The sequence below is a fragment of the Pan troglodytes genome, chromosome 7, assembly GCF_028858775.2.
Source record: "Pan troglodytes isolate AG18354 chromosome 7, NHGRI_mPanTro3-v2.0_pri, whole genome shotgun sequence".
Lineage (NCBI taxonomy): Eukaryota > Metazoa > Chordata > Mammalia > Primates > Hominidae > Pan > Pan troglodytes.
In genome coordinates, this window is record NC_072405.2 from 80,650,991 (window position 1) to 80,795,169 (window position 144,179).

The 144,179-nt window shown below is 37.6% G+C and overlaps 1 protein-coding gene and 1 long non-coding RNA gene across 4 annotated transcripts; one reads left to right on the top strand and one right to left on the bottom strand.

The window, feature by feature from the left end:
- Positions 1–23,645: 23,645 nt before the first annotated feature.
- On the bottom strand, positions 23,646–76,431 carry TRPA1 (transient receptor potential cation channel subfamily A member 1). The gene is made up of 27 exons (XM_519806.7): positions 76,228–76,431; positions 72,646–72,802; positions 69,952–70,127; positions 66,379–66,486; positions 64,400–64,508; positions 63,737–63,882; positions 62,563–62,699; positions 60,330–60,378; positions 58,663–58,762; positions 57,864–57,964; positions 56,631–56,800; positions 56,381–56,545; positions 54,706–54,820; positions 53,561–53,727; positions 51,740–51,833; positions 48,112–48,171; positions 47,476–47,571; positions 40,815–40,885; positions 39,952–40,114; positions 39,071–39,160; positions 37,376–37,545; positions 35,352–35,481; positions 34,748–34,930; positions 30,999–31,067; positions 27,055–27,168; positions 24,897–24,994; positions 23,646–24,198 (listed from the first exon to the last, which is right to left on the bottom strand). Exons 1-27 carry the CDS (start codon positions 76,336–76,338, stop codon positions 23,988–23,990), a joined length of 3,360 nt encoding a protein of 1,119 aa, XP_519806.3. The 5' UTR covers positions 76,339–76,431; the 3' UTR covers positions 23,646–23,987.
- LOC104007643 (uncharacterized) lies at positions 26,457–55,915 on the top strand. 3 transcript variants are annotated; one of them, XR_010159602.1, is made up of 3 exons: positions 26,457–26,529; positions 33,935–34,257; positions 53,501–55,915. It is a non-coding gene; the product is annotated as an uncharacterized LOC104007643 (long non-coding RNA). The 3 variants fall into 3 exon arrangements; XR_010159601.1 differs by lacking the exon at positions 26,457–26,529 and adding an exon at positions 30,951–31,129; XR_010159603.1 differs by lacking the exon at positions 26,457–26,529 and adding an exon at positions 30,951–31,124.
- Positions 76,432–144,179: the final 67,748 nt, after the last annotated feature.

A 144,179-nucleotide genomic window follows, 5' to 3' on the forward strand; every position in this document is an offset into this window, starting at 1 on the left:
AATAAAGACAAATTCTTCATTTTGGACAAACAAAAATGAATCTCTGAAAAAACACATGCATGGGAAACCTTAGGGAAGATTCTTACTTTCAATTCAGTTATTGACCCACTTGACACATTATTGCACCCAGTGATACATGGTGGAAAGGAAAGAGTGCACTTAGCTTTTCCTCACAGAACAAACATTTTCTGTTATTTTATAAGCTCCCACAACATAGTTTCCCACATTTTCTAAGGAAAGGAATGTTACATGATAAACATTATACTCAGAGCCTTTACTGTAACAGTAAATTATTTCCTTCATTTTGTCTTAATTTCCAAGTACACCATGTTGAGATCAACAGATCTAGCTATTTACTGTTTAAAGCTCTGAAGTATTAATCCGTAAATTCAGGAAGCATTGCCATCTATAGTGTGCAGTTTGATGTACAGCAGATTGCTTACATCAGGCAGGGTCTTAACAGTGCCTGCCTTGGCTGCAATTTCCCATTTGCTCAACATAAAGGAGAGGCTTGCTACCACAGACTGGAATCAGACATAAGCCATCTGCTCCCACGAGAGCCAAAGTTATAAGAACCATCTCTGTTTGTGAAACAAGTTGTGTTTACCCCAGCTTCTATGGAGTTTAGCTCTGCCCAACTCCTTCATCATGTTTATGTTTCATTGCTCCATTACATATTTCTCCCCAAATCCATCAGGCTGGGCATGATGGTGCATACCTGTAACCCCAGCACTTTGGTAGTCTGAAGTGGGAGGATGGCTTGAGCCCAGGAGTTCGAGACCAGCCTGAGCAACACAGTGAGACCCCATTTCTACAAATAATAAAAAAGTTAGCTGGGCATGGTGGTGCACACCTGTGGTCCCCGCTGTTTGTGAGGCTGAGGCAGGAGGATAACTTGATCCCAGGAGGTCAAGGCTGCAGTGAGCCCTGATTGTACCATTGCACTCCAGCCTGTGTGACAGAGCAACACCCTGTCTCAAAAAAAAAAGGCCCCAAAATCAATCCTATGATTTCAGCAGCATTCATTGTGATTTCTTTCCACTATAATGTAATACCTTTCCTTATATATCACATTGTGCAACTACTACTATATGACATTGCCAGATCCATTTTCTTCTACCATTCACTGTCTATTGATTACCCAGTAACATCTGAACTAAGTGTGAAGTTCATAATGAATAGATTTTTAAAATAAAGAATGAGGACAATTCTCTGAGCCCCCCAAAGTTTATGAAATACAATTTATTTCACTGAACCTCTTAAGTTTAGTTAAATTGAAAGAAATGTCACCTCCCCGGCCGAAGTGTGAGCAACTTGACTAATGAGGCTGAGCCTTGCAGCTCCTTTGTAACCTCACCATAATTAGCACGCTTAGGGGCCCCCGCATTGCTGACTGGCTAGCTAGAAGTGACTTTGCGCCCTACTTTTTACTACAATGTCTTTCAGAATGCAACTGTGATTGGTGGTTAGACCCTTTGCTTTCGAAACAAGTGCCCAAGAAATGCTTTTTTTTTTTTTTTTTTTTTTGCTTCTGACTAATCTTCTGGGTTCATACATGGTGCTGACTAATCTTGCTACTTTCAGATGTGATGCTGAGTGGTCTTTCAGAAACGCCAAGTAAGGAGGTACTTTAAGAATTAGCAAAGGTCCCTTAGTGAGAATTGACCTGGCATGAAGGGACATCACACATTGTGAGAGTATCTTATAATCTTATAACTACTTCTATGAATAAGTGCATGCACAGTGACAAGCAATAAATAGGCCAGTTCTTCTGAAAATTCTAGAGAACAGTTAAGTGATGACCCTTCACAGTTTCTGTTTCTCTTCTGGTTCAGTTTTAACTCTTGTACAGTGTACAGGCTTTGATTGAGTACCGCCACTTTAAATTATACTTCTGAAGTTATGGAGGGCAGAGTAGGAAGCAAGCGGCCTCTCCCCCAGTGATGGGCAAGGATATACACTTCTATAGGCCACGTTTAGACCATACAGGAGGGAAGCAGCCAGTCCCTATCTTGTAAAGAGCCCTCCCAAAGGACTTTCAGCTAGGGATGAAGCAGCCTAAGCCCCTAAAGCCTAGATATATAATATTGGATATAAAAGGTAAGCGTGGGGAGTTGCAAGGGACCAGCAGAGGAGACATAGCCCATACCAGGGGACTGTAATCTCCAACTGCCTTCACAAAACTGTCTCCCAAGAGAGCCAGCTTTAAATATCTCTCATACCCAAGCGGTATCCATGTTAGATTAGAGCTGTCCTGCTCAAGTAAGACTTCTCCTTTCCCCTCCTGGAGGAGCCAGGGGCAGCACACTGAGTGTGGAAGGAGGGATTGGTGGGGAAAGAGAAAAGGGGCAAATTATAACTTATCCCCTCTATACTGCAGGCTTCTAAGCTGGAGGCAAACCAGGCTAGGAGAGGGGAAACTTTAAAGTTGGTGAGAATCTTTAGTTCTCATACTGAACTTTTTATTCTCTAAAAAAGGCTAGAATAGAAAAAGTCCACAGAGTGGTTTTCAGGGTTAGAATTAAGAAAAAATGAAATTGCTTTTAGTTTATCATTTGCCACGTAATCAAATACTATAATAGGCATATTATCAAATTTGACATCTCCTAACTAAATGAAAATGACAATACACTCCATATTAAAATTGCTGTTATGAAATAGAACAGAGGTTCAACAGAAAAATAAAACGCCCTAAAGAAGAAAAATGTTGGCTTCTGTCCAGAGATGGCACAAAGATTTTCCCAGCTCCATCCTACCTTGAGTTCCTCTCCAATAAATTGTTGGTTTTCCTGGATATTATATTCTCACTTATATTTATTTGAATGTCTTTATTCTGACACTCACAATAATGAGGCACATTACTGCCCACTCTCTAGGTATATTTAGAGAATAGACATAAAGCTACTGCATCTCTGCATCTGAGCCTTTTAAAGGACACACTAATAGGTGGGATTGTAACTATAAGAAGGCAATAAAGGTGTGGAGAGGTCTAGATAGAATATTTCATTAAATAATATTTGGGGAAATTAGCATGTATATAGAGAAGAGAGAAAGAATAAAATAATAGGAAACACTATTACAATTTTAATTTCTAAAGCTAAAGAAAAATTTTCACTAACCTATGAGGCCAGCTAGAGCAGGATTTATAGGAAGCAGGTGTAAGATTAAAATTTGGAGCATCTTTCTTTCTTTCTTTCTTTTTTTTTAAGACAGAATCTCACTCTGTCGCCCAGGCTGCTGGGATGCAATGGTGTGGCGTGATCTCGGCTCACTGCAACTAATTTGGAGCATCTTTCTAAGACTTTGCATGTAAATGTGACTGGATGGACATCTGTCAGGAAAAGACTAGAAGAATTGAATTGGAAAAGCGAAAAAAATAAAAGTGGATGAAGATGTCGTTATTTTAGTCAATTCATTTACTGATAGCACTTGTGGTCCCAAATGGGCCCTGGGTCTGGTCTGGGGCAGCCTTGGGGTCATTGTTTATTATGATCCTCACTACCAGTTCTTCCTTTCTGCCACTGAGAGAGGCTAGGCCTGCCATGTCCTCAGACCAGCTCCTACCTGTAACCACCTCGGTCTGCACAAGAAGGCAGAGCAAGGCCACTGCATACAGATTTTGAATACATTCTGTCTGTCCAATAAGCCACTCAAAGATTTTTGCCTTTCTCTGGGCTATCAGATACTGAACAAGAAGAAAATGGACTTGTTTTTATTTATCTTCTCCTTTTGGAAGTCTAGTCTCTCAATCATGAACTTCAGCACCTTGTGCTCCTTCTGCTCTTATGCAAACTCTCTTTCAGATAACTAATGATATCAATAGGATAATTTACTGTGGCCATGCACACATGAGACGAGGACTTCAAGGCCTCTGCCTGGGCCATTAATCAGGGAAGTTCATCCTCTATGCCCATGTCCTTCTCCTGATAATAGATACTCAGTAAATATTTGTTGAATGAATAAACCAGTCAGCCAAGAAAGCTAATTTTTTTTTATTTTTATTTCTGGCAAAATACAATTTTTTGTTGCACTTATAATAGTAATAGGATGAAGATGTGTTTTAAAATAATGTCTATTAGTTAATTAGGAGGATTAATCCTATGCTCATTGGAAGATAACTATCACAGTGATGAATTGTGTTTGCCCTCAAGTTCTGTAGAAATAAAATCAGTTGAAGCATCACATGTAGAAAAGGTGAAAGCAGAATTGCAACAGAACTGGCAGAGTCCGAACAAAGGAGAGCTCCAATAATATCCAATTACTACAGAAAACACAGTGCCTGGCACATGAATACTAAGTGTTCGGTAAATGTCAGGATGATGATGATGCTGATTGTTATTATCATTCCCATTATAACAAGATAATTTAAGTGGTATTCAGATAAGATATTAAATGTCAAATCACACATTGATGAATTTGCTTCCTTTTAATTTTTTTTTTTTTTTTTTTTTTGAGACAGAGTCTAGCTCTGTCACCCAGGCTGGAGTGCAGTGGCACAATCTCAGGTCACTGCAACCTACGCCTCCCAGGTTCAAGCGATTCTCCTGCCTCAGCCTCAAGAGTAGCTGGAATTACAAGTACCCGCTACCACGCCCGGCTAATTTTTGCATTTTTAGTAGAGATGGGGTTTGGCCATGTTGGTCAGGCTGGTCTTGAACTCCTGACCTCAGATGATCTGCCCACCTTGGCCTCCCAAAGTGCTGGGGTTACAGGTGTGAGCCACCGAGCCTAGCCGTGTTTCCTTTCAAATTTGATTTTAATTATTCTGATGACCTCAAGAACAATGTTGCCAGGTGGCGACAGCATATTTATACACCTATTAATGTTGAATCTTTGAGCAGACCTGGAGCTCAGAGCTGGAAATTAATAGCATTGTTTTGTTTTCACTGTATTTATTTTTAGGATCACTTTACATTTATTACAAACAACATTGATCTTTATCAGTGTTAGGGTTTTAAGTATTCTTTAAAATAACATTTGTGTGGATAAAGCAAGTCAATTTAAAGAAAATGTGAAGTTAGTGATAGGGTAGGAAGTATACAGATCAGGCAGAATCCTGACGGAGAAGGGTTATGTCGAGAGTTTGGGAAAGTGCACTGGGGAGTTTGCTTGAACGATCAGATCACTGCAGTCTAAATGTTTCTGCTCGAGAGAGACACTGTGCCACATGTGGGCGCCCACCACCACTACCTGGTCACCTGATTGGCATAGGTAGCCTAGGAAGTAATCTCTCCAGCATCGGATAACCAGTGGTGAGGAGGAAGCAGCTCCAGTCTAGGTGGCTGTACTACACTAGTGCCAAACGTCGTTGCTCCCTTCCCTTCCCCTCCAACCCAGCTGGTAGTTGGGTATACTCACTGCATCCAGTTTGGCAGCAACGTGCCACAGGTTACAGACCCTTATCTCCAATGGTAGGCTGTAAAGGGTTAACAACAGGGGCTCTGGGGGAAGACCAGGTTTGTGACATTTGCTGATTTCAGTGATCTAAGTATAATCACCTTACCTGATTTTAAGTACGGTTGTTTGTTTGCAACAACCGGCTGGCAAAATTCCTGAAAATTTCACAGTTGCCTCTGGGGAGCCTGTGCCAGTGGGCTCCAGTACACCACCCCATTTTCACTCTAAGTACGGTATTTGATTGTGCAACCATCCCGACATCCCCCCCCACCCCCGCCACCTCTCCCCACCGACTCCCCAAGTCTATCTTTTCTTCTAAACTTTAAGCTCCATAAAGGAAGAAACCATGCTGCCTTATTCGCCATGGTAATTCCAGTGCCTTCCTGACACCCAGCATATACCCCATAAATACTGATTGGCTATTACGCGCATAATGTGAGATCAAAAGGAGTTCCTACAAAGACCCTTAAATCCTCCAGACTTCTTAAGCTTAGGAAAGATTTTTGCTTGGTTTTCGGTTTTCTTTTTCTTATTTTGAGCAGCAGACCAGCGTGACTCCACAGTTTCGAAGAACAAGGGTCTATATTTGTGTGACCCGGAGCCGAGCTGGGGAAGGGGAAGCAGAGCAGCGCTGACCCAGTCAGGTCCCTGGTGCAGGTGCCAGCTCCCCACAGCGCGCCGAACTCCCCAGTATGAGCGAACCTCAAGTCACTGCCCTCGCGCTTGTCGAGCGAACTCTCAAGGCTTGCAGGTCATCTCCAGGAGTCAGAGAGGTCCGGACTCCGGGGATTCCTGCTCCGCGGAGAACTGGGGAGCCCTCGTTCCTGTGCCATTCTCAGGTGGGGTGACTTTGGGCTCTGGGAAGGAGAGCTGTGTCCGTGTCACGAGGGGGCCCCGGCAGGTGGCGCGCAGCACCGAAGCGCGGGCCAGGACGCTCGTTTCTCGGCGCCCTCTCCTGGGTCAGTGGCGCATCCACCTCCCCAGCCACCAGTGACCAGCGGGGGCGTGCGCAGCTTCAGAGGTGCAGTTTGGAACTGCCCTCCCCCTTTCAGTGTGGGACTGGCGACACTCCTTTCTTCCTGCAGGCAGCAATCTCCAGGGACCTCCCTCAACCCTGTGGAGGGCAGTTTTTTCAGTGGCTCAAAGAAAACACGTCTTTTGTGTCCCTGGTCAGACTGCTCTGCCTGTAACTGCGGTGTGCAGAGAGCCTGCGCGAGACCGTTGTCCTATCTCACTGGGCTTCAAAGCTACCGAAAGCGGTCATGAGAGAGGAAATGACCCGAGGCAGGACGGTCCCCCAGCTCCATATCCCAGCCTGGAGAGACCTATTTCTTCCATTCTGCACCTTGGGCCTGGCAGCTTAAGAAATAATGACACATGGCCTGCAGGCCAAAATACCTTGGTTCTATTCCCAACCCTGTCACTTACGGGCTGTGTGACCTCAGGCAAGTTGCTAAATCTCTCTGAACCTCAGTTACTTCATCTGGAAAGGAATGGAGTTGGACCTCGTGATTAATAAAGTTCCTTTTCAGCTCTGATCTCCCAGGATTCTAAATCTCTGCTACCTAAAGATATAAAAACATACCACATTCTTTTCCCCTAGCAATACAGTTTTAGTGGATAAGGCTAACTATACAGTTAATGAGACTTAATATACAGTTTTAGTGAATAAGACATACATGTAGAAAACAAATGCAACATGCTTCTTTCACTTATGGCAAACAACTAATAAAATATATATTTGAAAGTTTCAACAAAGGACTCATATCCAGATTCTACAAAGAACTCAAACAAATTGGCAATAATAATAATAATAATCCTATCGAAAAGTGGACAAATGACATAAATAGACATTTCTCAACAGAAGATATACAAATTGCCAGCAAACATATGAAAAAATGCTGAACATCACTCATCGCCAGGGAAATGCAAGTTAAAACCACAGTGAGATACCACCTTACTCTCCCAAGAATAATCATTATTAAAAAGTCAAAAAACAGTAAGTGTTGGCATGGATGTTGTGAAAGGAGAGTGCTTTTACACTGCTGTTGGGAATGTAGATTAGTACAACCTTTATGGAAAACAGTATGGAGATTCCTTAAAGAACTAAGAGTAGAACTGCCCATTCAATCCAACAATCCCACTACTGGGTATCTACCCAAAGGAAAATAAATCATTATATCATAAAGACACATGCACCCGTATGCTTATTGCAGCCCAATTCACAATTGCAAAGATATGAAACTAAACTAAGTGCCCATCGACCAATGAGTGGATAAAGAAAATGTGGTATATATACACCATGGAATACTACTCAGCCATAAAAAAAACGGAATAATGTCTTCTGCAGCAGCTTGGGTGGAGCTGGAGGCTATTGTTCTAAGTGAAGTAACTCAGGAATGAAAAACCAAATATTGTGTGCTCTCACTTATAAGTGGAAGTTAAGCTATAAGTATGCAAAGACGTGCAGAGTGGTATAATGAACTTTAGAGACTCAGAAGGGGGAGGATAAGAAGGGGTAGTGGAATAAAATCTACATATTGGGTACAATGTACACTAGTCGGGTGAAGCGTGTGCTAAAATCTCAGAATTCACTACTATAGTAATTTATTCATGGAACCAAAAACCACTTGTACCTCAAAAGCTATTAAAATTTAAAAAAAGTTTTTTAAAGGAAAAATGTTTCAGTATTAAGAGCCCTTCATGTGACTAGGAATTGAGGATACCAACAACAAAATAAGTAGATAAAATAACAAATAAAAGGATTAACTGCTGTCTCTGTGTTCAAAGAGCCTACAAATAGATATACAGACACATGAAAGATCACAACACAAAGAAGTACCAGCATGAAAACTAGGTAAATTGAGTATAATGACTTTTGTATTTTGTTTGGATTATAGCTAAAACAGTGAAAAGAGGCAAGGGTAGACTTGGTGATATTTTTTATCTATCAAGACTCAGGGCAGCCCAAGTACATCCATAATGCCATTATTAATGACACCGAAGGCCTATTTCCAAATTATTATCATTCAGTGCCATCTAGTGTTAAACTGATGGATGGATTTTTTCATATTATTTTGTTTTTGTAAATTCCTTGTCCAGCTCTATGTAGTCAGATTAAAGTCAGGCAAACAAACTCTGCCTCTTACACATCTAGTCTTATGATGTGATGTCTGTATTCTGAAAACTCATGTGTTTCCTTCCCAGCCAGGCACAACCTGTGGTTCAGGCTCTCAACTCATACTTTGCTCATCTTTCCTGGACTGCCATCACTGGTGCCAGCACTCTGTCCATGGTCTTTTCCTTCAGACAGCAGAATTTCATAGGACTAGATGCATCAGTTTCTGAGCAGAAAGTTCCACTTCAGACTGGATTTTGATGCAACTCCTAGAATCTGGAGTAAATCTTTTTGTAATGTTATCTATTAGTTCAGCTATCATTGGCATGCTGGGCCTTTCTATAACAGCGCAAGGGCTGATTGTTACATTTTTGGAAATTGTGCAAGTTTCCATGTATCTTTCTTTCTTTTTCTTTTAAGAGTTAATTCTGAGGTTATCAGGGCAGGGAGAAAGCTACTAACTAGCCCTTTTTGATTAAATGTGGTGGTAGCCATGGACTAGCAGCTACTGAATTGAGCAGAGGGTCAGAGGGGAAATGGAGAGAGAGCTCTGGGAATGAATATGTGTGCAGTAGACTTTGAAAGCCATTAGCTCACAGTCAGGTAAAGTGGCCCTCTTTAATAAAACACCCACACACACTTCAAACTTCCAAAGTTCACTCTACAGGAGGTTCTACTAGGAGGAAAGAAGGGGGTAATGGACCATGCAGTATCAAATCTGCAATTAGAGTATAATAATTACCACTATCCCTATGATGCTGGCCTTGATGGGCTCTGTTTCATCATTTAAATATTCTTAACTAAGCATGAGCAAAATCCCTTGACTCGATAACTATCACACAGCTGAAAAGGAATAACAGGTTCAAAAAGAAGCTATAGGAAATTAGTGAGGAAAGAGAGAAATAAACATACAGAGTGCCATAAAACCGAATATTTGGCTTATTTTAAAAATGTGCTTGCTCTCTATGAAGTTTCAAATGTGATCCCATTCCCCATGGATTTCCAGAAAGAAAAATAAGATCTTACCTAAAATATGTCATTAACTAGTTTCTACTCTACTTCCTTAAGACTGCTCTTTCTATTTAACAGTTCACTTCTTGCAAGCCATTGTGGACAGTTGTGCCTTTCAGAGACCAGATTGGGCCAAGTCCTCTCTGTCTTTTAGCTAAAGCCCACTCTCCCAGGAAATGCTTCTGTTCTAAGATTCAAACATTCCCTGTTAGGTGAGGTCACTGACATCAGAAATGGCCTCCCCCTTTAGAGCTGGCCCTCTATACACAGGTAGTGTAATTTTGTATTTTTTCTTATTCTCTGTGGTAGAGATTGTTGGTTGACTGCCAATATCTATTGGCCCATTTCTCTAAATAACAGAATGTTTATCTGGGCACACACCTGCATGGAATTAGAATGATATTTCCCAGTCTCTCTTAAAGAAAAATGTGGCCACTTTATTAAATTCAGGTAATGGCATGTAAGTAAATGATGATGTGTAGATTGCAGGAGCCTTCTTTAAGAGACAGCTGGTGTACCTCTTTTTCCTGTCCCTTCGTTTAATCCACAGCCTGGAACATGGATGCTTGCATTTTGAATCCTGAGGACAAGGACTACTTGCCTGGATAGTAGGGTGATAGGATTATGTGGAACAGAGTTGCCATATTAGCCTATTAGTCTAGTAGGACTCACTTTTAGACTTTGTTTATAGCGATAAATAAACTTTTTATTTGTATTATTTTTTAAAGCATAGTTATTTTGAGTTTTGCTTTTGGAGACAGATCTTTTATTGTATTCCCCTCCTTCCCCCAAAATTCCTAGGTTGAAGCACTAACCCAAGGTACTTCAGAATGTGACTTTACTTGGAAATAGGGTCATTGCAGATGTAATTATTAATAGTTAAGATGAGGTCATTAAAGTGGTCTCTAATCCAATATGACTGCTCTTCTTATAAAAAGGGGAAATTGGGGTACAAAGGCAGACACACGCACAGGGACACACACACACACACACACACACACACACAGAATGCTCTGTGTAGATGAAGGCATGGATCCAGGTGATTCCTCTATAAACAAAGAAATGGCAAAGATTGCCAGCAAATCACAAGAAGCTAGGAACGAGGTTTGGAGCAGATTCTCTCTCACAGCTCTGAGAAGGAATCAAGCCTGCTGACATCTTGGCAAGCCTCTAGAACTCTGAGACAATAAATGTCTGTTATTTATTGTCTAGCCTTAGCAAACCAATATACAATCTTAGCCAATTAAAGGCTGACTAGAATAACCTTAGCTTAATCTAGGGCAATTTTCACACCATTCAGACAGCAGAAACTACATACACATATCCATGTACCCATCTGAAGTTCTGTCATAATTTCTCAGTCTATCAATTTTAGCAGTGTGGCCAAATATCAGTTTCTCTGGAATGCCAAAATAAGGGAATTTTGTTGTGGTTGTCCTGTGAAAATGAAGCTCTGTCACAGAGGAGTGTGTGAGCCAAATCCAAATATTGAGTTTATTTTACTGTCCAAATAGAATATTTTCACCCCACTGAAGCAATTGTAAGCATCTCATCCAAAGCATATTCACTATCCTTGAGTATTCTTGGTTGCTTATTGAATGAATAAGTGAATGAGGTGGATTTGGCTGACACTAACCTTTGGGATTACCTCACAGCTTGCCAGTGGCAAGCTTAGTAAGTACTGGGCCATAGTGTTTGAGGATAGGTCTCTACAGTCATATGTCTCTAAGTTCAAATGCTAGCCTCCTGTATTAGTCTGTTTTCATGCTGTTGATGAAGCCATACCCAAGACTGGGTAATTTACAAAATAAAGGGTTTTAATTGGACTTACAGTTCCACTTCACTGGGGAAGCCTCACAATCATGGTGGAAGGCAAGAAGGAGGAAGTCACATCTTACGTGGATGGCAGCAGACAGAAAGTATGAGAGCCAAGCAAAATGGATTTCCCCTTATGAAACCATCAGATCTTGTGAGACTTATTCACTACCATGAGAACAGTATGTGGAAAACTGCCCCCATGATTCAACTATCTCCCACTGGGTCCCTTCCACACACAACATGTGGGGATTCAAGATGAGATGTGGGTGGGGACACAGCCAAACCATATCACCTCCTTTCCTAGTTGCTTGGTTTGGAAGAGTTATGTAATCTTTTTGAGCTTCAATTTCCTCATCTATAAAATAGGGAAGATGCTAGTTACTCTCTTATAGGGTAGTTATGATTTATTTTATGTGAAATGTTTAGAATGGTCCATGCCATGATGTACTGCAGTTGGTTTGTACTGGCTCACAATGACCAATAGTACACCTTTTTTCTGATTCTGCCAATCTTCCCATCCTCACATCCAGTGACATCATATTGGTAGTTTGAAATTAATTGGCCATGGTGAGAATATTTACACTACAGATATCTGCAAATACTATACAACAGGGGCTAGCTTGCCAGCACACCCTTGGTTAGATGACATCCGTAAGTTCTGTATAAATCTTAACATTATTATTACTCAGTAGGTACTCCTGCTCCCTTATGGTTTTGAGAAGGCCTTCTTCTAGTTAAATAAATCATTTTGAATTAAAATAACACTGATGGGACTCTTAGCAATGTTTTACCTCTTGGGAATCACTGCCTACATTTGTGGTCTATAAATCTGAATCCTTAATTCACTCGGATTGATTTTTGGCTCCATGAAAGTAGGAGCTTTTCTCACTGCTGTAGCCCCCACACATGGCACAGGCCTGGGACAGAGTAAGCACTCATAAGTATTTGTTAAGTGAAAAAATAAATGAATGAAAGTATCCCAAACACTTGCATTTTCAAAAGGTTTTGACATCCACTTCCTTTTCTTCTCAAAGCTACGCTTTGAGATGGATAGGTCCTATTTTATCTCTATTGCATCGATGAAGAAACTGCAATGCAAAGAAGTGTCTAATTAGTGATTTGCTTCCTTTCATCAAATATGTCCATTACACCAGTGTTTCTCAAAATGTGTTCCATAGATCATAAATCCTGAAGGATGTTAATAGTTATTATGTGCCAGGGGACCCGTGGATATATAAGTTTGGAAAATAGTGAAGTAAAAAAAAAAATTAGTTTACTTACTACAAGTTTTCTCAGAGCCTTATTAAGCCAATGTGCATTGTGAACACAGGAGGTAGTGGAGATAGTTAAAGTATGCAGCATTTTCTATTTTTGACTATAGTTTGCTTGATTGATTTTTTTTTTTTTTTGACAGAATCTTGCTCTGTTGCCCAGGCTGGAGTGCAGTGGTCTGATCTCGGCTCACTGCAAGCTCCGCCTCCCGGGTTGACGCCATTCTCCTGCCTCGGCCTCCTGAGTAGCTGGGACTACAGTTGCCTGCTACCACGCCCGGCTAATTTTTTGTATTTTTAGTAGAGATGAGGTTTCACCGTGTTAGCCAGGATGGTCTCGATCTCCTGATCTTGTGATCCGCCTGCCTCAGCCTCCAAAATGCTGGGATTACAGGCGTGTGCCACCGCGCCGGCCACTTGATTGATTTTAAATGAAGCATCCAGCAGTGTTAGTGTGAAACTTCATTAGGTAGTACTTTTCAGACCTTAACTTGCATATGAATTGCCAAGGGAATTTACTAAAATGCAAATTCTGATTTAGGAGGGAAGAGTGCCTAGGGCAGGGACCTGAGATCCTACATTTCTTCTTCTTTTTTTTTCTTCTTTTATTTGAAACAAGGTCTCACTCTGTCACCCAGGCTGAGGTTCAGTGGCATGATCACAGCTCACTGGATCCTCAAACTCTTTGGCTCAGATGATCATCCCACCTCAACCTCCCAGGTAGCTGGGACTACAGGTGCATGCCACCACACCTAGCTAATTTTTTAATTTTTTTTGTGGAGACGGGGTCTTGCTTTGTTGCCCAGTCTGATCTTGAACTCCTCAACTCAAGGCAATCCACCTGCTTCGGCCTCCCAAAGCTCTGGGATTACAGGCGTGAACCACCATGACTGGCCAGAGATCTTGTATGTCTAACAGGCTCTCAGAGGGTGCCCATGCTGCTGGCCCACGGGCCACACCTTGAATAGCAAGGCACTAGAACATACAAGAGTCAAGAAGAAATGGCATCTTATTGAAAGAGCAAATGAGAACACTAAAACACCCTATCGACCCTCAGGACCAGCTGTTAAAGAAGCATGTTGTTCAGAGGGGTGAGGAAATAAGGGACAAACACCCATATGATGAGCAAGTAATGAAGGAACATAGAGCTAAACTAAATAGCTGGAGTAGGGCAGGTCTTTTCAGCTGAAGTCTAGGTGGTGAATTAATTAGTGAAGGGACACAGAGATGGCTAAAGGGACCCTTGATTGCTTTGTGGACCAAAGTAGCTTCATTTTTGTCATTAAAACCTAGGTTCAAGGAGAAGAGGGAGAGGCCCACTATTGGTTCAGACTTAGTTATTGTTTTCCTTCTCTATCCACAAACTCAAGTTCCATGAGTTATTAGTTTTTTAAAAAACTTTTTAATTATTCAAAATGGAATATGAATATTAGAAATCGGAAGGGAAAAATGGGGACTGACATAAAAAGAGGTTAGCCTGGGTCAGGTGAGGAAGTAATGCTATACAACGTATTCAGCTATTTAAAGGCTTCAGAAATGCTCGTATCTCTTACAGACTGATCTTCCTGACTTCATCTGGTCCCTGCTCTGACCTGGAAACTTAGCTTGGGTACCTGTGTTTCTCCAGCAGTGGCTGTTCTCTGCTGGTGCCTTGTCCTAGCAGACTCTTCTCTCCTAGTTCCTTGGCAACAGTGTTCTAATAACCTTTGCGGGTCACACAGTTCCTAAGTGTGGAGCTGGGATTAGGCTAATGGAGGTGTTATAAGACTCTCCAACAATATATTCATCAATGATTCACTTCTACTAATTATAACTCGACATATTTTGATAACTTATTGAAAGCAAAAAGGTTAATAACTCATGACTTCCTTGTAGGTCAAATCTTTATCCGTGTAAAGCAATAATTTTGCCTAATTTTATATTTTTTCCCATGCATTCTTTGGGTTAAGTTCATTTTGTCACTCCTGCTCTTTATATTTGTATATTTATTTGTTCATCTTTCTATAATACTAGTTTAGATTATTCTCTAGCGATTACATTTTTTTAACCCAGAAAGGGAGTATTGTGTTTTTTACTGAAGTTTAGATTGGTTGTCAGAACTCATAGATTTTATTTTACTTGTGTAGTCTTGTTCATGTTTTTGCATTTTTGTAGGTCTTGATGTTTTCTTTTACTTAATTTTTTAAGCTTTTCTTATATTGCCTGTTTTGTTTCTTTTTATCTTTTTTCCCATGTACTAATACATACTTATTCTGTTTAAATTATATTCTCGATTACTGAGCAATTAAAAAAAGAAATTATCCACCCTATATTTTTTAGTTACAAGTATGTTATGAAGCAGTATCTTTAATTTGAATAGAATTGAGTCCTTGCTAAGAAAAATGAATGAGATAAGGTATTTCATCTTCTGTTCACCACTTGTACCTGTGAAAGCCAAACAGCCTGACTTTTTATAGCTGTCAGTGATCAATACTGAAGATATAATCTGTCATTACAAAGCAGCTGGCTTGGGCTTTCAAATGTAACAGTGATAATTTATGAACGGGTTAGTCATTTTCCCATAAACATCTGCCCATGTACCCTGTGTCATAATACATTCATGCTATTGCGTTCCTTGTCTGTTGTAACATTCGTTGATTAGTAAATATTTATAGATGTCTCTTGTAACAAAGTTTGGCTTTGGGCATGATAAGTTAAAAATAAAATTTAAAATATCATAAAACAACTATGTAGTGCCCAAGAAGACCTTAGAAAATATTCTTTTCTTCATGTTTCTGCCCTGTGTTGTATTGGTCTTGTCTTATCTGGTAGAATTGTCATACATGTCAAATGGGGAGCCTCATTATGATGAAAAATGAAACAAAGGGTGCTTTTTTTCCATTACCCTATACCCTGAAATAGCCAAAATATACACATATGGCACCAGAAGAACAGGGAGTTTGCCTTTCTCTAGCTTGTTTTAAAAGTGCAGTGCAGACAAGCTAAATCCAGCTGGGAATTCTGTGGGTCACACGCATTAGGCGGTGCAGAATTGAAACCTCTGTCTAGAGCAGACTCTCAGAAGATTTACATGCAAGGTTAAGCTAGCATATTTTTGTTTGTGTTGCCTTAAATCTTCTCCTTTGAAGGTTATGATAGCTGCTCAGTGACTAAGTGGTTATTTTTTTAAATCAGTGATACATTCATTGTTTAGAAGGTATCTAATACTTCTTGTCTTAATAAAAATGTTAATAACAGACGAAACTCTGTATATTAGCATATCTCAAGTGTATAATCCTAGTTTGCTATTTACCCATCTGATTTGTGTAACATTATACTGTCATTTAAAATATACTTTTAAAGCCAGATTTTACATTTCAAGTTATCTTTAGTAATAACTCTCAGTACACTCACTTGTAAATTATTGCTATAAAGTCTTCTCAGACTGTAAAAATATATTTACTCATCCCTGTAAGCTTAAATTTTGCAGCTAATTACTATTTTCTGATACTTTATGTATATATACATATATTTTTTCTTGAAAATTATTTCCAAAAATAATTATTTAAATGCAAATCATAACAATAAATGAAAACATTTAAAACACGTACTTATTTTTGTAATTGCCATTCTAAATAATTTAATCAAAATTCCCCCATTCTGATTTCTTTCCCATTCATCTTTTCCAAGAAGTTAAGAACCTGAATTTTAAAAAACACTGTACCCAAGCAGCAAAACTGTGCCAAACTTGAAAGGCCGACCCCACCTTTTGGCTCTATTGACCCTAATACTTTTCCAATTAAAGAAAAACTTAACAAAAAATAGAATGCAATGACTACTTTAAGCCACTTGGCACTTTGGGGCTTTATTCTGTTTTCAAACTGGCATATGATAATTGAATTTTCTTGGGGAAAACTCAAAGCAGCATTCCAGCTTTTCTGAGATACTCCACTTGATGAATCTCCACTCGCAAAGAACATCAGTGAAGCTCTCATGGTATTATCTTTGTTAACAAAGAGTCACCACATTTTGATGATTCTCATTCTAAGTGCTAAGACTTAAAATGGCAATATAAAACATAGCTCAAAATGTTTTAGTAGAACTTAGCTTTATCTCTTGTTGACTTTTCTTTACAGTTAAAAAATATAGAAACCACTTTAAAAGCATGCAAAAAAAAGCATGTCCCATAAGCAATTTACTTCATATTGTGAAATTAACATGTTCCATATTTCAAAGGTTTGACAAAGCTCTGTGCGTTGTCATTGACTAGTTGATGGAAACTTTCAAAATCTCTGATCCTCTGGCTGGTTATTTACTGACAGTGTCCTTTATGGGCTTGTGTCTTCTGCATTTCAAGGACTCATGTGGCAGCATAGAAACAAAGGATGTTAAAAGGTACAGTCAGATCCTGCACACTGGGTGTTAAGTTTACAGTAATTTGGATGAGTGAAGGGCCATTTCATTATCTTATCAACTGAGAAGGAATGGCAGAGCTGACCACTAGACTGGGATGCTATAGAGGTTTTAGGGGCACAACTTGGTTTTATACTTGGGTATGAGACAGGAGTTCAGCAGGACTTGTTTCACAAGATACAAATCACAAAGACCTTGCTGGTAAAACAGGATGCAATAAAGAAGCCAGCCAAAATCTGCCAAAACCAAGATGGCAACAAAAGTGACTTCTGGTCATCCTCACTGCTCATTATATGCTAATTATAATACATTAGCATACTAAAGGAAGAGCCCACTGGTGTCACAACAGTTTACAAATCCCATGGTAACATCTGGAAGTTAACCTGTATGGTCTTTCAGTGGGAGGAGCCCTCAGTTCTGGGAATCCCCTGCTCCTTTCTCAGGAAACTCATGAATAATCCACCTCTTATTTATCATATGATCAAGAAATAACCATAAAAATAGCCAATCAGCAGCCCTTAGGGCTGCACTGCCTATAGAGTAACCACTCTTTTATTCCTTTACTTTTTAATAAACTTGCTTTCACTTTACTCTATTGGCTTGCTCTTGAATTTTTTCCTGCAGAAACCAAAAACCCACGTGGCCTCCTGGGCTGAGTCCCACTTTCGGCATTTGCCCTGCGGCAAGTAAAAAGACTATTTGATTTAATAAATCCTCCATCTTATTTAAATTTGGGTGATTTTAGCATATTTATAATTGGGAAAGTTTTCAAAGTGATACAGGATGGTGATAAATGCACACATGTTTACAATTCAGTATTACAGCTCTCCAAGAGTTTTCTGGTTTCTTTTACCATACTCAGAATTTGAAAGGCAACCATCTGGGTCATGAAGATGCTTGCTGATCAACTGCTGGGGTAGAAGAGACTGCTGCAGTAGAAGAGACTTTAAGTCCCTTGCTGAAGACTGCAGTCTGGCTTACTGGTTTTAGTTATTTACACTTCCTAACCTGTATCTCAAGGACTGTGGACACCATACAACATCACAGAAAACTTGATACTTGGAGGTTTATTGGATTATGAAAGATGTTGTGTCTGCCTGTGGTATCCTGAAAGTACAGATACCTGCAGTCTTGAACCTCAACTTCTGGATTATTTCGATTATGAATTCTTTAGACAGTTTTTTTTCTTTTTCTTTTTCTTTTTTATTTTTGAGACAGGGACTTGCTCTGTTGTCCAGGCTGGAGTGCAGTGGTGCAATAACGGCTCACTGAAGCCTTGATCCCGCTGAGTTCAAGTGATCCTCCTATTTCAGCCTGTTGAGTAGCTGGGACTACAGGTGCCTGCCACCATGACAGGCTATTTTTTAAATTTTTGTAGATATGGGGTCTCACTGTATTGCCCAGACTGGTCTTGAACCCCAGGACTCAAGCAATCCTCCCACCGTGGTCTCCCAAAGTGTTGGGATCATAGACATGAGCCACTTCCCCTGGCCTTAGACAGTTTTGGTTCCTTCAGAATTAATGATCAGCATCTGCAAGGCGTATGGATCTCCACTGATTTACAGGGGGTTTGCCATTACTGAGTTGACTTGTAGACAGAAAAACAAACTGCCTTTGTTGAGCCGTTTGACTTTTCCTCATATTTTTCCCTTTTGTGAAAGACCTTAACTGAGGATCCCTGCTTTGCCTCTGGAATATGCCTGCAGTAATGTTTGTTGAGAAATTTGAGTTTGGGAGTAACTGTTCCTGTGGGGCTGTAGAAGAGCTGGTTGTCATTCTAATAGATTCCTGAGCCTTGATATTGCTTCAAATTAGATTGTTGCAAGTTTAGAAGGTGGAGGTGAAGTTTTCCTTTCAGGTTTTGCTGGTACTGACACAAGCACAGACATGCTGCCCATGAGTGATAATCTCCGTCTTCTTCATCCTCTTCTCCATGAATTTTTAAAACAACCTAAACTACCACTGATAACTGTCTCTTCTGAGAGTTTTCTCCCTACTTATTTTTTTCAGACTTGGTTCTGGAGAGCAGATTATGTCTTATTTAAGCTGTTAAGTATTTCTGATTCACATAAAAGTATAGTGTTCCTCCCTTTTCTGTGGGGGGATACGTTCCAAGACCCCTAGTGGATGCCCGAAAGCATGAATAGCACCGAACCCTATATATGTGTGTGTGTGTGTGTGTATATATATACGTATATATATATATGTATACATATATGTATATATATGTATACATATATATATACGTATATATATACACACACACACACACATATATATATATACTATGTTTTCTCACATACATACATACATACTTATAATAAAGTTTAGTTTACAAATCAGGCACAAAAAGAAATAATAATAACAACTAATAATAAAATAGGGCAATTATATAACAATATACTAAATTTATGTGACTGTAGTCCCTTACTGTCAAAATATCTTATTGTACTGTACTCACCTATTTTCTGATCGTGGTAGACCGCTGATAACTGAAACTTTAGAAAGAGAAACTAGGGATAACGGAGGACTACCGTACCACTTTATACACCTGTTTTGTGCATCTATTTATTGGCAGCCTGTATTATCTGAAGCGATTGAAATGGAAACTTTTTAAATAAGTGCCACCATCTGCCTTTGGACTTGCGAGATTAAATCTCAATAGAAAGAGGAGCAGAAGCATAGGTTAATGTCGCTGTAGGTTTTCCTGAGATGAGAGATCCTCCTGCACACAAGGGAGGTCCCAATGTCTTCTGGTTCCAGCTCAATATCAATTACACCCCTAGAGGGCGCTGTTTCCCTCAGCGGTTTCCTTGATGTTTGCAGCTCAGGATCGTGCCTCCTTTTGCCTCCTAGCTGGACACCTTTCGTAGGGTGTCTGGAGCTGGAAATGGCAAGGGGTAGCCCACATCTTCCTGTCTTCTGTCGTCTCCTATCACTTCACTAAAACTAACAAGCAAAATCAGAGCCAAATGACAAGACGACTTGCTTCAGATTCTAGGAATCAGCCCAGTTCAGTTCACTCTGTGGCTTCATGATGGGTTAAATTTCATGATGGGTTAAATTTCATGATGGGTTAAACAACTTCACTCATCTATACCTTCAACAATTGTGCCATAAGTCTGAAGTCTATGACTCAGGCTTCCTGACTTCAGTGTCTGATCACTTGTTTTTATTATGTTTGTGGTGTCCCATGTCCCTTAACCTTAAAATGCACTTACCTATGAATGTTACATTGCAGGTATCCACTCAGTAACCTCTGAAGTATAAAGTCAATGAAGAAAGGGTGCTCTTTTGTCCGATTCTTATTTAAGAGATAGTATAGCTTTGTATTAAGAACACAAAATCTAGAAGCAGACTGCCTGAGTTTACATCTCAGCAATGTGACCTCGAACAAGCTACTCAGCCTAGAAGTGTCATGATTTGTTTTACAAAACAAGGATGATAATTATCATAGCGCCTACCACATAGGTTTTGAGAATCAAGTGAGTTAGTACATAGTGCTTGGAACAGTGCCTGATACACAGTAAACTTCATAAGCCTTTTCTTTTTGTTATTATTTAATGTGCTCACATCAAAATGTCCAAAATGGTTAAAAAATATTCATTGATGATGATTTACTCTGACTAGCAAGGAGTTGGTGCTCCATCAATGTTTAATGAATTGAGTCTAAAGCAAAAATAAAGATGACAAAAGTGCTGAAACATTTTAATCAAAATTTTCTCTAAATGTAAGGTTTTTATTTTACTACACACATTCCAGGATTTGTTTGGCTAAGGGGATTCCGAAGTACCTGGGAGCTTCAATTTATATCAGGCTGCTAATTAATTAACTTCCAAAGAAATTCCATGGGTAATTGGTATGATATGAAAATCCTAGTGTGCTTTGTAACCCCCTTTATCTCAGGTAAATCAGTTTTCTTGAACACATTGCAATAGCGTTTACTGAGTTAAGTACTCTGTATGCGTGTGGTTGTCCAATTCTACCAACACCATAAAGAATATATTCTATCATCATCATTTTAGAGAGGAGGACATATGCCCAGAGTCACTCAACCAACAGGAATTAGAGTCAGTACGAAGGCACAAGTCGTCTTCTTGCAAAACACAAACCTTTCAATTGTCCATGCTAATCATAGTTAACGATCATTAAAACAACAGCCCAGATTGAACTGATGGGAATAAAAAGGCAGGAAAGTGGTGTTTAATGCTTCTTCCACCACTTAGAGGCAAGTCATTTAACTTCTCTAGGACACAGTATCAACAGAAAAAGGACACTAAACCACTTTTCTGAGGCAAACTGAGCCAGTTTTCTTGCAGTCTCTTTCAGGTCCATGGTATTTATTATTTTCACTGATTTCTCTTATTTGCGTATTTGTATTTGTTGAGCATCTGTTATGTGCAAGGCACAGTGCTGGAAGCTCCACAAAATGAAAAAAAAAATGAAATAGGATGTAATTCTTTGCCTCCTTTGAGACTACTGGTGATAATGACCCATAAAGCTCGGGGAGTCTACCCTTTAGTTAGGGGAGGACACGTGGCAAGTCATAGTCACCATAATAGGCTGCAGTAGCAGAGGAGAAGTGCAGTCTGTGCCAGTTCCGAGGAGGCAGGAAGCATAATGAGTGGGGACCATTAGGAAAATACTTCAAGGTGGAGATGCCATTTAAACTGAGCTTTAAGAGTTAGAGAGGGGACATTCTGGCTGGAAGAGAATAGAGTTGGCTGTAGGGAGATGGGAAAACATAGTGTCTTCATGAAACAATGGTCTTCCAATTTGGATGAAATGAAGAATGCTAGAAGATAAAGCTAATTTAGATTGAGAAGGCAGGTTAAGAGGATTAGTTTGCTTATGAAGAAAGAGAAAATCTTTAAGCTTTTTAGATGGGTGTGAAGGCTTAGAGCTCCACTTTAGGAAGATTAACTCAACTTAGTATGTTAAGTCCTTTCGAGTCTAGGAGCTTGAGAGAATCCTGGTACCACTGATGGGAAATAGGAAGTCCAGAGGAGTTGGTTTGTTTCTCTTACCACCAAATTCAGGTTTCTATGTATTTAATTTGAAGAACTGTAGAAATGTTGGACTGGACTTTAGGAGAAGGAGCAGAAGTGAGGAAAGAGAGGAAACAGAGCCAGGTACAGACCTCAGGGATGTACACATGGAGTTAGTTGGCAGGAAAGAGAAGCCAGTCGAGAAAGAGAGAAGCAGCAATCAGTGGAAACAGTGGAAAAGCAGTTCTGTGTTTGGGGGTAAAGGAGAAAGAACTGCAGAAATAAATGAACACCACTAAATTGTAAGCTTCTTGAGAGTACAGGTTGGTGACATTGTTGTAAGACAATCTGTTTATTTAAATATTTCGCATGACAGGCATGGTACAGTGTTTCTCACATTCTTGGCACTCAGTGAATGTTGACTGAGATCTATATTGTGCAATGCTACACAAGGTTTGAGGAGAGGGAAGACTGAAAAGACCCTTTGTCTTTATGATCAGGAGATCTTTGGTTATTGCTTCTGTATAGTGATTTTCCACCCTTTCTGTTTTAAGAAATATAAAGAACAAAGATATTATTCATATCAAAGATTAAGGTATATGCAACATTGCCTCTAGGCCATGTGTTCTGTTGGACCATGAATGTAAAAGTGTCTGGTTTTGTAATAGTAAATATCGTCCCTCAGCACTCTGCTGGTTTGTATGAACATCAGTATGTTTGAGAATGAGTGCAGGACGGTGGAGGTAACCAAGCTGTCCATCTCTAGAAAAGTCCAGTGTGGTGGGTGGGTGGGTGCACACAATGAAATAGTAAGCCACATCAAAGGCCCCGTACTAGATGGAATACAGTAACACAGTTGTATCTTGTAAACATCATGTCCAGTGAAAAGGAGTAAGAAATAGAAATGAGTAGAAAAAATAGGAAATAAGTGAGAATTATAAGAGAAATAAGAAGCAAAAACAGAAATAGAAGCTATAGCATAATAACATCTGTGTAAATAATAACAGACTCAAAACAACACTGTACAACATAACACAAGGACACATACATAGCCAAAGACATATTCATTACAGTGAATATCTCCTGGGGGTAGTGAGGGAATAAACATGCTAATCAGGATGATGGAGAAAATCAGACAAAACAATAGAAGGACCTTGAAAAGATTAATGATGAGGTATGTGATTAATTCATGATTTGAGTAGACATCAAAAGAAAAAAGGGAATATGTGATGGAGCCATGTTTTTTTCAAATCCCAAACAAAGGCTCATACAATAATCACAGGGATACTATATAGGTTTTACATTTATTATGCTCATTGGCAAACAAAACCAGAAGCAACATATATTATCTATAGTAAAATTCGTGCATATCATAAGGCCTATTAATTTGTACTTCAACTATATGGCTCAAAGTGACATCAGGTGTGTTGGGGACAGCAAGAAGGGTGGGGCTATTCATCACAGTAGGGACAGAAAAGTCCACATGGTGCCACCCATAGGTTCTTTCAACATGAAGCTTTCCAGGAAGCAGCTTAGGTTAGGTAGACCTCAACCTAATATTTAAGACTATCATCTAAGGCATTATTAATACTTGTGACTATTTTCTAGAGCATCACATATTATGTAATTAACAAGCAGGAATTCAGTACTGACATTTGCATTTTAGCTTAATAGTTACATTTATTACTTCTTTTCATTAAAAATGTGTGTTCTAGCAAATTCATTTTCTACCCATTCAAATAATGAGATTATATCTCATCAAAGTCCAGTCCAATTTGAACATATCTGCAAAGATATCCCCAATACATAGTGATTGGTAGAAAATATGAATAGAGGATAAAAGATGGTTTACTTTTATATAGCATGCAGGAACCATGATTTCACATGCAGTAAAATCAATCATTCTGCTTCTTCCTCACTCTTTTTAAATTGAAAGTTAGAACCAGCAAGTCATGCACCCCCCATTAGAAGCCTCACTGAAGGTCTGAGGAGCTAAGGCTCAAGATGGTGTGTTTTTGCCTTGACTGCTCTCAACACAGTATTCCATCTGCTATTCCTTTGTTCCATCTGCTCTTTCTTAAACCTGTCTTGAAAAGAACAATGGCTATCATCATCCTCTGTCTCAGAGATGATCTCCATCTTCTGAATGATCAGTTTAATGAGCTCATGCTGTTTTTCCAGGAGAAAAGTAAGATCCTTCAGCCTAAAAGGACATACACATTTCATGAATTTATTTTCAGTTCTTCTTTTAGCCCTTCTGAATGTAGGAAGGCATAGGTTTTAACCTCGGTCCCTTCTGAATGTAGGAACGCATAGGTTTTAACCTCGGTAGTCACAATCCTTCCAGGAAACACGTATTTTTGAAGTTTAAACGATTTTTCCCAAAGTTACACTGTTAGTTCATGGCTAGTTTATTTTTGTTCCCAGTTTATAGGTAAGAAACTATTATAGAGAAAGGTTAAGCAGATTGCCCAGGGCAACAGTTATTATGTACCTAGTTGAATAGGGGTTTGAACTCAGGTACTAACTAACTGTAAAACCCTCATGCTTAACCACTGCCCACCACATAGTTACTCCAGGGATCTTCAGAAGCTTTCAGAGCTTTGCTTTATGAATTCAGATGAAGAATACAGTTTATGATACTACCTCCAAGAGAAAGGAAATCAGCATTTTAATTTTTATTCACTTATTATTGGAAGGCAAACTGATTGGTGAATAGTGGCAAATATGTTGTTGGTTCTAAAAAATGTCTCATGACTCTCAATACACTAGCTACAGCTATCAATAAAGCAAGACAATATATAAAACAAATAAACATCAATATAAAATATAATCTTACATTGTGCATTATTATTTATGAGTTTTAAATTTCTCAAGTAAGATAGAAGGAAAAATACATACCGGTATTTCTGCTTTAATATTTCCATTTCTAAAGATTTATCAGCATTTGGTATCTCTTGTCTTATTTCCCCAGTGCAAAATAAAAAACAGAATATATGCTGTCGGATAAAAAATAGTAGTTACTCAAATTGAATTCAATTCAGGAACTTTTTCTTAAGCATGTGCCAAAATTCAACCACCACTGGTACAAATATGCATAAGGCATAGCTATGCCCTCAAGGAACCCACAATCTGCCAGGAGAAAGAGACATGTGAAGAAAGAGCTGTGAAAGGAAGTCATACATATAATCAGAGAGAAATAAAACATGTACAGATAAAACAGAAGAGGAGTAAATTAGGACAGAAATTATTTAGAATGGGGCTTAGCTGAATTGTTCTATATATTTTCATGAGAAATGCCCATCACGGAAGGTGGTATTCTATACGAGATTCATTGTTAATTATCTAAAACTGCACTGCACATTATCCAATACAACTCAACCAATCAACAAAGTTTCACCTGGAGAAATTTCAGAAATGTTATTTTAACACATTTCATTTTAATTTAGTATCTTTCAAACCATAGGTTGACTGGAGAGGGTCAAGGGCAGATGTGAAATGATCAAGAATGAGGTAATTCTAGGAGTTCAGGCAAGAGAAAATGGTGACTTGCACAGGCCACCCAGGAAGTCAAATGGACCAGACTGAGGGGAGAAAGAAAGGGAGGGGACAGATCAAGGATGACTCCTGGGTGGCTGGATTGCACAGGCTAATGAATGGTGCTGACATTGTTGCAAGGAGGAACCAGGACTTTTTCATTTTTTCCTGTAGGGGATATGTCAGGAGAGGGTGAAACGTGAAAGCATTGAAGTTTGGTTTTGAACCTGCTGAATGTGAGGCACCTTTAAAACATGCAAGTGGAGATGTCAAGTAGGCAGCTGGATACAGGGGCCGGGAACTGAAGAGTGAGCTCTAGGATTGAGAAATCAGTTGCTGAGCATTCTGTTTCGGTAGTAATTGTAACCATGGACATGTGTGAAATCAGTTGGAGAGATACTGTGGCGTTAGAATAAAGCCTAGACTGATACTCAGGGTGACTTTATTATTTTATGACTACACAGGGGAAATTAACCTGAAAAGAACTCAGGAAGAACAGTCGTAGAGATGAAGGGAGCCCAGGCATACTAAGGATTAGCAACCTGTTATTCTGGCTCTTCATATGGCCCTTCTTCCATTATAATGCAATGGTCTTGCTTAGTCTTTGATCACTTAATTACCTCATTTTCTATAGTGGATGCTCTGTGTGTGTGTTCGTGTGTGTGTGTGTGTGTGTGTGTGTGTGTGTGTGTGTGTGTGTGTGCTATGTTTAGGCTTTGTGTCCCCACCCAAATCTCATCTTGCATTATAATCCCCATAATCCCCACGTGTCAAGGGAAAGACTGGGTGGAGGTAATTGTATCATAGGGGCGGTTTCCCCCATGCTGTTCTTGTGATAGTAAGTGAGTTCTCACGAGATCCGGTGGTTTTATAATTGTTTGGTTGTTCCTCATGCGTTCGTTCTCCTTCCTGCTGCCTGTGAAGAAGGTGCCTTGCTTCCCCTTCACCTTCCGCCATGATTGCAAGTTTCCTGAGGCCTCCCCAGCCACGCGGAACTGTGAGTCAATTAAACCTCTTGCCTTTATATGCTACCCAGTCTCGGGCAGTTCTTTATAGCAGTGTGAAAATGGATTAATACATTGTGTGTATAGTGTGTGTATGTGTAAATGTGTGTTCTTTATTGTGTATTCTAAACACTCGGCTGTATATACTCACATATATATCTACACATAAATGTAAGTGACATGTGACTAGGAAAAGCAAATAAAGTATATCTGTACTGTAAAAAAGACAATAAAAGGGTGTGGCTGGTCCCCTGCCCATCTGCTCTCACAGGGACAGCATGCATTTAACACAGATGCTATGGATGAGCCACCTGAAAGGGGAGAGCAAATGTCACCCTCCTCTCACCCAGCTCTTTCATGTCTTGGTTTAATCATATCCTTTTTTTAAAAGCACAACTCCTCTGCCCACAGGCAGAAAAGACTCAAAGTCTATAAAAGGGCCCCCTTAGGGTTAACACAATGAATGAATGTCAAACAGTGTCATGTTACTGATGCTGTTATTTGTTATGTGTACTTACGAATAACATCCCACCAGATCTGGGTTTGTTGGGATACACGATGGTGGATTTCTGATCCACTTTGCGTAGAAACCAAAGTGGCAGCTTCTTCTCTAAGCTGGTATGAAGTTCCACCTAAAGTGCATTTTGGATTTATTGATAGAATCATTACTTAGTATATGGAATTTTTATGTGGCACAGAGGCAATCATTAATACAGCAAAATGAAAACTGATTTCTATGTCCTGACTTCTGTGCCACAGCTGGGCTGGCCAGGCTTTCTTATCCCCTAGCTCACAGTCACCTGCCCCTTCCTCTCACCTCACCCACTGACAGGGCAGCAATCTGCCTTGGAGTGGGAGAAGAAAGAGAGGGGGAAGTTGCTTAAAGAAGGAATTCAATTTTAGTCACTTGCTGTTTATTGTTCAGGGATAGTCACCCGATGTTTTATTGTTCAATGCTGGAGATTTAAAGAAGAAAATGGTAGTTCATATTCTTGCGGTGTTGCAATACTACAAAATGTGCACAACTGGACAGTGTGAATGCGTGTGTGCGCGTGCACACATGTATACACACCTAGGGCAGGAGAGAAGAAGGAGTGCTTAACTGGAGGAAGACAAAGGTAAGCAGTAAAAGAATTAGAACTCTCATGCTTAAGAGTATGTCATGCATTTTTCATGTCCGTGCTATCAGGGGCAAAATGGTTTCTCTATGATGAATTTTAAGTAGAATTACTATTTTCAGGGGTAGCAAATGAGATATTTCCTCACATTTAATTTTTTTCATTTATTTTTGCCAAATTTATCTCTGCTTTTTTTATACCCCTTTGTATCTGATGTATAGGTATGTTTACTGTAACTACTTGTAACTACTAGTGAGATTTGCTTCCTAAGAACAAATACTTTCCAATATTAGTGATTTATAGCCATAAATAGTGAAATGGTAAGAACTTTCCTGACACCACTGCTTAAAATTGTGGCCCCCTCACTGTCCCCCATATGACTTTCCCCCATGTGGCTTCCTTGCTATTTTTATAGCACTTACCACCATTTAACATACTGTGCATTCGTTCCAGCTTCAAGAAAAGCTATGTTTTCTTGTATTTTATTAATAATACCAGTTAAATATTTTCACTGATTTTCTATAATAATTTCTAGGGTTCCTTTTTTTCCCCTTTGCTCTTTAGGGTGACATCACTTTCCCCTTCCCATACATATAGTTTTAGAGGTCACATACTATTTCCTCACACTTGATTGAAAAAGATTTACTCAAGCTCGATGTTTGCCAACAGATAAAATACATAGTGTGTCTTACACTGTTCATTATCTATATAGGTCCCTCAAAGATGGTCCTGGGGGAGGTTGGCAAGCAAAGCCCCAAGTCCAGTGTGGGTCAGGTGGGACCCACTGAGCCTGGCACCTCTGGGCTCAGGGAGCATCTTTACCTCCTGTAACTGGTGGGGTTTCCATGTTGAAGGGTAAGATGCACACTGCGGATTTCCCTTTCTAATTTGCAGTGGAGATACAAATGTTTATGGACTGTCTGCAGCTGCCAAAACTGTGGTGGAAAGTGGAGATACCAACATTTAAAAATACCCAAACAGCTTCAAGCCCCTCAAAATACTCATAACACCTGCCCCTGAGGAACTGACAGTCCCCATAAACAACCCATCTCCCAGCATGCATTGTCCCAAGGCCTGTCTCCACTTCCCTTCGAGATGATTCTATGAGAGAACTAAATGGCCCTGTCAGAAATGTGTGCTACTTGTCCAGTTCTGCTCACAGTTCTGCCGTGGGCTCAGACATAGGTTTCAGAATGGATGCAGAGAGTTGCTTGAGAAACAACTCAGGAGAAGTAGGAGAATGGCTTCCCGGTTTTCCAGGTGATGCTGTTTTTGATCCAAAACAAGGCATAGATAATATGGGGGGTGCTAGGATTTGTGCCATTGACTGTCAGGGAGCATAGTAAACAATATAGGTTTGTGCTTTTCACCTCAACCCCACTGACACTGTAGTTGAGTGAGCTTCCCCAATTTTGCTTGTATTATTGTTTTTATCTATTCCCCAAGGTATTTTAAAGAGCTGGTAGGGCAGTTATGAGGTATTGCTGACATACCTGCCAAGAGGTTTATACATCTCCTCTCCATATCCATACACCTGGAGTCCTAAACACCATCTTTGCGACGGTAATAACCTGCCATTAGCTTTTCCTGCCTTCAATCTTTCCTCACTAAACCAAGATAATAACAGATCACTATAAACACCATTTTCATTGCAGAAGGGCTGATAATAACTCTCCACTAACTTACAAAATAACTTGAAGCACTTCATCATTTAGTGCCCTTTGCTAAGGTTTTTCTTTGCTGGTTTTGAATAAACCCCCCTATCATCTGGAGCAATCTAATCACCCACTAACATGAATGATCCTTCCAGGCAAAGGGGCCTTGAGCCAGTGCCTTGGCCATTTTCCCTGGTTCTGATGTGGCCCTGTGCTCTTGCTGGCCCCTCCTTTCACGACGGTATCGATGTCCTGTTAAATCCCAACCATCTTTCAACACTGACTCATCTCACCCCCTCCATGTTGCATTCTCTTAATTATTTTTGCATTTTTTCCTGTACCTGATCCTGCGTTTGTTCTCTAAGTGTTCCAATCACTCTGTGTCTCTGTATAATATATAGCCATGTCATAGAGCATAGAATTTATGAATGGTTCTCAGTTGATTTTTGATATTTAATTCTATGAATACCTAGCTGGTGTGCTAAGTAGGCATAGTTGACTTAATAGTCAGGGATCACATCCCTCTGTTTTCTCTGGGCTCTCATGATAAGTTGTACTGGACTTTGTACATACTATGTATTGAAACATTGTTTTCAATAAATAAATGTTAGTGTGTGGCTGAATGAATAACAGAGAAGAAAGAATTTGGACAAATAAAAGTGAAGAGGAGACAAGAGTGAATAGAAAGTTATATCATAACATGATTTTTCTCTCTCTCAAACTGGCCAAAGTTTCTGAATGCGTATAGTCAACTGGTCACCAAATATCCTCGAAGCATCAAAAATGCCCATGTGAATTTGAAATTTAAAGACAATCCAGTGAAGAGCATAAAAATAACTTTGTGTTGTATGACAGGAAGGCACCTCACAAGATTCAAATAGCCAAATACCTAGCCAGGAAACTTTGACACCAAATTTTACATCAAATTGTCTATAAAAATGAGAGAGATGTCACAAGAGAACAAAACCTCATGGATGCAGTTAAAACTTCAACATAAATCATGCTGTGGGGACCCTGTGATTCCCTGCACAAAATATAAGGAGCTCCTTTGAACAGCGGGGCTAGGATGCCAGTGATGCTCTTGATCAAGCAGCTAGCTACCTGGGTGGCCACATTTTAACATAACAAAAGATGCTCAGGCAATTTCTCAATTTCTCTAAGATTGTTCTCGGACATTTTTTTTCATCAACTTTGATTAGAGCAGGTATACCAGGTAACTTGCAAACAGACACAGGATATGACTCCTCAGGATTAAGAAGGTATCCATGCTAAGTAACTGTGCTCTTAAAAAAGGAAGTAACGATAATGGTGTTAATTCCAGTAAGTTTAAATAAACGTGATGCAGACAATACCTAACTTAGGGTGGTTTGACTCATGATTTTTGACTTTATGATGTGTGAAAGTGATGCATATTCAGTAGAATCTGTACTTCAAATTTTAAACTTTGATCTGTTCTGGGCTAGCAGTATGTGGTACTCTCCTGAGATGCCGGGCAGTGGCAGCGAGCCACAGAACCCAGTCAGCCACATGATCAGGAGGGTAAATGGCACATACTTTACAGTGTAAGTGGTATAAATTTATAACTGGCATATTCCTACAAAATGTCCATTTTTGACTTGTAATATTTTTAACTTATTGTAGGTTTACCAGAACATAACACTATCGTAAGTGGGGACGCATTGCACTTACCTGCATAGCTATCCTCTTCAATGATGCATGTTTCTGGACCTCAGCAATGTCACCAACTGCCAAGCCAATCTGAAGTATGACACAAAATTAAATCACTACAGTTGAACGGTCCACCTAAAAATGCATGTAAGGTCTGTCTTAGTCCATTCAGACTGCTATGACAAAATATTTTAGTCTGGGTAATGTATAAATAGCATAAGTTAATTGCTTACAGTTCTGCAGCTGGGAAGTCCAAAATCAAGGCTCAGGCAGAACTGGTTTCTGGTGAGAGCCCATTCCTCGTAGGTGGCACCTTCTATGTGTTCCCATATGGCAGAAAGGCAAAGGAGCTAATAAGCTCCCTCATAGCTCTTTTATAAGGGAACTAATTCCATTCATGAGGGCTCTCCCCTCATGGCCTAATCACCTCCCAAAGGCCTCACCTTCTAATGCCATCTTCTTGGTGATTAGGTTTCTATACATACATTTTGGATGGGACATAAAAATTGAAATCATAGCAAGGTCTCTGTGGCTAAAGTGGGAGACTGGGCATATGATCTACTAGTAGTAGCTGCAGAATACTTTGGTAATACACCTTATAGAAAACTACAAGGCCTATATACCTCTGCAACGATGATGGCCACATTCAGAGGTTCAGTACTCTTAAGTGTTATGAAAACTTAAGACATACAAATTAATCCAAAATTCATTTCATTTAAGATAAAAATCTGGTTTTTTTAAATGAGAGGGATGATGTGATATCACATGCAATTGGGTGTGGCCACACAACATGGCAGGAAACTCCAGGAGTTTAGTAACTAAGGTAGACAAGAGTGATTTAACAACATGGAAACAAATACTAAACTGAGAGAATGATACATTTTATATCTTACATATGTTCAGAAGGAAAACATATACTATAGGGGCAGGAGAGGCTCTGATGAGAAACCAGAAATTTATGGCTAGATAGAATTAGCTGGGGGGAAGCTGTTAGCTCAGTTCTACTCAATCTGATGAAATTAGCTCATTTCACTCATCCATTTATTTTCCGGTACTTAGTTCCTGCCTTTGCTGAGCCAGCATCTTGCATGCTGCACCAGAAAGAAAAGTCAGTTATGGCTCTTGAGGAGCTCAAAGTCCAGTAAGCTCTATGAGACAAGGGATCTGTCAAGGTCACCACTGTATGCCCAGTGCTTAGTATAGAGCAGGGTACATAATAGGTAAACAAAACAGTCACAGAATGAATGAAGAGAGGGAGAATATATTCTAGGGCTTGAAAACTAGCACTGAGAACTGGATATAGTCAGGAAATATGTTTCACTGGACAGGATAATATTGTTTTGGTTTTTAATTTGCAAGTGTTCAGATGGGTGGTCTCTCCAATTTACATTGACCCCCATCAAAACCAACCATCTCTGCCAGGCGCAGCATTTTACATCTGTAATCCCAGAAATTTGGGAGGCTGAGGTGGGAGGATCACTTGAGCCTAGGAGTTCCAGACCAGCCTGGGCAAAATGGCAAAACCCCATCTCTACAAAAATACAAAAATTAGCTGGGTGTGGTGGTGAGCACCTGTAGTTACAGCTTCTGGGTAGGCTGAGGTGGGAGGATCAGCTGAGACTGGGAAGTGGAGGCTGCAGTGAGCCATGATCACTCCACTGCACTCTAGCCTGTGTCACAGAATGAGATCCTATCTCAAAAAAAAAAAAAACAAACAAAACCAAAAATACCAAAAAAACAAAAAACAAACAAACAAAAAAAACTAACCCCAAAACTAACCATTTCATACCTGCTGCTTCACATATTTTAGATACATTTTTGGGCTCTGAAGACATTTGAGCTTACAAGCCATAGAAGAGATCAATTATTAACTTCTAATGTCACTAACATTTATCAAATGCTTATCATGTGCCAAGTACTATTTTAAGCCCCTTGTATTAGCTCATTTAATCTATACAATAATCTAGGAAGTAGGTTTTATTATTATTAAATGTTTGTATCCTCAAAACTATGGTAACACAAGGAAAGAACATCCAATAGAGTAAGTTAATTGGAGAGGGGTGGTGGTTAAGGAAGTCTGCCCTGAAGAAATGATACTTCAGCTGAGTTTTGAAATCTTAGAGCTAACCCATGGTGGGACGTTTTCCAGGCAAAAGGAAGAGCCTGTACAGAGTCTAGGCAGCATGAAGGGAAGTGTGGCACAATCGTGGAGTGTGCATTTCTGGGTAAATCCTGGGAACAGTGAGGCGTTGGGAAAGATCTTGGTAAGATCCAGCTCACAGGGACCTTTGCTTGCTATGCTGATGGGTTTGGACTGAATTAAAGCTTTTGAAGAGGCATGGAAAATATTTTAAAAAGCCACTGATGGGTTCAGTTTTCCATTAGCAGAGCATCACTATGGTGGCCATTTGTAGGAAGAATTAGACAAAGCAGTGTGATAAGGTAGAGATGCTCTTGAGGCTGCTGCAGCAATTTGGATGAAGAACTATGGCAGTCCAAGCCAACTGGAAGCAGATGTGAAAGCCAAAGAATTATTGAAAGAACTGAGGAAAAACGTGGGAGAGTGAAATAGAGACTATCTGCCAATGATCTTAGTAGGATGACTAGGAGATTCTACTGAGAGGCAGTGGAGATTCTGAAGGAAAGATAACATTAGTCTTGGCTCTGTTGGTTTTGATTTTCCTCCAGGATATCCAGGTAGAGATGCACAGCGGGTGCTGGATGTTTGGATCTTCAGAATGGGGCCAACCTATACTACTGCTAAGCCCAATTCTCTTCTGGATAATTATCTTCCAAAGCATAAACAATTATTGGAGAACAATGTGGGCTTTATGTCATTCTCCGTTATTCCTATTGCCATCCTTTCCTTTTCTAGGTCACCAAAATAAAACTCTGGAGTTGTATCAAATAATTGAATCAAAATACTTACACATCTGCATAATTTTTTTCCTTTCCAGAAACACTGCCTAGTACAGCCTCTGGTACATAGTCAGACTCAGAGAAAGTGTGTGGAATATGTGCATGTGTGCATAAATGGATAAAGGAAAAACAGGCACAACGATGCCAATAAGGGCTCCCCATGGACCTGGAATGGGATGCACCTTTGCCTGCATCAGCCAACGTGCTCATGCCTTGAGCAGATTCTGTAGAGAATTCCATGTGGAAGGGCACTCTAATGTCTGCTGATAGTGTCTAGGCTTTGACTGGGTTCAAGGTGGCATCTGAACGTCGCAGATGCCCTCTGCATGAGAGACTTCCCCACTTGAATCTCTGGTCAATGGTAAGTTCGAGCATAGAGATATGTTCCATAAAGGTCTCTGCCTAAACTCTGACCCCCTCTCCAACTCCAAAACATCACACACCTTCATCTTTATTGCCTTTCCCTGCTTCTTATTTCTTCATAGCATTTATCACCCCCATGACATTATGCTACACAGTTATTTGTTTATTACCTAAATTCCTGACTGTTTGTAATCACACTGAGACTGAATATTGGTCTGCTTTCTTCATCACTGGTTCCTAGAACTTGTAACAGTTGCTGGCATTTGGTAGATCCTTGGTATTTGCCAAGTGCATGCATCTGTGCACGCCCTGAGCCTCTTGATGTGCCTGGTGCTCCCCAGGCACCAAATAAGTGTTGAACGAATAGATTTTGTAGTAGATCTTCCTCATCTCCCCAGTGGAGGGAAATTAAAGAAGTTAAAAATAATTATCATTATAAAATGTTTCAAATGATCAACAAACAGAAAATATAAGAAAAAACTACTTACAAGTAAATTCATGAGGACAATTGGGACAAATATTGTGAAGGAAACAAGTTGTGCAAAGGACAGAACTGGATGTGCCAATTCATTTCTCAGATATGGTTCTAGGAAGGACTCTCGATAATTGATATCTCCTAGCATCATGCTGAAGGTCTGGATTATAGAAAGCAATGGAGAGCTGAAGGGATCCTGAAAGCAGACGGTGAGGTACAAATGAAATGCAAAGTTTCTACAATGAAAAAGTGTTTCCTGGAGGTAGAATGATAAAAACTATATTCAGGATACTTTTTTAAAGTCATAGGCATATAGCTGTTGAAATGCAGTGATAAAATATAGTAAACATGGTAAAGTCATCAAAAATATGTTATCTGCATAAATAATAAATCATCTGTGTTGCACATAAACTTTTTGACAATGGACAAAGTTGCTTAACACGACTATACTTTTTTCTGCAATAAACGTCATTTGAAAGATATAGGAGATAAAAACTAAAGTATTTGAATACTGTTGTTATGTAATTATGAATTTTCTAGACTATTTAGATTTAAGTATAAATATATATTTCCATAATTCACAGCGACAAAATCAACTACTGATGTAACTGCCTTACCTGTAAATTCAGGAGGATGTAAAAGCTGAGTCCAAAAGCCAGAAGAAGGAAGATAAATACAACTGTAGACCTCAACAAAGTTTTCAAAATTACCTCCAACATAACAATAAAAATTCCACAATTTTCAAATCTAGAAAAGTAAAAAAAAAAAACATTTACTCACTTTTATAGTCAAAGTGTATTCATTCAGTGACAATATTTATCATGTATTAAATCAGGTATTAGATTTCACAGATGAGATCACTGAGGCCAGTTATTTTGAAAAAGAAAACATAAGAATTAATTGAATAATCATGTCTTAATTTTCAAGCTGTTAGTCAAATTACTTTTGCTTTTATTCTCATTATTAATGTCATCTATTTTTTGGATACAGGGTCTTTCTTTGTCACCCAAGCTGGAGTGCAGTGGGGCAATCATTGCTCACTGCAGCCTTGACTTCCCAGGCTCAGGTGATCCTCCTGCCTCAGCTTCCCGAGTAGCTGGGACCACAGGCAGGCATCACCCCCAGGCTGATCGTGAACTGCTGGGCTCAAGCATCAGCCTGCCTCCGCTTCCCAAAGTGCTAGGATTGTAGGCGTGAGTCACTGTGCCCGGCCCTAATGTTACCTTAAATCATTTTACCACTTGACGACTGGACATCACTTCAACTGAAGTAGGAGAGAAAAATAATAGCTTCTCAATATCAAAGAAAATGCTGCCAAATGCTTAATAAAGAAATTAGAGAGATAAATTGTGTGCTGCATCATGCAGAGATTGAGTTTGTGAACTGGAAGGCACCTAATGCAGGGCACACACTACATGATTTGCATTTTATCCTCACCATCTCCTTCGGTTTTCTTTTCTACCCCCTGCATCCTATATTGTGAAATGTTTGGATAGATAATGGGTGTGTCATCTGGCCTCTAACTTGTACTCTGCCTTTGAAAAAGATGACTTGTTAAATGAGGAACTTACAAGATTCTAAAGCTGAAAGGGACTTCAGCTGAATTCATAGAGACATATATAGTGACTCACCAAGACCACTAATAATGACAGAGCCAAGGGTGTGACAGTGCCTGAACCTGTCTTAAATCCTATTTCTGGGCCACTGCCTTTCTCACCATACCATGTACTCTCCAAGGGGCGGCACTCAACTCTATCACTGTGCTTATGACACAGCAATGCAGAAGATATATGGTGAAAAAAACATGCTTCCTGGAGTCAGAAAGACTTCGGGTAAATACCTGTATCCTGACTGACTAGCTGAGACCTTCAGCAAGTTACTGAAATCAGTGCTTCAGCTTCTTCTTTTAGAGAATGCAGATAATAACATTGGCCTTGTTATTGGAAAGATTATGTGAAATAACATGAAACTCAACATTACCAACTGTCAGAGGCCCGGGAACTCAGGCTTTTTTCCCTCTCTAGAATTAGATTCTTTGGACTTATTTTTTCTTTTATACCACTTCAATTCCCCATACTATCCATCAGTTCATTTTGAGTGTTTTAATTCAAAGTAAATGCTTACAAAATAATATCAGGTAAAACAAGAATAGCCAATACTTTTAATATTTACTCCCCCTGTTTAGTCTAGATTTGTCTAGACCAGTGTTCTTGACCTGGGCTCATTTGGCACACAGGGAACATGTGGCATTGTCTGCATTCATTTTTGGTTGTCATAACTGGACTGGGGTGGATGCTACTGGTATCTAGTGGGTAGAAGCCAGGAGCCAGGAATGCTGCTAAGCAATTTACGATATACAAGACAGTCCCCCTCCACAAAAAAAGAAAAAAAAAAAAGAAGAAGAAAAAAGAATTATCTGGCCACAAAGTTCAATAGTGCCAAGTGTGAGAAACCCTGATCTTCATTCTGAACTCTGGAACCATGCTCCAGCCTTTCCTTAATAGGGTATACAAAAATTCTTCATATTTTGAAACAACTGGAAAAGGAATAAGCCAGTTTTAAATTTACACCAGGTACAATAGTTTTTCTTTTGATATTAAAAATGCTTAAAGGATGTGGAAATAATTCAAGCTTGTTTTACCTTTGAAGATACAATAAGAAATTCATCCAATAGAAGTAAACAGCAATTGCTCCACATTGCCACTGCAGATGAGCTGGTATTTCAACAAACAAGGGCAGCACAAAAATGATGCCCGTCGTGTAGATAATCCATTCAAGAACATTGCTCATATCCATAAAATAATTCCTTTTCTGGGATAGAAGAGAATAAAAAATTACCACATATAGAGACCTAGCATCTATGGATGGTTATATACATGCACCCCGTAATAAAATTTTTCTAGCTTAGCAGCCAGCTGGGGAGAAGTTTAGGACCAAGGAGTAACCTCACGCCATCCTGGATTGACTTCAGAGTCCCCGGGGTATGAATCGGTGTTGGAGATGGCCCAGAGCCCTCTGTTAACCTGGTGTTATGGGAGTCCGACGCCTAAGGAAATCCTACAAATTGCTGGGCTTTCCCTGTGGAGTCCACTCCATCTTAAGAAAACTTCCTGGGGACTGCAAGTTGGTTCAGTAATTCCTGGGGCCTTTCTACCCGTATAACAACATGAATGTGGAGCTCTCTTTATGAACTAAAGTTGTTTCTAAAAAGGTTTGGGACATGCGCTGAAACTTAATTAGGAAATAAAAACAAATAATAATGGCATTTTCAAACTTTTTATGTATTGGGCATTAAATTTCCTACAGAGTAGGCCATTTAAATATCAATAAGAAAATGTGGAGATCAAATCTGATACAGAATTCATATAACTTTATAGCTCAATTTAAACTATAATCTGCAATTTTCATTTCTGGAAAATGAAAATAAAGGCAAGAAAGGGTAAGTAATGTGCCTTAAATCGTTTAAGGTAAAATGCAACATTACAGTCTATCAGAATTGTGACAAATTTCTTAAAGTACCTATATGAAAGTACTTGCAATGTATAATATTTAAAAAATGCAAACCATTATTATCAAATTTATAAATGCAAATATCTATGTGCCTACATGATGCAACAAAGAAAATTTTCACAGAAAGTGAGGTGTTGTATAAAAGACATATGATTTATAAAAATAATATTCATGAAAATATACAAAAAAATTATGAAGACTTTCAACCTCCATACTGAGAAAAGAAGGATCAACCTTTGCCATTTATCAACCAAAGGTAGGACCTGCAGATAATTTATACACTTGGTTCTGATCTGAACTTGGCTCACTTATTTAAAAAGTAGAATATAAAGTAAAAATTTTGCTGTAAAAAGTTCCAAAATTGTATTAAAACTTGGAATTTTATTTAATCAAAAAAGTATTTCTGTTAGAAAAGGAATTCAAAGAAAGACCCATTTGAAATGGAGTCTTGGGCCAGATAACTTCTTTATAAACATTTACATTTAAAATTATCAAGTTCAAAATGTAACCATTATGTTAGCAAAATATTTAAAACTATGTAAGAGAAAAGAAAGTTCACTCATAATGACCATTTGTAGTTAGATGTTTAAGGACCAGTAAAAGTGGAACATCTCTTTCATAGATATATCAAATAGGCAGGGACCTTACCTAAAATTATGTGATTTCTACATTTTGAAACATTTATGCTTGGTGTTTCTAATCTATATGGTAGTCAAGCTATGTAATTTTATTATGACATAATATCTCAAGTAATAGCTTATCAATTAACTTATGTTCTGCATATGAAAATATGTGCAACTTTAGAGATACAAAATGTATTACATACCTGTTGGAAAATTTGCCCCGCTTCTTTGCAATACCCAAATATACTTGATAAAAACACTAAAATCATACAAGTTTTTATTAGATATGAATTCTAAAACAAAAAAGGATAAGACACATAGTTATGAGAGATATAAAACACTTTAACATTTCCATAATTTTCACTATTAAATTTATTTTTTCTTTTTTTTTGCTTAATTTCTATATACTGTCCACTTTGAGTTAAACAGAAAATTTAACTGACACCAATACTCATATAATTTACTAGAGATGAACACACCCTCATTTCGGAATGTCTTTATTAAGTGAAGTTCAAAAATTGCTAATTGAATTAAAAAAGAATATGAATCTGTAGGCCAATATAAAATTGTTTATTGTGGCAAAATACATATAACAAAACTTACCATTTTAAAAGTTACATTTTACATGTACATTTTAAAATATATAATTCAGTGGCATTAAGTATAGTCACAGTGTTATACCACCATCACCGTTATCTAGTTCCATAACTTTTTCATCATCTTGGATGGAAACCACATATCCATAAAGCATCTCTCCCCATTTCCCATGTCCCACAGTCCCTGGCAACTACAAATCTGCTTTCTTGTACACCTATTTTAAAGTTTTACACTTCAGTATTTAAGCTAGCATCTAACACATGTCAATTCCTTTTAAATTAGTTTACAAACTCATTAGTTGACCTGTTTGTTTATATTCCCTCTCCTTCCACAAAGGATTTTAGGAGAAATTATTACTATATACAAATTCTTACAGGCTATTTATAATAAAGTCCTGATATGTCAGATTTATTATGGGTTTAGTAGTCTTAAGAAAAAATACATTTTTTATAATCCTTTATTTTAGAAAGTTAAAATTTGAAATTACCGTGGTATCTAGTATTTCTGAATGATCACTAGTTTCATTGATGATGCCAGTTGAGTTGAAAGCCATTCCTGGTTTTATATTGACAACGAGAATGGTCATAGGTATGAGACCAAGACAGTAAGATCCTAAATTCATCATATGAGCTCTAAATCCATAAGCCAACCTACAAAAATATAAGCAAACCAGAATTGAGTCATTTCAAACAAAAATATTTACTTAAGATACCTGGGGAAAAAATGGTTATAACCTCTTTCAGAAACCTTGTTGGTAAATTCACTGAAGCTTAGGATCAAGTAAATCTTCTAATTCACCTTGTTCATTTTCAGAGAAGGAATCTCAAGTTCTAAGCAAATTACGACTTAACAAATTAATGAAAGAGCCGGGATGTTAACCCATATAATCTGTCGGCAATATGAGTGCTCTTCCTAGAACACACCTCTTTCTTCATTGTCAGCTAAATTTCAGGGTCCAGGATATTTCTACATGTTCTATACAATGATCCTTTCCATGCCCCCAAATATTTCATTTAATGTTAAAGACAAATTTTAGGCTCTAAAGAGCTTCTTCATGTCTTATATAATAATTCCCTCCCACCCTGCAAATATTTTATTTAATGATAAGGATAAACAATGCCAGCATTTTTTTTTAACCTTAACTTCTTTTTATTTGGTCTTTTTCACTTTATTTTATTATTATTATACTTTAAGTTCTAGGGCATTTGCCTTACTTATTTCTTCAAAGTAAAAACATTAAAATAACAAAAGCTAAAACATTAAAATACCATTACAATATAATTGTTTTGAAGGCTTTGTAATAGATCCAATAGACACAGCATTAAACAAGAAATACTACTCAATACCCACCATTTCATGAGTAAATATTCTTTACACACAGGATGATTGAGAAGCTCTATGCGGTTATTTTGTACCATTGCCTGAGAAATAAAAAAAAGTGTAATAAAAACACAATCATAATCAACTACTGAGTATAAACTAATCTATTTATTGTCTGGTTTTATAACTGTGTTTTGGTATTGTAAAAGTAACATCTATTTTAGAACATTGAAAAAAATAAAAATTAGATCAAGATTTTAAAAAACAAATTAGAGATAACCATTTTGTACAGGTAAAATTGTTTGATTCAGTCTGTTTCTTTAGATTTCTGACTACTTAACCTAGCATAAGCTTTTTAATCTTATACAGGATTACAACAGGAAAGGACATTAAAGATAAATTAGCAAGAGTTATACCCTCATTGTGTCCTTGAAGAAATTCAGGCTTATCTTTCCAGAAGGATTTTATGCAGTAGAATATACATACATAGTTGTTCAATTAATCTAGATCATAAGTTTTCATTAGAGTTATTTGTGACTACTAGTATTTATTTAAAAATTAGTTTTTAATTATTCAAGACATACATAAATAGAGGGACTGATGCCAACAAGGGAGCAAAATAGGAAGTCCCAGGCCCTCCTTCCTCCATAGAGATATGGAATTGAAAACAATACACAGAACATTTTCTTTGTGAGCAATCCCAAACTTAGTTAACGTGTTTCTGTACCCAAGGTGAGCATGTAGCCAAAATCAATCATATCAAAGACAGTAGGAAAATGCATGGCCTTTACATGCCACAGATCCTCCGTCTGGCAAAGCACAGTGCCATTGGGAGAAAACTCCCAACTCCTGCCTTCTCCCTGGAAAGAGAAAGAAAAGAGTGGAACATATCCACTAACTTCTGACTTCTAAGGGGCTGCCCAAGGGAATGATTTTTATCTTGCCTGAATCTAAGCTCTGACATGAATGGGTCCCAGGAGGGGACCACTGATAACAAAGTAGATCACTGGGTCTTAGTCTAGCACCAGAGAAGATAGAGTGTCAACAGACAGATCCTAGGCAGTGTCCCAGTATCACGACTTGCTACAGCATCAAAGACACAGGGAAAAAGAGACAAAAAGTCTACCACATACTGAAAGCAATTAACAAAATGGCAATAGTAAGTCCTTTCCTGTCAATAATTATTTTAAAGGCAAACTGGTTAATCTCTCCTATTAAAATACAACGGTTGATTGAATGGATAAAACCCAGGATTCAACTACATGCTCTTTACAAGAGACTCACTTTAGATATAAGAACACAGGCTGAAATTGAACGGATGGAAAAAGATATTCCATGCAAATGAGAACCTGAAGTGAAAAGAAACAGCCATATTTACATCAGACAAAATAGACTTTAAGACAAAAACTGTGACAAGAAACAAAGAAGGACAATATATAATGATAACAACGTCAACTCACCAGGAAGATACAACAATCATAAATATATACCCACCTCACATTAGAGCTCCCAAAACTACGGAGCAAACTTAGAACTGAAGGGAGAAATAAACAGCAACACAATAATGGTAGGCGACTTCACTATCTGACTTTCAGTTATGGATAGAACAACCAGACAGAAGTTCAATAAGGAAACAGAAGACGTGAACCACAGCATAGATCACTTTACCTAACAGACATACACAGAACAGTTCACCCTATGATGCAACAGAAGAATAGATATTCTTCTCAAGCACACATAGAACATTCTCTAAGATAGACCACATATTAGGCCATGAAGTATTAAAACATTTCAAAAGATTGAAGTCATATAAAATATCTTCCTCACTACAGTGGAATAAAACTAGAAATCAAAAGTAGAAGGAAAATATGAAAATCAAAAAACCTGTGGAAGCTTAACAACTCACTCTTAAACAGCAAATAGGTCAAAGACAAAATAAAACAGAAATTTAAAGTACATCTGGAAACAAATGAAATGAAAACATAATATACCAAAATGCATGGGGTACAACTAAAGCAATACTAAGAGGCAAGTTTATAATGGTAAATACTTATGTTATAAAAGAAGAAAGATTTTAAATCCATAATTTAACTTAAAACTCAAGGAAATAAAGAAGAACAGAATAAACCTAAGATTAGCAAAATGAAGAAAATAATAATGATTAGAGCAGAAATAAATGTAATAGAGAATAGAAAAACAATAGAAAAAAATCAATGAAACGAAGAATTGGTTTTTTGAAAAGATAAACAAAATTAACAAAATTTTACTGACTAAGGAAAAAGGAGAGATGATTTATCGACTATGACACCAACAGGACAGGCAACTAAAGCAAAAGCAGACAAACAGGACTATATAAAGTTAAAAATTTCTTCAAGTCAAAGGAAGCAATGACCAAAGTGAAAAGGCAACCTATGGAATGAGAATAAATATTTGTAAATCATATATCTTATAAGGAGTTAATATCCAGAATATTTGAGGAACTCCTACAACTCAACAAGACAATAAATAACCCAATTGACAAATGGGTCAAGGCTGTGAATAGGCATTTCTCCAAAGAAGATACATGAATAGTCAATAAGCACTATTGTTTATGACTATTGAATGAGAAGATGCTCAACATCATTCATTATTAGGGAAATGCAGTTTAAAACCACAACGAGATACCACTTCGCATCCGTTAGGTTGGCCACTATCAAAAGAACAAAAAATAACAAGTATTGGTGAGCATGCTGAGAAACTGGAATCTTTGTGCACTATTGGTGGGAATGTAAAATGGAACAGTCATTATGGAAAACAGTATTGGGGTTCCTCAAGAAATTAAAAATAGAATCACCACAGGATCCAGCAAGCCTACTTCTAAATGTGTATATGAAGAGTTTAAAGCAGGATCTCAAAGAGATATTTGTATAATAATGCTATAGCATTATTCACAATAGCCAAAAAGGGAAAGCAACCCAGTGTCTTCAACAGACAAACAGATAAGGAAAATATGGTATATACATACAATGGAATATTATTCAGCCTTCAAAAGAAGGAAGTCTTGTCACATGCTCTAACATGGATGAACCTTAAGGAGATTATAGTAATTGAAATAAGCCAGTCACAAAAGTACAAATACTGTAAGATTCCACTTTATATGAAGTACCTAAGGTGGAGAAAAATCACAGAAACAAAAAGTAGAAGGGTGGTTGCCAAGGGTTGGGGGAAAGATGAGGGAAGTTACTGTTTAATAAGTATAGAGTTTCAGTTTTGCAACATGAAATAATTTTAGACATCTCTTGAGTAACAATGTGAAAATACTTGACACTACTGAACTATGCATTTAAAAAGAGTTAAGACAGTAAATTTAACTTTATGCTTTTTACCACAAGTAAAAAAGAAGAAATACCCAGACAAATTCTCCTTTAAAATACTGGAACATCGGGATAAGGCCATAGTTCTCACCACACCTAAGCCTCGGTTCTAGGCAGGACTCCATTTCCTCAATAGTATCATCATTGCTAACTTGTACATCCTTCCAAATCCTTTTCTATATTTCTACACAGAAACACCCATGTTCAAAAACTCAAACGTAGTTATAGAAAAAGGGATAATTGTTTTGTATTTATGTTTTTACTCAAATTATGTCTTCAATTTGCTTATTTATTCAACACAGCCTAGAAACATATCAATGTTATATAAAGATTCATCAAGAACATTGTTTTTAAATATTGCTTAATATTTCATCATTTGGATATAGTAGTTTATTAAGACCTTCCCTTATTTATAAATATTATTATTGTTTCACATTTTATAATTAAAAATGATGCAGCCAGAATGGTCTTCTTAGCCCTTGGGGAAGTTTTTAATTTTAATTTGATGAGTTACAGATTTCATTTCTAGAAAATTCTCAGACATTATCCTTTCAATTTTCTCCCTATCTTTCCATCTCTTTTTAAAAATGTCCATCTTTCTGAAATAACTGTTAGACAGAAGTTGGAATTTCTGTTTTTAGCTTCCTTGTATTAACTTTGATTTGATTGTACTTTCCAAAATTATTCACCAAACAACTTCTAGGTTTTTGCACTAAACACCCACTTACATTTTGAAAAAGCCTATACTATAATTTTCATCAGCACTCTATTAGATTTTTTCAATTTTAGTATTCATAAAAATCTTTTAGAAGCTTATTTAAAATTTTGATTATTAGGTCTACCCTCAAGCATTCTGGGTTAGTAGGTCTAAGATGGGCCTTAGGAACCTTCATTTTAACAAGAACCACAATAATTCTGATTCAAGCAGCCAGAGATTCCAGTTTAAAAACTACTACTGTGACACCAACAATGGAATATTTCCAGGTTCACCATTTTTCTTTTCTATTTATTTTTACCCCAATCATTTGAAAAGTAATTGAGATATATTTACATACAATATTCTGGGGGGAATAAAAGAACCCCTTGCAAATATTCATTATCAATTGGATGCCCAGTGGAGCCCGAAAAGCTATATATCTAGCTATTCTTGGAAAAAAAAAAAAAACTGGCAGGATCTAGCTATTGTTTTTGAGACCTCATCTAAACTTCCACGTAGATTTGGCTTTTTTTCCATTTAAAATTAATGGTTTCTTCAAGCTAAAATAAAAAATATGGAAAAATATTTGTGAGAATAATTCAAAATGTTACTATTAATATTTTTAAAACACCATACTAGAAACACACACAGATACTTGTTTTCAATGTGCTTTCATTAAAACAATCCTCTTACATTTCTGAAATCTTGTAACTCTGCTTTTAAACTAATAACAAATACAGAAAACCTACCCCTTGAGGCATGCAAGTACATTGTTAAGTTTAAATATCACCCAAATAAAGTGTAAATAAGACTTAAAGTATCCAATGCATTTGTAGCTATGCTAATGGATAATCCACAGTAGCTCTACTCTTGCATGCACCATTAATGAAAATAGCCTCTCGCTGGCTCCAGTTTGTCTTAATCTCAGTATCTGATTTCTTATGTTCTCTATTTGGTGCATCTAGAGTTTCAAATTTTCTGTGCACAGTAATTTCTCATCAGGCCAGTTACCTTCCCAAAGAGCCCCACTCAGCTCACTTACAACTAAAGGAAGGTTTCCTAAGCTATTAAGGCATTGTAGAATCGGGTGCTGGTTTGATATCTAGTACATTGCATTTATCTAAGTGAATCTATTTTATTTAAATTACACTTTGCCCATTGTTATATATTGTCTTTCTTTTTAGATGCTACATAGATCTTATTTCTTCCTATTCTTATTCTGATAATGGAGACAAAAATAGATACATTTTTTTCTGATAGAAGTATTGCCTATTTTTAAAATTATAATTAAAAAACACATACATATGCAACAAATTTTCTAAGTATAACTGTAGTGTAGTTACTGTTAGATCACTGGGCTATCGATTATGAACTATACTAATAGCAAAACATAACATACTCAAGGAGAGCTAAAGTGCTTACAGCAATGGCGAGTCAGTTGCCATCACCAGTGTTAAGGGCACAAAATCCCCACGAGTCTGCATTCTCCATACTCCAAGTGCTCAGTAAGCCTTGTAGGTTTAACTTGGGTGACAGCTGCTACCATGGTCTGTACCAAAGTCTTCAATTTAGGGAAATGAACTCATTGAAGGTGAATAAAAATTCTTCATTGGCCTAGAGCAGTGTTGTCTAATAGAACTTTCTGCAATGACGAAAATGTCTTCTACCTGTGCAGTGCAATATGACAGCTGCAAGCCAAATGGGCTACTGAGCATTTAAAATGTGGCTAGTGTGACTGAAAAACAAATTTGTAACTTTATTTAATTTAAACTAGTTTTTAAGTTAGGAAGCCACATGCAACTATTGGTTCCCATATTAGATAGCCCAAATCTAGACCAAAATTTGCAACTCCAGTCCTCAAATATGTTTTGTTTTACATGCACACAATTTTAATTTGTTGCCAATATTTACACAGTTGCGGGCTGCTATTGCCACATGGCAATGATTTGTTGAAACTAGTAGCCACTGTCCTTTTAACCAGAAGCCTAAGTTACTTGTCTCTTACTGTTTTCTCTGTAGTTATTTCAGTTTGAGACCTTTGATTTAGACTAAAGGGGATCAAATGCATTATTTTCATTGCTTCATTGGCTAGAAACATAAAAGCATCTTTTTAAATAATAGCTACTTTTTTAAAAATTTCTTGGGAAATTTAAGTCCATGCTGTGTCTTAAAAGCCTGCTTCCAACTGGGTTCATTCATCTGGAATCTAAGATCTAAGAACCTCTGAATGGTCAGAGTTTACCTTGGAGCCCAGTGGCTAGCTGAACTTAGAAGCTGTGGCTGTGAAATATCACCCCTTGCATTTTCCTGCGGTTTACACTGGAGAAAACTCTTGAATATGTAGGTGGATAGAGGTGGCAAGCAAGCGTTACCTCTGTTGTCCATGGTTTATTTGATTCTGGATTGGAGCAGGTCTTACGTGACCATTAGAAATGAAGTGTAGAACTTTATAGCAATTGAAAAAAAGGATTGCTTTCTTTATTAAAAAATAAAGGTTTGAGTCACATGGCAGACATAGACATAGAACTATAAAACTGGAATTCTCTCCATCCATCAAGTATTAAAACATTTTAGACTATTGTATCAAAACATTTTAGAACCCAACTAGAAACTATTTAGACAATGAAAACATTGAACTTACATTGAGGGCTGTAAGAGGTTCATATATAACATCCTGTGTAGGTGTTTTTTTGGTGAATTCTAATGGACATTGAAGATATTTGAAATTATACTCAATCTGTAGAAGACAGAATTTTTTTTAAAAAAGATGTACAGTTAGTCAAGTATAGAATCCCCAAAGTAATTCTTGAAAAAATCAAATACACAAGTGTACAATTCTGCTGAAAATTAAGTGATTTGAACAAAGTTGAGTTATTTCAAGTGGAGAAAGGAAATTAAGTTATTGCATATTAATTCTAAAAATAAATATCCTGGAAGGCTTTGTATTCAATTGCTTTGTATCTCATAGGCATGGAAAGAGAGGAGTTCTCAAAAGATCATTTAGATCTTTTAGATCTTCATTATTAAGGCACAACTACTTAAGAAAATATAAAGACTAGAAACAACACTAAATGATGCTATTAGAAACTATTAAAATATTTGGGGAAAACTGAGAATGTAAGGGAAAAATTCTCTCACAAGTAGATAATACAATAATATGACAAATTAGATCAATACCATCTGCAGTAGATTACAGATCAATAGTAACAATATTTTAATATTTTTCAAAGAATTATAACAAAATAAATTTCAGATAATGATGATAAAATAAACTTACATAGTAGTCTCGGCAGGACTTGTCTTCTGTGGAATGCAACATGCAGAAATCTAAAAGTACCTTTGAAAGAGAAAAACCAGCTAAGATATTGGGGCAGTACACTACATATTAGGAAAGATTTTATCCTATTTCTGAAATAATACACAAGACATTTCCTTTCCTTTCCTTGGTTTCTTGCATCTCAAGAATAAATTATAATCTATGTCATTCAGGAACAAAGTTTAAAATACAAAATGTTACAAATACCTCTGCATGCCTCAGAAATACCAGTGATTCAGAAAAATACCATGTACTTGAAATAAAATTGCATGTACTAAAATCTAGGTAAGATATATTCCACTAGTTGTGCCTAAGATTTGATGTCTTTCTGGACTTTTAGAGGATATATAGATTACAGGTTGAGCAATCCTAATCTGAAAATGTGAAATTCTAAATGCTCCAAAATCCAAAATGTTTTGAGCACCCACATATTTCCATAAGTAGAAAATTCCACACTTGAGTACTTAATACAAACTTTGTTTCATGCACAAAATTATTAAAAATATTATATAAAATTACCTTCAGGCTATGCTTTTAAGGAGGGTATGAAACACAAATGAATTTTGTATCTACACTTGGATCCCATCCTTATGATGCCTCATTATATATAGGCCAATATCCTGAAATCCAAATCATTTCTGGTCCCAAGAAGTGGGGATAAAGGATAGTCAATCTGATTCCCTTGCTGAGTACCTTACTGTGACAACTTATTGTTCCTAATCAAGATTTTTCACCCCAGCAATGGAGTCTTTCTATGGTTTAGGTCCCATCTTCTGAACTGCCCCAGTCTGGAGTAATGTGTTTTCTTCTATACCTCATGTGCCAAGCAACACGGAGAGAGTATGTGTTTAGAGGGGGGTGGACAGGATGATGGGGGATAGATGTTGTAATGAGAAATAGATGAAGACTCTCTAGATACTTAACTCAGGGAAAGAACACTTATGGGGTCAATAGAGCCACCTCTATGGTGTGTGGGAACAACTGTTTTTGTGGGGCTGCATAAACAATTTGAGACACCCTAAATCTAGTGGTCCAAATTTATGGTCCTGAGAAAGAAATATCACCTAGCCAGGCTGCCCTCTTGGAACCAGGACTAGATACAATACCCCATATGGCCCCATCAATGCATCTAGGATCTCCTGGGGCATCTGGTGAACCTGTAGAACTTGAGGGTAGAGGGTCAGACTATATCCAGAAGGGAAGAAACAGGGCCCTGGCTGGTCTCAGGTACCAAAGGGACTAAGAAAATTACAAGGAAGTCTCTGTTGGTGACTAGATAGCAGTACTGGAGGTCACAACAACCATCATGAAAAATAAAGACAAGACTAGCCAGTAGTGCTGTGCAAGGCAGAAAGAGGCAGGTCTGGTTGTTATAGTTTGAAAACTGGATAATAATCAACGTGTGCAAAATAAAGGATGGGCTGTCTTGGGTGGGGGCTGGGGAGATTTCAAGAGCAACTTTTCAGAAATGTTGTATAAGTATTTCAAATGCATTATGTCCGGCTAAATTAAGACATGTAAGTTCATTTATTTTGCTGAAAAGTAGTCACAATATAAAAGTAATTAAGTCATTATAGAAAATTACCTAGAAAATACAGTAGCATAAAGAAGAAATTAAAAACTAATCCTAATCCTATAACAGATAATTCTTATTAACATTTTGGTATAATTTCGACTGTTTACTATGTTTCCACATGTGAATATTTCAACATTGTTTTACAATTATAAATAATGTTGCAGGAAACATTCTGTAAAAATCTGTATCTCTGATTATTCATCAAGACAGATTTCAACAACTGTAACTACAGAATAAGAAAGTTTGAGATTAAGTATTTATGTGTCCTTTGATGAGATGTAGGCACCTAAAAAGTTAATCTGTATGCCATTTGTGTACTGGACTGGCTCCAAATTTCATTAGGCATCATAAAAAAACCGTCCAAAACATTTAGTGCACAGGAAGTCCTTGTTCAATAAATAAAAAACAATAAGTGCTAGTAGTACTAATAACCACATAAGCAGCACAAAAATAGTAGGAGGTATATTATGTACAAACCATTATCCTTAGCACTTTATATATTTTACCCCCACTTTTGTAATCACTTTGTAAGATCAGTATTAGCATCATTATTTTAGAAATAGAGAAAACAGAAAATAATGCTCAGAGAGGTGAAATGACTTGCCTAAAACAACACAGCAAAAGGCAGCACCAGGATTAAATCCCAGGACCTCCAGAAGGCTCCAAATCTGGTCTTCTATTCCCTGTGTCACTATATCTTACTGCCTCCTCCAGCATTTGTATATATTTTTCCTTTGCATGACATCTGAAGTCATTCCGCCTTTCTTGGTTATTCTATGTCTGTCCCAACCCTCAAATCCCAACTTTCCCAGATTGCTTATTTGCGTCCTTTAATACTCATCTGCTCAACAATTTGTGCATGTTTGTCTTGTCTGGGGTGTCCGGTCATATGCTAGTGTATATTTAACGTAGCAAAAGGAGTCACATGTTTAAAAACCCACAGAGGCCAGGCAAGTAATGTAAATGAAAGAACCATGCCAGGCATAAGAGCTTTTTTCCATTGTTCTTGAGATGTTGGCTGTACTTGGGCAAGCTTTTGTCTTCACAGTTTGGATAAAGTCATAATTCAATACTTCTCTACTATAAGGAAAGCAATTGCATAAGAATGACAATATGTGACAAGTAGGCACTGGAGCCCAATATACAAAAGGGAGAGGTGGGGCATTTTATTTTATTTATTTTTTATTTTTATTTTTTACCATACCTTAAGTTCTAGGGTACATGTGCACAACGTGCAGGTTTGTTACATGTATACATGAGCCATGTTGGTTTGCTGCACCCATTAACTTGTCATTTACATTAGGTATTTCTCCTAATGCTATCACTCCCCTCTCCCCCCACCCCACGACAGGCCCCGCTGTGTGATGTTCCCCACCCTGTGTCCAACTGTTCTCATTGTTCAATTCCCACCTATGAGTGAGAACATGTGTTTGGTTTTCTGTCCTTGTGACAGTTTGCTCAGAATGATGGTTTCCAGCTTCATCCATGTTTTTAAATAGGAGAGTGATTGTCCCATCCATGGGAAGCAGCTGGTGCTGAGCCCAGCAATTCCTGCCTTGTGAGAAGGCAGGCCCAGGTACAAGATCTCATTCTTATGAGAAGCTAGATATTTGGAGGAAAATATAACTGGAAGAAACCAGATACCTTAAGGAAAGCATCCTGGTTTCAAACATTAGCAATTCATGCACATTTGAAACAACACTAGCATGCATGCCAAGCGAAACATATACAAAAGCTTTACCAGCCAACAAACACCAGTTTGTAGTCTCTGTTATAGGTGTAGATTATTTAAATAAAAAATATTTTACCATATTATTCTCTATTACATGTAATAACTAATAGGATTCTTTAATCCAAGAAGGCCTTCCTTAAATAGTTATTGTCTCATTTCCCTTACAGCCTATGGAAAATGAGAAGCTTTGTTTAAAGCTGGAAATTATTATTATTAGGTTGTGATTACAACAACATATGTCAAGCACAAACCCAGGAAGAATTTTGTTTTAGAGAATTTACCTTCATGCATTCAGGGAGGTATTCTATCATTTCTGTAATTGGACATTTATTGCCTGGAGAATTATGACTGAAAATCTTAAGACATTCATCCCATCTGTAAAAAATAAATAAGTAAGATAAGCACAGGTCTTCATCTTTCTGTTCTGTACAACAGCTGAAACTCAAGATTATTTCTTTAGGGGAAACCTAAATTTAAGCATATTCATGAAATGCAATGCTCACCCTTGGTTCCAATGGAACCAACACGTAAAGCAAGATCAACTCAGTAATAGGATCCTTGTCCATTAATGGACATTAGGAATGTGGGCAAATTTCAGGATGGCTGTTATAATCATTGTTCTGTCTCTTTATCTAAATGCCATTCAAAGAAGCTGGGACTATATCTTCTTTTTCTCCTGAAGTTATGAAATGGTCAGTACTTACAGAGCTGACCACGTTGGGTAGAGATTCCACATTCACATGCCTACACCATCAGTGTAGTACTGGTCCCATATTTAATAACTAATACATGTGTACATCCTGTATTGAGTTAAACTACAAATTAACACATGTAAAGTGCATTGATAAGCATAGCCTCTGCCAGAACGTTCCAGATTTTGCCCATTTTCTTCATCACCATCCAACTGAACAGGGTAAGACGGTGCTTACCATACCAAGGAGGAACTAAATCTATGGCAGGAGGCAAAGAATGGCCCATTTATCTCCAAGATCTTATCTAATTTTCTGTTAAACTCTATCAGTAAAACCCATCTAGTATATCTACATTATCAAAAGAAAAGTTTGGATTGAACACTTTCATTAAAAGTGCTTTAAAGGGACGATCAGTAGGAGATTTTTTAGACTGCCCATGCTCAAAAACACAGGCTTGATGTGCCTTGAATATGAGATTGTTCGCTCTGTGTCCACTACTAGGTGACACTGGGCCCTCGTGCATATCTATCTGTGATTATTATAGAAAGTGATATTATAAAGATATTATGAGAAGTGAGACTAACTATCCTCTAACTTCATCACTAAAATTCCTTGGAGTATGGTTTAGAAACCCACCAACACCTGAACCCCTGGAGTCTCACAAAAGTGATGTGAAGCTTGGTTTTATGTGCCCACATTTTATTTTTTAAGAAATATAAACTAAAGATCAGAGAGGTTAAGCAATGTGCCGTTGTCATCCAAAAGAATTCGTTTATAAATTTAGGTAGACATTTAGAAATAACTGAAGGAGTATAATTGGATTGTTTGTAACACAAATGATAAATGCTCCATGATGTGATTATCATGCATTGCATGGCTGTATCAAAGCATCTCATGTACCTGATACATATACACACCTACTATTTACCCACACAAATTAAAAATAAAAATGGCCAGGCACAGTGGCTCATGTCTGTAATGCCAGTACTTTGGGAGGCCGAGGTGGGCGAATCACTTGAGCCCAGGAGTTTGAGACCAGCTTGGCTAACATGGTGAAACCACGTCTCAATGAAAAATACAAAAATTGGCTGGGCATGCTGGCTCATGCCTATAGTCCCAGCTACTCAGGAGGCTGAGGCATGAGAATTGCTGAACCCCGGGAGGCGGAGGTTGCAGTGAACCGAGATCACACCACTGCGCTCCAGCCTGCGCGACAGAGCTAGACCTTTTCTAAAAATAAATAAATAAAAATAAAAAATAAGAAACCTTTAAAAAATTGATGTAAACAACTGATATTTTAAATTTTGATTAATGGCTGAAAATCATTTCTTTTCTCTTATTTTCTCTCAGACTTCAAATCATCCCAACACCAGAGAACACTAAATGACAGTGGACAGGAAGACAGTGTACCTTTTGCTCCTGATGATCGTAAGAACAACCTCCTTCCTCTTATTGTGAAGTGCAAGGTGCAAAAAGGAGGCCTGCTGCTTGTTCAGGACTATGTCAGCGTTGTGGCTCAGAAGAAGCGCAACGGCCTTGGCGTGGCCTTCCCTTGCAGCAAAGTGAAGTGCAGTGTTCTTTTGAAGAAAAACAGACACAGAAAATGTGGTGACAGTGTCTAATCTGTCTTATTTCACTGCTTAACTGCTTAAAAGACATTAGAGACACTATTTAATACCAAAATACATAGCACTTAAAACTGGTGTTCAGAATCAAGCTTCAAAATAATGAGTTTATAGTTCTAGCATGGTGTGTGTGCATGTGTGGGAAGTGGATCTGTGTGTGTGTGTGTGTGTCTGTGTGTGTGTGTGTGTGTTAGAGAAAGAGAGAGAGAGAGAGAGAGAATGAATTCCAAGGCATTTGTTTTGTGTTGCTTTTGCAATGGGATGATTCCACAAGGGCAAAGGACAAGCTTTCAGGGTAAAGGTGTTGGGTTGAACACAGAAGAAAATCCTCCTGAGATTGATCATTTGTAGAACAGTGGCTTACAGATTTGGGGCTTCACAAGCTTGTAAATGTTTTTTAAAATCAGAGACTGTTATAAGTTTGCCCATTTTTAGTTTCCCCACTTAAAGACTTTTTTTTTTTTTTGAAAAAGGCAACAACAGTCTTCTATCCCCATCATTTTATGAACAAACGTACATTTCAAAAGTTACTCTCCCCAAAGGAAGGAAAGACATAATAGCACAATAAAGGGCAGTATTTCAAATCAATACACTTCAAAATAACAGTTATCTTAATGAAAACTCACCCCTGCCTTCACTTCTCTGGACCTACCAGGGAGTAAACGCTTTACCATCAAATTTCATTGGCCTGTGGACCTCGCTGCTCTGTGAGACTGGAGGCTTCCCCAACATTCACCCACCGCTTGGTATTCTCCCAATTCTGTTGCCTTTTGATTCATACTTCACCTCAAGAATCCACTTGCTAAACACCCAACAAAAGGCTGGGAATAGAGCAAGGAACGTAAAAGGTGTCTAGGAGAGTTTTCTGGCAATGTTGGAAGTTTCTGCTATATCGAGATTTTGGGTAAGCATGAGGACCACAGTACATACCCCGTCTTCATCCAGGCGATCTGTGCACTTCAAATTAGTATCAAGAATGACCTTCATGGTCTGAGTGTACCCGCCCATGGACGCATGATGCAAAGCTGTCCAGCCATTGTGGTCACTGGTAAAGAGTTAAGAAAAGATGTGTGCATACACTTAACAGATGAAATGCGGGATGGGATGCCACTTGGCTTATTCTAGGTAAATCTGATGACCACAAAAAGCATAATTGAGATCTAGCAACTAAATATTTATAAAACATTTATAATAAATGAGCTAATTCCAAGCTCAATGATCTTAAATGACCTATTTCTAATGTGATTCACACATGTTTTTTACTTAGTGGTTTAAAATATGAAAGTATATAAACACATTACCAAACACTTTGGGGTAGGAGAAGTACGCTTAGCATGTCTGTGTCATACATAATTTTTTTAAAGCTATAATGAACTGATACACATCAATTTAAATCTTGTTTTATTCTTTCAATGAACACTGTATCAAAATTTTTTTATGAAGTAATGTTAGTCTTTGTGGTTAATAGTTATTGATAATACTACTAATAATATAGTACATGGCTATTAGATACTTAGCTTAGTGTCAGTTATTATTCTAAGAGTTTAAATCTGAAAAGCTTCCCTCTTGTGCTCTGAAAAATGCTTACTCAATTGCTTTGAAAAATGTTTATCCTTTTCCACAGAAATTCAAGATGTAAATACAACAAAGCCTTGTCATATTCGTTATCTTTTTTCAAATTAGACAGAAAAAAATTCGTGACACTATTTAATTTCAGTGCTAGTGAGCAGATGTTTTAGGGTGCAAGAGCCATGTTGCTATTTCAGTTTTGATGTAATTAAGCAACAACGGTCTGGCCTGGGTCTACGTGGGTCCCCTTTGCAGGTCAGTTGCTTGGTGTTTCTTTGTAAACCAGAAAAAAACTGAGCAAAACATTCATTCATGTAGCTGTAGCACCAATTTGCTGGCATCAATATTATGGTAAGGAAATGTGTTTTTGAACATTAGCCTAATAAGCTCTTTGCTACTGCTATGGTAAGATATCAAATGAAAAACCTCTGTAAAACATTTCCAGGTTTCTTCTTTCTTATCACAATATCATTTAATTATGCCACATGTTTGATTATACTTACATATTTTAACTTTGTTTCTTGTACTTGAGTTCATTTAAGTATAATAAAATTCAGAAATTTTTACCATCTCCTGTTGTCACTTAAAGGGAACTTTTTATGCCTACCATTCATCAGATTGAATGAAAAGTAGAGTATTTGAACTTGTATGTTTTGTGTGTGTGTGTACGTGCATACACACATACACAACCACAGTTTTGTATCTATATAGGAATATGGCAGCATGATGAGGTAAAATATGAGAAACTATGTTTCAAAGAAAGGTTCTGAGAAAGACTGCACAAAGCCAATTATTCTGTGACCTTGAACAAGGTTCTTCAACGCTATAAACTTCAAAGTCTTTGTCAGTTGGAAATAAGACTGACTTCCCTTTCAGTATTTTTAGAAGTTACATATGTTTTGATGATAAAATAAATTGGATAAAAGTACTTAGTGAGATATAAAGTTAGACCTCATAATTAAAAATATAATGAAAAGATAGCCTGAAAATGGCTAATTAAAGAAATTATGTAAACACCCCAATCATATATCCTCACCTGAGAAACAATGCACCTTTTTTCAGAAGAAGCTGAACTACTTTATCATGTCCATTCTTTGCTGCCAGATGGAGAGGAGTCATTCCATGAAGGTCACCTTCATTCAGAAGCCTCGTATCACTTATGTCTTGTAGGAGCCTCTGACAGGTATTGATACGCCCATAACTTGGAAAAAATTAGGTTTCATATTTTCAAGGCAAATATTAAACAGAAAGAAGACATGTTCATACATTGCTAGACTGACCCTTACCTGGCTGCAAAATGCAGAGGTGATTTCTTATCTTTGCTTTTGGAATGAATGGACACATTAAAGCCAAGTAGGTTATTTACAGAACCAGGGCCCCCCTGTCTACATGCATAATGTAGAGGAGTACACCCATCGTTGTCTTCATCCATTACCAGCTCTTTGATCTGTTGCATCTATAGGAAAAAATTAATATCATACAAATAACTCTGCTATTATGCTAATATGATGGTTTTCAAACTATTCTGTAGGAAAATATTTTCCAACAAGGGTCAGTATGTATTCCTTGGGGCCAAAATTGTAAATAACCTAAAGGATTTGAGAGTAATATAAACATGAATGAAGTTGAATGCTCTGTCTTCATGTAGTGTACATTACCATATTAGTGTACATTACTGTATTAAAGGATCTGAGAGATCATGCCAATAGGAAAATGTACTTAACATTTTTAACTCAGCATTTTTCAAATATATTTGATCATGGCCCTTCCCTCTGCCCCTCCTCTTATTTCCTCCCACCCCCAAATAACACCCAACAGCTTCATGTTAATATGTTCTGTTAGGTAAAATGGATGGGATGTAAACATTAGGTTTATTTTATGTTTTATATGTATAGTAAATAAAAAATGAATGCTAAATGAGAAGCTTAAGCCTATCAATTAATATTTTGTTATTTTTTAAATATTCGCATACATATATATTTTGATTATTAAAGACAGTGGCAATATTGAAATCTATTGATGATAAAAATATGATGTATTTCACATACATGTGCTAGTCACTCAGTAAGTATTAGCTGGTGAATATAAATATAAAAATAATGCTTTCAACCTCTCCTCAGCAAGTCAAGTATGCTGAGTAATTTTTCTTAATTGATGGTGGAGTATTGATAATTCATTCTTATATTTGGCTTTTCCACTGATATGCAAATCATAATGGTCAAAGAATGAAGAAAATCAAACTAATTAAGGATGTTATCTTTATCATAGATGATTGCATATTAAGTTTCTTTGTAAGTTAAAAAACTCAGTCTCACTACAATTAATTATCATTGTCATCATCATCACCACCACCACCATCACCATGTTGTAACTAAATAGTCAAATATGTCATCTTTATTTTAAAACATTTTTAAAATTCCAGAATCAGTTTATATAATAACAAAAATTATAATAAATAAAATTAGTTTATTTTCTGTTGAACCCAACTCAGTTACTGGAAATCCACAGATATACATTACCTGCATAAATTCAGGTCGCAGATTTTTTAATCCATAAGGTTGCTGTACAGTTAAATGCAGAAAATTACGTCCAAAATTATCTTTTATGTCTACTTGGGCACCTAAAAAAAACACTATGTAAATATAAATTCTATTCATTTATTTAAAGCATTGTTTATGTGGATTTTCAACTTAGCAAAAAAAAATTTGACTTAAAATATTGTCGACCTTTAGTTTACAGGAAATTGTGTTTAGATGAGAAAACTAAACGTATTTAAAATCAGGTTTAACTTACTCTCTGTGTGTGTGTGTGTCTGTATGTGTAAGTGGGGTAGAAAATATGTGATGCATTACATAAATACATGAAGCCTTACCTTTTAAAGCATAAAATATAAGTATAGACACATTAGAGATCAAGAAAGAAGAAGATAGCAGAGAAGGACACCTCGCTCCTTTGTTATCAGAGGCCCAGGTTAGAATCTAAAACAGGGAAAGTTATAGTACCTACACCACATAGGACTGATACATTGAAAGACAGTTAATTAAATGTTCAGCAAATGCCTGGGATATAACAATTGCTTTATAAATGTTCTCTACTATTGTTCTGAAATTATCTTTTTAAGTATGCTCCCTTACTGGACAGAAAATTATTCTAGACATGAAAAGTGTTCTGTTTATTTTTGAATTCACAACACCTGGCCCAGGGCCTGGCACACAATAGATGGTGGCACACAGTGAATGTTCATTTGGCACACAGTGAATGTTCATCCAACCAAATTGAGTAGTACTTCAAAAGACTTGGCTTGTTCCCTCTTGGTACCTTTAGAGAGTAGCAAATTTACAATATTCCAAGATGCAGAAGCAGTTGCTAATATAAGTGGAGAGCGTCCTTCAGAATCGATCTTATTAATATCTGCTCCCTAAAAATCAAACAAACCATTCAACAAAGAGCTTAGAAACAGATAAATCATAATATATTGTAATCTCTAACTAATGGTAATTCATTGATACAGAGTGTCTATATTATGGCTAGCACTGAACCATATGACTAGTTATAGAATTATTTGAAAGTTTCCCATAGTTCATATGTTGTATCATCAGAAATCAAGAAATTCGTTTATAATTTCAACAAGAAATTATTCTCACATATTAGGCTTTTTACTGACACCTGGCAATAGCTCTTCTTACCGCTTGAACCATAAAAATAATATCTTTTTACTTAGATCAATAGTTTAGTTTCCACTGCAAGAAATAATTTTTAAATGTCTATAATTTTAAAAGTCTCCCAAATTCATTACATATATGATTTAAGAAACATTTACAAAACACCATTCACTTTATCCTATTTTATTGGAAATAGATGAACTGAAATAATTGAATCGAAATCACTCAAATTCTAAAGTAAAACTTTAGCCAAACATTTATTTAAGAAAATTTATATTTAAAAATCACATTAAATATATATTTTTAAATGAATAAGTCAATGTTAACCATTACATATTATAATATTTGATATGACAAGAAATCAAAGGCCTTTTAAAATTTCATGGAAATAATCCTGTATTTTATATAGGGTAATAAAAAATAGCTTAAAATCCAAACGTGAATATTTCTTTGTTCTTTTGGGGCCCAATGAATATAGATGACAATGGGGGCAGCATCCCCTTGGTAAGCTCCACGGTCAGTGAGGCTCTGCCACAGTTCCCTTGCCTGGTGAAGAGATGGCAGCCTTTGCAGGAAACCATGCATGACTATGGTTTATGGTTTATGGCATATAATGCATAGTTTATGGCATATAATGAGTCTCCCCAGGACTCTTCTGTGTAATTATCATAATTTCAATAGTTATGATTGACAACACACACATGTTCAATACTACAAATGGAAATCCGTCATTGCTGATATGGTGCAGCTTACGTAAATTCACCATACATTCATCCGTATAAAGGGCATATTAAAATTCAACTCAAAAGCTGACTGATTCCACTTCCCAGAGTGAAAAAGATCTCATGCTTCATGCTTTCACTTGTAATAAATCTTTGACAATATTTTTCAACTCCTCAGTTTTTAAAGGTGGCACTGAGGCATCTGGGATAGGAGTTTCCCCCCGTGCTGCCTGTCCTGCCTCCACCTTAAAGCCACCAGGGCTGAAGAAGGGTCACCACCCAAGCTCACACTCCCGGAAGACCCTCTTACAGGCCATGGGAACAGCTTTCCTTGCAATGTACCTGCCAACTTCCTGCACTAAAAACACTGATATGGATATCCAAATTACGCTTTGACACTTCTAACTTTAATAGTTTGGCTGTTACATATTCATACGCAATATACTCTGCTTCCAAGTATGTCAATCATCATTTTGTACACTTTTTGCTGATAAGCAAGAAATTAAAATTTGATTCATTTTTGAAAATCCATATTATGTAATTATATGATTTCTTCAATTATAAATAGTAATAAAAATAAACCAGTAAAAGGAATAGTTACCACTGAAATTAAATAGTCTGCTAGCTCATGGTGATCAAACAATGAAGCTCTGAAAAAACAGAATTATAAACATTATAATTAAAGTACTATTGATGTAAATAAAATGTATTTAATAAAGCTACTATATTCGGAAAGTGAATTTAACTAATCATAAAATAACATGATAGAATGTTAGAGAATTAGTAAGCTTTCAAAATTTATAATTTGATTCTGATTAGGGTAGCATTTTCAAAGTAATAATAATAGGAGAACACCAAATACATCATATTTTCTTCCTCATCCTTTAAGAAACCTATTTTATCTTGTAAAATCACCATAAAGATGTTTGAAGTGAGTAGTAACGTCTGTCCCAAGATAGAAAAGACAAGGAAATCACTGGTATTGCTATGATCATGGGGAATAGAACAGCTACATGTAAGGTGTCCCTCAAATTCACTTGCAGGTTCAAAAGCCCCTCTTTGGGGGGCTTCTCTTTGGCAAAAGTTAAAAGGCAGTGTTAGCTTTTCTGAGTTTTTATGAAGCCAAAAATAATTATGGAGAGAACTGAAAACATTTTGGTATCATCTCACAGGCAGTCATAAGCAACACCATAACAAATGTTAATACTAATGATTTAAAGCTTTGTGTTTCCTATCGCAAATCTCATTTCTTTGTTTCAAGCTTCTCTCAGCTATTTTTGGCCTTTTATACATAAATTTCAGAATCAGTTTGTTAATTTGATTGACAAGAGGTTGCATTATATTTAAAATATATTAATTATATTTAGTAATTATAAGAGAATAAATTCTAACATTAAGGCCCCATTTTCCTAAGATAATTTCTCATTATGCATATTAATATATTAAGGCTGTGTTCTAAAGATACATTTTAACAATAACCAAATCATTGGGTTTGTAAATTGGTGAAACATTGGAATCAAAGAGTTTTTTTCTTTAATTCCTGAGATTCATCTTAAAGATTTTCACATCTTCTAGGTTATAAATTGGCACTTGGATTTTGTGAGCTACCCACATGATTCTAATGTGCAACAGTTTGAGAATTTCTGGACTAGAGGTTAGTCTATCTATTGAGTTTTCATTTTATTTCAATGGCCTTTTTAACTTATTTTTTACTGAATCATTTTCATATCACCAATCCTGGATTCATATATGACAATCTGTTTTTCACAATCTTACGTTATCTTCACATATTTAGTTTTATGTAACTGATTATTCCTTCCTTTAAATTTTTGAAGGTCTCAAATATCTTTATTTTAAAATTCTTTTTGGAATGCCCTATTGTTTCTATTTTCTTGGAAGTAAATTTGTCTTTGGTCTACTTCGTAGTTTTCTATTAGTTTTATGCTATAAAATTTTAGGTTGCAAATTCATCCTAAGAGGGAGTTCCTTTCCATTCACACATATCCTATTGTGCCTGGTGGTTTGCTGCGTGCATTTATTAGAAACAGATCTTATATTTGTTGCTATAGTTTCTTTTTCTTTTTCTAAGAGATACTGTAGAATTCCAGGTTCAGTTGCCTATTGAAAATATATTGGCAGCTCTGACTGTGTGTGCGTGTGTGTGTGTGCACGTGTGTGTGGAAGAGACCAAGAGAGTGAAGGCTCATCTCAGATACCTCTTTCACTCACATGGGTAGCATCTGATACTTGTCTTTCCAAAAGAATTGAATTTCCAGTCTACAAGTAAGCCTATGGCTTAATACACTTTGCCTGATGTGCGTTTCTGTTAAACTTCAAATAAATTTGTTATTGTTTTTGGAAACTTGGTTATAATTTCCTAAAACTATATCTTTTGAAACCATTTATCTATAATTGTTGGTGAGCAGGAGGGATTAGCGTGGGGGTGACATATCCATATGTATCTGCTCCATTTTTATCACTAAAAATGGGGATAAAATAAATATGAGAAATTGGAACAGATTAAAAATGGCTTGGAAGACCGTGTATGTAGACTTCTTTAGCACATAGAAAATTAATCTTGAGCCTACATCCACTGGACTTGAATCAGAATATGCCACAGGTGATTTTATTTTGTGAAATTTCTTTAACATTCTACTTCCATTCCCAAGGAACATATGCGATTCCAATTGATCCACAGGGTCTTTGTTATCTTTGCCCTTTTCCTTTGAACCACAAAATCTTTGCTAGCATTAGTGCTAACTGCTCCTTGCAATGTCTAATTTCACTCATGAAGATGAAAAATCTGTATACAGAATGATAGGTAGGAAACTTGCCTGTGAAGCATGGTCTCATGACATCCATCGGTTGTGTTAACAATATCCACGCTACCAGAATAGGACGATATCATCAATTTAACAATCTCAGTGGCTCCCTGGGTGGCAGCAAAATGAATGGCTGTGCACCTTCCCTTCTGTAAAGGGTTTTAATGCTAGAATCAATGTTTAAATCTCAATGAAAGAATATAACTTATATTCAGCTGTGAGCTTTTTTTTCCCAGGTTCATAAAATCAAGGAATATCTATCAGGCTGATCACCATTAATCATCTGAAATGTGATAGATATTCCTTGATTTTATGGACCTGCGAAGAAAAGCATCCACAAACAAATTGTAGCTGACAATTGTGCTTCCTTCTAATATAACAACTCTTGGCATACACTTCCACCATTACTGTCTGGATGCCATTCTTTTCCCCAGGGAACATGAGAACAATGTCCCATTCATTGCTGTAAGCATTCAGTGTATGAAGTGACTTCAGACCCCATACCACCATTGGCAGCTCTTCATTTCTATATTGAAGGGACAATATAGAAAAAGTTAAAAGGCAGTGTTAGCTTTTCTGAGTTTTTATGAAGTTTCCAGAAGCCACATGAGATTAATATCCAATCTTCTCTTCCTACAGAAAATACAGGCCTTTGCAGTATCTTGGAGGGGAGCTGGTTGCCACCCAAAACTCAGACATTGAAGGAAAAAGGGCCAGAACTCTCCACTTTTGGTCAGAGATGCCTGCCATAAGGTCAGATCCCAAACACAGTCAACACGTTCACATACATATTCTTAGAAATTAGTTAAGTGGTCCTTAATTTAAAAATGATAACTCTTCTGAGTAGGATGAAAGCCAAATACATTCATGATTGGGCTTTAATGTTCCTGGCTGAACATTATCATCTTCTGAGGGTAGGCCTTAACTTCTTTAATGGCAACTGCACTAGATATATAGTCTTTGTTGTATCTATATTTGTGTCTGCAATTGTTTTGGGGAGCTCTGAAAATTCTTTACGTAGATTGAAACTTGGGATATTCTCTTGTTCTGCTTCTGCAGAAGCAGAAGGAAATATGTATTTCTTGTATGTATTTCAATCTAAATTAACTGTAAAAGAGCTATAAAGCATTTTATATGCTTATGACAACTCTAAGATAAAAGTGTCATATAGAATATGAAGAGTTACCTCCACTGGGTCTATTTGTGCACCATTGTCCAGGCACATTTTGATCATTTCCAAGTCACCATTTTGCACAGCCAGGTGGAGAGGGGTGGCTTTCCCATTATTCATAAAGTTAATGTGCAACTGTCTACTGTACCCATGCTCTTCACCTTGAGAAGAAAATAACATTCAACATAACAAATATATAAAATAAATAACAGGGAGGTTTTTTATCAAAAAATATGAACAAAGGTAAAAAAACAATGAAAGGGCACCGAGACACATAAAAGCTTGTGTTTAATTCTGTTAAATATTTTTCAAATTAGGCCAGGTGTGGTGGCTCACACCTGTAATCCCAGCACTTTGAGAGGTCCTGGTGGGAGGATCACGAGTTCAGGAGATCGAGACCAGCCTGGCTAACACGGTGAAACCCCATCCCTACTAAAAATACAAAAAATTAGATAGGCATGGTGGCATGCACCTATAGTCCTGTTACTCAGGAGGCTGAGGCAGGAGAATCACTTGAACCTGGAAGGCTGAAGTTGCAGTGAGCTGAGATCACACCACTGCACTCCAGCCTGGGTGACAGAGTGAGACTCCATCTCAAAAGAAAAAAAAAATCAAATTAATAGCATCCACCAAAATAGACTTATTTATAGTATATAACATAGAAAAGCCTCAACTCACCAAACCTTAGTATTATTTCCATGCATTCTTTGGAACCTGAAAATGCAGCTTGGTGAATAGGGAAACATCCCCATTTATTTGATTTACATGGCTTAGCTCCTTTGTTAAGCTGGAAGAAAAGACAAAATGAAAAATGACACCAGTTAAACCCCAAATCACAAGGGTGGATGAGAATTTACGTGCCTCTCCCATATCATTTTACTATTATATGTCTATGTAAAAGTACATAGAGAGCTTCATATGTTATGAAATCTAGGCAAGAAGGTAATTTTGAAGTAGACTAAGATTCTGAAATAGAGATATTTTATATCTTCCAAAGAAGTAACAATGTAGACACAACATCTATCTTGATACCACAGCAATAAAGTCAACACATTTTTCAATGGGATTAATGAGATTTTTGAAGACATTATCATGACTTCCATAACTATTTTCAGTTTCTTATGCAAATAAAGTGATATATCCTAGATTCTTTTCCCTTTATTTATGCAAAATTAATAAATGAATGTGCCACTACTCTTGTTAAGCCATGATAATCAAATATTTTCACTAATGAAGTTTCCTAACTAAAAAGATGTTAGAAGAACTGAATGTTATATTACGTTTTTATGTGATCCAATCATTTTAAACTACCATTCTCTGTAAATCATTAGCCTTCAGTTTTAAGTACCTCTAATTACTACAAGAAATTATTGTGAAAAAGTAGAAAAGTGTGAAGAAGCCAATACCACCTGTAATCTCAGCTTTTAGAGGTAGTATCAGTTTACTCTATACATAATAGTCCAGAAATTATATATATATATATAATATATATGTAGAGAGTCCAGAAATTGAAGATGTACTCTGTAAAATCATATATTAAAGAATGTTGTTAAGTAAAAGCTTTTTTGAACAATATTATCATACAGTATACACATAAATTAAACTTGCAAGGAAACCAGACTTTAAAAATATATTGTTTTCTGTAGTATTTTCAACAATACTTTTCTTTATTCCAATTTTCTTGTGGTTAATTTAAGGCTCTTTTCCTAAATTCTTGGTTTGAGTGTTAGTTAACTTATTTTTATTCTCTTTATCATTTATTCTCTTTGTGGTCCAATCATGAGAGCTTAGAGTATGTACCTGTCTCTAAGTCCATCTAGTAAAGGTGCTAAAACATATTTGTATGGCACATTTAAACATTAGGTAAATATTTTTAAATTATTTAATTGCATTTTCTTATTCTCTGAGATGGTGAAGAGGCAAAATCAAGTGGTAAAAATACAGATGCTGGCCTAGATAACATACAAGTAACTAACAAATATTTGAAAAAAGTCTATTTGCCGGCATTCTAACAGCACACTCATATGGAGCACTGCCAGAAGCAGGAGGAAGTCATGTAGACAAGCATCTCCATCGCTTCACTGGACCATGCCAGGAAGCCTCACCAGAGACAAGCCTGGCTCTACTCTCAGGCATGTGGCTAACAACCTTTGTCATTACATCATACAGGGCTCTGTTTTTGAGACCCAATGACAATAATTTCTTCAGGTCTTGGGAGCTGTGTTTCCTTTGACTTTTCTCTTATGGGCCAAATAAGTCTGCAGCTGACTATATTCATCTTTTCTTTGACTATTCAGAAGCTCAGAATCATACATTTGATCCATCTTTATAACATCCAGGCCATTATACTTTGTATTTTGCCTTCTAGCCTGACCATCGTCTTCATCTCAACTTTTCCTGCCTGTATTTTCTTTTCACTTTGATTTTCTCATAATTTTCTTTACTGCTTTACTATTAGTCTTCTATAAGCAATCTCAGATCCTCTTAAGGGGGGAGTACATATACAAAAACACATAGAACAACTTTTTTTCTGACCTAGTTTTTGTATTTTATATTTTTCTAAGGAGAAAAACTTAAGAGCTTTTGTAAATAATAATAATCCATGTTGTATTCATGAAAAGATAAAGAAAGCAGACAGATATGACAAATATACAAACCAAAATCTGCAATGCTTCGCTATTATTTGTGGTGCACGCAATGATCACAGCTGTGTTTCCATTTTCTCCTTCCAAATTAACATCAATAGTTCTATGCTCAAGCAAGACCTAAAAAAAGGGGAGAATAATTGTCAAAATTTTTGCAGATTTCCAAATAAGGTACTTGCCTTCCACTAGAGTTTAAGTTTTCAAATGCCAGGGACCATGTCTGTTTATCTTTTATTCATCCTTCTCTCACACAATCTGGCATAAAATCTCGCACACTGTGGGTACAAATTAATTTCCCCATTAGATGAAATAATCATGATTTCAACATCACAACAATCAAGGCAATACTGAGTTCTGGAATTATAAATAAAATAAGAATTATAGATACTAGTTATCATAGCTTCACTTAATACTTCCGACTTGTATTAAGTGAAGTTATGTTAACTAATATTTTCAGGAAAATAAATTTGTGGAGCCATTAGAAAGTGCTCATGGTGGAGGGGGAAGAGAGGTAGGGAAGAAGGAAGAGAGTAAAAGAGAGAGAAAGAAGGAGGGAGGGAGAAAAAGCAGGAAGGGATTTTTTTTCTCCTCCAGTTATTTTTCTTTTACCTGGATTGCAAGAATTTTGGGACATGTCAGTGGACACTCTATTCTCTTCAGAGTTTTGTGTGGTGTAACCCAATTAATTCCAACTTGGCCTGGAATGGAAACTTTCTCTACAATGTAAGAAATTAGCATCCTGATAAAATGATCAAGCAATTTTTCTGATGGAATTTCATTGAAGACCTGTTACCTCCTCACCTGGTTGACTGCCATCTGATTACTGCCCAAGCATCTATAGGTCTTTGACTAGTCTTTATTTTATATTCAATGTAACAAAATTATCTCATATAAATGTCTCATCAAATCTTTGAATTGGCCTACTGGAGGCTTGTCCTCTTGCAGAAAGACTATGATAAATGATGACATGTCCTTATAATTAAATAATGTTAAAATAATTCATTAAATCAGCTGTTTCTTAAAAATCTTGACTTCTTTGAAAAAAGTATGCAACCTCCTACCAGAGCTTCTTGTTAACAGAACGTATCCCTTGTGAGTGTCAGCAAATGAATTAGGTTTATTAATTAGCTCTGCTCATAAAGGAAAATTAAACTCAGATTTTAGTACATAAGAATAGGTGGAGAAATGATTGACGGATTAAGGGAAATGAGAGCATAAGATTCCTTCCATGGACTTTAGGCATCATCGCATCCTGTTCTTAAGAAACTCTAGATTCACATGGAAAATAGCCTACCAAAGTCTACAAGAAGAGGCTTTTCTCTCTTTGCCCTCTTAGAATCATAGATCATAAAGGTAGAGCTGTGTTCAGTTATATGTGGCAGGGATCCCAGAGAGAGCAACTAAACTGTGCACCTACTTCAAATTCAGTCATGACCAGGGAAGTCTGGAAGGTTTGGAGGTGAGCCCTCCACAGGTCCCTTGGTTGAGAATCTGGAAAGCCTCATGGAAGGGTCAAACAACTGGATACTTTGAATTAAAGCCCCAAGGACTAAGGTCTGCAGGCTACTGAGAAACAAAACCACCCCCTAATCCCCAGGCCAATGTGTCCCAGGGAATATTATGCATACCATAAATCATTGTGCAAGAACTTGAAGTGATGCGTGGATGACAGTTTTTTACTTTACAACCATTATAGGCAGCAGAGGAAGGTTTGAGGGAAGGTCAGTGGAGCAGTCAATGGAGCAGCTTCTAAACTGGCAGGGGCTGGGTGTTTACAGGCCGGACCATGGGCATAACTGGGAGAGGCAGGTAGAAAAGACTGCTGTTTGCAAGCATGAGGGGAGACATTCCAAAACACCTTCTCCTCCTTCTATTCCTGTCATCTCTGGTGAACCAGAGGAGTCTGAAAATATTTTTACACATAGTTGTGGTTGGTAAGACCAAGTAAAGGAGAGTCAATTTTACTTAGAACTCTATTTTTCTGCTTGTCCTGGTGTCACCAGGAAAATGTGTTTTACGTCCATCACTGAGTTTATGAATCAGTTAGGAGCTTTATTTTCCATTTCTATGTGATACCTACCTTTCTGTATTTGTTGGTCTGGAGATTTCTGCTTTCTAATTAACAATAGTCTTTCAACAGTTACCTGCCTTCAATTCCCAAACCACACTTTCGCGGCCAATATTAAGTTAATAGGCATGTGTTCTTGAAAAGAGCCTTCAGAGGGAGCACAGAGCTCCATGAGGAAATATTTGATATCTCTGCGGGAGTCCCTGTAGTCACTAGTGGCCCAACCCAGATGATATAGAAATAGCACTTGGCTCATGAATAATGAATAAAAAAATAACAGCTTGTTGCCAGAGGACTTTCTAGTAACCTCTTCAGGGAGCCACGCTGACCCATCTCATAGGTACTGAGACTTCAGCTCTCCTCTTCTCAGTCAGCCAGAACTCCCATTTACTCATTCATTCATTCATTCAACAGCCATCATTTACAAGCACAGTGCTGAGGAATAAGAGATACTTGAATTAGTAAGACACACCTCCTCCCTCAAGGATAATTAGCGAGTAGGGAAGAAAAGCACATGAACATTTGATTCCAATATCACGTGTTAAGAATTTTAATAGAGCCACATACAAGGTACAGTAGGAAAGCAGAAAGTGGCTCCTCTCAAACCTTTTATGCCAGACTTAAAGGAGCCAAAGCCTCAGAGGGCTGAGAGGAAGTTTTCTGGGCTAAAGGGAGCCTGAAACTCATGGAACTCTTTGGATATTGTTTCTACCAGAAAACTTATTATAAGTTCCAAATAGCCTACCTTAGAAATGAACTTCTGGAACATGCTCCATTTGTAAATTGCATTCTTCATCCTTTAAGCATGTTTGTGTTCTAGGGTGTTTGAGAGACTCTGAGATGTAGTTTAAAAACCATGGCCTAATTCTTACCCTTTAGCAATTTTTCAGGGTTTCCTCTATTTGACCGAACTTACTCTTACACCTTGAAAACCAATAGGATGTTTCCCAGTGGTATCCTTATGTCTTCTGCTAACTAATCTGTCTGACAGGCCATCCATTCTAACAAAAATAGCGAATCATAATTATGTTTTCTGTTTTCACTGAGTCTCTCATTACCTTCCTCCTTTTAGTCATTAAATCAGTCAGGTAAAAGTGATAAAGCCTAAATCTGAAAACATAAAGATGAAAACAAAATTCCTTAGTCTTGCATTTTTACTTGTGGTGTGATGTTAGCCAAGTTATTCAAATTCTTTTGGCACCTCAGTGTACTCAGCTATGAAATAAGAATACTAGTGGAATTACTTCATAGTGGGTTTGCTTAGATGAGAATTTAATAAACAAACACACACAAAGCTCTCATGAAAATGCCCGGTAAATAAGAACTATTCAATAAAGTCAAAACTAATCATCATCATCATCATTAGTTAGTGAGAAGTAAAGCAAATGTAATAATTGCATTTTGTTTGCCATGGAAGCTTAGAAGGTGCTCATCCTGGTGCAAGCAGAGAGAGCTGGATCTGGGTCCCAGCACCTGCACCGCCGGTCAGGCCCTTTGGAGCTGGCCAGTAGCCTTACCTTCATCACCTCATTATTCATGCCCTGCACAGCTATGTGGAGAGGCGCCATCATGTTGAAGTTTCGGAGGTTTGGGTTTGCTCCTCTGCTGAGAAGAAACTTAACGCTTTCAATTTGGTTTTTTTCTACAGCACAATGCAGAGGGGTATTTCCATAATCATCCATTTCATGCAGCACTAGAAAAAGAAACCAAAATATGGATTAAATTTTGCTTAGACTGTATTCAACACCTCCTGAGTGCCTATACACTATAAAACTCAGTGCCAAGTGCAAATGAAATCAGCTGCATCTTTTTATGGAAACTAAAAACACAGCTTCAGTTCTAACGAAACATTTAATGGGAACCTAGTGGGAATATATAGAAGCATGAGAGTGACTTTATGAATTTGAGTTAAATTTCTATAGGTAGCATTAATAAGAAATAGATCCTCCTATTGCTATATGTTTTTATCTATAGGAGTTTTGGGATTATAATAAAATATTGGGATTATATAAAAGCAAGAACTATGTCCCAGGCACTCTGCTAAGTTCACATGACCATTATTTCATTCAAGCCTCCAATAGCCTGCAAAGTAACACCATGACAAATTTTCAGAAGGAGGAAGATGTTGAGGTCCAGAGAGGTTAAAAGTCTTGCCAACATCACAGAGCTAGTAAGGAAGTATGAAAGTTACCATACTTCTCTGAACCTCAGCTTTCTTGTATTCAAACTTGGTAAAAAAAAAAAAATTAAAAAAACATATATTCATATACCTACACACACAGAGAGAGAGAGAGAGAGAGAAGAGAACGAGAGAGAGAGAGAGAGAGACCTTGTGATGTTGCAATGTTACTGGGACAATAATACTAAGTCATGTCTTTAAAGATCACAGCAGAGTGCCTGGCCTGTAGCAATGATTCAAAAAATGTTAACGAGAAAAAAGACACACTACTAATAAACCACAAGACTAGAATTTGAGCTTGAGCCCCTGATGCCACAAGTGGTTTCCACATATTTCTACAATACCATATATGGTACTATGTACCCCGTGAGCTCAGCATATAAGTAATATGTCTTTTCATCCTGCAAAGTCCTATAGCTATTCTAAAATAGACAAGGCTGTCTGCTTTATCAACCTTGTAAATTGGTGGCAGTATATCTTTACGTCCAGGAAAGGAGAAAAAGTATTTGCTCATAAATATGATTTGGAGACCATCTACGGTACATGGTACTTGGAACCATATAGCCATGTTTTCTGTTTCTCTCCTTTTTAAAATGTGTCTCTCCACTATTTCCTTTCGTTCGTCTAAGTGTTTCATTCTAAACAACACACACACACATGCATGTACACACCCACACACACACATCTCTTGACCATTCTGTCTGATCAAGAAGAATCACTCCATTCATCATTCCATTTGGCGCCAAACTTAAACAGGGATCTATACTTACAAACACCCCTTCACTAATTAAATAACTTGAATTTGGCTTTTATCCTCATCACTTTTCAGAAATCATTTTTATTTTTATAGAGGTCACTGGACCCTTCTAATGTAGGGGCTTTATCGTGATCTCCTTCCTACTTGATCTCTTTGTGGCAAGGGCTCCTTCTAACTCTTCTGTCCCCGTAACTTCACCCATGGCATGTGTATTTTCACTATCTTCATCTTTTTCTGGCTTTTCCTCTGCCATCTGTCTCTTGATGTTGGTACTCTACTCTTAGCTACCTTTGCTAGCAATTTTGTGATCCCCTAAAGGATTTTCACACATTTCCACTGTCTCAGTGACTTCCTGTGCAATCACGCTCCTGTAGGGCAGCCCCTTTCCTTCTACATTTCTGTTGTGTGCTGGATATTTCCAAGTGGATGTCCCCTGGGCCTTTGAAACTCACTGTGACCAAATCTCACACCTTCGCACTCACTTCCTTTCTGTTTTCTCATATTCTTCCTTTTGGGGGATGATTAAATTAGTAGCCTAATCTCCTAAATTTAAGAATTTCAAAGTCAGTTCTAACTCCCTGCCCCTTTCTCTTCCCATTTATTCTGCTGTCGAGCACTATTGACTTTATACACCAATATCTCTTGAACCTCTCCCTGTCTCCTTTTTGTAGCCTCACAACCCTGGTGAACTCCTATCCTCTCTTTACTACCAAAATAACTTTTTAGCTTGGCTTCCACTTCTAATCCATCTTCCACAATATTGACAGAATTATCTTATATAGCACAGGTCTTATCACACCACTTCACTGCCTTCATCTCTGTGGCATCCACCTCCTTCATTGTCTGCAGTTGAATTTTCTAAGCAAGGTAGAGTGTACAAGGCTGGCATCTGGAAAACATCACTGTGGGAGTATGGTACACCTTCTTGATGTGTCAATTTTATTTAATGATGATAATTTAAATGTAAAATAACCTCAATGGAAATAGTATAAAGGAATACATCAAATGTGCATGCATTCTTACAATCTACCTAAAAATTCAAATGAAGTCTGTGCTTGTTGTGGGGTGTCCTAGATCTCTGTAATATGCTTTGCAGTATTTCAGTAGAAGAAGTTGAGGAGTGCTGGTGTGTAGGAAAACCCACAATTCTAAGTGAAATATACAGGCTCTTTATAATTGGCACTAACTACCCTTAAAAATCACTTCCTTCCATTCTTTCTAGTTAATTGAATGGGATGAATGATTTCTGGAAGATGAATTATAATATTTTGTTACCTTCCAAAGAGGAATCTCTGGTGATCTTCTCCATTAGCTCAATTTGGCCTTCTGCTGCAGCATAATGCAAGAAGAAGGTGTCCATATCATCACATCTTTTTAATTTCTTTTGCTTATTAAAGTTTTGTAATCCATATGCACTTCCTTCAAAAACCACCTAGAGGTATTTAAACACCGTTATAACAAACAAGCATATGCAAAACTTATGGCTATAATCATTTTATAGCCTGAAAGAGCTTATTATTATCCAAAACAATCTATCATGCTTATATGAGGTAAATATTTTTCTTCAAATACACAAAATGTTTACGGACACAAAGAAGGTTTGAGAAAATGCCCCAAGATTGATCAATACATGAAATAAATTTTTTTATCATGAACTCATTCATATATGCTTAGAAATAAAGGCCGTTCTTCCTCATTGTAAAGGAAATGCAGAAATCTTCCCTAGACAAATGATTCAGATACTTGCTTTAATTCTACCATTGACCATAACTAGTCACATATGCCACATGATAATATATGTCCAAACTCCGGTTTGTTATTTTAAAGAAAACTAGAGCATTTCTCACTACTGAAAAGAAAAGCTATCAGTGAAAATGAAGTATTAAGGTATTTAATGTATCCTTAATATAACTAAGAAAGGATTTAGAATATCAGGATTTATTCATCAAATGTCAGGTTGGAATAATAAAACTTAATTTCTTAAACTTTTGAACTTTAGTTTTTGCTTCTGTTATTACAGAATAGTACCTAACAAGTCACTCTTCTATGGTAGTCTCTTGAGATGTGTTACTTTTTAACTAAAAAAAATTCAATTCCATATAAGCTACATATAACTTTAGTGACTACAGGATATGACAATGAGCATCCAACCACTTCCAAATTTACACATATTCAGTAATAAATTTAAAATGGGCTTCTTGCAGAAATAGGATCTTTTTCCATGTCTCATCCTATCAAAGAAAGTGTTGGCCTAAATCTATTTTGAAGCATTTTGGTACCTGAATTTGATATGCTCTTTGTGTAATAAAGGGATTATGCTGCCCACTCCCTAGTGCCGGAAAGAGCAGTTTGGGATGTCTGTTCAGCAATGTGCTGTCAACACAAACCCAATTCCACACTCTTTAGAGGGAGTACTAGGTTCAGATGCTCACAAGGCACTATTGAATTCACAATGACAAAACAGCATCTAAATACTTTACATGAGCATATCAGACGTACTAGATCATCTCAATCAGTACCTGACATTGTTAGGCTTTGAAGAGATTTTTTAAATTTCTGAAAGTAAGCCAAGGATGTCATTTAGACAAAACATATATTCATTTAGTGTAGTTTCATGTTGTCACAGGGTAACTTCAGATTCCTTTGGAATCTGAACTATATGATTAGATTCAGAACATAATAGACTAGGTCACTTTTAGATAAGCTAATTCTAACTAAACGCTTTAAAACAGAGATATCAAATACATCTGTTTTAGGTTGCTTTAATGAAATACATATAAGTAGCAATGTGGCCAAAAGGTTGGAAACTAAGGTGAGAGATAAAAAATAGAAAGTCAAATGCTAAACTATTCACTATCTTGAAAGAAAATAATTGGAAAAGGCTAAAAGCATCAGTCCAATGGTTCTTTTTCCACATTTCTCATCTTGTAAGTTTTCTGTGATCCTTCAGTTTTGTTAGTGTTCCTGAGATACTGTGTATGTGCTGGAGAAAATATGTTATACAGCTTTTCTTTTAAATTAGGAAACCACCAAAAACCCTCTAGAGGTTAAAAAACCCTTCATAGTGTTATATATGTTTCTTTGTCATGGGTTCAACAAGAGATTTTTACAAAATGATATGGAACTACCACAGTTAATGAAATAAAATATATAATCCTTCAATCTACAAACTCTATGTAGCTTCTAAAAGGCTTAAAAAAATAAGTTGCTCTACATAGATGATAAATCTAAATAAAGACTATTAGAAACACGAAGACAAATAATTTTGAGACTCGCTGCTAAGAAATCCTTCAGCAAATATCTCTAGAAAATAAAACCACATGGGTGATTTTAGAAATTTAAAATTTCTTCCTGTACCATATTAATTGTAAAGATACTATTCCAGTGGTTGAAATCTATTTATGACTCAGTTCTCTGGAGTAAGCCAAAAGACCAGTTATCATGCTAACATTAAGAAGGACAAAAAATGTCTATGGCCAAACCGGACATGTCAACGGACTCACCTTGGGAGGCCTGGCTACTTGGTGTGTGTGATTAACTATACATGCCTGACTCACACACACAATTGGCAATAGTGCCAATTCCTGCAACCTGCTTAGAGAGCAATTTGTCAATTTCTACCAAAATTAAAGCTGTACATACCTCTTGACCCTGCTAGGACTTTGACATACAGACATATCCATAAAGGTACCAAGGGACAGACAGACAGAGAAGCTACATCTACACTCACAGACATACTCTGTCACATGTGTAACAGCAAAACAAAACAAACACAAAACAGCTTAAGTGTCCATCAGTGCAACACTGGTTAAATAAATCATGATCTAGTCATACAGTGGAATATTATGAAGCTGGTAAAAACAGTGAGGTAAATCTACAAGTGCCAATTTGAAATGTATTCAAAAATACATTTTGTGAGTAAATCAGAGTGGAAATCTGTGAGTTCTTAACTTTGCAAATAAAACAAGATCTATTAGCATGTGTGTTTTTGTGTAAGCATTTTTTTTAACCTGGAGAATTCTTAAGAAACTGTTAACATGGTCCCACTGTCGAAAGAGATTTGTGATGAGGGTTTGGAGAGACCTTTTTAATGATGTCTCAACATTTTAAAAGAGCCCCTTTCTCCTGCTGACAATCTGATGAAATCCAGTGGTGGGCTCTGAGCACCCAACAGCATTTATCCCTTAGACTATGCCATCAGGTAGTAGCTAGTGCTGCCTTTAGGTCCGAGAACTGCATAAGTAATAGAAGTGCCCATCCTAGAGCCTCAGGTCACCCACCCATCTTCAAAAGGTCACCTCCCCCACAGCGTTTCCTGAAGCCCCTACCCCTGGAGAAGGAATTTGCCACTCCTGCCTCCGTTTTATTGGGGACATTTTCTGCAACGCTTTAAGTGCAGACAATTGGTTTATCTGTTTCACTCTGTTAGACCAGAAGGCTTCTCAACCCCCATAACTCTTAAATAGTTATCCAACGACTACCAGATTCGGCTATTTGGTTCTAAACAAAAATCTACGGAAAGGTCCAGGTGAAACGGCACACATTCCAAATTGTCCTGATTTTAGGCAGCTGCCCGATCTTGTGCCAGATGATACAGATACTTTTTGAGTAGGTTTCCCTGGACTGCAGTTGCCCGTCCAGGAACAAGAATTCGGTTGGACCAACAAGCAAACAAAATAGATAAAGCAGGCGCTGTGTGGGCGCGTCATTAGTAGGGTCACCTCTTGGATTGTGCACACACCCCAAAGCTTGCAACCCCCACGCTTTCTCCAAACCAAGGGCTGCCCGCAAGGAAACCTCCAGCCGACCCCCGCCCGCACGTCGGAACCCCTCCAGACCCGCGAGCCCCCAGAGTACCTTAAGCGATTCCTTGAAATCCTCCGTGTCGTCCGGCACATCCTCATAGACAACGCCCTGGGGCTCCTTCTTTTCTCCAGGGCGCCACATCTTCCTCAGGCTGCACTTCATTGACCCCACCCCGGACGCCACCTGGTGCAGCTGCTCACCGCGCGCGCGGGCACCTGGGGCGAGAGAGCGCTGTCAGCCGGCCAGGCGCTGGGGTCCGCGCGAGCCCGAGCTCTCCCGCGCTGCAGCTCACGGGCAACGAAAAAGTCGTTCTGCGGAAGCCCTGGAGAACTTCTGGAAGGAGTTCTCAGGCCCGCGCTACTTTTGTAGTGCAGGAAGCAGGCGGGGCGCGGAGAGGAGGTAGAAACGCAGACCTCCTTCGCAAAGAGAGCGGCGGCGCCGCGTCTGCCTTGGACTCGCCCCTTCAGGGACAAAGTGACTCGCCTGTCCCGCTGTCCTGTAGCTGCAGCAGCGCACTGACGGAGTCAAGCGTGTCAGGTCGGGGTGGATTGCAGAGAATTTGTTATAATAAACAAACTAAGAGGCCCCTTGCCCTGCCCCACAACCTTGCATGTGAGTGTGTGTGTGTGTGTGTGTGTGTGTGTGTGTGTGTGTGTGTTGGGTGGGGGGTGGGGGGTGTAAAGAGAGAGGAAGAGGGAATGACTGGGTACATTGGAAAGATTTTTAGTTTTCAGGAGTTTTTTCTAACTAAAATCCTACAGACCTGTGTTTCCCACCACGTGCACCTTCTTCTGGGGGCCTCTTTGATTTGGAAATAACGTTTTTAACAAAACTTCTCATTCCAAACGTTTGAGACAATAGCTACATCCTAGCACTGGTTTGAGGGACTAGATTAAGTCCCTGTGAATATCAGGTCTCATTTCCTGTGGATAATAACAGTGATCCCCCTCACACTTTGGTGTTAAAGAGTGGTTAATAAAAAGGTGAGGTTAAACGTAAGCCACTGCTGACTGGTGCAAGTTTGTTTGCCCCCAGCTTCATTTGAGAGACTTATATTTATAGGACTGCTCTTCATTAAGTGTCAATCGAAGTGTCTCAATCGAAGAGGCTGGTTCTACTTTTAAGTACAGACAAGGGAACTGTCTGGTACAGACAAGGAAACTGTTGCCGTAAGTTCAGGTTTACAAGGCTAGAACGCAAGAAACTTTCTTTCCAAGGCTGATTATACCTTGCACAGGACAGAATGTAGCTTTGACAGCCTTTTGCTTTGACAGACGGTGCTTCCTGAAGGCCCTGGATTGTCGTATTCACCTGCTCATCTCCAGCACTTAACTCAAGACCCCCGTGGATCCAGGACCTGGCATAGGTGCACTCAGTAACGGTTTGTGGACTGTCTGACCTAGGGGCTATGGTGGGCTGAGCTTAGGGCTAGGCAGAGTGGACATGATGATGTTGAGGAACCATGAAAGGTCCCCCTAAATCTTCCAATGGATATGGCAGGTTGCCATCAATTCCACCCCTGGGGTGGAATTCCTTGGAAGGATAATATTGAACTTAACCACATCATGAATCCATGAGTATGGCTTGCTGGAGGATACAGGTGTTCAACTTCACCTTTGCACTCTTTTCTCATCAGCATCTGTGTTCAGGGTATGCAAGATAAGAATCAGTTGCACAGCTTGCTATGATTTAGTTGAAGGAGGTAACGCATTTGGAGAAACCAATAAAGAAAAGAATCAGAGGGTTGGGTAAAAAGAATAACTCTCATTGAGCCATTGCTGCCTACCTGATATTTTCCATATACCAGTTTAATGTTTTAAAATGGAAATACCTCATAGGAATATTAAGACTTTTTATTTTTTATCATTGATTATTTTGATCGATTGCTTTTCTCACAACACTTAGCTGGCAAGGGTCACTAAGGCAAAAACCGAATAAAGAGGATGTTCGAAGTGGTCATTTTGGAAGCTGGGGCAGTGGGCATGTCATGGCAGCAAGCATCAGATGGCCCTGTTGGCCCCGAGAGACAGGGGGTGACAGGGGTGTGGGGGGGCAGCGTGGGCCAGTGCAGGGAACTCCAGCAATGGATGGTTGAGGGGAATTCTGGGAGAAGGGTGGCTCCAGGCCAACAGCACCCCTCCTTTGTAATATCCCCTGGAGTCTGCATTCTTGCTTCTCTACCCCACTGACATTCTCCAAAGCATGTATTCTTTTTAATTTGTCTTCTCTGTCTTTAACACTGAAAAATACAGTTGGTTAATATTATAGATATGATTTTTTTCCTGCTTTCTGCTTATAAAAGCAAAGAGATTAAAAGATAGTTTCATTTTTAAAAAATATTATAGGGGTCTTGTTCATTTTAGGCATTTTTCAGGCAGTGTCTTCCTAAGACCTCTCAGGAATTCCCATGACTGTTTCTTCTTAATCATTAAATTATTTCCTACCCATCAAAAATATCTTTTTCATAGGCAGGCAGGGCAACTTCCTCTAATTGCAAGATTAATTGCAAATCTTGGTCTTAAAATGCAAAATGTAAACTGGAACAAGATGGTATCTAGCTATTTACAATCAAGATCTTATTTCATTTGAAGTTTATTGATGAATAGCAGTAATGTGCAAGCTTTTTATATCAATTATACTCTTAAAATGATAATTATTAGAGAAAAGAAACCTTCCTAGAAATTTTCTGAAGGTAATTTTTATTATCAAATTACAATTTGACATTACACAGGACCTTATTCAAGAAAATGAAAAGTAATAATAATAAATAATTTTATTTAAATTATCAAGGAAAATATAGTTATATGCACATATTGCTCAATAACATTTTATGAAAAAAATCTAAATTACCAAAATTCTCCTTAATTATTTTGTTCCTTAAATTTAAAAATGTTTTGTTTATAAATTAATTATAAAAATATTTATTTTTAAAGTCACTAATCCAGATATATTATTAATGAAAAGGGGCCCAATATACATGCTAAGGAAAATAGCATCTTTTATGAAACAAAACATAAAATGCACCCATGGAAAGTGCACAGTTTGATGACTTGTAGTAAATTTATACAAGTATACAACTATCTCCACAATCCAGTTTTAGAATATCTCCATCAATCCAAAAAGTTTCCTTAGACCCAGATGCAGTAAATCCCTCCCCCACCCAGACCCCTAAGCAACCTTCAATCTGTCTTTGGAGCACACTTTCTATCTCTATAGTTTAGCCTTTTCTAGAAATTTCAGATACATGGAGTCATACACTATGTAATATTTAGTATCTGGCTTCTTTTGCTTAGTATAATACACTTGAGATTAACCCACATTGTACTATATATCAGTAGTTTCTTCCTTTTTATTGATCAATAGTATTCCATTGTATGGGTATACCATGTTTTCTTTACCCATTTACCAGTTGGTAGACATTTGAATTATTTCCAGTTTGGGTCTATTATAAATAATGCTGCTCTGAACATTTTCATACAAATCTGTGGACATACATTTTTATTTCTCTTGTTTAGAGAGATACCTAGTAGTGGACTTGCTGAGTAATGTGATAAGTATGTGTTTGGCTTTGTATGAAACTGCCAAATTGCCTTCCAAAGTGGATGTACCATTTTATATGGCCTCCAGCAGTGTATGAGGATTCTACTTACTCCATAGCCTCACAAAACTTAGTATTGTCAATCTTTTTTTATTATGGTCATTCTAGTGGTATATACCATTGAGTCTCTAATTAGTATTTCCCTAATGGCTAATGATATTGTCCATATTATCATGTCTTATTATTCACTCATATATTTTCTTGATGAAATGTTTATTAAATTCTTTTGCCTCTTTTTAAATTGCGTTGTCTTCTTACTATTAAATTGTAAGAGTTCTTTATTCTAAATATAACTCTTTAATCAGATAAATAATTTGCAAAGTTTTTTCAGAAGCTGTTATTTCTCTTTATTTTCTTAATAGTGCCTTTTGAAAAGCAAAACTTTTAATTTTGATAAAAGTCTAATTTGTTAATTTCCTATATTGTGTTTTGGGTGCCAAAGAAACTTTTGCCAATTCAAAATTAAAAAGCTTCTCTTCAGTATTTTCTTCTAGAAGTGTCAGCTCTTAACTAGATCAATTTTGAGTTAATTTTTTGTTCAGGTTGTGGGGTAGAGGTCTAAGTTCATTTTTACTGCATATGGATATACAACTGTTACTAGTTGTTAAAAAACTATACATCCCTCATAGAACTGCCTTCAAACCATTGCCAAAAATCAATTGACTACAAATGTAAGAGTTTGTTTCTAGACCCCTATCTTCTTCCATTGATTAATATCTCTATATTTAAGCCAATACCACATGGTCTTGACTTATATATTCAGGTTATTAATCTCTTGTCAGATGGGTAGTATGATGGTTAATATTAGGTGTCAACTTGACTAGATGGAAGGATGCCTTGATGGCTGATGAAGCATTGTTTCTGGGTATGCCTGTTGCATTTAGTCTATAGATTGATTTGGTGGGAAGGGCCATTTTTAAAATATTGAGTCTTCTGATCCATAAACATGGTATATTTTCAATTTATATAGATCTGTCTTGATTCTCTCAGCAGTGCTTTGTAGTTTTCCGTGTACAGTTCATGCATATTTTTGGTTAAATGTATTCCTAAGGATTTTATTAATTTTAAGCTATTTTAAATGAAATGATTTTCTTAATTTTACCATCAGATGATTTGCTGTTTACAGAAATACAATTGAATTTTCAAAATGATCTTGTTTTCTACAGTATTACTAACTTTGCTTATTAATTCTAGTAGATTTTTAAGAGACTTTTTAGAATCTTAAACATATAAGACAACGCTAATAAAGACAGTTTGCTTCTTCCTTTTGCAATTGTATGCCTTTAATTTTTTTTTCCACCTCAATCACTGATTAGAAGCTCTAGGACATTGTTGAATAGAAGAGGAGAGAGTGGATATCCTTACCTTTTTCCCAATCTTAGGGGGAAAGCAATATCTTTCAATGTTAAATATGACATTAAAGTAGGATTTTCATAGATGTCTATTATCAGGTTGAGGAAAATATTTTTATTCTTTGTTTTTATCAAGAGTGGGTGTTGAATTTTGTCTGATACTGTCTCTACAACTATTGAGATGATCATGTTTTTTTTTCCCACTTATTTTATATTAATAGATATTCTAATATTAAACCAACCTTTTCATATGTTACTGGATTCAGGTTGCTAATATTTTGTCAAAGATTTCTGTGTTTAGGCTCATGAAGAATATTGATCTGTAGTTGCCTCTTTTTGTGATATCTTTGTACAGCTTTGCTATCAGTATAGTAGTGGCCTCCCTGAATAAGGTTAAAACTGTTGTCTTCTATTTTCTGAAGTAGTTTGTATAATATTGGTATTATTTTTTTAAAGGTTTAATAGAATTCACCAGTGCAGGCCTTTGGGAAGATATTTAATTACTAATTCAATTTTTATCTTTTATAGAGCTATTTTGATTTAATATTTTTGCTTGAGTAAATTTTGGTAATTTGTTGAGAAGTTTGTCCATTTAATCTAAGTTGTCCATGTGTTTGTGTTGGCACAAAGTTGTTCATAGAATTCCTTTACAATCAATTTAGTCAATCAGTTTATTGTAGGGTGTGTAATAATGCCCCTTCTTTCATTCCTGTTTTTTGTCATTCATGTAATCTCTTTCCTAGCTAATAGTTTATCAGTTTTGTTGATTGTTTTTCAAAGAACCAACTTTTGATTTTATTGATTTCCTCTATTGTTTCTCTACTTTTGTTTCATTTTTTTCTTTCTTTAATTTTTCTTTCTAATTATTTGGGTTCAATTTGCTCTTCTTCCTTTACCTTTTTGAGGTAGAACATTCAGTTGTTGATTTTGGATCTTTCTTCTAATATAATTATTTAAAGATACAAAATACTTACTCAACTTTACAGTAGCTGCATTTCATAAATTTTGATTTGGCGTGTTTTCAGTTCTGGTTTCTTCTTTGGCTCACAAATTACTTTTGGAACTCTGTTGCTTAATTTTCAAGTATGTGGGATTTTCCCAAATTTATTTCTGTTGTTGATATTCAATTCACCCTGTTTGTGGTCAAAGAACATACTTTGTATTGTTTCAATCCACGTAAATTCAAATGTAGAATTGTTGAAACATTTTATGCCTAGCATATGGTCTATCTTGTAGACTGTTCTACATACACTTGAAAATAATGTATATTCTGTTATCATTTGGTAAAGTTTCTGAGTATGTTATTGGGTATACTTCGGTGATAGTGTTGCTCAAGTTTTCTATATTCTTAGTGATTTTCTATTTATTATGTTTTCAGTTACTGAGAATATTAAAATATCAAATTATAATTGTTAAATTGTCTATTTCTTCTCACAATTCTGTCAGGATTTATACTCCATTGAGCGAGTGTCTTTGTTCTTAGATGCATGCATACTTATAATTATTTTCTTCCCACTATATTTTCCTTTTTATCTTTATGAAATTTCCTTTATGGTCTTTAGTAATATTTCTTATTTTAAAGTCTCTTCTATCTGATATTGTCATGCCAGATCACTTATGCTTACCATTCACATGGCAGATCTTTTTCCATCCTGTTAATTTTAATCTATTTGTTTTTAAACTGTTTCTTATAAATAGCATATAGTTGAATCTTTCTCTTTTATACAGATTGACAGTCTCTCCCTTTTAATTACAATATTTACTCATTATATCATTGGCATTTAATATGATTATTGATATGGAACTGCCATTTTAATATTTGTTTGTTTGTATCACATATTTTTCTTTCACTCTGTTTTTTCTCTACTGCCTTCTTTTGTATCCAACAATTGTCTTAACATACCATTTTAATTCATTGGTAGATTGTTTGGATGTTTTCAGGTTATTTTCATAGTATAGTGATTACAATGTTCATCTTTAACTTATTACAGTCTACTTTAGGTTAATACTTGTTTAATTCAGTAAACTATGGCAATGTTCCTCCAATGTATCACAATTTCCTCTCCCATTTTATGTTATTATTGTCATATGTAATACATTTATACATCTATGCATGGTATATACTCTAAAATAGTGTGTTATAATTCTTCTTTTTAAACAATTTCATATTTTTAAAAGAAATTAAAGGAAGAAAATAGGATACACAAACACACACACGGACTTTTATATTTGCCTACTTATTTACCATAGCTAGTGGTCTTCATTTATTCTAATAGATTTGAGTTACTGTCTGCTATTATTTTCTTTCAATATGAAGGATTTCTTTTAGAACATCTAATAAGGCAAATCTGCTTGGAAAATAAAATAAGGAATACTTTTTGCTGGATATAGAAGTTTTGTTTGATACACATTTCTTTCATCACTTTGAGTATTATTACATTGCTTTCTGGCCTCCATTGTTTTCAATGAGAAGTCAACAAATTATCTTTTTTTTTTTTCAATTAGATAAGTAGTTTTTCTCTTCCTAATTTCAAGATTTTTCTCTGTCTTTCAGCAACTTGACTCTAAGGTATCCATGTATTGACATCTTTGTGTTTAACTTCCTTAGTGTTCATGGACCTTCTTGAATTTGTAGATTAATACTTTTTTTTTCAAATTTGAACAGTTTTCAGTCATAATTTCTTCAAACAATTTTTCTTCTCCTTTCTCTTGCTCTTTTCTTTTTGGGACTTCCATTATGTATATGCTGGTAAACTTAATGTTGTCCATGTTTCTGTTCAATATTTTTAGTCTTTTTTATCTCTGCTTTAGATTAATTTTTATTTATCTGTCTTCAAGTTTACTATTTCTTCATTGTTTCCAAATCTGCTATTGAGCCTACTAGTAAATTTTTCATTTATATTATTGTCTTTTCAACTCTAGAATGCCCATTTGGTTCTTTTTGTTTTTAGTTTATATTTATTAAAATTCCCTTGTTGTTTTGTCATTCTCAACATATTTTCCTTTAATTCTTTGAAAATGTTTTCTTTATCGTTCAACATCTTTATATTAGCTGATTTGAAATACTAAACTGCTAAATCTAACATCTATACTCAAATAGAATTAGTTTCTGTTTGTTCCTTTTTTCCTCTTTCTGAGTATGGGCTACACTGACTTGTTTCTTTGCTTGTCTTATAACATTTTGGCTTATAACTGGACGTTTTAGATGAATATCACAGCAACTCTAGGTTTTGATTAATTTTTAAAAATATTTTCTGGCCGGGCACGGTGGCTCACGCCTGTAATCCCAGCACTTTGGGAGGCCGAGGCGGGTGGATCACGAGGTCAAGGGATCGAGACCATCCTGGCTAACATGGTGAAACCCCGTCTCTACTAAAAATACAAAAAAAAAAAAAAAAAATTAGCCGGGCATGGTGGCAGGGGTCTGTAGTCCCAGCTACTCGGGAGGCTGAGGCAGGAGAATGGCATGAACCCGGGAGGCGGAGCTTGCAGTGAGCCGAGATAACACCACTGCACTCCAGCAGGGGTGACAGAGCGAGACCATCTCAAAAAACAAAAACAAAAAACAAACAAACAAAAAAAACATTTTTCTGTAACTTTCTCGGATTTAAACTGTAGAATCTGTTTCCCATGTGGTTTGTAGCTACTCCTGTTTCTGTTCAGATATTTTTAATTTAAATTTTAGTTTTTATCCTGAATTCTTAGGGTCATTATCTACATGAATGTGTATTTATTAAGTAAAATAATTGCTTTTTTATTGTTGTTCAGTGAGTCGAAAGCTGGGTACTAGTTAAAAAAGCTGAACATATAATCATAGTCACAGAGATGAAAGTTGACAAATTTGTATAGATGAACGTATCTGCTTCTTATTCTTACAGTCATTTTAAATTTTATTTCAATCTGGAATTTCATTAGGCTACAGAACTGTTTAGGTTATAATCTATTTTAGTTTTGGAAGCACTCACCTATGATACCATTAAAATATGATGTATTTTAGGGCTCAGCATTTGACTGTATTTTTGATTTTTGTATTGTTATTGTCTATTTAGATTTTCTGTCTTTTTGAGTCAAATTTATCAATTTTTAGTTTCCTTGAAAATAATCCATTTCATAAACATTTTAAAAAATGTATTGGGATTCATAGTATCCTCATAAATTTCTAAATCTTCTCTATATCTGTTCCCACTGTCTTGCTTCTGATGTTTATTTGTAATTTGTAAGATTTTTTTTTATTTCTTAGAGATTTGATTTTTTAAAGAAACAACTTTTGGTTTTAGCTGTCCTATTTTCTATTTTTTTGTTTCTTATGAAATGTTTTCTGCTTTTATCCTTCCTATTTAGCTTCTTTTTCATGTGAAATTATTTGAGAATTGATTTTGAAGTTTTTCTAAAAATTATCTTACTTTATTTATTTTGTCCGTTTTAAATTATTTTATACGTGCACTTAAAATGATATTTTTTTTTTTTTGAGACAGGGTCTAGCTCTGTTGCCCAGGCTGGAGTACAGTGGCATGATCTTGACTCACTGCAACCTCTGCCTCCCTGGTTCAAGCAATTCTCCTGCCTCAGCCTTCTGAGTAGCTGGGATTACAGGCGCCTGCCACCACACCCAGCTGATTTTTGTATTTTTAGGAGAGATGGGGTTTCACTCTGTCGGCCAGGCTGGTCTCGAACTCCCAACCTCGTGATCTGCCCGCCTCAGCCTCCCAAAGTGCTGGGATTACAAACCCGACCTCAGCACCTGGCCAGTGATAAAATTTTATTTGAGAATCACTTTTGTTGTCTCATCAGTGTTGAAAAAGCATGCTTTTAAAAGTTATTTCTTACTAACTCTAACATTTGAATTCTAATTTCCTTTTCAATGCAAATATTGAAAATGATGTTTTAAATGTTCAATGGCTAGGGACTTTTCGAAACAAACTTTTTCTTGTTAGTTTGTGATTTTATTGATAGTGCTCAGTTATCTTATATTGCCTACACTTTTTAAAAATTTGTTGAGATTCTATCGTCCAATATATGGCTGAAGTTCCATTTAAGGTAGTATTTTTAATATAACATTTTATATAAATTCATTAGCTAAATCTTATCAATTGTTCTTCAAGTCTTCTACCTCATTATTTTTCATTTACTTGATATGCAAACATGTACAGTAAGGGATTCCACCACAGTTGTGGAATTGACAGTTTAGTCATGTATATAATCAGTTATTTATTTATATACTTATAAACTATGTTTTTAATACAGAAATGTTCATAACAATGGTGGTAAATTTATACCTTGAATTATAATCTAATCAATATGAAATATATATTTATCTTCTTTAATTTTTTTATACTTGAATTTCATTTTTACTAAATATTAACACTGCCTTACCATCTTTCTCTTTGTTACTATTTTTCTAACATATTTTTCTATTTTTTAGTTTCAACGTTTATCTGTACTTTTTTTCCCTTTAGATGTGTCGCATGCAAGCAGCTTAGAGTTGGTTTTATTTTTTTTTTAACCCAATCTTCTTTTTAATTGGGAAGTTTAGTTTATTTATATTGATTGTGATCATGGATACGTTTGCATTTGTTCTTTTCATATGACTTAAAAATTTTCCTGTTTTCTTTTTTATTGTTTTATTTCCTCTTCCTGGTTAGGTTCACCTTGTGCATTTTGTTTTAACCTTTACTGATTTGGGGAATGCACATTCTACTTTTTATTTATTTATTTTTTTTGAGACAGAGTCTTGCTCTGTCGCCCAGGCTGGAGTGCAATGGTGTGATCTTGGCTCACCGCAACCTCTGCCTCCCGGGTTCAAGCAATTCTCCTGCCTCAGCTTCCCGAATAGCTGGGATTACAGGCATCTGCCACCATGCTCGGCTAATTTTTTTGTATTTTTAGTAGAGATGGGGTTTCAACGTGTTAGCCAGGATGGTCTCGATCTCCTGATCTCGTGATCCACCCGCCTCAGCCTCCCAAAGTGCTAGGATTACAGGCGTGAGCCACCACGCCAGGCCCTTGCACATTCTACTTTTTCTTATGATTTTCCTGAATTTTAACAATCACACTTAAGCTTAAGATTTTTATCAAACTCAAGAGTTAATTATTATACTTTCTCATTTAGAATATAATAAGCTTAGGTCTTCCTTTACCACTTCTCCCATCCATAGTTATACATTCTGTAATTTTTGTCATTCTTTGTCTTGTATTCAAATTAGTTTTTCTGCATTCTATACACACATAATTCTTCCAGAGGTGGTATGTTGGTACTAAAATTTCTTTTAACTTTTAATGTACTGACATTGTCCTTATTTTGGCTTCCTATTGAATAATTGTTTAAATAAATACAAAATTCTTTCAAAGTTGTTTTCTCCAGAAATTGGAAGATTTTGATGTTACTTCTTAATATCAATTTTGCAGATAAAGTGTCATATCAATCTGTTTCTAATTCATTTCTTTATAAGTTATTTTATTTTCTCTCTAAACTCTTTTAGAATTTTTATATTCCTTCTTGGTATTCTGAAATATCACCACTATGCAACTCAATAAAGATTTTCTAATGTTTACCTTGTTCTGTACTCTAAAACAATTAGCGGGAAATATCATTTCAATCCAGTAATTATCTTTCTTTGGCTTTGGGAAATTTTATTCCATTATATTGGTATTATTATTTATTTCTGCATATCTCAGTCATCTTTTCATGGCAAGTGGTAGAAAAACACAACTAAAATGACTTAACAAAAAGATAAACTAATTGATCCCAGTACTAAAATGGCCTATGTTGGTACTTATTTAAGTACCAGAGTCTCACTCTCATTAAAGCTGATTTTGTCTTTCTTTTAATTTTTTTTATAGGAAGAAATTTTACTACTTCTTTGAAGGCTCACCTCTTTATCTATGGCAGCCTCAGGCTGAAATCTTCCAAGTTTATGTCCAGTGGTATGATGACTGAATTTTCTACCAGCTCTGTAAAATTCCATGGTGTATTACTGGCTGTAATTGGGTTATGATTTCAATTTCTTAGCTAGTCACCATAGCCAGAAAAACAATAATCTGATTATGCAGACCTGAGATTCATGCCCTCTGTTGAAATCAGGCATGGAGCCAGCTTTACCCAAATTGAATTTGAGTAAACTCAGAATGGATTGAGAATGAGACAAGAATAGTTTCCATTGCCCTAAGAGAAACTGAAGTATGCCGTTGGCAAAAGAAGGAGGAATTGATGTTCAGTGTCTATTTCTAGCTGAACATATAGATGCTCCTATACTTTCCATTTTCTCTGTCTGATTTTTCTGAGTGCATATTAAAATTTCTTAACCCATTTTCCTTGCATCTTAAGCTTATCATTAACATTTTTTCTTTGTCCTTTTATATTGTATTATAGTAATATTCTTTGAGTTGATCTTTCAGCCCACTGTTTTGTTTTTCAGTTATATGGATCTATCAAATATATATATATATATACATTTTAATTGCATGAAGAAAGTTTTATTTCAAAGTCTCCAATTGAGTCTTTGTCAATGTAACATATTCTCACATTTTAAATTTTATTTTATTCTAATGCCCTGCTTTGCTTGTCCTATTAACCTCATTTTCTCATTATAATAATGTTAGTTCCTTCTAATGTTCAATAATCTCTCTGCTCATTTTTGTGTTTTAGATCTCTGTCCACTTACCTCCTCTAGTCACTAAGATCAGTCTCTGATGACAGAGGCTGGCTGTGCCGCTAGGAGGGCAGCACTATGTGCTTCAGCTCCCATTCTGGGAACAGGAGCTCCTTGTCCTTCCTGGAGCATTGCTCTGCCTCAGGGCCCACTTGCCCACACTCTGCCTTAGCCTATGGGCAGACACTTTTGCTGCCTGTTGCTTAGTACAGATCAGAGAGGGGAGTGGTGCTTGCTAGCCTAGCTCTCACCTTCGTTTCTCAATTAATAACTTGTCTGATGAATGCTTGAAGCTGTCTTTGTATCTTGTGGCAATTGACTTTGTGTTCAGATCTCCTCCTTCACTCTTCCCATCACAGCATTCTTTTGCCTATGTTTAGTTCATGTTTTGCTTCAGTTTAACAACTTTGTATATTCAATCCTATCTACTGTCTATCTTTCCAGAATCCTTTGACATTTCTAGTCTGTTGGTGGCATTCTTTTTTTCACCCTGTTTTGGATTTACTTTTTCTTTGAAAACTTTTTTTTTTTTTTTTTTGCTGTTTTATAGGATTTCAGATGGGAAGGAGGGTAGATATGCATGTTTAGACAACAATCTCAATCCAATTGCTTTCTTTTAGTTTCTGTGTAATTAAAAAATTCTATTCTGTTTCTTCCAAATCATATGGAAAGGAGAAAATAACTTTATAGCCTGTCTTGAAATATTTGAATGACAGAAAAGTATTGGGTCAGGGAGGAAGGAAGGAGCTAATGTTCATTGAGAGTCTACTACTCATAAAGCTGTGTCTTTAGTTTGGTGACAACTGAGTTCCAGATGGAAAATTTTGTTTAATATGGATAAGTAATGAGATAAATTACACACCCACACCCACACACCACTTTGACATCTATGAAATGCTGTTTTCTACTGGTAATCAGAGAAACTTAATGTACTTTGTTATAGAGAAACCTAAGCATATCTTGCTCTTTCTACTCCCCAGAAGACAAGCTGATATACACAGGTTATCCAAAGCAGCATCATTCCCAGGGCTCTTGGCAACCATGATCTAGAGTGACTATTAAAGCAATTAATAAAAAGCCAAATCTGATAAGATTATTTAAAATGTGAGATATTAAAAAAGCTAATTAAGTTGGCCTCCAGACAAAGGAAATCTTGCTAAGAGTCATTTGTTTTACAGCAAATTGTATTTCAAATTTTAGAATAAAATAAGATGTATACATGTATCTTATTTGTATTAAATTATTGTGACCATGCACATATTTGATTACTTAACTTAATCAGATGATGAACTTAATCTTTCTGTTGTGAATTTTTAATTCTAACTATTTAACCTGAAGCAGTTGCCAAAATTTAAAATGTTTCCGTGATATCTGCCAGTGAATGAGAGATATAGTAGATTTCTCTAAATACAAGTAATACTTTATAGGATTTGGAAGTACAGTTTAAGGTACTTATTAATTATAAAAATCTTCTATGGTGCAACTTTCCTTGCTATGCACTTAATTTATACCCAGATCATTTCACACCACAACCCACACTAGTAAGACCACAAAAAAAAGTTCTTATCTCATGAAGAATCTTTGCTATTTAATAATTTTATTATATGTGGAAGCTTTAGAATACTGAGCTACTTTATTATATAAAAATATTTTATTGTATTTATCTTAAGCAGCTAACACAATATCTTTAGTTCAAAGTTTGTCTTCAGTCTATAAAGACATTATTGTTTGACTGTTTCAAAAATATATTAATTTATCCCAGTCTAGAGGAAACCTTTTTAGGATTCTAAGACACAAGCTTCTCAGTGAATTCTAGACAACCACAGCTCAAAAAATTCAAACAAAATTAGATGTATAAAAGTTTTTACCTCATCTAGTTCATGGTGGTAACTATGTCAGATTGAAACAAAATAACATTAAGTATAAAATGAGAACTTTGTTTTTACAGTTAAAATCCAAACTGGCATTCAGATGTATATGTTAGTATAATAATTATACTTATTTTATATATCAGAAACCTGTACTTATCTTGTGAAATACATGCCTTATCCTTTAAAAATTGGAAAGTTACAAGATATTGAAGAAAAGGTATGCTTACCTTTCTTCATGGAAATTGACATCCTGTTTCTGATGTTACACAGGCATAAATAATCAAGCGGAGAAGTGTTCCTTTCCTCACACGGGCAATAGGTTGCACCCACTTTTATAGTCCCATATAATTATATAAGGGGTGGTTCATTCTAAGAGTCAATATTATGCCTTTTTATTAGACTACATGGTGGGTGATCACTATGTATTCATAATTTGAACTTTGAAATTTTATTACTGTCTACTTGAAACCAATCACTTAATTTAATTATTGCTTATAAGTTTGTTTCACCTACCATGGTTCCTTTGTAATGCAAAACCGCAAACCAAAGTCCAGTAGTTTCCCCTTATCCATGGGAGATACTTTCCAAGACCCCCCAGTGGATGCCTGAAACTCAGATAGTACTGAGCCCTATATATACTATCTTTTCCTTATAAATATGTACATATGATAAAATTTAACTTGTCAATTAGACACAGCAAGAAATTAACAACAAAAATAAAAAAGGAACAATTATCAACACATAGTATAAGAAAATTTATGTGAATGTGCTCTTTCTTAAAATATCTTATTCATTGTACTCACCTATGCTTGGGCTGCAGTTGACCACAGTAATTGAAACTGCAGAAAGTGAAATCTCAGAAAAAGGATGACTATTATAGTTAACAGTAGTAGTCATAAGAGAATTACATAGCCTTTGTGGAAAACTAATTGCCATCCTCCTACTGAATAAAAGAGAGATTATCAAGAAAAGTAAATGAAGAATTGCAGCATTGTCATTTACTCCTTAAAATCTGTTATGCATCAGTAAATTGAAGACAAAACTGAACTATCCAAGAGAATGTACCAAAATAAAATATGGCAAATTCCCATACCATCAACATGTATCTGTGTCTCCCAGAGATATGACTCAGGGAAGCATAAACTTCTAAAGAAAGTAGTTAACAAATTATCTTGTGAAAACTGTAATGTTTTACTAAATCAAGCTAACTTTAGACATCAAATATGACAACTTGATTGAAAATGCCTCATCTGATGCATTCTCTATTTTCTGTCCCTAAGCATTTTTATTTACTCTTAATTATTAATTCAGAAACATTTATTGACTAGTAACTATATATGACGTGGTATATTAGGATCTCCCAAGAAACTCCCAGTTTAATAAGAAAGAAAGGAAAGTAGATATTTGCAGCAGAATGTGCAGAGTGTAATATGTACACTAACTGTGGCAATAAGGGTTGGTATCTCAATTATGCAAAGTCCAAAACAGTATTCTTAATCAGCCAGAGACTTTTTTCAACTGATGGTTCAGAGACCAAGCATTCTACCACAGAGTACCTCTTTCATCTTCAATTCATGGTTTTCTGTGTTGTCATGTTCACTTGTATTGAACCATGAAAGGGAAAGAGCATAGAGCAGTTCTGGGGACATTGTTTTGGATTAGGTCTGTTGTGGCCACGTAGCTACAATAACTGCAAGGGAGGTTGGAAAGTGTAGTTCCTAGGAGGAAGAGGAAACACATTTGTCAATATTCCAGGTGCTGTGGGACCACAGCTATGGGTGAGGGTTGGACAGGGAAGGCTCTCTGAAGAAAGGGCTGTCCATATTGTATTGATTTTGGTGAGGGAACTAGCCAGGAGAATATTGGAGTAGCAAAGGAAAACCAATGCGAGCAAGATCATCGTAGATGGAAGAGCATGTGCAGATCACAGACGGGAAAGAGGATGGCGAAATGAAGAAATTGCAACATGGGTTCTCATGAAGGAATGGAAAGAAAGGAGAGCAAGAAGGACTATGGATGCTTTTGTAATGGGGATGTCCACCTTGTAAGATTTAAGACTCCATTTTTTTTTTCTTTTTTTTTTGAGATCACCCAATCAGCATTGTAGGTGGTGAAGTAAGCAGGCCAAGAGTAAGGTCAGTAAAATCAGTAAGGATGACGTCATGGTCATAAGCTCAGAAAGGTTGAAGTCTTGAACTGTAGCAGTGGAAATTAAGAGTGGGAAGGATTTATTAGACCTCTAGGACATAGACAGTCTGAACTTGGAGGACAATTTGAGGGTGAGATGAGTGAAAGTAGGGTCTAATGTGACTTCAAGATGTTTGACTTCCTGGGAAGAGCAGAGGGAGAAAAAAGTGGGGTATGTTCAGAGGCAGGAGGAGGAAAAGACTCCGTCATCAAGAAAGCCATGAGATGAGAGTTTTAAAATGGTAGAAAAATATAACTGCAAAAGTTGCAAAAAGGTGAAGAAAATGAGGATCAAAAGGTCTTTTTTCAGTGTGGAAATTAGAATCTCACAGGTGACTTGCTAAGTTCAACTTGAGAATCTAAATTTATTGATTAACAGTAAGCACTTCAACAACACTGGAAATAAAGCACCACAGTCATGCCAGAAATTTGTTATAAGTAATAGAACAGCTTACCCTAGTGTTTAAGTGATTTAGTTATAGAGACAAAAGGGCTTTAATATTAAATATTAATATTTAATATTTATCACAGTGATATTGGGCAAAGTTTAAAATGAATCTGATTATGCTTTGAATAGTACAGAACTATTGGAATTCTAACTTTGGTATTTATTCATGTGAAAAGCTTTCATCTCTGTGTAAATTCTTTGGGAACCTTGATGATGATAATGCATACGATTATTATTACTCAGAAGTCATACTGAGTGTTGAAATTTGCAATAATGATTTTAAAATTTCAATATTAAAGTGATAGAAAATTACACTATAAGCAACAGTGATGACTTGTGGACCTCATGACAACAACATTTCAAAGTATGTAGGATCAGTAAGGGTATTTTGAAGCCTGCTTATGTGATAATAATATAATTGAGTTATTATTTATTAGCCAAAGCTAAACATTTTAATAGCAGGCATTTCATATGCAGTAAAAAAAAATCTCTGACTGATAAAGAACAGCTTATAGACAGTTAGCAAAACTGGAATTAGTAGAATAGAAAATCGTGGTTGTATTAAGAAAATCTCTCAAAAATTAAAAGGTAATACTGAGTTGTCTGTAACAAATCTCAAAGAACAAAAAGTGATACAGAGATAATGTATTGTATATTTAGTTATAGAATCTTTGATCCTATTAAAAACTAAAATAATATGCCTTTTATATTCTATTAGAAGGCAAAAGCTTAAGTGGAAAAATGACCTACATCTTTATTAAAATTATAATATGGTGGATTATTACGAAAAACAGTAGTAATCTGTCTTTTGTTTGGTTGTTTTGGTTTTATTTTTCTGTTGGCTCACCAGGGATGAGATAAATACAGTGTTATAAATGTCCCATGTTATAAAATAAGACAAAACGTAGACCAATACAGAGAACACTACAAAAATTGATCTATTTCCCCAATAGGAAATCAGCAAACCATACCCAGATTACCTGGCTATCCACCGAAGACTCCACCAATGCTCTGCTAAATCAGACTTTAACAGGCCAGGAGAACAAGGGTCGTGCAATGATGTAACATTTGCAATAAGATGAAGTTTTAGCACCCAACCTGCCACCTGAAAGTTTTATAACCTTAGGTTGGTCATTTTATTTCTCTGAATTTCAGATCCCTTATGCACAAAACGGAAATAATAAAATCACCTTCATTAGGGTTATGTCAGAGACAAAGTAGACAACGTATGAGAAAATTCTTATTATACTATAAAGTACTATATAGCATAATCATCTGGGGTTTACAAGTGGCATTACATAATGCTTATTTATTATGCTGATGATCCTTTTTCAATAATACAAGAAAGCATTAGGAGCACAATACAAGATAGACCATTTATGAAACTTTCAGGTAGAGAAACAATATATCTTGGACTTTTCTAAAGCCAAACATGCTTTATTATTGTGGTCTTAGGAATAAGATAAATCTTTGGGAAAATGGCTATAGAGTAACTTTTTAATTGAGTTGCTGTAATAACAGGAAAACTAATGCAGCTTATGCTTTCTCAGAACTCTACATCACCAAGATATTTACAGGAATTTGCAGGCATTGTTCACATTTATCGAATGACCACAATAACCTGTTTTATATGCATTACTTCATTTAGATGCTTAACATTTGTTATCCCATTGAATTCTTACAGCAACTTATGAAGCTGCTCCTATATTTTTCCTATTTTACAGATGAGGAAACTAAGGCATAAAGTGGTGAACTGACTTGCCCAAAAGATCCTTAGAAACAGAGATTCCATAAATGTCTTTAGTTGCCAATTCTAACGTTAATAATCTCCAGGCATCAACAAGCTGCCTCCCCTCCTCCTTTCACTGCTCTACTCATGTAATTATTATTTTCATCTGTAAACATTGAGCCTTCATGGTCTGATTCATCCTGACTGTGCTTCATAAATATGTCCACAAAAATTGCCTGCCCAAAAGGAAATACTTCCAGATAAATTTCCTGTGCTGTGGTTAAAGAAAATGAAACAAATTACGATCACTTGCTTGTTCATTAAGGTAAATATATCCAAATTAGGGTTAATATTGAATGAACTATTTGTTGCCCTCATTGAGATATTCCAAGCACAGACTCCAGGTAAATAACCAGTTAATCTCTAATAAAGGCCAAATTGAGAGCCAGTGTGAACACAGCTGCCCCATTCCCTTACAAATCTCTTCATTTTTATTGAAAACATCAAAGGCAATATCTGTTTTCTTTTATATCTAATAAATTTAAAATAAGTCTCAGTGTACACATCGAAATAAAATATTAGAATGACCATATTGCCAAACATTAATCTCTTATTCAATTAAGATTTGCTGAAGACCCTCTGGGCTAGTTGATGGAAGTCTACAAAAGACTGGTTTCAGTCTTTTTAGACATGGTTTCTGGCCTGAAAACTTTCTCCTAGAGAGGAAAGCACTTAGGTGTGCTTACAGGAGTCAAGAAATGGTGGCAAAGGCATTTTAGGGAGAAGAAACTGTGTGGATAAAGTTTGATACCCTGAAAGAGTCATAGTTTTTCAGTACTCTTAGTGCATGAAGCCTACAGGGGACAGGCTGCATAGCAAAGTAGAAGTGAGATTGTTAAAGGTTTTATCTTTATCTCGCAGTTTGTATGGGACACCAAAAAATGTGGGGCAAGATTAAATTTGCTTCTCAGAAAAGTTAGTCTGATGCTTGTCTGAGGAATAAATTGGAAGGCGCAGAAACAGTTAGAGGTCCTAACAGGCAGGAGATGATGAGGGCCTGACTGAGGGCAGTAAATGGGAATGGTGAGACCTGGTAGTTGCAAAAGCTTTATAGTAGGCAGAGGCATCATGAATTGTAAGGAATTTGATATGGGTGAGTGAAGGAGGATTTCTCATTTCTGAGATTATTCTGTTTCTGGGCAGTGGGGTCTCATTTATCTGAGGATCAAGAGAGGTCCGAGTTCAAGGTACAGTTGAGGCTACCAGAGCAAATGAAATCAACCAAAATGAATCAGTAGAGCAAAGATAGCAAGCCAGATGAGTAGCAGAAATGAGTGGGTCTAACTCTCTAATAGATCTAAGAAAAAAATTTTGAGAAATAAATGTAGATAGGTAGGGAAGGAAAAATTACTGTGCAAGCCACTGACAGTGGGGAAACTAGTGAACCCATGTACTTTTCAAAGCCCATCTACTCGAAGTGTGGTCCACAGACCTTCCACTGTGACATCGCCTGAGAACTTCTTAGAAAGGCAGAATCTCAGGCCCAGCCCCAGAGCTAATTAATCTGAATATTCATTTTAACAAGATTCCCTGTCAATTACCACCTCTGAGAAAGCAGTGGCTTTAAGGATGCAATTGTTTTCCTGCTCTAGGTCATTGTTTTGATGTGCAAATATGGACCTGGTATTGTCAAATCTGCTTTTTCATGAGACAATACCCCCATTTTAGAATTTAGCGGTTAAGTGGTCAGGGTCCCAGAAGGGAGCAGAATTACCCCAGATGAGTCAAATGTAGAGACGTAAATAAAGGTCTTCTTGCAGGGGCTGGTTAGGATTAACAGGACAAGCACAGGATGGTGAGATGTCCAGTGATAAGCAGCAGTGCAGTGCATTACCGCCTTGCAGGGCTGAAGGAAAAGGAGAAGAAAGCAAGTTATCAGAGCCCACTGAGTTCTGGCAAGCTACAGAAAGTGCTGCTTAAGACTGTTGCCCAGAGACAGAGCACAGAAAGGAGCAAGCAGGAAAAAATCCTCTGAATTCTCTTTCTTGCAATTCTTCAATTTTCTACTGATGTCTTAAGTTGGCCAAACCCATCTGGCAGCCAGTTACAAGGTAGCTCACTGGAGTCACCTCCCAGAGCAAGTGGGCAAGGCAAAAACAGATTAGAAACAATAAAAAAAGTAGAAATACGGTGCAAGCCAAACAAAAAGTACTATGTAAGCCAAACCAAAAGTCCTCTTGTTCTCGGACCAAACCGAAGGTAGGGCTGCTTGTTCTCTGGGCCCAGTAATGAGATGCAGATGAACTGGGAAACAAGAGTTTATTTCTATAACTGGGTACAGGGAGAAGGCTGGGAAAATGTCTCCAGAATAATTCAATATTACAAAGTTTTCCAGAGCTTATATATCTTCTAAGCTATATGTCTATGTGTATGTATGCATGCATCTAAAGACATAAGTGATAGATAACCTCTTGTAATCTACAACTAAAGTCAAAGTTTTGAACACCTTGCTCTGGAGCCTTAGTAAATTTATTTAATCTAGATTGGTCCAGGTACTGGGATGATTACCCTGATCTTATCTCCTGCTAAATCATGGAGGTTTGGGGAGTTCCTTCAGATGCCCAATTAACTTGTTTGTGGAGGCCTGGGGGGTTTCTTCAGATCCCCAGTAAAACTTGATGAATCATAAATGGGTCCTGTTTAGAATTCCTTCATTATCTTGTTAAACTTCAAGGCCCAGGAAAGGCCTGGGCAAAACTCTTGGTGGGCTTTTTTTACACTCCAGCCTTTGTATAAGGCCATTGGCTTTCAGCTTTTAATATTTAACTTAACAACTTGGTCAGTGCTGAAACAGCTGTCATGGAGGCCTGCCTGCTCAGCTGTTAGTGAGACCTGGCCTGCCACAATCCCTACTGTCAATTTGCACATGTTTTCTATCATACTTGTATATTTATTAATTATGAGAATTGTAGGCAGATGGGGTGTCATAATCTTTCTGGCTACTTCCTGATGAGAGGGGGTCATCGTTATGGGGCACCGATCTTAGCACTGGAGTGGAAGAGGTCGATTTGTTCCTGGTAGTACTCTCTCTTTTGGGGCTTAGAGGCAGTGCCTGCTGAAACATGATATTATGAGCTCGAGGGATGTTTTAGAGCAATATGCAACAGCGATGCCTTCCACAACATAACATTATGCCCATGCCTGCAAGGATGACCAGGACTGCAAGGATTTTCTGCCACCAGGAAGGCCTTCCGCTGAACCTTGATGCAATCCAGTCATTAAGCGATAGCCCAGGACTGGAGATTGCCTGAATCTGTTGGTGCATATACTTTAATGCCAGAAAATTATTCCCAGAATTGTCAGGTACGTACATGCAAAATTCAGTTTTGGTGAGGGTGCAGGTTCCCCCTTGGGCTGTTGTTATAATGTCTAGGGCCATTCGATTTTGCAAGATAGCTTTCTGCATATGGTACATTTCAGCATTCATAAGGGAAATTCTTCAGAGACTTTCGTTCAAGGCTCACTGCATGAAATTAGCTAGTGCCTCTATGTGCCATATGACAGTTTCTAAGCCTATTGAGGGCATAAAGATTGAGGTCAGATGATCATACCAGTGAAAAACTGACCTGGTCCATCTGTTAAGCATATGTAACAGATTAGCTGGGTTTTGGATGGTTTTTATCCAGTGTCCCTGCGCCAATTAGGAGACCTAGAGTGTAGCACCCCAACCAGCCTGAGGGCAGTCATGGCCGTAAATTGGTGCCACAAAGCCACTGGGTTCTGTAAGGGGGATACCAATTTTGGCCAGGTTGTTGAGACCAGTTGGTGGCAAACAAATCTCTTTGTTGTAGCACTATAGTATGTTGGTCTTGTTCGTGTGGAATGTGTGAAATCCATCCCATAACTCAAATTACATTAGGCAAGTGGTCAAGGGAGTGGTTCCATTGTTCCCAGCATAAGGGGGGTACTTGGCTTAAATGTCCGGTGGTGGCAGTTAGCCAAATAAATCTGTCCCAAATTTGAAGAAAGCAATTTTTATACTGGTATCATAGTCTGGACATACACCCTCAGATTCAGCAAGGGAGTAGCTAAAGCTATTACATCATTCCTTGTTTTGTTTACAGAGAATGGCTTTTTTTGCCCTGGGCCTTCCAAAGTTTTGTTTATGGGCCACTCTGAGACATTTGCCATGGTTACTCCTGTCGTTTGTGACCCAGTCCAAGATTTTAGATTTCCCAGCAAAGTTTGCAGGTAAATCCAGTCCTTCCCCTGGAGGTATCCCCAGCAAGGCAACCCCATGGTGCTAGAAAGGAGTAATAGGCCACAGACCCAGCAGGAGCTCCTTTGCAGGTTCTCTGCATAGTCCTGTGCCAATTGTAAGAAAAGATTAGAGGTGAGAGCAGAAACAATGAGAGGCATAGCAAGGAGCATTATGAGAAAGTCTTATGAAAGTCTTATCGTTTTCTGAATAGAAACTTCAGGTCTTCTCAGGGGTCTGCCTCCCATCTGTCAGCCGGAGACTCCTCTGCCACAGGGCTTTTGGCTGGCAGGAATCTTTTCACTCACAGGTGATGGACCCAAGGCTTAATGTCTGCCAGTTTCAGTGCTGCACCCGTGATCCAGAGCATGTCATAGGGCTTTCTCCATTTCTTCTGTAGTTATTGGGCAGGACCAGCTTCCCTCCATTCTTTCAGCAGCACTTGATCACCAGGTAGGAATGGGTGGCAGGCTTTTGAAGAATTCACAGCGTCCCTGTTAGAGGCAAACTTATGCAAAACATTAAGAGTTTGTCTTAAGTGAGCAACATAATTCTTAATAGCCAACTCCCTATCTAGGGGCACTTTGGTGACCTGAGATGGGTTAGCTGCAAAGGGTCTCTCGAAAACAATTGCATAAGGACTTACTTTCATCCTGTTTCTGGGGGCCTTTTCTTACCCAGAGCAGTGCAATACTAAGTCCCTGAATCCATTTCAACTGAGTCTCTTGACACAACTTGGCAATGATTGTTTTTAAGGTGCAGTTCATTCTCTCAATTTGTCCAGAAGATTGAGGTTTCCACGCTAAGTGCAGTTTCCATTTTATTTCCAAAGCTTTGTTTACTTGTTATCTCAGAGATGAATGAAGGCCCATTATCACTATGAATTACATCAGGGAGCCTATATTGTGGTATGACTTACTTTAGCAAAACTTTAACTACTTTGCTTGCTCATTCAGTGTGACATGGGTATGCCTCCACCCAGCCAGAGAAAGTGTCCACTAGAACTAGAAGATATTTATACCCCCCAGGGGCTGGTGGCATCTGTGTAAAGTCTATTTGCTAGTGTTCTAGCAGGTGCCTCCCTCTTTCTTGTTGCCCAGGCTGCCCTCGGCTATCATTATTAGGCTCATTCCAGGCACACAGGTGACAATGCTGAATTATATCCTCTAAGTGGGCCTTTAGTCCTTTCCCTTTCAAATAATTTTGTACAAAGGCCAGGAAGCATCTCTCCCCAAACTCACGCTATCATGAATGTACTTTAACAGTGGGCAGATGAGATGCACTAGTGCCTAGACTAGGCCTGCACTGTTTACTCTCCACCCTTCCTTGTTTAGTTTGAATCCCTTATCTTCTGCAGCTTTCTCATCTTCTGAAGTGTACCAGGGCTTGAAGGCCATTAAATCTATTTGGGGAATTAAGGGTGCCTGGATTCAATGCTGGCACTGGCTAAATGCCTGGTGGTGTGGTCTGGGAAAGCATTGTCCCTTGACACTTCGGAATTACTGTGTTGATGGTCAGGGCAATGCATTACAGCTATTTCCTGTGGGGCCTTTATTACCTCTAACAATTCTAATGCTTGCTTAGTGTATTTAACATCAGTGTTATCCACCCTTAGCAGTCCTCTTTCCCTCCATATAGTTCCGTGTGCGTGAACTATCATGAATGCATACTTGGAGTCAGTGTGTATATTGACATTCTTACCTTGGAACAGTTACAAGGCTCTCATGAGGGTGATTAACTCCACCTTCTGTGCCGAGGTCCCTGCCGGCAAAGTTCTTGCCTCTATTACCCCTGAGGAGGTCACCAGAGCATAGGTGGCATTTCTCTTCCTATCAGTGACCAGGCTACTCCCGTGTAGAAACAAAGTTCAATCTGTGCATGGGAGGGCTACATCCTTTAGGTCCAGGTGGCTGGAAAACACTAGGTATATGACCTCTAGACAGTTATGCAGGACTTCATCCAGCTCCCTGGTGAGAGGTAACAATGCAGCAGGGTTTACAGTTCCAGCACTTTGCAGCTTTACTGTGGGTCATCTAAAAATATGGCTTGATATCTACCCAGTCAGCCTGCTGTCAGCCAGTAACCTCTTTTTTGCTCCAGTAACAGTAATACTTGGTAGGGCACATATATTGTGACAGGCTGCCCCAAGTTTAGTTTTTCAGCTTCCTTGAGTAGCAGGCAAGTGGCAGTGACTGCTCTAAGATAAAAGGACTTTGAAAAGTATACTATGGGTTGTAATATTTCACCTAACCTTTGCACTGGGACTCCAAGCACTAAACCCAATCTCTCATGCACATAAAGCTGGAAGGGCATATGAGGATTTGGAAGCCCTAAGGCAGGGGGGCAGGTAACTTAAACTTCAGTTGCTCAAACAAATATTGGTGCCTTGCTTCCCAGTCAGAAGGATCATGGTTGGTTCCTTTTAACAGTTAATATAAAGGCTTTACCATTAGTCCATAATTAGGAATCCAAATCTGACAAAATCCAGCCATACCTAGGAAGCCCCTCAGCTGCTTTCTGGTGGTGGGCTTGGCAATAGAAGCAATTGCATTCTGCCTTTCCATGGTCAGGGCTCTGGTTCCTATCTGTAGGGGAAATCCTAAGTATTCCACAGTTTGTTTGCATACTTGGGCATTTTTGCTTGAGACCTTGTACCTGCAAGCTGACAGATGGTTTAAAGTTTTAATAGTGTTATCCTGGCACTCTTGCTCAGAGGGGCTAGAAATTAACAAGTCATCCACATATTGCAACAATACTCCATTTTCCAATTGTAGATTTCTTAAATTGTGAGCCAAAACCTCTCCAAATATATTTGGGGTGTTCTTAAACACTTGAGGAAGTACAGTCCAGCAATACTGAAATGGAGCAGCAGTCTCAGGGTCTGTCCAGTCAAACACAAACAATTGCTGGCTCTCTACATCCATTGATATGCAAAAGAGGTCATCTTTCAAGTCTAGCACTGTAAACCATTCGTGATTCCCAGGCAGTGAGATAAATATGGTGTATTGGTTAGCCACAGTGGGGTGAATGTCTTCCACAATATTATTAATTGCCTTTAGATTTTGCACAAATCTGTACTCATATGAGTGAGGCTTCTTTGCTCAGGCAAGATAGGAGTATTGCAAGATGATTGACAAGGCCTTATTAGGCCATACTGTAAGAACCGGATTCAGACTAGCTGGATGGCTTCCAAGACTTCCCTCTTTGAGGGGTATTTTTTTTTTTCAGATAGGTTGGGCCCCTTCCTTCAGTTTGATTTTTACCAGACTCATGTAAATTGCCCTTCCGGATTGGTCCGATGCCCAGACATCTGGTTTTACCTTGTCGAAGACTTCCTGAGGGACCATCTCTACCTTAGGGCATGGGGTCTCAGCACTTGCCAGAAGTGCTTGCAGCTGCAGTCCATGTTCTGGAGGCACTTGGAGACACATCTGACATTTCTCAGGGTTGAAGACGATTTGATCTTATAACTTGCATAGCAGATCTCTGCCAAGTAAAGGAATCAGGCAGTCCAGCACTTAAAGGAATTGGTGAGTTATTAGATCATTACCCACTTTACATGAGAGAGGACACAGGAACTGCTCAGATCTCGGTTTCCTGCTAACACCAACTATATTCACAGATGTGTCAGAAAGTTCAGTGATCGGTGTATTAACTACCAAATAACTAGCACTGGTGTTGAGTAAGAAGTCCAATTTTTGTTAACTCTAACCAAGGCTCCTATGGGGAAATTTTGATGTTAGATAGATTTGGAGCTGCTGGGAGTTTCCAGCATCGTCAATCTTCCTGATTCATTCCCGGGCATAATTGTCATCATTGGCGTGGGGTAATTTTGGCTTAAATTTGGCTAATCCTTTTTCCAATGCCCCATTTCTCAGCAATATGTGCACTGATCCTTTTTTATTTTCCCTTTCCACTTTGCAGGTCCCTTCCCTCTTGGGGTTTTCCCTGCTGTTGCCATAAGTATTGCTGCCTGCCACAGGGTTTAGTTTCCTTTACCTCCCTATTGTGGTAAATTTTGGATGTGATATCCATCAGTTGAGAGGCATTCATCCCAATAGCCCCTTCTATTTTCTGCAGTTTCTTCCTAATGTCAGGGGCACTTTGCCCTATAAAAGTTAGATTCACCATCCTAACATTTTCAGGGACCTGTGGGTCTATATCTAGATGCTTCCTGTAGGTCTGACAAATATGTCCGTAAACTCAGATGGATCCTAATTAGGCCTTTGTTGGAGCTCTTGCACTTTGTTTAAGCTTTTAAGTTTGGGTACCCCTGACTTAATGCCCTTGAAGATGTACCTCCTGTAATGCTCCAGGCAGGCCATTCTCCCTCCATTAGCCTCACTTGGGTCCCAGTTAGGGTTAGTATGGGGTATTGCCCTGTCAGGGTCTGGGGTATTGTCTGGGTTTTCATTATGAAGGTGTTCTGCCTCTTCCTTTGCCTTATCCAATGCTAGTCTCCTCTCATCTGCAGACAGCATGTTTAGGAGGGCTTGCACATCTGCCCATGTGGAGTGGTGAGTGACAAAGAAGGTAGTGAACAGCTCAGTCATTTTCTGGGGGTTCTCCCTATAGCTTGGGTTGGAGTTATTTCTGTTTAACAAATTGGATGTGGAAAAGGGCTGTAGGCCCAATAATAACCAGCCGGAGCCCCCTGTTGGTTAACCCCTACAGGGTACTGTCAAAGTGGAAATTGTCCAGCTCCAGGTTGGATGGTTCCCCTGTCAAAACTAGTGCCTTGTTTGGTCCAAAAGGGAAAGATGAGACTTGCTGCTTCCTTATACTCTGGGGGTGGTGATTTTCTCCTTTCCTGCCTAGCTTGGTGGGGGGGCATTAGCCCCCACCAGGCTAGGTGGAATATTTTGTCTTATGGGGTTAAGGACATTTATCAATTTTTGGCTTTCTGAGTCCTTATCTTATCTCTCTGAGAGTCAGGGCAAACCTTGACTGGGTGCTGCACCATTAGCTTATCTCCCTTCTCTTTGACATCCTTATTATGTAATAACATAAATATTTTAACATAGATTATTTCTTCCCATCTTCCTGAACACTTACAAAATGACTCTAGCTCATAAATAATTAAATAGCTCAGGGTCCCCAAAATCAGCCATCTCCCCTCAGATTCTAAAACATACATTGGCCAAATCCTATTACAATAGTAAACTAATTTCCTTTTAGTCATAGGATGATACCCAAACTATTACCAACCTGACAGGATTCTTCCCAGAGGGCTCCTGGCAGTAATGAACTCAACACTTCTCATTTTTGAGCCTATATATTATCAAAAAGGACAAGACAGATACACAAACAAGTGGAGACAGATATTGGACAAACACAAGAACATGAGAAGGAGTGCAGTCAGGCAGAACAGAGTCAAAACCAACTCAAAACCTGATCTTAACCAAATGCAAAGTGGGTGTATGAATGAGCCCTATTGCTTCCCTGGTGGACAAATGGCTTAACAAGCCCAGATAGGACAAAAACAGGTCCCTTATTAAGGGTGAAGTTAACTCATTCTTCGCGCGAGTCCACTCCTGATCTCTGTTCTTCCCCAGTAGTGGGAGGGATATGCGATTTTGTTCATGCAACAGCTCAGGAGGGATCCTCTGCAAAATCTCACCTAGCAGCTGCAGGGATCCTCCTGAAGACTGTCTCGTCACAAGCTGCTGGCTGCTGAACACATCATCGTCCCAGCGGCTCCTGGCTGGCTCACCAAGTTTGTTCCCAGACCGAACTGAGGGCCAGGCTCTTTATTCTTGCAGCCCAATAATGAGATGCAGATGAACTGGTAAAGAAGAGAGTTTATTCTGTAACCAGGTACAGGGAGAAGGCCAGGAAAATGTAGCCAGACCAACTCAAAATTACAAAGTTTTCCAGCGCTGATATACCTTCTAAGCTATATGTCTATGTGGAAGTGTGCGTGTATCTAAAGACATAAGTGATTAACCTCTTCGAATCCAATCCAGAGGCAGGTCTGAGTTTTGAAGACATTTATCTGGACCCTCAATAAATTTACTTAATCTAGATGGGTCTAGGTGCCAGCAGTGATTACCCTTATCTTGTATCCTGCTAAACCATGGAGGTTTGGGGAGTTCCTTCAGTCCCCCAGTAAACTTGTTTGTGGAGGTCTGGGGAGTTTCTTCAGACCCCCAGTAAAACTTGTTTAATCCTATATGGGTCCTATTAAGAATTCCTTCATTATCTTGTCATGCTTCAAGGCCCAAGACAGGCCTGGGCAAAAGTCTTGGTGGGTTTTTATTATATTCTAGCATTTGTATAAGAACACTGGCTCTTTCAGCTTTTAGTATTTAACTTGATCACTCAGTCAGTGCTGAAGAGTTGTCATAGAGATCTGCCTGCTCAGCTGTTAGTGAGACCTGGCCTGCCACACTCTGTGTTATAACTAGAATAAAAAGCACAGATTCCAAACTTGTAGAAACAGAGTAGAATAGTGATTACCAGGGGCTATGTAGGGGAAGTGGGGAGGTGTTGGTCAAGAAGTACAACTCCTCAGTTATGCGAGATAAATAGTTCTGAATGTCTAAAGACAACAATATGACTATAGTTAATGATAATGTATACTTGAAATTTGCTGAGGGAGTGCATCTTAAATGTTCTCATCGTGGAAAAAAAGGTAACTATGGGAGGTGATGAATATGTTAATTAACCTGGTTGAGGTGAATATTTCAAAATGTATAGATATATTAAATCATGCAGTCATATACCTTAAATATATACAATTTTTAATTATTATTTTTGTTTCTTTGGGATTACAGATGTGAGCCACCGCACCTGGCCTACAATTTTTAATTATCAATTATACCTCAATAATGTTGGGGAAATGGGGAAAAACAAGAGAGGAGAGCCAAAAATGATGTCTTCAGAGATATGACCTGGACCACCATGTGCTTTGCCTCTTTAATGGTGTCATTTTGAGTTAGGAGTAAGAATGTGGTATAAAGGAGTAGCTCAGGCTAAGAAGAAACCCAAAAATACATCCAGGAATCTCCACAAGTAGCAACTGAAATGCTCTATTTTTCTTTTCTTATCATCTTCCTGTTGTATCCAAGTGCTATCTTTCTTCCACTTTTTATACTTGTATCCAGAATTTCCAGATTTGTGTCTTTTTCCTTGGGTGAGCTTCCTAGAATGAGGATTCTGACTCAATTCTAATCCAATTCAGTAGAAATAATTAGATCCAATTCAATTCATAGATTTAAAGCATTAAAAATCTGCCCTCTTTACAGACCACACTCCCATAAGATGCTGAACCACCTGGCCAATGGCAGTACAAAAATACAGAGGATTCACTGCACACCTTCGACTTTGGTACATACTCTCTAAACAGATATTTTTCTTTCTGCACAGAGGTTAATCTTCTGTTATGATCAACAGATCAGGTGCTTATATTGCCAAATGCTGCCTGATTATAAAGTTTCCTCATTACTATTTTACAGTGTTGTTTTCTAGTCACAAGGGCGTCTAGTCATATGAAAAATTTTAAACATCAGGAAAGATCTCTTAGCAAATGAAATAAATATTTGGGAAAACAAGATAAACTCAGATGTGTTTGTTCCAGGAGACCAACTATGATATAATCTCCATCTTCATTTGTTGATTTTTCTTTCCTTCAGTGGACTTTAGAGCGATCTTTTGGCATTCTCTGATACATTTTAACAGCCTTATTTCATTTTGACTTCACAGAAATAACTTGGGGATCTGGTGTGTAAAGATGAACTATCATCAAAAGTGTATATACTTCTTATTATTTTTACATGGTGATGATGAACTTACATTCATGTATTAACACTTCTTTTTACAGACTTTTTGCGGTGTTATTGTAGGATTGAAAGCATCAGCTCAAATGTTCTTCTCCTCTGTACGTACTCATTTAGTTAGAGCAAGTTTACATTCCAATAAATGACCTGACTTACAAGCCTTCCCTTAAATATATATATATATATATATATATATATATATAAATTGTTATGTCTCTGCACTAAAGTATTAAAAAATAAATTGGCTTTTATTTGTTTTTCTTGCTCTTCATGTTGATTTATGCTGCTACACCTGGTATATAACACATGTTGGAGAATGCAATGTTGGAAAACCTATGCAAGTACTTTTTGTTAAAAATGGCAAATGAAAGACAGCCAGGGTACAGCCTGTGAGGTGTTGTTCCTTGATTACCTAATGTCATTAGCTCTTTAATAATACTGAGTTTTGTTTGTTGAATTCCAGGAGATAACCCATAAATTGCCTAAACTAATCGAGATAATCCCATTCCACTTTGCTGGTGGTTAGTCTGAGTATGAACATCTAGAACTTGAGATATGAAGAGGTTGGATAAGGGCTGGGTCTTCCAGAAGTAATTTTTCTCCTTGATTAAAGGAGAGAATCATATGATGAAAGGCCCATTTCTTCCTGCCTAACTCCTTTCTTCAGCTTTGGACACTGCCATGTGAGGGTTTAATGCCTGGATCTGTGCCATGAAGCAAACAGGAGGAGAATGAAAGCTGGAGCACTCAGCAGGGTAGGTCAGAAGGATGGACAGATTCTGCGTCTGATGTTATCACTGAGTTACTGAAATAACCCTGGAACTGCTTTTCTCTGCACTTTTTGTTAATAAAACAATAAATATTTTCCCTGGAATGAAAGGCATTCCTTATAATATGTAGTCTCTCCCAATTTCTCACTAAAATGCCAGTGGTGACCCAAGGAAGTACTACAATAGTAATTTAAAAAAAAAAGCCTTCATTATTTTACCCATTCCCTTCTATTAAAAATTTTCAAGATGTTTCTGGGGGACTGGAGAAAGAACAAACCAGTCAAAATTAAGCAGGGATTTTCCCCTCAAATTTTGACTTAATTTTTTACTGGAGGAGGGAAGACCCATCAGTTATATTTTCAATAAGAAAGTCAACTAGCAGGAGTTTATTTCTGTCCTGCTTCCCTGTTGCTTATCTGCTGCTGAGGCCAATTACAATGAGGAAGGAATCAGCACTGATAATTATACCTGTGTACTCCTCTGTTTTTGTTACCATAAAGGTTTACTAATTGGAAAGTTATCTCAGTGCACCACTGTATTTCAAAAGCTTAGGCCAACTTCCGCAATGATGACTCAGGGCTTCTAACGTAAAGACCTGCTGAATAAATAGAGGTCCTAGTAACATAAATTCCACCATCATATCATCAGTTTAAACATCCTGTGCTCAAGAAGCACCATAATTCCCTTATATAAATACTCAAACCACAGCAATAAACATGGCTAGCATGTTATTATGTCACTTGAATCCACAAAAGTACAATTTGTGATAGAAAGCTAAACTTCCACTTTCTGGCCACTTGAATTATCATACAGACTTTGCTATAATTGTAAAAATTAAAACATTAACTTTTAAAAAGCAATTTTATCAAATATATTTGTTCATATATTTATTATTTCAAAAGTAGGATATATAGTAAAAACCATTTAACCAAACTGGGAAACTCTATCATTCAGGTCCATTGGAAGGAGGGATTTTAAACATAGAATTCAAATGTGTGTGTGTATGTGTGTGTTCATGTGCGTGTGTGTATAAAACATTCAGGGAACACTGTCATTTTTTAATTAAACTATTATTAACTATACTTATGTACATGTGTGTAGAGTTCATAAGGTTGAACTATCAGATTTTTTCTAAAGTCAATAAAACAATATGAGAATCATATCCCATTCAAGTGGAGTGAACTTCTAGATCACTCTAGACAAGTCCCTACATTTTCTTTTCTTTGAGAACACATATCTATTTACATAAGGCAATATCTCTAGTTCTCAGACCAGACACATTCTTACTTTCAGTTTTGTTTGACAGATTTGATTCCTTGACCTAAAACTTTCACTAAGGTGTCTATAATCACTTTGCATTCCTACATTTTTCTTCTTCCTCTTTGCAAAATTTCTAGACTGTGAACCTGCCTTAAAAGCATCTTTTAACTGACATTAGGATGCTGGGTGGTCATGACCCAATGTCTTCAAAAGCCTGGAACCATTCCAAGTCTGTTTAGGAAGACAGAATGAGAAGGGGAGAAAGGGAGAGTAAAGTAAAAACTCTTTCTCTAGCATTAAAAACTTGCATATATGCTCTGTTTGGAAACTTGAATGCTTGCTGAATTTTTAAAATATTGTTAAGGAATTATTGCCAATAATAATGTTACTGTGGCTCCATTTGAAAAAGAGACCTTATAATTTAGAGATACAGACTAATTATTTACAGATGAGATGATATGATGTCTGATATTTGCTTCAAAACAATATGGGAAGTGGGAACTGGAAGTATACTTGACATAAGATTAGTCATAGATCTTTCATTGCAGCTGATTGCATGGTTACATGCTGGTTTGTTATGCTATTCTGTCTACTTTGTAAACAACTCTATACACATATTAAAAACCTATTTTAGCGGGGCATGGTGGCGCATATATGTAGTCCTAGCTACTTGAGAGGCTAAGCCAGGAAGATCACTTGAGCTGTGGAATTCCAGGCTGCAATGAGCTATGATCATGCCACTGTACATGGATGAAAGAGCAAGACTCTGTTTTCGTTTTCTTTTGTTGTTTTTTTTTAAAAAAAAAAAACCCCAAAGAGTGTATATATAATAAGAGAATCTCAACTAATTTTCTTTTTTTTTTTTTTTTTTTTTTTGAGACAGAGTCTGGCTTTGTTGCCCAGGCTGGAGTGCAGTGGTTCGATCTTGGCTCACTGCAAGCTCCACCTCCCAGGTTCATGCCATTCTCCTGCCTCAGCCTCCCAAGTAGCTGGGACTACAGGCGCCTGCCACCACGCCCGGATAATTTTTTGTATTTTTAGTAGAGACAGGGTTTCACCATGTTAGCCAGGATGGTCTCGATCTCCTGACCTCGTGATCCACCCGCCTCGGCCTCCCAAAGTGCTGGGATCACAGGCGTGAGCCACCGCGTGCGGCCAAATCTCAACTAATTTTCAAAAATTGAACATATGTATCTGTGTAACTGTCACCCCAATGAAGAAATAAAAAATTACCAGGACTTCAGAAGACCCCACCTGTGCTCCTTTTAAGAACACGCCTGCTTTCTCTAGTGTAGTCACCATCGTAACTTCTAATATTTTCTGTTTGCCTATTTACATAATTTATATAAAGGAAATCATAGATTGTACACTCTTGTGGCTTGATTTTTTGTTCGATATCAGGATGAGATATTTTGGAATTGTTTCATGTAGCTGTAAATCATACATTCTCATTGTGTCATATATGCTAATGTGTGAATATGCCACCATTTAGTTATCCATTTAACTATTGATAGACATTCAGAATTTTCAGGATTTTTGCTGTTACAAATAGTGCCACTATGAAAATTCTATTTCATATCCTTCAGTGAGCATATGCTTATGATTGTTTGTTGAATATATACCTAAAAATAAGTTATTGGGTCATAGGTTATTATATTTTCAGTTATATTAGACACCACTAAACTGTTTACCAAAGGAGCTATACAAATTTATATTCATATCTGCATTAAGTGTTCTACTTTCTCCAAAACTTTGTCAACACTTGGTATTTTCCATATTTTTCATTTTTTATTTCTGGTAGGAGTATTGTGATGCCACATTGTGGTTTTATTTTCCAATTCCCTGACAGCAACAAAGTTGAGTATCTTATTATACTCAATTATGTAACTTATTATACTCAGGGTATTTGGATATTCTCTTTTATAATGTACATAATGTATGTACATAACGTATGTTTAAATATCAATATTTTCTATTTGGATGTGTCTGTTTTTTAAATTGATTGGTAAAAACTCTTCATATGTTCTGGATACAAGTTTTTTTCAGGTATATGTGAGAGAATATCTTTCCCCATTCTGTGGGTTGTCTTAATGGTGTCTTAATATACAGAAATTCTTGATTTTAACATAGTCCCCTTTATCAATGTTTTCTTTTATCTTTAATGCTTTTCATGTAGTATTTTAAAAAAACCTTTGCCTACTCCAAGTCACAAAGATGACTTCTTACATTTCTTTCTAAAAACTTTGATATTTTTCCTATCACATATAGATGTATAATCTATATGAAATTGATTTTTATATATGCCATGAGATAGGGAAAGTACATTTGTCCTTCATATGAACATCTAATTAACCCAGCACCATTAAGTTATTTTTGTCAGGTGCATTACTAGTTCAGTTTTGTCATAAACCAGGTGTCTAAATATCTGTAGATTTATATCCTGATTGTGTATTCAATCCTCTTGTTCACTTTGCCTACTTTTACATCACTGTATTAACACTGAATTAATACTGTTGATGGAACTTTAATGTCTTCATCTGTTAACTTCTATATCTAAGATCATTCATGAGTCAACTGTCTGATTAGAAATTGTTGATTGCATGTGAGACATTTGGTATTAAAAACAAAACAAAACAAAACAAAACAAAACATAAAGGCTCTAGTTAATGTAAGTCTCCATAAAAGAGGTTCCCCTATTTCCTTTCTTAGAAAGGTAGGTAGAAAGAGTGAACATCTCAATTCCATCAGGAATTGTGCCAAGTCAGGATTGAGTTGCAGTTTTAAGAAGATGCAGTTTAGGTATGATTCATGCCTATTTTAAAGACATATAATTTCCAGGATCTTAATTGAGAAATTTTTGTTGCTTGCTTCCTTGCTTTTGAAACATTGTAGATTGATTTCTGGCATCAGAGATCGTCAACTGACCTCTTTAGGTCCTTATCTCATATGGAATTAAATTTTGGTGAGTATCTTGAGGAGTATTGGCAGGCATATTTTAGGTGTAAAACTACTGAATCTCCCTCTCTGCTCTTTAGAAGTGTTTTGCAATCCTCCTCAGCCTCCTGTACAGACCTAGAACTCACAAAATGACCTGTGAGAAAATTTTTAATGCAATTAAACCCCTTAAATTTCCAATTCATTACTCTAGCTCCACGTAACCACTGAAAGCTTTGCCAGTCTCTCTTTTCTCCTGCAAAATTCCTCTGTGTGGTCTTAACTCTTTCTTCAGCCCATGCTCAGAATTTTCAAATTCTCCCAGTAAAAACAATATTTGGCTATCGTTGTTTTACTTCAGAAAGGTCTGATCTCTCTATAATTTCAATTGTTTTTATCCTTTTTGTTTCCACTGGTCTATGATGCCTTTAAAAATCTGGTTTGCATAATTTATCTGACTTTTTCTACTTGTTTCCCAAGGAGGATTAATTTGCTCTTACTCCATCCTAACCACATGCCTATTTCACCTGCTTTTCTGAATATACAACTTCCCATAATAAAGTGTATACAGAAGATAAAAGTGTCTACAGAAGAGTTGTGCTAAGTCTTAAAGAAGGTTTAAATAATGTGATTGAGGGATAATATCTAGTGCTTCATTCATGAAGTTACTGGGAATAGCCTTCTCTATGTCTCCCAGGAAGCGTTAGTGAAGAACCAGCATGTGGTATAGAAGTTAACTTTCAGTATCCTTGTTTAAGAATCTTCCCTTTCTAGGGTAAGAAGCCAGCAAAAATAGAATAAAATAAAAAAGGTATCCAGAAGAATGTACTAGAGCAGGAAGGCCAAAAGAGCCCTCTCTTACTCCCCAGGGAGAAGTAATGTTGAGTCCACAGTGACAAGAAAGCAGCATTCCTGGCAGCAACCGTACCACTGAGGAAATGAAGCAGCAGTAGGAAAGGTAACAATTTTGGTGATAGCAAAAAAAAAAAAAAAAAAAAAAAAAAAGCTTAAGTTTGCAAATTTGGCTGATGGAGACTCAAAGCTAACACAAGGTTGGTGTTCCTCTAAGTACAATCTGTTCCAGCAAATGAAAGTGAGAGCAACTATTATTGGCCAAATTTTGATCTTGTCTGCAAAAACAAAACTAAGTTATTGAAGACAAAGACCCTATGGTTGCTAAATTCAGCCGTTGGAAGGTTATGGTTGCATTATTGCAGGGAATCCAACCTGAATTTCCTTAAACAAAAAGGCAATATATTGGCTATAGCTAATGGTGAAGATGATTTCAGCCATGGACTAAGAGTTATAGAAAGTAGATCCTCATATAAAAATTGTAGCTGTCCCTAAAAAGAAGGAAGATGAATGATGGGGAAGCCACTCATAAATGTCCACCTCCAAACATATGGAAGATACTTCACTAATTAATAAGTAAAGTCTTAAACCTAAGACCAATGACTATAATGCTATTAGAAGAAAACAAGGAAAACAAATGGGGACACTGGTAGTCAAAGATTTTATGGAAAATACCTCAAGAGTACAGTCAACAAATTAAAATTTGACAAATGAGACTATATTAAACTAAAAAGCTTCTGCATAGCAAAGGAAACAATCAACCAAGTGAAAAGACATCCTCTTGAATGGGAGAAAATATTTGCAAACTATTCATCTGATAAGGGACTAATATCCAGAATATACAAGGAACTCAAATAACTCAACATTAACATGAGAAATAATCCCACTAAAATTCAGCAAAGGACATGAATTGACATTTCTCAAAAAGGGGCTTACAAATGGCCAACAGATATATTAAAAAATGCTCAATATTTGATCATCAGGGAAATACAAATCAAACTACAGTGAGATTTCTTCTTACCCTGGTTAGAATGATTATTATTAAAAAGACAAAAAATAGATGCTGGCAAGGATTCCAAGAAAAGGGAATACCTATACACTGTTGATGGGAATGTAAATTAGCACAGCCATTATAGAAAACAGTATGGAACTTCCTCAAAAAACTAAAACTAGAACTGTCATGTGATCCAGCAATCCCACTACTGGATGCTTATCCAAAGGAAAAGAAATCAGTGTATCAAAGAAATACTTGCACTTGAATGTTTATCACAGCATGATTGACAATATTTAAGATATGAAATCAACCTGTATCCATCAGTGAACAAATGGATAAAGAAAATGTGGTGTATATATACACAGTGGAATACTATTTAGCCATAAAAAATAATTGAATCATGTAATTTGCAGCAACATGGATGGAACTGGAGGTTAATATGTTAAGTGAAATAAGCCATGTATGGAAAGACAGGTATAGATGTGGGAGCTAAAACAGTTGATCTCATGGAGGTAGAAAGTAGAATGATTCATACCAGAGGCTGGGAATGGTGTAAGGGGGATAAAGAGATGTTGATTAATGGGTGCAAACATACAGTTAGAAGGAATAAATTATAGCAGAGTAGAGTAACTATAACAACAATATAGTGTATACTTCAAAATAACTAGAAAATACCGCAAATATTCTGACTTGGTCATTACACATTCCATGCATGTAACAAAATATCACATGTGCCACATAAACATGCACAAATACTATGTATCAATAAAAATAAAAAATAAGTAAAAGGTATAAGATTTAAAAAGCTTGTTTTTTTAATAACAACTTTTTCCAAGAAAAATAAAAATAAGAAAGCATGTTACACTTCCCGTAAATAATGAAACACAGCTTTTAGTCATACACATTTGAATGTATCTGTAAATTATCAGAATAAAAAGTCTTTCCCCTTCCAACTTTTCTGGAATGCTACTATTTTAACTTTGCTAAATAATTTTTGGTGTACATAGTTTTGCCTTTTTCCCAAAAGTATAGTGTAATGCAGTAGGACAAAATAGTTGTCAAATACATTGAGTCATTTATTAAAGTTATGACTCAGCTTTAGAAAGAAAAATTGCAGCTGAGCGCATTTTGGGAGGACAAGGCAGGTGAATCACCTGAGGTCAGGAGTTTGAGACCAGCCTGGCCAACATGGTGAAATCCCGTGTCTATTAAAATACAAAAAATTAGCTGGGCATGGTGGCACATGCCTGTAATCCCAGCTACTTGGGAGGCTGAGGCAGGAGAATTGCTTGTACCCAGGAGGCGGGCTTTGCCATGAGCCATGATTGCACCATTGCACTCCAGCCTGGGCAACAGAGGGAGACTCTGTCTCAGAAAAAAAAAAATAAAGAAAAAAGAAAAAAAAAAAAAGAAAGCACAATTCCACACAACACACATATCAGGACATCTGCCACATCTTGGGCACTTTCAGCGCAGCCAAGGTTTGCCCTGTATGTGACCTCTGCAATTACAGCTTTTTGGTCTGGAGAAAAGAATTTAAGGCAATGAAATCATATGCTGAAAGGTGAAAAAAATTGACTATGTCCATCATATTACTTCTTACAAAAATGTGAATTTATAAAATTACCAAGAGCATAAAGTATTGAGCAGTTGATGTGGAAGCAAAATATATTCAGAGTCAAATCCTGAAATGAAATCTAAGAGGTCATATCAATGGGTGAGGGGTTTGATTTAGCCATGTCAGGCTATCGAAAAACAAAAGAAAACAGAAACTTTGAAAAGCAGAGAGTGCTCAAAGGTTTTCAAACATTTTTTTTTTCTGGCGGTACCAATCATCTTTCAAATAAAGTTCACTCAGAATCTCAGTATGTATGCACAAAAGGCAAACACAAAATTACTCTGGTTGAAGCAAGTATCAAGGGTCTAAAGCCCTTTTCCAAACATCTTTCAATGTACCACATCAGCCCCTCCAGGGTTGTAATGGAAAGGTACAACTTTACAAAGAACACACTTCATACACTGAGGTGGAGAAAAGAAACACAGAGCAAAGTATGATACTAGTTAGTGTTGAGAGAGTACTAGGGAATGGAGCTACTGCCAAGAGAAGCAGGACACAGTTTGAGAACCTATTGCGTGGTTCAGGAGATTGCTGGAGACTCTGTTCTCTCAGTAGACTCCAGCTCCCACTATCTTCCTAGTTCCTACTTCACTTCCAGGTCAAGCATGTTCTAAAACAAACTTCAATTTGCTTGTATTTATCTGAATTCTTTTAGTGATCTGAGTGACTTTTCTATATTTTACAAAACTGAAACAGATTTCGTCTGTATTTTCTTGGTCACCGATTCAAATGTTTGTCCATGGTAAGGTGTCTTATCCTTGTATCTGTCACTCTATGACCTGAAAAATTATGAAAAATTTAATTAAAGGTGACAGATAAAGTGATATTGTTATAAATAATTTATTATTATTTATTTATTCAACCAACTTCATTTGAGCCAATAGGTCCTTTGTAAATGTTAGGTATACAGTGGTATTCAATTAACACATTGCTCCTGCTGTGATTATTTTTATTATTAAAAAAGGAGAAGCCAGGAGAGAGAGGAAGCAGAGAAATCTTGATATTGGTTCACATTCTTTTCTTTTTCTTTTCCTTTTTTTTTTTTTTTTTTTTGAGATGGGATCTCACCCTTTTGCTCAGGCTGAAGTGCAGTGGCGCAATCATGGCTCACTGCAGGCTCAACCTCCCGGCCTCAAGCCATACTCCCACCTCAAGCTCCTGAGGAGCTGGGACTATAGGCACGTACCAACACTCCTCAATACTTTTCCTTTGTATTTTTTAATAGAGATGCGGTCTTGCCATGTTGCCCAGGCCGGTTTCAAACTCCTGACCTCAAGTGATCCACCTGCCTTAGCCTCCCAAAGTGCTGAGATTATAGGCAGTTCATTCTTTATAATTTCTGAGAAAATTAGTTTTTAAGCTCATCTTTTTTTTTTAATCACAACAGCATAAAGAATCTCATTACAGTGAGTTAGGATTGCCTAGAGATTATACGTGTGGGCTCCAAGTCTGAATGCCTGGGTATAAACCACAGCTGCCACTTCCTGGCTGTGGACTTCTAGCAATTTACTCATTCTATTCAACTCATCTGAAAAGGAGATAGAATTATATTTCAGCCCAATGAAATCCCTCCCTGTCCACCGATCCGTAATAGCATCCCTGATGTACACATGACAACATTTCAGAATATTTTCTGTCAGTACTAGGAAAACAGAAGTCCTTGTAATGAATGGTTGGACACAAGACCATTTAAGGATTAATTCTTAACAGTTATGCTTGAGAATGCAGGATAAGACCTTGCCAGATTTTCTTCTTCTGTTAATGTAAGGGTATGAAATATTTCTAAAATATTTTAGCCAATTCATATATTTTAAATACTTTATTTCCAACAATGAGATGGCATTTACAATACACAAGTCACAAATTTCACCAGTAAAAACTCCTTTCAGACTTTTCTTAAGCTAACTAGTAAAGCCTAAGATATTATTCAAGATACTGGGAAGAGAAGTGCTCATAGAAGCCACTTGTGCAGTGTAGGTTTTTGATGTAACACAGGTTAAGTTTGACTGGATGTCTCAGTGCGGAAGTCAGTAATATCATTATTGCCCTAATTCTGAAAACTATACTTTTAGTGCGGATAATATTATTAATTTTGTATTTATAGTCATATTCTACTATGTTCCCATATAAATTTAGAGTAATTTTATGTTTATGCATTTTATCTTCAACAAACATAAACGTAGATGAACGAGATTAAAAGTAAAAGTTCTTTAACTGGGGATATGATCCCCAGCTTCTTTTACACTGTATAGCATCCAGTGCCCAACAGTACAAAAGGTAACATAGGTATCTAATACTATTTAATACATTCCTTTCCAATTAACTTAGGTTGAGTGAATTCTGTTGTCTGCAACTGAGAACCCTTACAGATATAATTTGGAAGGGCAGTATTCTGTACAACTCTGATAAAGATCTCTATTTGGTTTGGCCTCAATCAATTTATATGCCTTCACTGAGTACATATAATACATCAGTTTTTAGTGGACTTGAGAAATAAAAATATGTACTACAAAATATGTTAGCACCCAGACCATATTTCTTCAATATTACAAAAGACTGGGTCAAATGCTTGCTTCTTTCGATCAAAAATACACTTTCAACAGTAGTCTCCTGGCCTTCCATTTGAGTGATCCACCAAGAAAACAAATTAGGCCAGGCCGGTGGCTCACGCCTGTAATCCTAGCACTTTGGGACGCCAAGGCGGGCAGATCACCTGAGGTCAGGAGTGGTCAACATGGTGAAACCCCGTCTCTACTAAAAATACAAAAATTAGCTGTGCGCAGTGGCAGGCACCTGTAATCCCAGCTACACGGGAGACTGAGGCAGAAGAATCACTTGAACCCAGGAGGTGGCCGTTGCAGGGAGCCAAGATCGTGCCACTGTACTCCAACCTGACAGAGTGAGACTCCGTCTCAAAAAAAATGCCTCTCTCCATAGGCTATCCATCTGAGAATGTTTTAAAATAGCTGTAGAAATCACCTTTGTTTCTTTTAACAAAATCAGTTCAGTATGTGTTTTTCTTTAGTCTTCCAAAGTTTCTTAAGCTTACCATGGTGGTGTGGCGTTCTCTCCTATTAAGATTTCCCTCATTGGGATAGAATTATTTTGGAAAAGGAGGCATACACTCATGTTAGAACACCGAGAAACCTGCTTACTTGCAGGTTCAGTTCAGTTTTCAAAAAATAGTTAGAAACCTGCTTTCAATTTCTTGACCTAATATCAGCCTTTCTTTCTCTTGACCTTTTCAGTTAAAAAGATGATTTTCCTGGTCAGAGAAGCTTCAATCAAAAAAAAAAAAAAAACACATTTGAATAATTCTTCTCTTTGTTGAAAAATGTGTCAAAAATATTTACAGTGTTTATTCCCTTTATTTACAATTCATAGCCAGTTATATGACTGGACATCCCACTATTTTAAGTTTTGATACTTTGATATAGAAAGCCTTCAGTTTTTTTTACTCTTCAGTATTGTGTTGGCTATTCTAATCCTTTGGTCTTTCCATATAAACTTTAAAATCAGTTTGTCAGTATCTACCAAGTTGCATGCATGCTGGATTTTGATTGCATTTAATCTATAAATCAATTGGGAAAATTGACACTTATATTGGGTCTTCCAAGCCATAAATATGGAATTTATCTCCATTGATTTAGATCTTTATTGATTTCTTCTTATTAGAGTTTTGTATTTTTGCACATATAATCTAATACATATTTTATTAGATTTATACCTGAATATGTGAGTTTTGGTGCTATTATAAATGATTTTTAATATCAAATTCCAGTTACACATTCCTGGTATTGAGGTAAGCTATTGACTTTAGTATATTAACCCTATATCATGCAAAGTGTTGTAACTGCACATTAGTTCCAGGCATTTTGTTGTTCTTGATGGCTCCTCAGAATTTTCTGTATAGACAGTCATGTTATCTGTGAACAGTTTTATTTTATTTCTCTACCAATCCATATAACTTTTCCTTTTTTCTGTCTTATTATACTAGCTAGGATTCCAGTATGGTCTTGAACAGGAGTGATGATGGGAAGGTAAATCTTTGCCATGTTCCTGATCTTATGGGAGAGCACCTAATTTCTCACCATTGTGATGTTACCTGCCCCTCTTTACTCTTGATAATTTTCCTTGTCCGGAATTCCACTTTATGTAAAATTAATATAACTCCTCCTGCTTTCTTCTGTTTAGTGTTAGCATGGTATATCTTTCTCCATCATCCCTTTATTTAAACCAATCTCAGCGTTTCTACTTTTAAAGTAGGTTTCTAATAGAAAACGTATAGTTGGTTTTTTTACCCACTTTGACAATCACTGTCTTAGTTGATGTAGTTAAACCATCCATGTTTAAAGTGATTATTGGTCAATTTTGATTGATATCTACTATAAATGTTTTATATCTACTTGTAACTGTTTTCTATTTATGACACTTGTTCTTTGTTTTTGTTTTTCTTTTCTTCCGTTCTGTATTAGTTTCCTAGGGCTGCCATAACAAATTGCCATAAACTCGGTGGCTTAAAACAATAGGTATTTATTCTTTCGCCAATCAGTAGGCCATAAAGCCAAAATAAATATGTCAACATGGTTGTTTCCTGCAGAGGCTCTAAAGGAGAGGCTATCCCATTCTCTCTCCAAGTTTCTGGTAGTTTCCAGCAATTCTTGGTGGTCCTTAGCTTGTAGATGTATCACTCCAATCCTTGCCCTCATTTTTCACATTGCCTTCTGTGTGTCTCTCTGCATCCTTTCCTCTTCTTAAAGACACTAGTCATTGTATTCATGGCTTATCCTAAATCCAGCATGATTTCATCTCAAAATTCTTAACTAATTACATCTGCAAAGACCCTATTCCCAAATGAGATCACATTCTGAGATTTTGAGTAGACATAAATTTAACAGAAACACTATTCAAACTACTACATTTCACTCTCTGATCAACCAAAATTATATCTATCACATATGGAAATTCATTCACCTCATTCCAAAATTCCGAAAGTTGAAATCCATCCCAGCATCAATTCTAAATTAAAAATTTATCTAAATATTATCAATTCAAAAGTTTTAAATATCATCATCTAAATAAGTTATCCATGACTCTTGGTATGGTCCATCCCAGGGCTAAATTACTCTCCATTTGTGGACCAGTAAAATTGAAGAGGAGGCAGGAGTCCATTCTGGACCATATTGAAGATTGGATGAAACAGAGAAGAGGCACCAAAAGCACTTCTCCATAAGACATGCCCACCAGTGCCATGTCAGTTTACCACTGCCATGGCAACACCCAGAAGTTATTGTTCCTTGCTATGGCAATGACCTGGAAGTTACAACCTATTTTCTAGAAATTTCTGAATAGCCCATCCCTTAATTTGCATGTAATAAAAATTGGGCATAAATATGACTGCAGGACTTCTGATCTGCTACTCTTCATGCTGCCTGTGGGGCAGCTCTGCTCTGCAGGAGCAGTCATGGAGCTGTAACACTGCCACTTCAATAAAGCTGTTTTCTTCTATCACTAGCTCACTCTTGAATTATTTCCTAAGCAAAGCCAAGAAGCTCTCTGGGCTAAGCCTGCTCTGCATCAAGTAGTGCCCAATGTGGAGCTGAGGAGAGAAGACGATGGTGTGACAGATGGTGAGAGAATTGGCAGTTGGCAGTCGGCAAGGCAAAGGCAAAGGCAAGAGAGGAGAAGAGACAGTGATCGGTGAGAGGATGACTAGAGAAGCGATGAGCAGAGAGATGGAGCAAGATGGTGATAGAGAGAGATGGTAAAGCAGTCGGTGACCGAGGCTGCAAGAGCTGTAACACTGTGGCTATAATATCAAAGAGCTGTTAACATTGCAAGAGCTATAACATTAACTAAAGCCTCTTTTTAGAGCTATCATTTTTCCTAGCAGGCAGCAGAGCTGAGTGAATGGGAAAGTGGCCGTAGTGCCACTGCCTTGTAGGAGACCCACTGCTCTGACCCACAGGCAGATGGGTTACCGGTTTGGTGGCAGCCTCTCCCACCACGACAGCCGAGTCCACCCAAACTGGGGAACCTGAAGAGAACTTTACCAGCATCCCACATGCATGATCAGTTGCTGTCATTTTGGCTCCTGTGGAGGGGTGAGTATACCCTCTATCTCCCCCACATCCCAAATAATATTGGGTGAGACAGGAAACAAAAGCCTTTAGCTAAGCAGTCGGTTAAAAGTTTCCTGTCATTTGGGTGCACTGAAGCATGTCTTTGTCACCCCTTTTCTTGTTCCTTTCTCTGATTCCATTTTATTGCTCTATCAGTCATTCTAAGTCATAAAATGTGTGTTTTAATTGCAGTCTTTTTTTTGTTTGTTTCTTTTGACTTCCTGTTAACTGTATTTGGGAAATTGTTTAAGGCAGGATGCTTGCTTGTGAGAGGTCTCCTCTTGTGTTGACTCTGGGATGCCAGAGTCACATTGCTTCATGACACCAACTTGAACTGGGGTTTACTGTTGACCACTCCATGGGTGCCCCAGGATTGTTGGCATTTGGTGAGGAGACCCTCATTGACTGACACTCAGGTACTCCAGGTGTTTGGGCATTGGTACGGTCGGCCACGACTTAGATGCTCTGGGATTTTCAGCATGAACATTCCCTCTAGGATTGTGGGTTGCAGCCCCTCCCTCTAGGGGAATCTTGGCCTTTCCTTTTCTGACCTGGAGTTAGGGGTCATTATTTTCCTAATAGCCAGTTCCAGACCCCTTCCTGTGTATTGTCTTACAACGACTTTGGTCAAGCCCATCTTTGTCAAAGGAACCAAGAGTTCCTGGGCCCCTGGACTGATAGCTGACCACCTACAGCAGTAGACAAGTGGCCACTCGAACATTGTTTTTGGTGGCTCTGCTACCGGGTAGGTCCTCCAGCAAGTAGGGACTTCTGACATCTCCCCTTGGGAAATGCTCTTCACCCCTTTGCTTTCTCCTTTCCACAGTCACCATTTCTTTAACCCCTTTCTGCCCAACCTAAGATGCTTTCCTCACTCTGGAATTTAGGCTCAACATTCTACTGCCCTTTTGCTTCTTGTGATCCACTTCTGTAACATTTTTGCTGTCCATATTTATACCTTCTTTGTAGAAAGTAGAAATTTAGAAGGGAAAAATAACTAGGCATTCATTAAACTCAGGCTAAGTGAAACCCCCTGTAAAGATTCTTACTAGACCTAGGGATAACAGTGAGCATCCCAAGAGACTCATCATTGGAGTGCCTTTTAGGCAACTGGAGTAAATTCAAAGTAGACAAATTGAATAAGAAAAAAATCTTTTTTATTGCAACAATGTATGGGTTCAATACAAATTGGCGAACCAACAGATCTGGCCTAGGCATAGTTCTTTACATTATGATATGGCACAATTAGATTTGTTCTGTACAAAGGAAGAAAAATGAAAAGAAGTTTCTTATGTGCAGACTTTTATGGCCCTACATGAGCAACCTAACCTAAGGGCTAGCTGTAGAATGTGTCTGGCTTATGATACTCTCAGGTACCCAGAAGCCACACCAGATATCCTAGATTACTCCCTCCTAGATCCTCTTCCTAGGAGGTCTGCAGTGCCCCCTTTAGAGCCTCCTCAGTCTCCCTAATTCTGAGGGGGACCATCAGTTGTGTAGCTCAGGATTATCCTCCAATATCATCAAATTCCCCTCCCCCTTAACCTATAATCCCTGACCAATGTCCTCCACTACTGGTGGAAGTAAGCCCAACTAGTCCCACCAGGAGTGGGGCCCCATATCAACCCCCAAAGTCAAGCCTGTGTCCTTTGCAGCAGGTAGCTGAGAGAGAGGGAGAAACAATTAAAGTATATGCAACTTTTTCCATGTCCAGTTTGGCTTTATGCAAGGGGAAATTTGGTCAGTTTTCAGAGGATCCAGGGAAGTTTGTGGAGATTATTAAGTTGCCCATATCTTTTGATTTAACTTGGCATGACCTGCAAATATTATTATGTGCTTGTTGTACCACAGAGGAAACACAAATAATTCTAGGTACTACCCATGAAACTGCAGCTGGAGTAGCCACTTGTAACCCAGGCCATGACGTTTACTGTGTGGAAGCAGATGCAGTTCCAGATCTAGATCCCCAATAAGATTATCAGAGGGGTCCCCAAGATCCCAAATGCAGAAATCACATGCTGACTTGTTTAACAGAAGTTATGAAAATGTGTATGGTTAAGTCCATTTATTATGACAATGAGATAAATAACTCAGAAGAAAGGTAAACATCCCATTCTATTTCAGGGCCATTTGATTGAAGCACTCAAGAAATATACTAATACAGACCAAGACTTCCTGGAAGGATGAGCTCTCCTGGGTGTGCATTTTATTACTCAATCTGCCTACGACATTTGGAGGAAGCTACAAAAGGTAGCAATGGGACCCCAAACCCCCATGAGCCAAATCTCAGACAGTGCCCTGGGGACAGGGCAGAGGAAAAGGTGAAAATCAAAAGAATTGGCCAAAAAGCACAATTGTAAGTGGCTGCTTTAGGCTCCCTGCTGCCTTGGGGTTGCCTACCCTGAGGAAATGTGGTGAGATCAGCATCTGGGATGCTCAGACAAGAGCCCTCAAGTTGCTGGCTTCTAGGCCAAACTCAGTGTACTTCTATAAGGTAGAGGGCCACTGGAGGAAGGCCTGCTCCAGGTTTAAAAGGGAGTCTAAGCAGGAGGCTTAGGCACGAGAATTGCTTGAACCCAGGATGTGAAGTTTGCAGTGAGCCAAGATTGCACCACCACAATCCAGCCTGGGTGACAAAAAAAAAAAAAAAAAAAAAAAGTCTAAGCCATCCAGACCCATAATACCCAAGAAAGCAGAGGATCCATGGAGACCAACGTCCTCCACAGATACTACTGGACACCTTACCATCTCCACAGAGGAGTCTCAGGTAAGTTTTTATATGGCAGGCAAAAATATTGAGTTCTTATTCGACATGAGAGCAGCCTACTCAGTTTTTACCCATTTCTAAGGCCTGCAGTCTTTCCACTCTTGTATGGTAACAGGGATTGATGGCCAGCCAAAAACGAGGAGATTTACCCAACCCCTTGGTTGTCCTTTGAGGATACCATACATTTTTCCAGAAGTTTTTGCTTATGCCTGTGTGCCCTGTCCCTATACTGCAGAGAGACTTACTTTCCCCATTACAGGCCATAGCTCAATTTGGTCTGACTCATGAAAAGGCAGTAGGCTAGGACTAGACATTACTCCTAGCTGTAAGTACTAGCCTTAACACAGACAAGAAGAAGACCTCCCTTCCATGGAAAATTGCTTCTTAAGTAGACCCCTCTGTCTGAGACATGGAAGTCCCTGGTAGAGCTGTTAATGTACCCCCAGGCCAGGTTATTTTAAAACCCAGTGTTAATTACCCATGGAAGATATAGTATCCTTTGAGACCTGAGGCTCAGAGGGACAACCAGCCCCTGATAATGAAGTTCCTAAGTATGAATTATCACAGTTCTGTCAGTCTTCATGTAACACCTCCATTTTACCTGTAAAGAAACCAAATGTAGAATATAGATTTGTTAAGGATCTGAGAGCAGTTAATGAGACAGTAGTCACAGTCTACCTAGTAGTTCCTAATCCTTATACGATATTGACCCAAGTCAATAGGGGTCTGAGTACTTTGGGATTATTGTGGTTAGTTAGGAAGTCTAGGGAGATGGCTGTGAGATTCTCTGGATAGGCCTGAAGGTGGAACCTTCTATCTTGCGGATGTTGATGACAAATCTGACACCATGAAGATGACTCCCTGATGCTATAAGTTTTGAAATATTTACTATAGGGTTTGTTCCCACCCATACTAGATCAAGGTAATTGGCAGAGCAAGCAAGATTAACAGTGACAACTTGGTGTCTGGTTGGGCCTTAGAGTAGCCTCTATACCCAACAAAGGCAAAAGAGGTGTTTCCTTGGAGGGGGCAGTTGACTAACGCAATAGAAAGTAAGTATTGCAATCAGGAAAAAGAGAAAAATTAATGCTCCCATTACCACCCACAGAATCATGGTTATCACTTCTGGCTGAGTGTTGATTCTTTTAAACAGGTAACAGAGGTCTTCAAAGGTTCACAATGTAGGTCGTGATGCCCTCCTTTTTGTTCCTGCAACTCATAAGAAACAGGTTTTATCCTAGATAGGTGTACCAAATTAGTTACCCCTTTAGTTTAACAGCAGTGCAAATATGCAATGATGTCTGATATGGGCCCTTCCATGTCAGTTGTAATTGATCATCAGGGGATTCTTCTTTCCAAGTTTTCAGTAAGATTATGTCTCCTGGTTGAATTGGGGGGGCGGATGTTAATTCTTTCCTTTGTAGGCGGGAACTATATTTTATTTCCATATGATTGAAGGGCCTTTTGGTGCTGGCCTAAGCTGATAATATGGGTGGACATTCTATGTGTGTCCTCATCAAACAGGAGGTCTACAGTTAAAAAGGGCCTACCGTAAGTCATTTCAAATAGACTAAGTTTTAGAGTTCCCTTCGGAGCCATTCTCACACGTAAAAGGTCTATGGGTAAAAGAGAAACCCAGGCCTCTGAAGTTAAATTGCCTCAAAAGGCTTTGAGAAAACAAGAAAACTAAGTTGATGTCTTTGGGTTTGTGATTTCAAGGAATCACCAACCCAAGCGAATTAGGGGAGCCAGGCCTAGAAGGCACCCTGGGAGTCATCATGAGAAAATCCTGGAATGGGTATACAAGAGCACAGGGCAGGAAGCTGGATCTGTACTAAGACTGCCCATTCCATCCAGAGACTTATGTACTCTGGCTGGCTTAAACTACACGTTATTGGAATTCACCTGGATGAGGAATGTCCTTACCTTAAGTCAGGATGGAATACTTACTGAGAGTGGTTTCTATGAAAGTAAATATTATTTCTTCTCAAGCATCTGAATATAATTTAACATATGGTGAAGGGACTTTTTCTTCTGGTTTCTTGGAAGAATTGATTTGCTTTAAATGATGAAATGTTATACCAGTAGCAGCTCACAATTGCACAACTGGGACTGTTAATTGGGATTAGTTAAATAATTTAGGGGGATCTCATCCTAGTCTCAACCAACTAGAAAAATCTCTTCTCCAGCCATGATTATTGTTGTTGCACTCTTGTCGGATGACCACTTTTCTATTTCACTGATGCACCCCCTTCCAATTACTGTTGCTACTTTTTTGTTGTTTTCTCCGAGTTTCTACGTTATTACTACTCAATAGGGTTGAGGTTTTCCTCAGCACTTTTCTGAATAAGAAACCTCAGTTTACTGTGAGAAGCTTAATAATAGGAAAATTGAGCTCGCAGAGAGCACTTTTCAGCTTTCCGATGCTTAATGTTGTTTGTCAGGTTCTCACTAGATGAATATGATGAGGCTTTTAAAACCCATTAGCTTTCCAAGAGCATTCCCTTTTCTTCCTTGGATTCAGATCATTTTCACACTGTTTTCTTCCAGGAGTGGCACCAGTAACAAGGGAATCAGCTCTAAACTGAGTTCCTGAAATTAAGCTCATTAGAAAGATTCTTCTCTTAGTAAACCTTGATTTTATATCCAGCTATTTACAGAAATCTCAATTTCAGCTTTTCTCAGATACATTTTTTATCAAAATCTGGATAATACTTCATCTATACTTTCAGTCTCATAAATTATGTTATATTTAAAAGCATTGAGAGTAAAAGCACTTTCCTCTTGTGAAGAAGTTACAACTGTATTTTTAGAACATGGAGTTTAAGAATATTATAATAAAAGAAGTAGAATTACTTTTAAAAGATTATGACTAATGATCTTTACAAAATCTAAATGGAATACTTTGTTGTGACGTTCCGTTGTCTTTCATGTTCATATAGTTTGCTATTAATTGTGCAGGAGGGTCATATTGTCATAATAAGTGACTAAGGGACAGTATGTTATAATATTAAGCAGACCAGGAAAGTGTTCTGCTGCCCTTGGAAAATGAACGTATGCTACATATGCGATGGTGACCTTAACGTGTGTACATTTGTAAACGTACAGTTTAAGATTGCTTTTGAAATACATATTTTTGGAGTATTAGTTACATGAAAGTCAAAAGTTAAATGCAAAATTTCATGGAGGGGCTTCCTCTCCATTCTGTAATGCTGAGACTTCTCTCCTCTGTTCAGCTAGGATATTCTAGACTTTCTGGTACATTCTGATTATATATTATGGTAGTAAAAGTACCCACATGAGAATTATACAAATTTGATTCTCACGTGAACCGCCTGTATAGTTTATTTTCATACAGACCATGTGGTAGGTTATGTTAACTCTGTAAGCCTCAACTTCCCCATAAGGGGAATTGGGGTGATCATGTTCACCTCACAGTTTCATTATACAGATAGATGGCAGAATATTTAAAGCTTATATTAATAGGCAGCCACTCTTATATTCAGTACCTAAAATATTGTAGTTGCTTAAATATGTCTGTGGACTTGAATATTGTAGGCAGCGCACAACTTTATGCCCATTTTTTTTTTTTTACAATATAGCTAAAAGTATTTCTGAAGTTTTATTTCAAGTGTCTGTGATTTACAGATTACCTAGAGGTGGCATTCCTAACATATAGATGAGTATACTCGCTACATCCTGAAAGTTTATTCAGTATATTCCCACATAAATTTGATACAAACTGTGGTTAAATTTCTAGATTACATCACAGAAAACTATAGCACCCATAAAATAGCTGAAATCATATTGTTACAGTAGGTGGCTAGTAAGACATGAGCAGGGCAGGAGAGGGCCACCCCCTGCCCAACCACGAATGTCAGGTGACCATCAGGTGATGATCAGACAGCTGTTAAGCTGTCTCTCTAAGATAATAATTGGTTGCAGCTGGCGCCAGGACAAGTCAGTGTTTCAATAGAGAGATAAAACCTGAAGCTGGTGATCATAAGCTTCCCAGTAATATCTCAGGAGTCGGGCCAATGGGCTCAAGCATCCACACTAAGAGGCAAAATGGTGGTTTAAGCACTTGACTGGTAAGAGAAAAAGGACTCAATTGTGCATGTGGGTCCTCCCAAGTGCTGACAGTCCACTGTGCATGCAGACAGCCCACCCCAAGGGAAGAATTAGAGGAGAAGGAATGCAAGACCCTAGAAGCATGACAATGTCTAAAACCCCAGTTCAAAGGTCAAACAATGCACTTGAATCTCTCAAGTCATTCACTTTGCCCTCTTCCAAGTGTTCTTTACTTCCTTTCATTCCTCCTCTAAAGCTTTTTAATAAACTTTCACTCCTGCTGTAAAACTTGCCTTAATCTCTCACTCTGCCTTTTACGCCCCTCTGTCTGAGGAGGCAAGAATTGAGGTTGCTGCAGGCCTGTACCGATTTGCCATCACTAACAATGGTAGTTTACCTAATGCACCAAATCCATTAATCTTGAGAGCCCTAGTTTACTGTGAGTATATATGCCTTGAAGGTTTAGCTAACCCTGATGACCACTGAGCCCTCGTGGATATGGTTTTCCTCCTTGAGATTATGAGTGCAGCAAAGAGCTCTGGAGAAATTGGTAAGAGAGAAGGAAGAAGAAAGAAAACTTCAACAGAACACCTACTGGAAGAAATTTGGAGACTGTTGAGAAAGGGTCTGAGCAAAGGTAGAACTAATTTAAAAGAATTATATTATACACCCATGTTCATAGCAGCATTGTTCAAAGTAGCCAAAAGATGGAAGCAACTCAAGTTTTCATCAACAGATGAATGCATAAACAAAATGTACTGTATATACATACAATGAACTATTACTCAACCTTAGAAAGGAAAAGGATTCTGACACATGCTACAACACAGGTGAAATTTGAAGACATAACGCTAAGTGAAATAAATCAATGGTGAAAAGAAATGCTGTATGATTTCACTTACATAAGGTATGAAGAGTAGTCAAATTCATAGAGACAGAGAGTAAAATTGGGGTAGTTTGGAAAGGAAGAGGAGGTTGGATAATTCCCGTTTAAAGGGAATGGAATTTCAGTTTTGCAAGATGAAAAGAGTTCTGGAGATTGGTTGCATGAAAATGTGAATTTACTTAACGCTACTGTACACTTAAAAATAGTTGATAAAATTGTACGTGTATCTTATCAAAATTTTTTAAAACTAGAAAAGTGGATCCTAGTACTAAGAAAATAGGTCATTTATCTTGTTGGTTAACGTGCTTTGAGACTTCTGACAATTATTTAAGGTTCCCCTTGGGGACTACTTGATGGACAAGGGAGGGGTAAAAGGGTTGAAAAACTACCTATTGGTGTTACAGTAGGTAGCTAATCAGGCATGAGCAGGGCCGAGGAGGTCTCCCCCACCCACCCAGGAATGTCAGGCAACCATCAGGTAGGTGATGGTCAGTCGGTCATTAAACTATAAACTATCTCTCTAAAATAATAACTGATCACAGGCAGCACCAGGGAAAGGCAGTCTTCCAATAGATAGAAAACAGCTCAAGTTGGTGATCAGCAGCTTCCCGATGAGATCTCAGGTTGGGCAAATGGGCTCATGCATTTGCACTAAGAGGCAAAATGATGGAGTTTAACTGAAATGTGACCCTTCTCTATGAATATTCAACTAGTAAGGGAAGAACACCTCAAGTGAGCATGTGTACAAGTCCAGTAAACACACTGTGCATGCGGCTACTCCCAGGTGCTGGTAGGCCACTGCACATGCAAGGCAGCCCACTCAAAGGGAAGAATCAGGGAAGAAGGGATGCAACACCCCAGAAGCATACCAACATATAAAACCCTAAGTCCACAGGTCAAACTGCAGGTCACAGAGAAACCTGAAAAACTGAATTCCCAGCCATAAACAGGAAGGGAGATTGGACAGGCCTCACTACAACCTCTCCCTTTTTGAGTTTAGGCACAAATGACCAGCATTAACATTAAAGCAGAGATCCTAAGACTGACTAAACAGATTCCATGGCAATAAGATACCAAATTCCAATCTGACTCTGATATAGCATCACATGACAACATAGTGATACAGGAGGTAGAAAACAATTATTTGGGCAGATAGTGAGGGCAAAAGAGTCCTCTGAAGAATTTTTTTCTAACAAAAAGCAGCCCCCAAAATCATTTGTTTTCTAACAAAATCAGCCTGAAAAATTGAGCTGCAAACCTAGAAGAGCAAGCTGGAAGTTTGCACAGGGAAATGCCAGCAGCTGCACCAACAGAAAAAGGCTACCTGGGGGCCAGAGATGTCCGACATGGAGGCTCCATCTTCCCTTTTTTTTTGTTACCACATGTACAGTAATAAAGAAATGGGCAGTATGGTGCAGCTCAGGCAAAAAACCCACCTGCATAATAAAAGATTAGGGTGGGGGCTACCAGAGATTTGTACCCTATGCAAATGACACAACTGGTTTAACCAGTTTTTCACGCCCTATGTAAATCAGACACCACATCACCACTAGCTCATCTATAAAACCCCCTGCATTTCACCGCAGATTCGGCAATTCATTTTTCCAGGACCCCCTCTCTGCAGCAGGGAACTATTCTCTTTCTTTCACCTATTATACTTTCAACCTCATTCTTTGTGTGTTCATGTCCTTGTTCTCCATGGCCATGCGACAACAAACCTCAGGTGTTACTCCCGACAACAAGGCTGCTTCAATAACAGACCCCCAAAGACAAAAATATTTTACCCCAACATATATTTCTTTGACATATTTTGAAATGACTCCTGCAAAGCTGTCTTTTGTGGGGGAAATTTGCATCTGTAGAGAATCTCAATTAATGCAACCAGGCCTTCCCTTTCTAGGCCTTTTTCATATGCACTTTTTAAGTCACTTTTTTCAGTCATTTTTTCTTATTTTTTTAGTGTAATAATCATTTGTTGATGGCTCTAGGCTTTCTTATGTCTCTTGAGACCTAAGAGAGTTTAAATGAGAGGCTGACACTTTTAATGTCTGAAAAGAGACATTTACGATCTATCCTCTCTGAAGACTGTTAACCAATGAGGCTTTCTCTGCATAACAAGAACCTTGGCCTCCACAACCTCCTTTATCTTCACTCAAGCATTTCTACTGACTTCAATCTTTAGACAAATCTTAACTCTTTCAACCAATTGCCAGTCAGAAAATCTTTGAATCCATCTATAACCTGTAACCATCCCCCTTGAAGATATCCCACCTCTAATCCTGAACCAATATATACATACCTTCTATGTGTTAATTTATGATTTTATCTACATTCATGTCTCCCTAAGAGGTATAAAACCAAACTAACCCAATTGCCTCAGGCACACTTTCTCAGGACCTCTTGAGAGCCATGGTCACTCATATTGGCTCAGAATAAACCTCTTTAAATATTTTAAGAGATTTTTTTTTAATCAACAAGAATTTTTTTAAAGTCTTACAGAACTATCTGGTTGTTTAAAATATGTACATATATAACTTTGTTAAAAATAAGAATATAGTTATCTAAAATATTAGAGCATTTATAGTACTATTGACCTTTACCAAAATTATAGCTCTCTTACAGAAATTAAAGCGATTCTTACTTTTCATTTTGGAAAACAAATGTTTCCACCAATTTCTGGAGCTAGTGGATGTTTGCCACCAAACTAACTTCTAAATCCTCTGTCTCTCCTCACAGCAAATTTTCTTTACATAAGAAGACAAGGAATAGTAAACATGGGTAATTTAAAATAGAAATAATATAATAACCTGTGATTAACAATGATATTAACATGGTGCCAATTGAAGTTTCCTGGAAAATGTAAACACCCAAGAACATACATCACAGATTGTCTTGACAATTTGAGAAAATCCAATTAACACTCCTAATATTGTTTAATTCCATAGTAGATGTGTCTAGACATAGGAAGGGAAAGGAGGAAAAAAAGAAACAACAATTAAATCTTGAGCTGTGAACAGTGATAAGTGTTATGGCATCCTGAATTGAAATATGCAAATGTGGAGGCTTTAGAATAGAAGAAGCCCAAGAAACTACCAAGTATAAAGCCCTCGTGAAAGAATTCTAACACCCGAAGTAATGAGTTGACTTACCTGTACTGCTTCAATGAAAAACTAATTTTAAAATAAAGCATATTTATTTCCTGTAGTCCTTTATACAGAGACACACTTTAGGATTATAGACCAATTTCATCCCACTAGAGTAGAAAGGGATAGCAATTGATATGGGGAAGCAGAATTTCCACAAAAACTACAGGTTCTCAGGGTACAGTCATGTTTATCTGGCTGATCAAAGGACAAAAGTTCAGTAGAGGGTCCCAGTAGAGGCAGCAGCATGAGTTGGCTGCATGTCCTGTTGCCTCAGACCATCCTGGTGAGCTGGCTCTGTAATCTTACAGAGCCACCAGACTGTGGTCCTGCCTTCTACCTGCACTGCTGGGCAACCAAGGGCAGGACTAGGTTCTAGGGGAGGAATACCCAGGCAATGAAGGCCTGGAGCACTCCATGTAAAAATAATACAAATCCTTTAAAACAGCATATGTAAAATAAATCACAACATATATATTAAACATACAATGGTGCTGAAAATTTGTAATATTCTACAGTTGTTAACTTTTATCAATTACCTAAGATTTGTATCTAAAGCTTACAGGCTTTATTCTAAGAATGAGTCTGGTAGCCAAAGAACATTATTTTTTTTACAGAATGGTTTGTGCTTGGAAGAGCCTGTGTCCCCAAATGTTTGTGTCCCCCAGAAATTCCTTTTCAAGGTGGTTCCTAAAGTCAAGTCTGCATTAACATCCATTCTTTTTGATTCCAGATTATTCACCCTGTCCACTTGCCTAATTTATGTGTCTTTATAAAAAGACATTTACATATTCCAGAAGTATAAAGCACAGATTCAATTCTAAATGATAGTTCTATCTATATCTGTAACTATTCATTTTAAAATTTATCACAGACACCTAGCATTCAGCTCTATAAAATTTCTCTGCTTCTGATCTTTCAGATCAATGTTTTTTTGGTTGATTTGTATGGTTCAGTTATAGAACAATGGCTTTGGTGTCATATGGTCCTGCTAATTCTGACTGCTCCACTTACCATGTGAGAAACCTCCCTGAACCTCAGTTTACTTGTCTGTAAAATAGGGATAATAATATACCTAACTCAGAGTGCTGTTTTAAAAATTCTATGAGGATCTGTTAAGAAGACAGCTAAGACAGTACACATGATAGGTATCCAAAAGCAGTCATATTTTTCTTATTTTTTTAGTGTAATAATCATTTGTTGATGGCTCTAGGCTTTCTTATGTTTCTCGAGAATAAAAGGGATAAAGAATGAAGCCATGTTTAATGTAAATTTCATTATTATTCAGATATGGTGAGACCAATATATCAGAGATGATTGTCATTGAAAAGTAGTTTGTTAGTCACAGTTCCCAAGAGGTAGATCATGCTATGCCAGGCAGGAAAGCACCAGGTTTGGTGAGGAGACAGAGGGAAGAGAGGTTGGGGAATGTGAACAACAGCCTCTATCATGGTTTCCATGGGAAGGAATGGGTGAGGCAGGGTAAGCAGGTTTAGAAATTGTTTGGTTTGATCAATTTCAGTGAGCTGTGAGCTGTAGGAGCTGTCCTGAGTTGTCAGGGTACCTGGCTGGCCCTGCAGTGATTGTGGCAGGAAATATTAGTCCTGAGTGTAAGAGCCCGACACAGGAGGTGAAGGGTGTGTAGGTTCTGGACTGGTTGGTTTACATATGAAAGGCACACTTCCAAGGGTGAGCAGTTTAATATCTCTAGGAAGTGGCTGCCCTAAGAGGGTCAGTCTCTCCAGGTTTAGCAAGGCCCCAGATGACAAAGCACCAGAAATAGAGAAAATAAAAAGATTTGATTTCTCTTTTCCTTCCTTCCTTCCTTCCCTCCTTCCTTTTTCTTCTCCTTTCTTTTTGTTGATACAGAGTCTCACTCTGTCATCCAGGCTAGAGTGCAGTAGAACAATCACAGCTCACTGCAGCCTCAAACTCCTGCGCTCCAGTGATCCCCCCACCTCAGCCTCCCAAGTAGCTGTGACTACAGGTACACATCACCACACCCAGTTATCTTTTTTTTAATTGTTATTATTTGTAGGGATGGGGTCTCCCTATGTTGCCCAGGCTGGGAAAGGGATGATTAATACATCATTCTAGATTAGGTTTATAGTAATTTTCTTCAGCCAGCTTAGGACCCTTTGTTGTTTTGCTGTGACCTATTTTTTTCCCTGCAAATATATTTAATAAGGAAACTTGAAGGTCTAGCCATCCGTTAGTTGCAATAACAGGTATCTAGTTAACATTTTCACAATGAATTGGCCATATTTTCTTTCACAATTTCTGCCAAAATTCTTATAATCTCATATGATAATTTATTCTGACAATTTGCATTACTTAATGAAGAATTATGTTCCTAAAGTGAAGAAATTTAGAAGTATTTTGTATTCAGATAAATTTTATTTTCTGTTTCTCCTCCTTTTTTCCCTTTCCTTCCCTATTTATCTTTCTTCCTTCATTTTTTTTTTCGCCTATCAAAGTCTAAGATAATATTAAGAATGTTATATTTGAGCTCGTATTTCTCTTTGATGTGTCAAAGTAAAAAATATAAAAAATTAATTCGGGTATTAGAGAACAATATACCAAACAACATAGTGTAAAAGTCAGTAAGTCATGTCTCTTATTGCTTGGGGGGAAAATGCCATACTATAACTTATTTCACCTTAAATATTAGGTAGAAAAGTTCTGAAATCTTATCATGTTGAATATTTTATTTTTCTATCTATTAGCAAGTTTACTGATTCTAATAATATCCTTTAGAATTTCTTGGTTACTCTTCCATTTAGGATATAGAAGCTTGAAAAAGATTATTGCTCCTATCATAACAATGAGAAAATACTAGGTAAGCTTTTTGAAAAAATCTATTTTTTGAACTATTTAAGAGTTTCAGAAGTAATATAATTCCAGAGAGAGGCAACTCATTCCTAGGCCAGCACAGGAGGGTGGCTGCTTCCATCACTGAGGGAAATTATCAAGGCTGGTGGAGGGGCAGCCAAAAGAGAAGCCTGTCCCAGACAGGATTTAGAAAGGACAAAGGGAAACAAATCACATTTTCAATGGTCATGTAGGAGTTGAGTGGTGAAATTGAAGCTAAAGGGAGCCCAGACTCAAAGCTAACCCTCTCATCCAACAATTCTCTTTTGGAATTTTCCCTGCATCACTTTCCAGGTGGTGCCTGGACATGAGGTTGAACAGAAAGCAGAGGTCTCTTTTTTCCACTATGTTTATAAAGTCCTGCCAAGGATGAAGCCCAAAACCACCCTTACAACATTTGATATGAGTGACAAACTGAAACTAAGTAAAACTGCAAGCCAATCCCAACTCAGATCAATTCCTCATTAGCCTGATGCTCAGGAGGAGAGGAGATCTTGTAGATTATGAGGACTGGATGGTGGTATTCTGGCTGAAAGTTAGTTTCCTGTTTTCTAGAGCTAAAATGGCCATCGCTGCTAGTGCTTTAAGGCAGGTTGGCCACCCTTTGACTGTGTTATCTAGTTGTTTAGAGAGATAAGCTACAGGGGCAAAAGAAGGAGGATTTCCTTTCTGTTGTCCTAAGACACCGAGGGCTATTCCTTGGCTTTCGGCAGTATAGAGAGTGAAAGGTTGGGAGATATCAGGTAAGGACAGAGCTGGCACAGTGAAAAGAGCAGTTTGGAGTTTGTGGAAGCTGGGGAGTATATTATGTGAAGGATTTAGGGTTCATTGAGGGGGCCTTTGGCCACTTCATAGAGGGGGCAAGATAGGAGGGCAAAGTTGGGAATCCATATTCTAAAGAAGCCTGCTAGCCCTAGGAAGGAAAGGATTTTGCTTTTGGAGGAAGGCGGGGGTAGATTATCTATTAATGCTGCTGGGGCTGGGGTCATAGCCTGGGCCCCAGGGGAAAGTTGAATTCCTAAGTAGGACACCATGGAGGTGGGGAGTTGGGCCTTGGAGGAGGAGACCCCATATCATTTGGTAGCGAGGAAGTTTAAGAGAGCAGCTGTGTGAGTTTGAGAGTCTTTTAGAAAGGGGCTGCAAAGAAGAAGGTTGTCCACGTATTGAAGGAGACAACTGGGAGACAGGTAATAAGGAGGTGAGGTCTCCGAAGAAATGAGGGCTATCCCCAAAGCTCTGAGGGATGACAGTTCATGTGAGTTGTTGTGACTGGAGGGTGTCAGGGTCAGTCCAGGTGAAAGCAAAGAGGTTTTGGGAATCAGGGTGTACGGGAATGATAAAGAAGGCATCTTTTAAGTCAATTGCGGTATAGTGGGTGGTGTTGGAGGGGACGAGAGAAATAAGTGTATAGGGGTTAGGGATTACAGGATGAATAGGGAGGACAGCCTGATTGATGGCTCAGAGGTCCTGAACGAGTTGGTATGAGCCATCAGATTTTTTAACAGGGAGGATGCTCTGGGTCTTTGGCAGGTTCGGGAAGGGGAGGTTGGCCAGGTGAGGGGTTATAGAGGAGAGAGAGAGAGAGAGAAAGAGAAAGAGAGAGAGACTGAGACAGAGCGAGTCCTCTAAGGACACCCAGCCAGAGCCTATCCCTTTCTGGGTTTCGGCACCAAAATGTAAGTTTGGCTGAGAGAAAGAATGAGAGAGACCCAAGGTCAGGCAAGTAAGTTTATTAACCTGCTGGGCTGCACCACCACAGTCAGAGAAGGCAGCCCTGAGCTTATAAAATGAGGAGTTTATATAGTGGGGAGAGACCCTGGGGTTGTTGGTTGACTTTACCACATACATCTTGTGACCAGCTTACAATATATTATCCTGTGAAAGTAGGAATTTACAAGAGGGTGTAACTTAGGTTTATCCACATTGTCATGACCTCCCCTGTGCTGCCCTGGGGGCTGTAATCAGGTTTTGCTCAGCAAGTCTGGTGAGGTTGCTGTGGCGCCTAGATAAGGGTTCAAGAATGCAGCTGCAGAGTATTCAGGGTAAGAGTCAGCTGCATTGAGGTGGGGGGGTCCTGGGGCAGCTTGTCCCTAACAATAACAAGTATTGAGGAGAGTGTGAAGCTACTGGTAGACTCATAAGCTCTTGTTTTAGGAGCTATTTGAAGCTCATAGCAACATGGATAAATCTCCAAGTAATTATGCAGGGTGAAAGAAGCCAGAGAATAAAGAGCACATATTACAGGATTCCATTTGAATAAAGTTCTGTATGTGAGCTGATCTATGGTAGCTGAAAACAGATCAGTGTTGCCAAGGAACAGGGTGGGGCAGTGGGAGAGGGGAGTGATTACAATGGGGCATGGGGACATTTTTGGGAAGGAGTTAAATGTTCATTACCTAGACAGAGGTGACAGTTTCACAGATGTATACCTATGTCAAAACTATTTCAATTGCAAAGTTTACAGTATCAATCAAATGTAAAGGTTATTTTATATCAATAATAATTTTATAAAACTAAAAAAATACCATAACTATAATAATAAATAAACCAACAGTTTATCTTGTGTCATTTTTTAGAAATACACATCCAAACCAGATTGCTAGTTCATTAAATTCCACAACTAGAGAATCATTCTTTGGAACTTGAATAAAATATGCATAACTAAGAACAGCAACATTTTAAATCTTTCACCTCAGCCCAAATTCCATAAAGCGGATCTGCCTGTGTCCTTCATCGTCTGATTTCTCTTCAGCCACAGCTTCCATCTCACCACCTCACCTGGACCCCAGGCATACAGAACCATAGTCTCAGCTTCTATGCTTTTCTGCATATACCTGCATGCCTTGGCTTCTGCTCTGTGCTGTACCTACAGTACATTTTGCCCCCTTCTGTGTCTGTGCCCGCCCCCCTCTAATCTTCATTCCAGATAAAGTTGATTGTCCTCCTGAAGCATTCCTTTACCAATCACCTCCACCCATCCCCTCCTGCCCAAGCTCTGGCTTAGGATAGATAAAGCTTCTCCTTTTTCTGTTTCCATGGAATCTTCTTTACCTCCATTATCATAATTCAGTGACTGCAATCTTCTCGAAGGCAAGGAATACTCTTTCAACACAATGAATGAGCACTAGACCTTACTTAGAGAGCACAAACTATAAACCATAGTCTGTCTGGAGGCCATGAAGCCGTTTTATTCAACCTGCAAAGAATTTGGAAAAATTTGACATTAAAATCTAGGCCAGGCTGGGTGCAGTGGCTTATGCCTACAATCCTAGCAATTTGGGAGGCTGAGGCAGGAGGATTACGTGAGGCCAGGAGTTTGACAGCAGCCTGGGCAATATAGTGAGACCCCATCTCTACAAGAAATAGAAACATTAGCTGGACATGACAGCATGTGCCTGTAGTTGCAGCTGCCTGGAGGGATAATGTGGGAGGATTGTTTGAGCCTGGGAGGTTGAGGCTGCAGTGAGCAATAATTGTACTACTGCACTGCAGCCTGGGTGACAGACAGAGACCCTGTCTCAAAAAAAAAAAAAAAAATCTAGGCCAGCATTCTTGCACAGTAACAAGTCCGTAGAGCAAGAGGCAGTTATGGAGAATGTCCGATTTACAACAATCCTCACCACTCTCCGTTGGCTCCCAACACATACTGTTACTTTCCTTATTTCTTGACTTTGCTGGGGCCTTTTCTGGGTGCAACATTCCCTGACTCTGATGGGCATTTGACCTAGGATCCATGTTAAATGATCAATCAACATTTTCAAAATGAAGACATTTTTTAGATTAGAATAAATAATTGGAAGAAAAGTCTTTTCAAAAGAGGGGAGAACATGCCTTTTTTGGAACAAGAGTGAGTTGGGGTATAATTTTTGTCCCAGTTATTATATCCCAAGCCAGAGTCCTTCATTTTCATGATTTAAAATGTCTCCAAATAGTTCTCTACATTTTTCCAAGGCCAAAATAGTTGCTGTGTTTATTCAAACCACTCCATGCCCATCTAAAATATGTTTGATAAACATATAGTAAGCTAGATTGATCTTGGTGAAGGAAGGCAGAACTGCTACTTACAGGTGCCACAGGATATGCGTTCAGAGTTTATATACAGCTAATTACAGATATGTCCAATTTAAGGTGCTCCTAACAATTTGAAAACATTCTATGATAATTGATTTATAACAAAACACTGGACCCTAATGAAATAACTCAGATTTCATCACCTTATTTCCATTAGAATCTTCATCTTGTCTGCCCACCGTATCCGTGATTGCTGTTTGGCTGCTCTTCCCATCCCATTAAGGAAGCAAATAGTTTCCGAAAGTAGTTTAATTGGTGTGTAAGTCAGGAAGCCACTTCTAATTGTAGTTCAATGATGCCGTTTTAAAAGCCACGGTCTGCTGAGGGCCATCCTGGAAGAGAGGGTATTTTATCTGGTAAGGGCAAAGTAGCACATGTGGGAAGCTTTCATTACCGGTGGACTTCTTGAACACAGTAGAGTGGATACGGTATTCTATGATTTCCATAAAACATCTTCCAGAAAGTCACACATAAAAAATCGAAGCAAATAAACAGAAAACAAATTATCAACTACTTCAAAATCACGTTACCTCTAAATCCATAAATATTCTTCCATAATAGAAATGAAGAAGATAAATATATACATTTTTAGAGATTATGAGAAAATTTCCCTTTATAAATGGGGGAAGTATATGTAAGTGATTTATTGTAATTATATAATAATAAACTATCTTTGACTTTCTTGACCATTATGTTTCTAGGTGACCAGGCTTCACTCCTGCAAATGCCCATAAAGTAGGGATGCCTGGTGAATGAACATCTTTATGAGGAAGAGGAAGGTGCTGTAGTCAGTCAGGCTTTGCCAGGCCTTGGTGATATCGAACCCAACATAAAGTCAAAAGAGTCCTGTGATTTGGCCTACCAGCTCGGCACCTTCTTTCCATTCAGGGTGTTAGTAATAAAACACTGAAAAAATGACGCCCATACTCCTGCTGATGTCCAGCTCAGCAGTTATTAACATATGTATGGTCCCCAAATGCCTCACAGTGAGCCCTGTACATAGTAGTGGCTCAACATATAGTTGTTAATTTCCTGATCTGACCTGTGGTGCACACCACAGGAGTGTGGTTGATGTGCCACTCCATTCAAGGCACTCTTTCATTGGTCTGCGCCCCGCCTTCCCGCCCCAGGTCAACAGAATCTTGAATGCAAATATCTCTAATAGTGCTTAGAATGTACTATAGCAACAGCAAGAAGCAGCTGAGAATGACTGACCTCACTGCATGAAATGAGATTGATGGACAGTTCTCTATGCAGTTACCTTAACTATGGATAGAAATAAGGTAGATAGAGGAATAGACAAGTAAATATGAGTAGAAATAAAGCAATTAGAATTAATTAAAATGTTTCTACCTATTATTTCTTTTTCTTTCTCTCCATACAATACTTAATAAATGCTATACAATGATGTTCTGGTAGTTAGTTTTTAATTCTTCCCAAGGAACTGAAGAAACAGGTGTGTTGGTTTCCTAGGGCAACCATAAACAAAGTGCCACAACCTGGGTGGCTTAAACAACAGAAATCTATTGTCTCACAGTTCTGGAGAAAAGAAATTCAAAACTTATTCTGAGACATTGATAGGGTTGGTTCCTTCTGAAGGCTAGGAGGGGGAATCTATCCCATGCCTCTCTCCTAGCTTCTGGTGGGCTGCTGGCAATCTTTAATGGTCCTTCATTTGTAAAAGCATCACTCTGATGATTTCTGCCTTTCCCTTTACATTGTGTCCTCCCTATGTGATGTCTCTGGGTCCAAATGTCCCCTTTTTATAAGAATGCCAGTCATATTAGATTAGGGGCCATCCTACTCTAGCAGGACCTCCTCTTAGCTAATTACGTCTGCAATGACCCTATTTCCAAATAAGGCCTCTTTCTGAAATATGGAAAGTTAGGACTTTAGCCCATATATTTGGGGGGACCACAGTTCAACCCATAACAGCAGATATGCTTAAGCAAAGTGTTCTCACCTTTCTCCTGTGCTACATTGTGTCCAGATCCCACTGATACTTCACTGTTTGTCTTACGCTATTCTTGTCCTGTGTAAAAGTGCCCTGGGATGGTTATTACTTTGCTAGGGACTTCATTGTAATTGATAACTCTAGGCCAGGCAAAGGCCAGGCTTTAAAAGTAGTCTTCATCAATTCTGTATAAAGGAGGTTGCCCTTCAGCCATGCTGTCTGGGTGTCCACCGCCTGTCATGTGTTAGGTGAAAAAGACTTCTCTAGGTGGTTGTGTCCTGTGAGAGCTCTTCTCTGTGTCTTCCTCTGCTTTTTTGTCCCATTGTTGTGCTGGCTGCCAAGGGTAATGGCCAGATTGATGTGGACAGGCTCCTTCACTGCCCAGAAATGCACTCTGATAGGTGTACTGTCCTTGATCATTGACCATGGACTTTCAACATTTTACAGCGCTACACCCAGCCACATGGTCTGCATGGACGCTATTCAGTAAAACTGCCAGATTGGTCATAACCCTTTGATTTAGACATTTAAAACTAAGTTTCTCATTCACCTTGCAAAGGTGCCACATTCCCCGATTTGTCACTAAGCATGTAAGTAAAAATAGAAATTCAAAAACTTTACAAAGCTAGGTTAACGTATGTCCCTGGGCTTCCCTTTATCTATGTAACCTATGACCCTGTCACAACTAAAAATAAAATTGCTTATGTATCATATTCTTCCCAAAAGCTTCTACTAGCTGGATGTAATGAAAGTTTAGTTTACATTTGTCATTTAGGTAATAATCAATAATATTTATTAAGCTCACACTAAGTTAATAATTAAATAGTAGAATTTCAATTATCTAGACTTCTTGGAGGATAAGTCAATCCAGAGAGCTGAATTTCTGGATGACTATTATCATTTTCACCCCAACATAAAGAATTAAGTAAATAAATAACCTTTGGATATAATTTTTTCCTGACTAACTTTTATGTTTTGACACTTACTTTAAAAACCACTTACTTACTTTTTTATTAAAAATATGTTTTTAACATATTCTTTTCTGAATTTTATTATAAATTTTATTATAGCCCGTATCAATCAAAATATATGACTATTTGCCCCTACGCTAATGCAACAAAACTTTCAGATGTTGGGTCTTCATATATACCCATTGATATGGTTTGGATCTGTGTCCCTGCACAAATCTTGTGTCAATTGTAATCCCCAGTGTTGAAGGTGTGGCCTGGTGGGAGTTAATTGGATATTGGAGGTGGTTTCTCATGAATGCTTTAGCAGCATCCCCCTAGTACTGCCCTTCTGGCAGAGTTCTCACAAGAGCTGGCTGGTTAAAAGTGTGTGGCACCTCCCCACTCTTTCTCCTCCTCCTGCTCCTGCCATGTAAGATGACTGCTCCTGCTTTGCCTTCCACCATGAGTAAAAGCTCCCTGAAGCAGATGCTGCCATGCTTCCTGAACAGCCTGAAGAACTGTGAGCCAATTGAACATCTTTTCTTTGTAAATTACCCAGTCTCAGGTATTTCTTTCTTTTTTTTTTTTTTTTCGAGACAGAGTCTTGCTCTGCCACCCAGGCTGGAGTGCAATGGTGTGATCTTGGCTCACTGCAACCTCTGCCTCCCAGGTTCAAGCGATTCTCCTGTCTCAGCCTTCCAGAGTAACTGGGATTACAGGCATGTGTCACCACGCCGGGCTAATTTTTTATTTTTAGTAAAGACAGGGTTTCACCATGTTGGCCAGGCTTGTCTTGAATTCCTGACCTCAGGTGATCTGGCCTCCTTGGCCTCCCAAAATGTTGGGATTACAGGCGTAAGCCACTGCATCCAGCCTCAGGTATTTCTTTATAGTGGTGTGAGAATGAATTAATACACTCATATTAACTGTCTTGTTTGGACACTTCTTATATTGGCTATCTTGCTGCTTCCAATCTACCATGGAAACCAGGTTCTCAAATGTGTCAGGTATCTGTACATGGTAAGCAGAAGTGGATTTGGACTTGGTGCCATGTGTGAAACATTCATGAATGTTTGTGCTTGGGTACTAGGATACCTATTTGGGTTTCTCAGGCTCTCTCAGTACTTCTTCTCAGTTTATGGTATCTGCTAGTGGTACATCCAGAAATTTGAGGTTTCCAAATACCTATTTGAAAATTCCAATATTCCAGTATTCCAAATATCCTGGATAGGTGAGGCTTCCATTCTACTAATTAATAATAAGTGCACTTTCACATCTATTATCTCTTCTTCTATGACCCCAGTTTTTCTATATCAAGCTTCAAAGGGTTTACAATCTTGGACTACACAAGACATGCAGACAAAGAAGATTAAGAACATTTACAAAGGAGTAGGCATTTAAAGATCTTAATAGAACATTTATAGTTTCTCACATGGGAGAAATTAACCAGAAAAGAAGTATTGTACCCATAGGACTGAAGAGAAATCAAGATAAGAGGGCTCTTAAGGGAACAGGAAGTGAGATGAAATTATATAAATAGGAAAGCGCTCATGGAGAGGAGGGATGAACGCCTAGGGACTAAGGCTAAGTCCTAAGAAATGCACCTTGGCAAGGGCTGGGAAAAGTGTTAAGGAAGGAGTTGCAGGACCCTGGAGAAGCAGGAAAGTGTGGTATCATTGCCTGTCAATCAATCATCTCTGTGTTTTCTACTTCATTCCCTTGGATGGGTGCTTCAAATGTGTTATTTTCACAAACAAAGCAGAGTTAAGATTGTGCTTTGTTCCCTCCCCAACATGTCTGGGATAGGGATACAACTAATTCTGGGGCAACTAGATGCAAGTTAGACAGTGCCCTAAGCCATCTATATATT

Coding starts and splice junctions, on each gene's coding strand:
- TRPA1 (XM_519806.7), bottom strand. CDS start 76,338: ATGAAGTGCAGCCTGAGGAAGATGTGGCGCCCTGGAGAAAAGAAGGAG. Junction 63,883..64,399: donor GGAAATAATACTAAGGTTTG/GTGAGTTGAGGC, acceptor TTTCTTCTCAAG/GTGAAGAGCATGGGTACAGT. Junction 62,700..63,736: donor CACAAATAGACCCAGTGGAG/GTAACTCTTCAT, acceptor AACCCTTTACAG/AAGGGAAGGTGCACAGCCAT.